The sequence below is a fragment of the Thamnophis elegans genome, chromosome 3 (genome assembly GCF_009769535.1).
Source record: "Thamnophis elegans isolate rThaEle1 chromosome 3, rThaEle1.pri, whole genome shotgun sequence".
Lineage (NCBI taxonomy): Eukaryota > Metazoa > Chordata > Lepidosauria > Squamata > Colubridae > Thamnophis > Thamnophis elegans.
Genome location: NC_045543.1, coordinates 30,163,252 through 30,307,430, shown reverse-complemented (window position 1 = coordinate 30,307,430; position 144,179 = coordinate 30,163,252). Strand labels below are relative to the sequence as shown.

Here is a 144,179-nt window from a genome sequence, read left to right as displayed (position 1 = left end):
ATATGTAGGACGGAATATCAACTCACCTTCATAAGTCGCATATGTTTTTATCAAGACACTGCACTCTTCACTGATTTTGTCTTCAACAATCCTCTTACCCATCCCATAATCCTGCAATGCAGCTATTGAAAATTGCCGCATCTGTCTCCAGTTCTCACCATGAGCAAAAATAACACCTGGAGAGGTAAAGAAGAGGTCAAATTAGAAATAAGAGTTCATGTCGAAGATCAGTTTGAACCAGGAAAATTCCACCATTATAATGCATATGTCTGAAGAGTATAAAAATTGAGGGGTATGGAAAGCATTTATTTACTTCTAGCACAGCAAATGCAGTATTCATGCTCTCATCACGTGGTTGCCTAAGTGTGAATTTTAGAGTTTAAGCTGCCTATCACGAGTAAGGATTGCAGTTCAGCATCTAAAAATACACCTGGTGTCTCTTGTATGGAGAAATAAGAGAAAATCCAAATGGAACTCTGGGAGAACATTCCCCTGCTCCACTTCCTTCCTTAGACAGTGGACCAGCTAATTCCAACATTTACTACTGATGTGGCTGTACAAATTCTCAGTACCCTAATTTGGGGCAAATGAAGACCCATAAATGCACGATATTAGTGTTTCCTGCACCCCAAATTTGCAAACAAGTAAAACAAACATGTTCAAGGATTGGATTCTTGGATTGGATTAGTACAATTACTCCTCACAGAGTTATCCTGTAGTAAGATGGGTGGCCATTGCATTTAATAAATAAAAAATTGCCATATCTTTTGTTTTCTGTATGCCTCTGTTCGCGCTGAGGGGTTAAGTCAAGTCAATCTGTTGTGATTTCCAGAAGCTGTCCAAGTTCTCTGATGTTACCCTCTATGAAAACTTCAGGTGAAACATTCTACATGTAATCCTTGTTTTGCAACTGCAAATAGTTGTGGTGAAAAGGTTGCTATGTGACATGGTTGTTAAACAAACCACGAGACACACCGGGAGTTAGAGAGAGGGAAGGAGAGAGGTAGGGGGGGGACAGCTGCAAAGATCAAACACCACTAGTTGCTGTCATCTCATTAAGATAAGGCTCTCTTGGGCATTACTTTTAGTTTCATGGAAGAAATTTCGGTGCATGCACTGGTTGAAAAAGGTTTTTTTATACTATTGTTTACTACCACTTATTACCATCATATTTTCATCATATTTCTGAGTGAGTTGTAGATAATATTGATTAAAGTTTTGCTAGGAGTGTCAACTGAAATCCAGAATAAACAACTTACCAAACCCCTTTGCATAGTCCTCAAAAATGGGGACAACAGCTCTCTCTGCAAATGCCTTTGCCTGGTTGACTAAAGCCTCTTTGACTGTCTCATAGCCAGTCAGCACCACCATTTCCTGGCATCCCATTTGAAGACGGAAAATGGGACCATATTCTTTTGACAACTGGAATTCAGCAGATGAAAAACGAATGACAGTTCTGATCAACAATTAGTCTCATGTAAGGAAAATTATGTTACAAATCATGTCTCAAAAATTCAAGGTTGAAGTAATTTCTTTCTTTCTTTTGTGGTATAAGTTATTATACTATTTTTAACAAGCATACAAATACTACTGTCCATTGGATACTCATGACAGAATTTGGTCACATTTTGGAAATTTTAAAGAAGTTAGCTATGCAGGATGGTAACAATTTCTGATATATTAATTTCTAACCCTCCATGCAGCACCATTCTAGATCTACCACACACAACATGGCACGTTGAACTCTCAGCAGTGCACAAGCACTAACCCCTCAAGAAAATGAAACAGTTTTAAGAAATGCCTAGAAAATAAAATGCCAGCAGTTATTCCCAAATCCATCCTGAGTCTAAATCAGCAATTTCCAGTGCTTTGTAATCTTTCCTAAGGTGACAGGAAGAGACTGATACCATCACCTCCGGGATGACATCAGGGAAAGTCTGACTTCCAAGCTACAGAGTTGTTCTTCAAGTACCACATTTTCATTACATTATTAATCATTTATGCTGGACTTGATGTGGCATGTTATTTTTCTCAACTACTGCAGAACCCTCTCTGCTATCTTTCTTTGATACTGAAGGTTGCTAGCATATTTGTTTAATTCTAAAGGACGAGACAGATCTGATAGGGTTCTCCCAATCAGAATGGTTTGGAAGAATTAGCTACTTGCGTACAACAAAAACAGGGACTTAATTAAAAAAGACATGGAATACTTTATCAATATATTTGCTTCTGTCTTGAAACGTTATGTTTCCTACACATTCCTTTCCTCTAATCCTATTTACAAATGTCTCTGTTTATGCTGTAGAAATGGGAACTTTAGACTTCTTTACATGTTCAGTAATGAATTGATATTATTAATGGACAAAGGATTTTTTTAATGCACTCTGTGATGACACCATTTATCACATATTCTCTCATTTTACCAGTCTAAAATGTGATATATTAATGTGCATAATAGCGACAACCTTATCTGCCTCTATAGAAATGCAACAGCTTTCAACTGATTTTATAAACAATATAATATATCAGAATTTGAAGGAATCTAGTGCAAAAGCTCACACACTTACAGTATTTTAAAAATATTGACAGTTGTTATTTATTTTTTACAAATATTTCATACACTTTTGTAAAAACTTCAACATTTTAATGCAGGCTGCAAATCCTTTGCAGGGGGAGGGTAGATATTTCCAATCTTTTAATTCTTTGAACCTTGTCATATTTAAACTGGAATTAAAATCCTTTGAGTAAGGTTCAAAATTATATTTTTTCATTCAGCTGTTTTGGACAAATTCTCTGGAGTAGGAAATAAATTGGAAGTTTTTGAACAATGGGCATTTCACTAAAATTATATTTTATTAAAATATATTAACCTACAGATTATTATATTAATACAGATGTCAATGTAAGATTTTTACATTTTCCTTCCTCTACATAGTCATAGGCAATTTTAACTACCTGTTCAAGTTTCAGATAAATAATTAGAAAAATGTACATTCTATTAACAAATATTTTGTTTGTATAATCCTTCCAGTATATATAACAAATGCAAACATCAAGTTTATGTGATTTTTATAGACTTCCATAGACTCCTTAGAGCCAACAAGGAGCATATCAAGCTTATTCCAGTTAACTGCTTAACCTGATAAATAAACATTAAACATTTATATCAGCATTAATACACTTTGGCAAAGAACATCCATAGTTGTTAATCGTCAGGTTTACCTTTATCATTGTCTTATAAGGCCTCTTGAAATCCATTATGTGCAGATTTCCCAAAATGGGTATAGTCCTGGGTCCAGGTGGAAGGGTTGGGGAGCTGTTTTTCTGGAAAGTACCCATTTTGAAAAGGAATAAAACTGCAAGAATGAATACTAATAAATATAAAATAAGTAAAATCCAAACCATTTCCTTTCAGAAGCAGTTTTTACATAACAATTAGAATGAAATCTGCAAACTGAAATGATACAAACATGAATTTTAAACTATTGCACTAAGCAGAAACTCAGCTACTGTTTCTACAAAATCATCAAACTGTCCCTTATGGTAAATCACTTTGAACCTTGCTTTGGTTTACTATCTCCTCCCTAGGAATTGGTTATATATTTGATTGTTTACCATACATTGTGGGTGGTGCTTATCCTTAAATGAAGGCATTGCAAAACAGATTTAAATTTATTTGAAATGCACAGCTATCAATACTTGAAACACTTTTTAAAGATTGGATTATAACATCCTTTTGTTTGTCATTTCAGATAAGGAATCCAGAAAATGGAATCATTTAGTCCATTAATGTGCTAGATCCAAAGAGCAACAATGATTTATCTCCTTGAGTAATTATTCAGCTAGATAATTTCCCATTTCTGCCCTATCAACTGAGAAGGAAGTGGGGACTTTTTCCTATTTTCTGCTTGATTCATTACTTCTGTCACACAATTTTCTGAGATGTAATTTCATTTGCTGTGATTACTCTGATACAATGGGGTTTTATTAGATGTTCTGCTACAAAGCAAAACCCCAGTATATGAATTAATGCCTTATGGGCACTTGCATAGGAATTGGCCACTAAATAGTGGTGATGCATTGTGCATTATCATAAATAGCCCTTTAAGAGAATTAAATTATTCAAGCATGTGCATAGAAGCGATATAACTCTTTGTGTCCACCGTATCTATATCTTCAGTAAACTTCAGAAAATATTCTAGATGGGGTCAATTATGTGGGTTGGTTTTGCTGCCCCTTAGGAATAACTTGGATTTCTAACTTTCTTTTCTAGTACTATGGGATAGAATAAAAGAACTACTGTGGCACAGTGCTTAGGATGCAGTACTGCAGTCTACTTCTGCTGATCACTGGCTGCCAGCAGTTCGGCAGATCAAATCTCACCAGGTTCAAGGTTGACTCAGCCTTCTATCCTTCCAAGGTGGGCAAAATGAGGACCCAGATTGTTGGGGGGAATATGCTGACTCTGTAAATCACTTAGAGGGGGCTGTAAAAGCACTATGAAGTGGTAGATAAGTCTAAGTGCTATTGCTATTGCTAAAAGAGGCATTATTTTCACTTTAAAGCTAATCTAATTGATTGAAGGTAATAGTCTGTCTATCAAAAATATATTCTAGCCATCTTACAGATAAAAACAAATGGAAAGGAGAGCACTTTTGCTCCCCTCCACAAATATAAAGTTTGGAATACTTTCTGATTGCACTGCATAGCATTTTTTTTGGTGAAGCTTCATTTTTATCTGCAATGAAAATTTGAAAGTAACCAGGTGATGTTAGGGAGTCTCCTGCCAACTCAGATTGAGGTAAGGAATTGGGAGTTGAATTATTTAGAAAACCATGCTTTCCCGCTGAGTGTCAGATCCCTAAAAGTGATACTACCATTCAATTGGGAGGAGGAGGAGCCTCGGAGTTAAATCACTAGCTGTACCTGTTACAACTGAGTTTTACAACTTTACAACTGGTTTCCTGTCACCGGAAAACTGAAGGTACCAGCACCTCTGGAGGGATATTTATGATGGCCATGTGGGATATCTTACTTTAATGTCTAACTAGAGATAGCCATGGGAACATGTGTTTTATTCGACTCTCAGGGCAGAAGAGTTAAGGAAACATCTTCACACTTGTGTATTGGCCAGAATCTGCATTCGGTCATTATCAGTTTAATCCCACTTGCATTGCTTAAAGGGTTTCAGATGCTACTTTGCCTCTAATGGTTTCCATCCTGCTTGATTAAAGGTTCCTTTTGAAATAATCCATTTCAAGAGTCTTCAAATGTGAAGCCTAACAGATGTGATGAAGGAAGAACTGAGGGTAACACACAATGAATGAAACATCAGGAAAGCAATGATACAGTCAGTCATTATTCTAACAAATGTGATTATTAACCCTATAACTTAACAGAAGACGTAGGTTGAAGACATTTACAAATTTGATATAATGTATATCTTGTTCCTATCAAAATATTGTACTGGAAAAATTGTTTATCAATAGATTGTGAAGTCCCATTACATAAACAATACTCTGATGGATTTAATTCCTGAACCATCTAGTCCAACAGTCTGTTTTCACAATGGACAACCAAATGCACCAGGAAGCCCTTTAGCCTCTCAGGAAGTGGTCATTTGAGGCAATCAGACTCCTATCAAGACTAGTAGCCATGACCTATCATTACTCCAAGGTTTCTTTCATCATCAGTCACTGATGACTCTTTTTTAAAAAAATAATCTTTATTAGTTATACATTTTTTAAAGAGTAAAACATACAAATACAAATACAATTTTAAACATACAACCCCCCTCCCCTCCCCCCCGCGGTGACAGTCATTCACAGCCCAACTTTTTTTTCCCCCTTCCTCATTGTTAGTCACTGATGACTCTGATCCCATTGGTTTATATGAGTAATCCGATTTTGGCACCAATGTGTATCACTTTACATTCGCTCACTTTGAATGGTATTTTCCATTCTGGCACCCATTCCATTAATGTAAGACTTTTTAAAAGTCTAAGTAAATGATGTGTATTGGCTCCTCCTTATCCATGTTTATTAACATTCTCAGAAATTTCTAGTTGTTAGGGAGTACCTTCATCTAGTGAAGCCTTGAACTTGTTTCTTTGAAGGTTATAGTAAGTTTTTATATATAGCTCCTCCACATTGTAAGAAACTTACATCATGCATTCCAACAGATTGACATCAGTATTTCAATCTGTTGAAGGTACACAACTGTTCTCCTCCCTCCCCCCAGGTGCCTCTTGCCAAGAGATGATCTAAATGGGGCTTTGGGAGAAAACAGCCCATACGAGAACCTGAAATGAAGCTCAATATTTGAAAGAAATTATATAACTGAAAGAATGATAAAATAACCTAAATATTATGAAAGTTAAATACTTTGAATTTCTGAGGTGGAAATTTCAAATATTTTCACCAAAACAATGTTTCCTAACTCTACCAAAAAACAACAATACCCCAAACCAAAAACACCCCACAATAAGAAGAAAAATGACATGACTGAATGAGCTTTGGATAGTCAGTATTGCCAATTCACTAAGCCCCAAATTCCATGGTCAAAATCTGCGCACAGGTTTTGGGAAAGATTCTCAATAAAGCCTGAATGACACACATTCTGCTGCATGTTTTTCATGACATTTTTTTTCAAATAAGACATTAGATTACCATCACAGCAGGGCTCCCTGCAATCCAAATATTTTCATTCAATTGCTTCAGTAGTCATATAAATGTGGCATCTTTATACTCATAGCGATGTCCAAGTAGAATAGAAACTGTGATGTTGGAAACAGCAGCAGTCATAATTGTTGTGATGTCAAAGGCGTTTCCTGAACAACAAACAATAGATAAAAACAGAACTGTGATTAATACTCAAAATCAGTTTCTGTAAGGGGAGCATTGCCAGCAACAAGGAGATGCAAATTTGGATATACTGATGATTTGGCCATAGCAGTATAAGAAAAGCACATGGGAATGGCTGACAGCCTCCTGTCCAAAGATCTTAAACTCTTGGGAAAATTATCCAAAGACTGGAGGCTCATCAGCAAAACTGTAACCCCATGTTTCTACCTTAACAACAAACTAGCACGTAAAGCCCGAATAACAACTTACTTCCTATAATCCCCATCCAAAGTACCTTGGAGTAACATTATACCTGTGTTTCTCTCCTACAAGAAACACCTAGAAAATACAGTGGCAAAAATCAATACTAGGAACAGAAATTATGTGGAATTAAATGGGGCCAGCTGCCACCCCCAGGTCATCAGCCCTAGGGTTGGCCTACTCCGCAGAGGAATACTGTGTCCTTGTATAGCTTGCCAGTTGCCATGCTAGTAAGTTAGATGCCAGACTCAATGACACCATGAGGATTGTAAGTGGATGTATTAAAGCCACTCTAACTTGCTGGCTTTGTGTTCTGGCTTCCTGAGCCAGCTTAAGGAAGGCAAGATGCACTAGTGAGAGAATACAGAAAAATTATGAACAACCCACTCCTACTAGTGCATGCTGACCCTCCTCATTTATCAGCCGGAAGGCTCAAATCCAGGAAACCTCCACTGGCACTTGCACAACATCTGCTCAAAAACTTTTACGTTGATTCCCAGTGGAAAGCCAAAAGGGTGGCTGAACAGCCAGATATAGGAAGACATATAAGCGAGCCCACAATAAAGATGCCAGGCCTTGAATTACCACATTAGCAATGGACAATCCTGAATAGCATTTGCATCTTATACCCGGCATCTGCAGGAACTTTCGTTTGACCCCGAAATAAGCGCTTGGCCTTATTTTTGGGGAGGTTGTAGTATTTTTGAGGTGGAGAAGGCGGTGAGTGTGGTTACCTCATGGCTGTTGCTGTGTTGCAATATTTACATGGAGGGCTTATTTTAGCGCATGAGCTCAAAAGCCCAATTGGGCTATCTGGGGATAATGGAAACCGCGTAGAAAGCTATAGCTAGTGCTGATGACATTGGAAGTATTTAGATTAAGAAATAAAAAAAATATTTCAATAGTAATTCATTGTCTCAGAAATTGGAAAAATTGCAATATCTGATCATATATCAGTGATGTCTTCATTGCACCTGTGGAACTCCTTGAGGATAAAATCCTTGGCAAAGTTATTGCAATGCTTCCTCATTTAATAATTGCAGTTTCAAAAATTAAATAGATACCAAACTTCATAAAACAACTAATGTCTTGGAAAATATGAGATTCCTACTGTATTAACTATCTGTGAGGTCTATCACTTGCAGTTTGATCCTTACGGCTATGCTAACTGTTGTGGTCCAGCAGGAGCCATTGGAGCTGCAAACAGACTCCGATAGTGTGGGACCCTATGAGTCGGCTCTGGAAGATGTGGAGGACCCTGGACAGGGTTCAGACTACAAGCAGGGACCAGAGAGGTTGGTTGGCCACCAGGAGGTGCCTGAGGCATGGAGCAGTGGCGAAAGCCAAAGAGAGTTTGCCCCTGACATCAGGCTCTGGAGCAGTGGTAAAGATGTCAGGCCCTGGAGCAGTGGGGAGGAGCTAAGGGAGGTGGCCCCGGACGCCAGGCAAAGATGGGCAGATAAGTACCAACAGCAACTATGGACATATAGAAAATAATTGGGGCCAGGTGGTTGTGATTAGGCTCCTCCCAAAAGAGTATATAAGAAAAGACTTAGAGAGGAGGCTTTTTGCAGGACACAACCGTTATACTAAAGCTGAAGAAGCTCTTGTGTGTATTTCTTATCTGTGGAAGTCTGGGTTGCTGCTAACGTCTTGTTGGTGTGTTAATTTACTGTGAATAAATTGTCTAGCAGTAATCTTGTGTCGCGTGACTCACCGTACGGAGGGGGGCCAGAACAGCTAACTATAAGGGGGGATTCCATATTGACAATTCAGAGATAATATTTCTGGTGGAGAACATGGTAAAAACGTTTTCTCTAGATCACTTAATAAATTTAGATTATATCTTTCTATTCTTTCAGAAACTGCCATTTGATTATCTTTGACCCTAAGCAGGGAGGAACAATAATTCCAGCTTGTAAACACATTTTCATGCTCAGATGAAGGCCTTGCAACATGCTCTAAATAGATAATCTAAATGAGTCTCTACAGAACAGTAAGTCTAGAAGTGTGATTTATGAGTAATTGTTGTATTACACTGAATTAACTATTCAGGTTCTTTGAAACCATTTTCCATACATAAGTCACATTTCTGTAAAGAAATATATTTATAGTGAAAAAACAATGAGTTTAAGAATTGTTGGAGAGAAGGCACTGCCAAAACACTCTTTGTTTATTTGATATAATCTGAGGAAATTATTTCCCATTCTACATTTATCCCACAAGATGCTCCAGTAAAGATTAGAAGGAATGCTAGCCCACCTGCATAAATCTCAATTGTTTTTATTAAGACACTGCATTCTTCTGTGATTTTGTCTTCAATGGTCCTCTTGCCCATTCCATATTCCCGTAAAGTGAATAATGTAAACTGTTGCATCACTTTCCAGTTCTCATAATGAGCAAAAGCAAAACCTGAAGAGAAAAAAATATAAGATAGTTTGTTTCTAAATTATCTTCACACCAAATATTGGCTGTTTGGACTGTCTGCTGTAATGACAGATGGACAATTATTTTCCACTGTTGTCTTAATTATCAACCCAATACCAGTTACAGTTAGCAGTGTAACTAATCTTCCCTCATATGTAACCTTCCCTTGCTGATGCCTAAGCTGAAGGGCTCTAAAACCTGCCCTATGAAAGCAGCCAATTTGTGAGTCCACTCCCCAGGATTTCCTTCTGGCCATTACTCTGGCTCTCTGTGGATGTCATTGGAGGAATCCCACTGATGCAGTAAGTATTAGCAATAGCAATAGCACTTAGACTTATATACGGTTTCATAGCTTCATAGTGCTTTTACAGCCCTCTCTAAGCACTTTACAGTCAGCATAATGCCCCCCAAAATTTGGGTCCTCATTTTACCCATCTCGGAAGGATGGAAGGATGAGTCAACCTTGTGGAAGGCTGATTCAACCTTGAGTATTGGGATTTTATTAATAATATTTTATCAATAGTAGTTATCCTGCTGTTTTTCACAGTGAACATCCTCTTTGATAACCAATATGAAAATGTTAAAGCCAATTGTTCCTTACTCAGGCCATCCACTACTAACACTGGAACTAATATTTCTCTCTGTGTGTGTTGTCACAGAATAATAAATAATAATATATATTTGTAATGGATTCTGTGGCTGTGAATTTCTGTGCTATGCACTGTATGTATGTTGTGATGAAATGCCCCATGAGGGATGGAAAAAAAGGAGAGAAACTGGCAAAAACATTGCACAAAGAAAAGGTATGTACAGCTATGTATGATGAGGATATATATACAGAAAAAGGCATACCTTCTACTGGGATTCCTCCACCCACTCATCCCCCACTCCCAAATTTGCAAATAAACATAATCAAACAAGGTAGTAAGCAGTATGCAAGGTCCATGGGCTCATTACAATGTTGACACAGCTTTTTATTCTCCAATTCTCTCTATGAGCACTAAGATACAAAGTTATGGTGGCACAAGAAATGGTTTAGTTGGATTTTCATCCTGGTTGGATTTGCAGAAAACATCTCACTCATCTGAGGTACTGCTGGTGAAAATTTCAGCTGAAAAGTTCTACGTTATACTGACCACACATCTGAAAGGTTTGTCAGCTATAATCCAGAATGAAATAACTCACCAAGCCCTTTTGCTGCATCTTCAAAAATGGGAATAAAGGGCCTATCTGCAAATGCATCAGCCTGGTTCACTAGAGCCTCTTGTTTTTAGTCCATTCAAACAACGTCGGAGCACTTGATTTCTTTTCATTTTTTTCTTCATCCCTCCTCAAGAGAATCTTCAAAACTTTAACAAGCCTCAGTTGTAAATCCAATATAGGAATTTATCCAGGTCACTTTCTTGGTTTATTGTTTGTGTATCAGTTTTAATCATTAAGACATTAGCCAGTTTCTTTTGAATATTTTGTGGTTATCTTTCTTATGGCCTGTCATTTGTAAATCCACTTTTAATTTATTCTCGATCTGTTTAATAGTACTTGCTTCTCTTCCATACCATCTTTTAGACATAGTTGTTGTGGTCCACAGGCAGCCTGTAGAACTGGCAGCACAGTTGGACATTGAGGAGGTTAGGGAGGAACATGGGCCAGTTCTGGAGTCTGGGGAAGGCTTGGATGGGGGTTCTGTGTTGGAAGCAGAGAGTGGGCCAGGGCTATCTGGTAGTTATGTGCTGCCTCCAGAGCCTCCAGAATCTGACATCAGTGAGGCAGAGGAATAGGGGGAGCCTGTTCCCAGTACACACATGTGCAGAGCTGTCAGAACACAAGAACAGTTAAGACAAAAGGGGCTACTTGGGAGTAGGTCTTAGAAATGATTGCCCTCTCCTGTGGGACATAAAGGATGAGCAAATAGATGTGGACCTTTGCAAGAAGCAACTTTGTTCATTCTGGTCAGTTTAAAGTCTGAAGCTCCATTTGACTCTGTGCTCCATTTGGCCTTGCAAAACTTATTGGCAATTAGGTCTTTGGCAGCCTTTCAAGGGAGATAAAGGTGGGTGCTTATCAGCCTTAACCTGAAAGACTGTGACAGACTTCTATCGGATTCTTCACAAACTATTTGTGAATCATTATGGGCTGTGAATGAACATAATTCACAGCCATTTAAATAAAAAAGGGATTATGGGACTAAGCATGTGATTTTTACTGTCTCAGGAACCCTAGTTCAGAACAATAGTCTCTTCAATGAAGCAGATGTTACTATTGACATTACTGTTCAAGAACATGCATTAGAGGAGAATATTTGTAGGTCATAGTTGAATTGTGGCGTGCTTGTGGTCTCTGACCTCATCTGCAAGAAAACAGCCAAATTCAGATAATCCAACTAGGTAATATCAGTGCAAGCAAGCCACTAAACTCAGAGACCACCAAGGACTTAAAATATATTTCAGTATGTCCAAAGTTAGACAATTTTGCTTCATTTTGTAATTGTAAGTTGAGTATTTGTTTTCTTTTTAAAATTAAATTAAAATTAAAATTATAATCTTCCCTAGGGAATCTCCCTAATTCCCTCTTGCCTCCAGTTTTTAAAGTTTTATTATCTTTTTTAAAAAAAATCAAAACAAAAATATTTTGCCTTTAGAAAAATTCTTTATAATGACTTCCAAAATCTTATTTCAAGTTATCTGAATCTTATCTGCAACTTTCTAAATCAAATTTTAATCACCCTTTTCTATTTATTTCCTCTCTCCCATTTTCTTAAGTTTTTAAACTTGTAGTTAAATATTTTTTTTCACTAATGATTGAAAAAAACTCATCTGATGCTGATTCAAAGCTTTCTAATAGATGAAAAATAATAAAAAATAATTTTAATGCCCAACCTATAGTCATTAACCATGGTCATCCCTATCTTCAAAAAGGGATACCCCAGCCTAGTTGAAAATTACAGACCAATCTCACAGTGTTGCATCACCTGCAAAGTCATGGAATCAATTATAAACTAATCCATTACCCTCCACTTAGAGAAAAACAACCTAATCTTTAACAAGCAGTTGGTTTCAGGAAAAAAATTGTCCTGTAATCTGCAACCCCTACACTGCATAAACATTTAGACTACATAACTCGACTAGAATAAAGCAATAGATGCAATTTATATAGACTTCTGCAAAGCCTTTGACTCAGTGGTACACAACAAACTTCTATTAAAACTAAGCTCTTACGGCATTTCTGAATCCCTGCACAAGTGGATAGCTGCGTTCCTGCCAAACAGGCAACAAGTAGTCAAAATAGAGAGTGCAATATCAAACCCTGCACCAGTTAACAGCGGTGTCTCCCAAGGCAGCATTTTGGGACTCACACACTTTCTGTTTTACATAAATGACTTTTGCAATCATATTATAAGCAACTGCGTCCTCTTCGCTGATAACATAAAACTATTTAACACCACCAACAATACTGTTGCCCTACAAAGCAACCTTGACTATGTGCCCAATGGTCGAACAATGGGCAACTCCAATTCTCAACCAACAAATACTCTGTCTTACACATTGGCAACAAAAATCAGAACACCAAATACAAGCAGGACAGATATTACCTTGTAGATGTCCTTCACTCTGTCAAGGACTTAGGAGTACTCATCTCAAACAATCCCAGAGCTGACTATAACAGCATTGCCAAAAAGGCATGAAGAGTTGTTAATCTAATTTTGTGAAACTTCTTCTCTGGTAACATTGTACTGCAAACTAGGACATACGAAACCTTTGCCTGACCAATTCTTGAATACAGCTCATCTGTCTGGAATCCACACTGTATATTGGACATTAATATAATTGAGCAAGTCCAGAGGTATTTCACGAGAAGAGTACTCCAATCCTCTGCTCACAATAAAATACCTTATGCCACAGACTTAAAATTTTGGGCTTGGACAACTTAGAACTATGTCGCCTATGGTCTGATCTAAGCGTAGTACACAAAATTGTCTGCTACAACATGCTACCTGTCAACTACCACTTCAGCTTCAACCACAGTAATAAATGGGCAAACAATAGATACAAACTCAAGGTAAATCGCTCCAAACTCGATTGCAGAAAATATGACTTCAGGAACAGAATGGTCAATGCCTGGAATGCACTACCTGACTCTTTTGTTATATTCTCAAACCCTCATAACTTTAACCTTAAACTGTCTACTGTGGACTTCAACCCATTCCTAAGAGATCTGCAAGGGGGCATGCATAAGAGATCTGCAAGGGGGCACGCACAAGGCGGAACCATCTGCTGCACTTCTGAGTAATTGAGAGACCGCCTGCTGCCAATTACCTCCACCAGACCGATTAGATCGCACAGAGCAGACCTCCTCCGAATTCCATCCGCCGCCCAGTGTCGACTGGCGACTACCCGGAGGAGAGCATTCTCTGTGGCTGCTCCGACCCTCTGGAACGAACTCCCTGTGGAGATTCGCACCCTCACCACCCTCCAGGCCTTCCGCATAGCCCTTAAAACCTGGCTGTTCCGACAGGCCTGGGGCTAAAGAATCGTTGCCCCTATCTCGAATGGTATGATTGTTGCGTTTTAACTATGTATTGTTTTTGTGTTGTTGTTAACTGTCTGTATCCCCCTTCCCTTGAGTTGTGAGCCGCCCTGAGTCCCTTCAGGGAAAAGGGCGGCATACAAATGAAATAAAACTCAAACTCAAACTCAAACTCAAACTCAAACTAATTGCAAATCCTCTCTTTGCCCAGAGAGGAATTATTAAAGAGCTGGTCTACTCTGAATTTTCATTCCTCTGTGATAATTGAATCCATTTTTTTCAGAACTCTCTTCAGTTCACCATTTTCTTCCTCCAGAAGTTAAGGGCATCAAGAAATATTTTATTTTATGGGGGGAAAAGAAAATAAAGAAGACCCTCTCCCACAAATATAGAGAACCATCTGCAATAGCATCTGAGATTCAAAGATTCTTTATTGAAATAGATTATCAATAAAACCATTTCAACTCAGCATCAGGGTTGCTTTATGTTTGGGCAGTTTGGTCGCTATGAAGGTTTGGCTTACTGGATCATCACACCTCCTTTTTCCTTTTGCTACATTTCTTTCTTTTCTTGCATCCTGTCAGAATGGTTTTGCTGGTGTTTGGCATGTATGTTTGGGGAAGATTTACTTCTGAGTCGGAGGTATTTATATGACTGTTTTCCTTGGCTTGGATGTTGTGTACATAATTGAATCCATGAGGGAACTGAGAGCAGGAGAAACCAGTCAAGATTGTTAGGGGCAGTGGGAGAAATTGGGTAAAATGGAGCATAGCCCACTCATGTGCATAACTGGTGTAATGGTTTAGACTTGTTTGATCATTCTCAAAATTGTCTGACCCAAATTATTGTCTATTTCAAAGCTCTTGGATATAGCTGCTGTCATTAGATACCATATGTTTGAATGAAGATCTTAGTTATTCATGATTTATTGATGGATGAGGTGGATGATCTGGCATGTATGACCAAGACAACCAAACAACTGAATGTGCAACTTCTGGTTGAAACTTGGCTATAGTTGGGTTGAGCTGCGTAGTTTCATTGTCCATTGGCAATGGAGAATCGAAGTCTAGCATTCTTAGGAATTTCAATCTCATTAGTAGTGGCAGGGAATCTGGAACAATTTGGGAGTTCATGGCAATCTTGGCAACCATCACTTGACCCAGATCACTTAGAGCCAAACATAGTGGGGTTCATTAGACCTGGCTTTTGTCTCAGAACAGTTGTGATATGATCTGTATGTGGAGAAACTTCTCATTAATCCTTTGCTCTGGTCAGATAATGATATGTTGTTTGGCTGCCTATCCCCAGTGGAAGTAGGACATATCCACTCCAGCATATCCATTCCAGTGCACACTTTAGAATTCCAGAAGGAGCTTAAATTCATCCCAGAAAGCTTATAGGTAGTTTGCCAGTGTTTCTTGTCACTGACTGGAATGGGCATGTAACAAAGGCCTTGATTGGATTGCTCAAATGCCACTGGTGATTGTGCATCAATTCCAAGGGTCTCTCTGGTAGATGAAACGCCGGAAAGGACCACCAGGAGGATGTTGTGGTTTTGTCATCATTGGTTGTCCTGAATCTTTTTAAATAAACCACCCAGAATTTTGATAATTGGGGTGGCATGAAAAATGTATGAATAAATAAACTGATTGGAAATTGCTGTGTTTTGTAATTTTTCTCACACACGATTGCAAAGTAATCAATTTCTTCAAATTTGTTGCATGTAAGATTTGATAAGCTGAATATTTCATGTCCCAGAACAATCTTTCATTGCATTGATTCAAATCAATTTGCTCGCGTCTTTTTTCCTTTGCTTTTAATATTTCCATATATGTCTTTTAGCAAACCCCTTTAAGTTTTCTAGAAGGATGTGGTGGCTCAGTGGCTAAGGCGCTGAGCTTGTCGATCAGAACGGTCAGCAGTTTGGCGGTTCAAATCCCTAATGCCATGTAATGGAGTGAGCTCCCATTACTTATTCCAGCTTCTGCCAACCTAGCAATTCGAAAGCATGTAAAAATACAAGTAGAAAAATAGGAACCACCTTTGGTGCGAAGATAACAGTGTTCCATGGACCTTCAGCATTTAGTCATGCCGGCATTTAGTCTCCATGGCCACATGACCATGGAGACATCTTCACACAGCACTGGCTGTTTGGCTTTCAAATGGAGATAAGTACTCACTCTCTAGAGTCAGGAACAACTAGCACATATGTGCGAGGGGAACCTTTACCTTTACCTTTAAGTTTCCTTGATGCTGTATCTGATAATTAACTTGTTCTGAAATTTTAAATGTCTGCATAGTTTCTTCTAAGATTAGAGACTATCTCTAAAGTCAAAAGCATTTGTTCTGTATGCTGGCACCTTTGAATCAATTTTCTTGGATCCAACATATCAATCAAGACTGTGGGCAAGATATTCTTCTCTACTGCAACAGCTAAGGTGAAAGCTTGAAATTTTGCTATGCCTATTATATGGGGTCTCTCCCAGGGGTGGGTTTCTCGCCCCGTTCCAACCGGTTCAGCGAGCACGAGGCGGCGTCCTCGTGCTCGCGCGCAGTGCACGCATGCGTACTAGCGCCTGTGCGATGCTCCAGCTGCTCCTGGAGGATCGCGCAGGTGCTGTATGCGTTCTGCGCATGCGTGGAAGCGCAGAACTCGTCAAAACCAGGTAAGAAACGCGGGCGGGCGGGTGGATCCTTCGGCGTTCCCGGAAGTTACTTACTTCCGGGTTCGCCGACCAACCGGTTCGCGGGGACCGCTGCGAACTGCCTGAAACCCACCCCTGGTCTCTCCCAGCGTTTAATATCACCTTAAGAAAACAAAACCTAACAAACAAAACAAAGCAAAAATAAAATCAATCTTCATTTTTCAAAGAGAAAATATTCTCTAAATAAGTCAAATTTCTCTGGCCTCTTAATTCTTTAAGAGGCCAAATTTCTCTGGCCTCTTAATTAAAAAAATATATCCATATATCAAGCACTCTTTTTCTGCCTGATCCAGAAAACTTATAGTTTTAAAACTTTTAAAATCAAATTTGCATTACTTTTTAAGGATGCAAATAAATTCATTTCAACTCATCTTGAGCATTGTTTCATGACTAGGCAGGTTTGGTCACCATAAAGGTTTGGTCCACTGTACTTCCACTTTTCCAATCTATTGGGATTTTTGCTATTGTAACAGCCTCCCTGATGCAAGGCAAAATTGCTGCCTGACCTGCTGGGTTTTATTGCCAATTGGAAATGGAGAATCTGAGTCTTAGCATTCTTGGGAATTTCAATCTCACTCCTGGTGACATGGAATCTATTCATTTGGTCCATCCTGGTATCTATTGCACCCTTTAGATTTCCAGAGAGAGCCTGAGGTTTGTCCCAGAGAGCTGATGGGCAATTTGCCTGTGTTTCTTGAAACTTCCTGGAATAGGCATGTAAACAAGGGCCTGGATTGGATTGCTCCACTATCACTTGTGATTGTTAATCAATCCCAAGGATCTCTCTGGTAGATGAAATGCCAGAAGAGACCACCAGGAAGATGTTGGGCTTCTGGCTTTGCTGGCATTGGTTCTCCAGATTTCTCTTTTAGTTATGATAATTGAGATGGCATGAAAAATTTGTGAATAAATAAGTTGATTGGGAATCTCTATGCTTTGTAACTTTTCTCAGCTCTTGAGTATAACACACAACTGCAAAGCAATCAATTTCTTCAAATTTGTTGCATGTAAGGCATTTCCTTGTGTTAAGTTGGATATTTCATGTCCCAGAGCAATCCTTCATTGTATTGATTCAAATCACTTTGCTTGTGTCTTTTTTCCTTTGCTTTTAATATTTCCATATATGTCTTTTAGCAACCTCTTTAAGTTTCCCTAATGCTGAATCTGACAATTAACTTGTTCTGAGATTTTAAATGTCTGCATAGTTTCTTCTAAGATTAGAAGCTTTTCTTTCACAGGCTTTTTATCTCTAAAGTCAAAAGCATCTGGTTCCCTTTGCTGGCACCTTGGATGCAACATATCCATCAATTATGCCCAAGACAGAGCAAGAGACATTCTTCTCTGCTGCAACAGCTAAGGTGAAAGCTTGAAACCTTTACTATGCCTATTATGGTTTTTGAAGCCCTCTGGCTTCAAAGAGGGTGTGTAACTGAAGTGGGCACTGATGCATTTTAAGCAGGTCATTAAACATGAAACTATTTGGGAATGCATGGCCAACACATGAGCCCTGCAAAAGCTGCAGCTTCTAGAAGGTGTCAACAAGGGCACTGTATATGTTTTTGTTACCTTCAAAGCTCCTTTCCAACTTCTAGGCCCAAGGATATCACATCCTTGCCAAGTTATTTTCCTGGAAAGAACTACAAATTGCAGTTACAAAAGCTTCCAATAAATGCAAAAGTTTACACCCCAAACATCTGCCTATTGGTCAAGCATTAATTAAGGAAATACTTCTCATTTTTGCAGAACGAAATAGTTGTGAGATTGAATACTTTCAGAAGACAGGCTATCTTTAGTTCAGAGCCTTTTGGAAAATTCTGTACATTTTCAGCTTTTTTTCTGTCTTTTACTCATGAAAAACATAGATATTTAGCTCTCTGGGTGTTACAGGTTCCTCTCTTGTTCCCAGTCCTTGATTCTATTCTCTGGCTGTGATTGATACAGTGCAAGTTCTACTCAAAACAAGAAAGATTTTGTAACACCCAAGATCAGGGAACTCTGCCTCAGATCTTGGCAAATGGCTGTGATTTCCAAAACAGCAATGGGTGGATCAAAGGCTACATGATGTTACTTTCTTTATTTAATTGATTCCCACATTCCCATAGGTATTACACCCATAAGTTCTTATTAATCATTATTACCTCCTTGAATTTCTACATTTGAGGAAGTAGAATGGAAAATAATGTACATATTTGATTTTACATGGATTAATTGCAGTTAGAATTGTATGTACACAACAATGAAAAAGTGAAGAGAAATCTACGATGAAAATGTAATTAAAAAATATTAGAATATACAGAAATGAATAGACTAACACAATTAAGGAAAAGAAAGAAACTGAATAATTTTTTACAGAGGACTTATTTCATCAGTGGTTAGCTAATAAAACAGAAACATGAAAATATAAGAAAAGGACTAATGATATACGGGAGGTTGTTAGTTGAAGGAAAACTTCCTTATTATTATTATATCAGGGTTTCCAATAGTCATAGAGTAATTAAAAACAATCCAATAGGTATTTTCCTGCCGGTCCTCCAGGCTTGTAATTTTCTTTTTCTTCAGGAGGTGGCACTCTCAGCTTAGGTTTCACTATTGCCACTAGTCAAGTGTTCTTTTCTTTTGGTGGAATGATCGTGGAAGCAGAAGAAGTTTTGTAAATAAATTATTCCAGCATTTTAAAATGCCTTCCCAGTACCACTTCTCCCAATCTAAGAATCCAAATTTCAGTATCTTTCAAAATTTATTATTTTTCTCTCCCACACCCCTCACTTCCAGTTTGGTAGTTTCTTAGAATGCTTGGACACAGTTTTTACAGATAGTTCTGAGCAAATGGTCCTAAATTGTTCCTTGGAGTTAAATCTAAAGAAAATCATCTCCCCCAGATCCAGCCACTGTTCATCTACTTCACTCCAGCACCACTCTTAGACATTGTGACATTGGTTGTCACAGTTTTGTGGCAGCCATTTTTAGTTGCCTCTTCTTCTTGCTATGGCTGAGAGGGAAAGTGAACCCTGAGGTTCCAGAAGAGTTGCGACTCTCCTCGACCTCACAGGTTCCCCTCTTTGCTTCACCACCTCTCCACGGTGGCTTTGGCCCCTCACCGAGCCCACAAACTGGAAGAATTCAGGACCCTAGATGAGTTCCAGATACTCTTGTGTCTGAAATACACTGTGATGTCAACTAGAAATCCAGGACTTTCATTTAAAAGAGATCGTTAGATTATAGGAAACTAACTATTCAAGAATGTAGAAAAATAAGGTATTCCCAGTATGAATCATGGGTTCATGTAGTCATTCCCATGACTTTCATGCAGACCCTTGTCTGCTCCTTTCTCAAAAAAACCATCTCTTGATACCATCTAGACAATTTTCATCCAGTCTTTCACCTTCCCCTTTTAGGAAAGATGATTGAATAATGGTTGTGTGGCAGCTTGTGTTGATGAAATGGATTATCTGGATTCCTTCCAGTGAGATTTCCAGCCCACTATCGAACAGAAACAGCATTATTTGTATTTGTTGATGATCTCTGGTGAGAGTAGGATGAAGATGGTGCATCCTTGCTCTTTTTGAACCACAGTGGCCTTCAATACTATTGACCATTGTATCCTTTTGGGTCAGCTGCAGGATTTAGAGCTAGGTGATGCAATCTTGCAGTGATTTGACTCCTTCCCCCAAGATTGGTCCAAATTGATAAGAAGTGAGAAGAAGATCCAGGCCATAGTTGCTCCATTGTGGTGAGCCTCAGTGCTTAGTCCTCTCTCCACTCTTTTTTAACATCTATATGAAACTTTCTCTCCCCCACCCAGCTCTGATGCAGACGAAAGAAAAGTCCTTTCTTTCCCCCACATCAGAGCTCGGGCGAGCGAAAGAAAGAACTTTAGCCCACTGATTAAAGTAATTTCTTCACCCGCAGACCCCAACAACGCTGTCAAGATTAAGATCTCTAGAATTAGATTTCGGCCGATGCGGCGGGCGGCGCGGATTGCAGCAGGGACGGCCGCCGATCGCAGCCCGATTGTGCCAGGGGCTGCGCTGGTGGGGACGGGTGGAGGGGATGGGACTTGGAGTCCTACGATCTTGGCGAGTGGGGATTCCTGCGATGGGATTTGGAGTCCAATGCCCCTGGCGATTGGGGGTTCTGCTGGTTGGAAGAAAGTCCTTCTTTGCGCCAAGCGCTTTTCCCTCCCAACTGCACCTGGGGGACACAGGGAAAGGCGCGCGCTATCCCTTGGGCTCCAGGGGCAGCACCTTCCCAACGCCGCCACTGCTGCACTGGTTCCTTCGCGCCCTGCGGAGTTTCTCGCACACAGGATGGGCGTGACCTGGGAGACACAGGGAAACTCCGCAGGGCGTGAAGGAACCAGTGCGGCAGCATTGGGAAGGTGCTGCCCCCGGAGCCCAAGGGTGGCGGGCTGGCGAGTGGGCGCCTTTCTCGCACACAGGGAGCCGAATCCTTTTGAGAGGGAATGGGCGTGACCTGCGAGACACAGGGAAACTCCGCAAAGGGGGAGAAGGAGAGGAGGGGTGTCTCCTCCCCCCAGCCGCCCTACTGTGGAGGGACAAAGGCTAGTGGAGGAGGCGGGGCGGGGGGGAAAGCCAGACTGCGGCCTCCCTAGGGAAGGCCTTCGCAAGGGAAGGCCTTCCCTTGCTAAAGGCCGCCGCCGCCCACCCGAAGCGGTGCCGTTACTCACCAGTTAAGCAGCAAGCAAACAGCGAAGACGAAATGAAATGGAGACTCGCGTGGCGTGCTAAGCATGCTTAAAATTTTCCATCCCAGCAAGCTCACTGATTGGCTGGAGTCCAGGCCAATCAGTGAGTGGCAGGCTGGACTGGCTTAGATTTTTAGTGTAGAACTGAATGAGCGTGCGAGCTAGCAGCTGATGGGTGGGGGAGCGAGCGAGTTGCGAGCGCCAAAATAAAGCGTTAATAAAGGGTTTTTTTTGAGAACGGCCCGGGACGCGGGAAAAATTATGAAAAGGTGTGTCTGTCCCACCAAATGCGGGACGTCTGGTCACCCTAATGTAGTCTCAAATCGCAGCTATTCTGCTTGCTACTAAACTAATGATAAAAATGGCAGTATTGATGGTCTATTCATGAGGAGTGGGGTGACATGAATAATCTCAACTAGATTACTTCAGGTTTTATCCAGCATTCAGCAGCAAATCCATTCACAAATGCTGGCTTATTAGCCAACAAAAACCCACAAGGTATCGGACTGCCATGGAACTTACAGGAAGTGAAAAGTAATTTCACAGGGTACAGTTAGCAACATAGTTAATCTTGTCTCATATGTAATCTTCATAATCTTTGTTGTGTAGATTGAAGGGCTTTGAAAGGCCCTAAAACTTGCCCAATGAAAGCAGCCACTGTGTGAACACATTCCATGGCGTTTCCTCCTGGCCACTACTTTGGCTCTCTGTTGATGGCATGAGAGGAATTGCATTGGTGCAAGAAATATTGGGATTTCATTAATAACGGTCTATCGATGGTAATTATCTGGTTTCTTTTGTAGTAAACACCCTCTTCAGTATCCAGTCTGTCCAAAAACTTGGCAGAAAGGTATTTCAAAGTTTGGATTAAAGACTTCTACTCCATTTCTTTATCCTCTGCTTTTGTATCCAGCCTTCAACAAAACAAAACAAAAAAGCAAAGCAAAAATGAAGGTAATCATGATTTCCCCATATGCAAATATCTTCTAAATAATTCAAAATATAATTTCAAATTATCAGGTGTCTTAATACATTATTATTTTTCAAAAATTCATATACCAAACACTTTTTTTGCATAGTCCAAACATCATACATTTTAAAAACTTAAAATCAAATTTATCTTTTAAGGATGCATAAATTTACCATTGAGTACTAGTTGGTTAAAAGGGTCTTAATCTCTGAGACACATTGGCAAAAACATTGCACAAAGAAAAGGTTTGTATAACCATGGATTTGAGGAGAGAGACAGGCAGAAATCCTTCCTATGGAATTCTTCAAACACCCATCTCCTACACCCAAATTTGCCAATATGCAGAATGAAACGCAGTGGTGAGCAGCATGTGAGGCTCAGGGGCTTGATGCAATATTGACAGAGCTTTTTATTTGCCAGTTACCTCCATTGGCACTGAGGGACAAAGTCACAGTGGCACAAGAAAGGTTTTAGTTGGATTTTCAACCCAGTTGGATTTGCTGCAGTAGTAGGTTGCAAATCCAGTTCCAACCGGTACGCACGCATGCGTTCAAGCACCTCCATGATGCTCCTTTAAACTCTGGTAAGGAGTTCGGGCAGACGGGTGGGCCCTCTGGAACACCTGAATGGAATGGTATCCAGTGCTCCGGACTGGTTCCAGTACGCGTGTACCAGGCCATATCGCCTGGAACCCACCACCGATTTGCTGAAGCTATTTCACTCACCTGAGATTCTTCTGCTGCAAGCCTCAAGCAAAAAAAAAAATACAGATCACATATCTGAAAGGTTTGTCACCTATAATCCAGAGGGAAATAACTCACCAAACCCTTTTGTTGCATCTTCAAAAATAGGAATAAAGGGCCTATCTTCAAGAGGTTCATTAGAGCCTTTTTCACCATCTCATAACCAGTTAGCACTATCATCTCCTGCAAACCCAGTTTGATGTGGAAAATGGGACCATATTATTTTGACCAATGGAATTCAGCAGAAGGGAATGAAAGAGACAATTTTAATCAATAATTAGAATCACGCATATAGAAGATGTATAAGAAACTACATGTCAAAATTCAGAAGCACATATAATGTTATTTCCTTTCCTTGAGAATTGTGGTGGTATATTATTCTTTATAATTTTTTAATTTTGATATGCTCTACATTTAGCATTTAAAATGCTTATACGATAAAAGATCCTCCCAATAGAAATGTTTGTCAAGTTAAGAAAAGGTTTCTAGTATGTTGGAACAACATCATCTGTGCAGGACATACTGTGAATCATAAGGCTGGAAGGGACCTTGGAGGTCTTCTGTTCCAACTTCTATTCAAGTCAGAAGCCTTATATCATCCCAAGCAAATTGTTGTCCAATATATTTTTGAAAGCCTCCAGTGGTGGAGTGCCCACAACTCCAGGAGGCAACCTATTCCATTGATTGATTGTTCTCATTGTCAGAAAATGTATCCTAATGTCTACGTTGTATCTCTCTTTAACAAGTTTCCACCCATTACTTCTTGTTGTATATTAGTCACTGTAGAAATATATTGAAGGACTTATAATTCTGCTTAAAATGTGTAAACATGAGAGTGTCTCTAAGTACATATCCAGTCATTCAAGCTTAAGATCATTTATATTTTCCCAGAGGTCCTTGGGATTTGACATTCTGCAAATCTAAATAATCCGAAAATTATTTATTCAATTACAACATTTTACATTGATTAACAAAAAGATTTTCTTGCCATAATCCTTCCAGAATATTTAAATTTATTCAGATACTAGCTAAATCTCCACTTTTTGAATATTTCCATACACCGTAAATATTAAGTACTGGAGTCTACCATGCCATTGACTTACATTGCTGGCTCCTGATTGGCTGAGATGCGACCAGCCACTGCTCTCTGAGTGGGCCATCAGCCACGCGTCCCCAATGAAGCCAGCCCACAAAATATATTTGACTGTTCATATAGAACAGATGGAGGTGGACACTGGCTCTCCCAAATCCCTTGTCTTGTGGTCTACTCTCAAAAGAATAGTGCTCAGCTTTACTAAGGCTAAATTCAGGTAGTGCCCTCTTTGCCTCAGAGACTATCAAGGGCAGCTAATTCCTATTGTAGGTTGTGGCATGTTCCAGATTGCCAGCTGCAATTTCCAGGGGCCTCTTCCCCTCATCATCATTGATGGCCATTTGCCCAGCCTTCTGAGGCTCGATTGGTTCTCCGCATTGGGGCTCAACGTCTCCGGCGTCCACTCCATTGTTCTAGACTCCTTTGCCATACTGGCCAGTGAGTTCATGGACATATTCGATGACCGGCTAGGTAAATATACAAGGATACCCATTTCATTTAATTTGGACCCCCAGGTGGTACAATGTGCCTTAAGCCTAGGAGAGTGCCTTTTGCCCTTTGGGGCAAAGTAGATCTACAGTTGGATAAATTAATAGCGCAGGGGGTGCTAGAAGCAGTGGACCACTCTCCTTGGGAAACTCCCATTGTTATACCTATCAAGCAAGATGGGAGTATTAGGATCTGCAGGGATTTTAAATGCACCATCAATAAAGGGTTGCAAGACAACCCTTACCCTGTGTGGTGCAACACCTGCTCCATTCGCTGGGGCAGGGAAACATTTTTGCCAAGTTAGATTTGTCACAAGCCTACCAACAGCTCCCAGTGGACAAAGCCACTGTCATGGCTCAGACCATTATAACACACCTGGGAGCTTTTAAGTGCAAACATTTACAGTTTGGGGTTAGCGTAGCCCTGGGTATTTTTCAGAGCCTAATGGAGTGAATGCTCCAGGGGTTGCTAGGGGTAGTACCCTATTTTGACGACATGCTTGTATCCTCTTTGGATCAAGCCGAGCTCGTCGACAAATTAAGGGCATTTTTGCTAAGCAGGGCTGAAACTCAAGTAGGAGAAATGCAGGATATGGCTGCCACATGGAATTTTTGGGGTATCTCGTGGATGCCAAAGGCATCCACCCTACCCCATTCAAGGTAGAGGCCATCAAGAAAGCCCCTATGCCCTCATCTAATGCTGAACTGCAAGCCTTTCTCGGGCTGCTTAATTTTTATGTGATTTTTTGCCCCATAAGGCGTCTTTGGCTGAGCCTTTGCACAGGCTCCTGGACTCAAAGACGCCCTGGCATTGGGGTCCTAACGAAGCCCTTGCCTTTCGGGAAGTTAAGGACTTCCTCATGTCCCAGTCATTGCTGGTCCAATACAGTGATCACCTTCCCTTGGTTTTGGCGTACAATGCATAGCCTTATGGCATTGGGGCTGTTCTGAGCCACATCCTACCTAATGGCTCTGAAGTCCCAATTGCCTATTATTCCTGCATGCTCTCAGCAGCTGAGAGAAACTACAGCCATCTAGATAAGGAGGCCCTAGCTGCTGTAGCAGGGGTGAAGCGTTTTCATGACTACGTTTATGGTCGTTCCTTTCAATTAGTTACTGACCATAAGCCCCTGTTGGATCTTTCAGTGGGAGACCATCAGACCCCTCAAATTTTGTCCCCTAGGATGTCCAGATGGACCATTTTTCTGGTGGCTTATAATTACCAGCTACTGTATAGTCCAGGAAAAAAAATTGGGGCATGCAGATGCCCTCAGTCGCTGCCCTCTGCCAGCGCTTGTTTTGGTCCCTGCCCCCGCTGCCTCAGTTCTCCTGATCGAGAAGTTAGCTATGCCAGTATCCACCCAGGATAATGCCAGGCTATCTGCAACAGGTGCACAGGGGGTAGCCTCAAGGGCCAGTAGGTCAGAAGTTCCAACCTTTTTATGTACGACAGCATGAGCTGTCTGTTCTCAATAGATACCTGCTGTGGGGCAACCGGGTGGTACCTTCCCCCAAGCTTAGGGCGCCAATTTTGAGTTGCCTGCACACTACTCACCCGGGCATTGTGCGCATGAAGGCACTGGGCTGGAGCTACGTGTGGTGGCCCAAAATTGACCAAGAGATAGAACACTGGGTCAAAAGCCTGTCAACATTGCCAGCAGTCAAGACTGCCTTCCCTGTCAATGCTCATCAGGCAGTGGTACATGCTCTGGGCTCCATGGCATTGGGCTGCTTGGGGCCAGGAAATTGGCACGACAAATTTTCTCAATATCTCCTGGCGCAGCATACAACCCCGTGCCCGGTTACCAACCAGAGTCCCGTAGAACGAATTATGGGGCACCGGCTCCGGACAACTCTGGACCGGCTGCACCCCGGCTATGCAGCAGAGAAAAGCCCCAACATAGGCGACCCAATTCGACCCTTTAATGTGGGAGACCTTGTCAATGCCCAAAACTATGGGGCTAAACCAAGGCTTCCCGGACAAATAATGCAACTAACTGGACCCTACTCTTATAGGATCCAGCTCAACGATGGGCAAGAGTGGCGCTGGCACATCAATCAGCTCTGTCGGTGGGCTACCAGTGCAACAGATCAACAACCAGGTCAAGCCCAATCCTGTCCTGGGGAACTAACACAGACAGAAGACGCTCCAGCACCTTTCTCCGACACGTTCTTGTCGCCTGCCCTACCTGGTAGTCAGGACAGTCATGGGATTTGGCTGTACAGTCTCCTGAAGTTCCACAGGACACTCCAGCAGCGGGTCCTCCTTTGGCCAAATATTTAGAATATGTTATAAAGGTTTAAGGCTATTGGATGACTCTGTAATAATTAATGAAATGTCATTAGGTGGTTGTGTTTTTTAACTATGGATTATTCTAGGCAAAAGGACACTAAAACAATTTCAGTTAAATGAGAACTATGATATGTTGAAAGTAAGACTCATTAAGAACTTTGACATTTGATATAAATGTAAGTAATGACTGTGGAAGAGATGCACGAAAGCTAATAATAACCAATTGGCACACTTTCTACAAGATGTAATGTAAGATGATTATTTTTTGTGTGTGTTGTTTGTTTAATAAAAATAAAAAAGTTGTAAAAAATATTACTTGCAGAATAATAAAGGAAAGTATTTTTTCTTTTTTTAAAAAAAAAAAAACCATACCAAACCATTTTCACTTATTTGTATTACATAACAACCCAGCTTTTTAAGATCAATATAAAGTATATAAATAATGTATTAAAATTATGGAATACAGGACGAATTGCAAAATCTTCATGCCTGTAAGCAATATCTAACAGAACATTATGACAGATTTTTCCAGGGGCATACTGGGACAGCAGTATTGAAGGGTTATGGAGGCCTTTCTATATTTGAGGACCAGAAGATCTGTTGTAGGTGATTGTTGTCACATAGTTAAAACCCTTTATTTCATGCTAAAATTTTACATGCTGAAAAAGCATGGTTGCTTTTGCTACTTGCTGAATTTGACTTGGCAATTGAGTCCACCAGCTGCCAGGTCACCAATTCTTCCAGTAAACTCCAGAAAATATTTTAGATGGAATCAATCAAGGGATTTGTGTTTGCTCCCCCTTATGAAATGTGGAGCAAAATATCCCCAATACTTGGCAAGGATACCCAAGTATTCCATTGCCATATTGTGCTAGGGGAAGCATCTCTGAAGAGGAATGCTCGATGAAATATTGGATGCACATTCATTGAACATGATATTTGGAGGTGGAAGAAAACTTGATTTGTTGAAGAATATTGAATGGTCCCACAAATGTAGTGTCTATATTGGAGAAACCAAAAGTATCGCGGCAAGACCGATTGGAAATTAGCAAGCTAAGAGCGGGTATCGTGAAATCCAACCAGACAAACCGCTGTTGGGGGGGGTCTATGGACTGGAAATGTTCTCTAAGGACGGGGAAGAAGGAGAAGTGCTTCAAATGACCAAGAGGAACCAGCAAGTTCCTCGGTAAGTCAGAGGGAAACTCTTCAAATTGACAGCAGGGGTGGTGGCCATATCTAATGACTGGGCAACTGGACTAAGAGTTTTGACCTGTTTGAGCAAAGTATTGGAACCGGGTGAGTGATTGGCTAACTCACAGGTAAAAGAACTTTTAAACCTGGATTTAAAAAGGATCCTGGTGTGGAATTAGCGGCTATTTAGCACTTTGGAGCTGTACCCAGCATTTACTGAGTGATGAGTGGAGCTCCCAGATTGGGAGTGGGGGAAACGAAGCCTAAATGGATGGAACATGGTGTTTAGCTGATACCAGGGACAACTTTAATCTGGCCATCATTCAAGCAGTTTTTGCGCCAGTTATAAATTTTCCGGACAAGAAACTCATATCATTATTCAAATGTAACCACTAACCCTAACCACTGTACAGAATGATCTGGGATCCATGCCATTCTGTTTCACTTACTCTTGTAAGAAGGATTGCTGGCATATGTGCTGATTAACTGATCAATCCAAGAGTGCCCTTGTTTGCCATCCAAAAGACCCTTCCCCATTACATCTGAACATGTAGCAATAGTACTTTAGACTTATATACCACGTCACAATGCTTTCACAGCTCTCTCTAAGCAGTTTACAGAGTCAGCATATTGCCCACAACAATATGGGTCCCTATTTTACTGATCTTGGAAGGGCAGGAGGCCGAATCAACTTTGAACTGGTGAGAATTGAACTGCTGGCAGTTGGCAGAATTAGCCTGTAATACTGCATTCTAAGCACCGCATGTACAGAACGATGTACAGGTTCTGCAGCTGAAGAAAACACAAAACTCCTCAGAAAGACAAAGATGAACCTTGCTAGTAATTTATAAATTCTGACACACTTTATTAATGTTTCTACTCTAAGCACAACAAAACCTTTTGGGATGCTAGCCAATGGATCAAATCAGCTCTGAAGGGAGAGACGTACAATTGAATATTAATTATTAAGGAGTTAATTCATTTGCTTGGACATGAGCATCACACACAAAAAATCACCCACCAAGAAGAATTATGTTGGATTGATACCTGAAATCGAAAACATTTTCTGTAGAATAAAAATGTAAAAGGAAAAGATAGCAAAACAGTGTCAGCAATAACGATCTAATTGGGCAAATAGGACATTCTGGCTGTGCAGTCGAAAAGTCATCTGGATGATCTCACTTGTCCTTAGTCTAGCTTCTTTCATATGATTGTTAGGAAGATGATGTTGAGAAAGGGCAAAATATGAATGTGATGGTTCATATTTAGCTATCCATCACTTTTTATTCTCCTTACCTTACCATATACAATTGTGTCACTGGCTGAAGATCGCACAGTTTAGGGAAGGGTGCAGTTGTGGACAGGTCTTATTTGAACTAGCTCTAGCAACTTGCGCAACTTCTTTTCCTCAACCACTCTTATTTTATTTATTTATTTGTCAAACATGTACAAGGTAACAGGCATAAGTATGAACAAATATGGATAGAAATAAAAATGTAGTAAAAGAATTGTCGGTCCTGCCTCGGCTTTCACTTCTAAATAGAAATGATCCTTGGCTCTATTTTTGTGCAAAAGGTACAGTTTTATTAGAAGTCAAGTGAACTGCAATAATGTCTATGGAGATTCTCGGTAATCCAGGTCATGATGATCCAAAAGGGGCTTTTTCAAGAGGCAACTGGACTTTTTCTTTGAAAGAAAAACCAGAAAGTCCAGTTGCCTCTTGGAAAAATGCCTTTGAACTGTAGTAAAGCAAACCCAGAACTGAAATTTCCGTGCCAATTTGCTCTTTCCCCCTTAGGCACTTAATATTGCTGCCCCCCTACATCCAATCAATCTCAAAAAAGATGGCCACTCTAGTTGTAGGCTGCCTTGCCAATGCATTCTTCACATTGTGAGGAAACCTTAAAACGCTATCTTGGAGAGGCACCTTCACTGTTGTGACTTTCACTTTCCCCCCCACACACATACACAAGCACCCCCTCTCCTATTCACACACACACACCGGTTTCATGGCAGACTGGTAGATGTGAGATGACAGTTCTGACAGGAATGGAGATAGAGTATTTTTATGTAATAAAATGGGTCACTATGGTGATTCCTCCTGTTAGATAGCAATTACAGTTCTTGAATGTTGCTGAATCTCATTTGTTACCCAAGTTAATATTTTGATCAGAATTTCTTGATTATACTCTTTCCTATCAGAATCTACATTTCATGAATTTAAAGTTATTACCATTCACCTTCAAAACAACACATGAATCATAGACAATACTGGATTCTTTAATTAAATTGTGCCTCTCAAAATGAAGGTAATGCAAGGTTGAGAAAACATATTGTTATTTTTTTGTGTGTGTCAGATCAACGTAACACAGCACAGGTCTTGTACGGCTTGGGAATGGAGGTAAGTCCAACAACAGGGGTCAGGTCCAGATCATCTTTAGATGTTCCTGGGGGTGGCTGGAAGGTAAATTTCTGCAAGAGACTCGTAAAGAAGAGGAAGAGCTCCATTTTGGCAAGTTTCTCGCCTGCACAAACTCTCCGACCTGGAAGAAAGCATAGATGGCAAAAGAGAGAGCAAGAGAAATATTAGTGTTTATTGATTTCTTAAACCGTTTCACAGGGTTTCTTAATATTTTTTGGTCATGGAGAGATCATGATACTGGAAAAAGAAATAATAGATATGGGAAGAAGTAAAAATGTAGTGAAGGAATGGAGACAGAAAATTTTTCCAACTAATAAATGGCAGAAAATTTCTGAATTTGAAGATACGTCAAAGAATTAATGCTAACATCAGTAATGCCCCTCCTTTATCTATCTAAGTATCACATTTCATTAGTCCTGCAGATGGAAAACAGGTGTGGATATTATCCTTAAGATTTTTGATTCCAGAAGAGAGCAATTAAAATATTGTCGGGGAAGATGCTTGTTCAGAGATTTTTGGAGCCATGATATGTATTTGGATTAGTGGGTTATTACTCAGTTGGACATAATCCAAAAATAACTGCATGGGGAAGATATTAGGCATTTTCATGGAATCTCTTCTGCTTATCTAATTCTCTGCTTTTTGGGGGGGGGGATTAATTCTTGGAATAGAGAAAACTTCAGAGAAAGGCTTTTTGAAAAGGATGCTAATAAATATCCGATTGTGCTGCAATCATCTATATTTTCATCCTGGTGCCATTGCAGGCAATCTTCAATTTACAAAACTCCATTTAGTGAAATTTTGAAGTTACACTCTTACTAGTGTTGCAGCATCCCCATGGTCGCATGATCAAAATTCAAATGCTTGGCAACTAACTCATATTAATAACAGTTGCAGTGTCCCTGAGTCACCTTCTGAGACCTTGTGACAAAAAAAGGCAACGGGGAAGCCAGATTCACTTAACAAGCGATTCTAACGTAAGAATTGCAATGATTCACTTAACAATCTTTCAAGAAAAGATATAAAATGGGGCAAAATTCACTTAACAAATGTATCATTTAGCAACAGGAATTTTGGGCTCAAGTGAGGCTGTAAGTCAAGGGCTACCTATACAATAAAAACTCTGAAGCCTCTCCTAGAATGTTATGAATATTCTCAGTGCCACACTGTGAAGTTTGCTTATGTCCCACTGGCAGTAGACCATGGCTTTGGCATAGCTTGAAGGGAGATTTGTTGAATTGCATCTCTATCTCTATGTAGTCTGTCAAGGGAAAACATTATTCACCCTGTCCTCAACTCCCCAGCTTACAATGAAATCAGGACAAACTACTGACAGTAGTTGAATTCAAGGGTTTGGACTTCAAATGACTGTATTGGATTCTTTCAGATGTGTTTCAAAGCACTAGAATTCAGGATTCTATTTTTACTTTGCACTCATTCAAACTTAAAAAGATTTTTTTAATGTATTTAATTGTAGCCATGGTTTAATTTCCCTTCTCTCTAACACTTTCTTTACCATCTTATTTTACTTTGCTTTGTTGCACTTTATGCTCTACTATATTACTATAGTCTAATAAGAAAAGCTTAAGAAAAGCTAATAAAGGGGTCAAGCTAAGAAGAACCAAAGTCTGTGTCCCTCTGAAGGTTCCAGTCAGCCAGGAAGGCTGAAAGACAGGAATCATTCCAGACTGCCCAAATGCAGAAATGCTCATACTGAGCACATCAGGAATAACAGTAACTCAGGTTGGTGATTGCCCAGGGAGACTTTGGAATCACCTAGTCCTGAATGAACCTGTCCATGAGGACTAAACTTTGTCAAAATAAGGTCTATGAGATCAAGACTGTATATATTGTTTTCTTTTCAAACAAGGTATTAAAGGTTGCCTTTTATGGAACATAATCTATGACATCAGAGAATCTCACCTGCAGAAAATGGCATGAATGCATCCCTCTTCACAAATTTTCCTTCAGAGTCAAGAAAATGCTCAGGGTAGAATTCATGAGGTTTCTCCCACTGGGATTCATCACGGAGCACAGAAGTCAGCAAGGGAATGATGTGCGTGCCCTATAAGAATATGAAAGAATAAAAAGTTGGTATGGAAAGGAATACCATATTTTTCGGGATATAAGACACACCTATTTCCCCCCTAAAAGAGGGTGAAAATTTGGGTGTTTCTTACACAAAGGGGGCCCCACTCTTTGGCCTCTGCCTCCCAGCAATTTATCTCTTTGCAGCAAATGGGGCTTCTGGAGGCTTCAATAAGCTATAGCAGCCTCTAACAGTTGATGATAGGGAGAAATTGAAAGTGAAACTAGCTGTTTACTCCAGATGGCAAATTGCTGGGAGGCAGATTTTTTTTTCTTGTGCTAATCAGGCTGTTTGCTGCAAGGAGGTAAGTCAACAATATAAATGCCTATAGAATGTTAAATTATGACACTTATTTTTTAAAGATTGCTTTATTATTGTTCTAGACAACTTAACAAATGAAGACGCTTTTTAAAATAAATGCTTGATCTGAAGAGGCTCATTGCTATTGTTTTTAAAAGTGCTATTCTTTTAAATGGCAGAGAATAACTATACTTCCAGAAAGCACATCAATTTTAACAGCATCTGTACAAGTATAGTCTGAAATATAACACTGCAAACAGTGTCTATTGTCTGTACTATTTGTTGCAAGGAGGCAAATTGCTGGAAGGCAGAGGCAGATATTTTTCCCTTGTTTTCCTCCCCCAAAATCTAGGTGCATCTTATACTTCGGAGCGTCGTACACTCTGAAAAATACGGTATGTCCTTTTAATTTTGTAAAATGTTTGTTGAGAAGTAAGTATTGGGCTAGGAGAAATATTCAATTTAAAAATATATATTAAAACTATATTTTCATTTCCATCTTTTCCTGTCAGTGTATTCTTTAGATACATCTTGGTTTTTAAGCATCACTTTTATGAATTTGATTTACATTTTTAATTAATTGTCTGGTCGATCACTGATTTATTTTATGCACCCCTTGCTGGACTATAAATGTGAACTTTTTGTCTCTGCTTTGTTTTGGAGTTATCAAACAATTTCACTTTTGCTGCATGACAACCTATTGTGCAAAGACTTTCTCCTTGATAATTTCCCAACTTGATTATATTAAATTTCTATTTACATCAGATTTCTATTGCAATCTTTTTGTATTTTACTAGTTCTTAAAATAGCTGTTTCATTTTTTTTGTCTATATCTTTAATCTTTTTTTTTCTTTCCAAAGAAATGGGGATTTTCCATTTCTATTTACTGTCCATTGTGGAAAACATCTTAATTTTTCTGTGATCATTTTGTTATGGAACATTTACTTCTTTTGTCCTTGAGAGGTATTGCCAATGTTTTGTTGTTAAAGTCTGGCTATAAAAGAAATTTGGATTATATTAAAAATGAAAACAATGATAAATCAAGAATTTTGAATTTGCACAATTCATACTTTTTACTTTTGGAAATAAAAATAAGAAAAAGTATCAAGAAAATGAAGACACCCCCCACCCAAAATAATAATAATAAAGGCTTACTGAAGACAAGGAGAGGAAATAAAGCAATAAACCAAGATGAGGAAGAAATAAAAGAGCCGAGGTGGCGCAGTGGTTAGAGTGCAGTACTGCAGCCACTGCACTGCTGTTAGCTGCAGTTTGGCGGTTCAAATCTCACCGGCTCAAGGTTGACTCAGCCTTCCATCCTTCCGAGGTGGGTAAAATGAGGACCCAGACTGTGGGGGCAATATGCTGACTCTGTAAACCGCTTAGAGGGGGCTGAAAGCCCTATGAAATGGTATATAAGTCTAACTGCTATTGCTATTGCTATAAAAGAATAGAGCAAGAAAGGAAAGTACCATGAATGAAGAGGTGGGACACTTTCAGAATGCCAGATACCAAAGAAAAACATCTCCCATTGGCGCCTTGACAGATGCTTCTATGAAAATTGTTCTAATAAGATAACTGTCTTCGGACTTATAATTGATTTAGCCAATTCCATCCACTTAAGGACTACTTTTTCCTACCCACTGAACACAACAGACTAGATGTCATATAATACAGTGATTTCAGATTAATCACCTTGGGGATAAAGAACCCTTTGAAAGTTATATCCATGGTGGTTGCACGTGGCATATTGGAGGGAGCAATATCAGCAAATCTTTGAAATTCATGAATTACAGCATCTGTGTAAGGCATTTTGACTCGGTGCTCAGTCCTTGGTTGAATATCACCAATCTCTCTTGCAATTTCTGCTTGGATCTTACCTGGGAGAACAAAATTATGAATTATCAAGATGATTCATTTTTTGAATTTTGGTTTAAATGGGAGTTAATGCATAAATGCTAAATTCTGAATGATACAATAGTAACTGATGGTGATACTTGGATGAATGCCCTTCAGATGGTCATTCATACATTATTCTCTTTACAAATGGACTATTCTATTCTACTGTACACCTGGAATTCTTGCAGGCCATTCAGGGATTATATTCAACATAGTATGTGACAGGATAGATAGTGATTTGCATGTGACAGGATAGATAGTGATTTGCATGCCTCATTATGCCCATGTGAGCTCACTAGACAACTTGTAATAGGCTTCTGAGTGCAATGTGAGTGCTGATGAGATTGGGCAAGTGGGCACACTTTGGGTCCATAAATTAAAAGCATTTAGTGTGTCTCCAGGGTGCGTGCCTTCTTGGAACTGATGCTTGTCCTCTGGAAAGGTATCATCCAGAGGTCCAGATTGCTGGCACTCTGATGTCATTCAGAAAACTATTGAAGACCTGGCTTTCCCCTGGACTTTGTGATAGGCTGAGGTTGGAGCCCTGATTAAATGACTTTTAGTTTTTCTAGATCTTTAGGTCATTTATGATTTTTTTCCCTTTTACTACTGCTCTTTGTAAAATGTAAGCAACTCAGAACCACCAAGAGTCATGTAATCTCCAAAATAAAATAATATTTTTTTTGAAGAACTGGTGCTAAACCAGAGAGGAACTTTGTCAGATATTAGAGGAAATATCAGAAAGATACAGAGAACAAATTCATATATGAGAGAAATATTACAAAGATATAGAAAATATTATTAGTGGTAATTGTAAAAGTCATATTCTGTAAGTTCAAAAATTGCATGAATACATACAAAAATATTTCAACTGCACTATTAGAAAATAAGATCATGAAGCCAAGTATATTTGTGCTTGATATTTCATGATATTAATCTGTAATTTCATGTATTCACACTTTTCTTCTTCTTTCTCCTTGTAAGAATATTTCCATTTAGAGAAGAGATATTCCTCCACCTATTTCCTCCATTTATTTTGTTCTTAATATTTAATTCCTTGAACATTTTGCAAATTATTCAAATATTACATTTTGTTAATCATGAATGTAACAGTTTGTTCCTTTAATCTTTTGCTGTCATCATCCTTCTTTCATTCTGTTTTCTGATGTGCTATTATAAGGTTCCCTGTTTTGTTTGCATTTCCAAAATGATTTTGGTTGACATGTTTTAATGTTCTTTTTGAAATCACGTGGCTATGTCACAGAGGAAATCTGCATTTCTTTGATAGTGAGAACCTTAGCACATATGAATTCTTGAATACACTTGGCATCTTGCAGAAAGAAACATAATCTCTTGCTGTTGTATTTTCAACCTCTATCAGATTTTCCGATATTCTCCAATATTCTCCTCCATTGGATTTTCAATCTCCCATCATTGGTCAAATATCAATATCATGAAAAAACTTTGTTGAAATTTTTTCTTCTTCTAGAGATGATGTGACTAAGCTCAGGTATAGCATTTGTCCATATTTTTATGAAAACTCCCTTCTCTGAAATTTCTTATTAATGTCCAAAAGAAGCTTCCATATAATTGTTCCTAATCTGTATTTGGAGCATACTTGGATATCAGTGTTAAAATCTTGCCTTCTCTTAATTTCAAAATTAATGTTCTTCCTTCTTTATCTTTTAATTGTTCTAGTACTTCCCAGGAAGGTGGTTTGCTATAAATTAATATTCCATTTTTCTTTCTTTTTCTTTTTAGCTTATTTACCTTCCATGAGATCAAAGTTGCCTTGTCTGTATTTTTGGGAGGGTGGAACCAACCTCCATACACTGAGGACCTGCATATTGCACTGCCCACAAAGAGGGCTGAGATAATATCTACAGATCCCTCACATCCTGGACATAAACTGTTTCAACTCCTCCCCTCAGGATGCAACTATAGGACCTTGCATGGCAAAACAACTAGACACAAACAGATTTTTTCCCTCATGCCAACACTCTGCTTAATATCCAATTACCATAGTACTGTCTATACTATCATACTATCCATGTAGTATGGCTGCATTATTATTATTATTATCCTTCCCATCTTTTCTACTACCTACTCCATTGGTATTTCACAGTTATTAGTATCTTGTTGTTTGTATGTGTACTGAGACCTTATGAGCCGGATACAAAATCACATCTTGGCCAATAAAACTATTATATTCTGTTCTGTTCTGTTCTGTTCCGTTCCCTTCTCTTCCCTTCCTTTCCCTTGCCTTCTTATTCTTATTTGAAAGGCAACTTAATTCTTGGCTCATCACTTTGCCTTCATTCATGTAGCATGTGAAATACCAACCATTCTTTTTCAGACATTTTTAATTTTTATTGCAAGTCAATGAAATGAAAATGCTTACTCTGAATTTCTGGGTATTTCATCATTTGGAGTATGGCCCAGCGCAGAGTGCTTGCTGTTGTGTCGGCACCAGCAACAAATAAATCATTTACAAGACCTATAAGGTTTCCATTATGGAAATATCCACCGTGTGTCATCTTCATAGTCTCCTGAAGTGTATAAAAAATATTAGTAAGGAAACTCTCCCTATCCAAGTAACACATATTCCTGAAATTTCAGTTGACACTTTATGTGTGGGTAAGAGCCTGAGAAGTTATAGTTGTTCCAACACTACTGGATTTCTCAAAGGAAAACTGTAAAATCAAACAGTTGCATAGAAAGAGAAAAAAATTGGCACAAAGGATTCATCCATTCCCATCCCCACTTGGACCAACTCCTCCAGAAAGAGATCAATATTTATGGCATTTTTAATGGGGAGAGAAATCAATCTGGGTGTAGTTTTAAGTAGCTGCAGATTCGGAAATGAAGTAATGAAGAGCTTTAGAAATTTGTTTCCTTCCATATTTTCAAAACAAGGGTCTTAGGAAGTAATTTATATGGAAGCATATTTTTAATATATTTTAAAAATATGCTTTATATTTTAAAATATCAATAATTATAGATACTTATAACATATACTATTACCTGTTTTTGCCGAACAAGAAATGATTCAATAAAATTTCTCTGGTCATTTTCATCAAGGTTTTGGAGATATTCTATGAAGGTAGTCTGTATGAAATCATGGAGCTCCTTTTGATTCTTCATTATTATTTTATGAGCACCCAAAAGAAACCCCAACTTGGGAAACAAATTATATAGCTAAAAGAAAGATAAAGGAAAACACACATTATGGAAGTTGAATATTTTGAATATTTTAGGTGGAAATCTCAAACATTTTTATCAAAACAATGCTATGAGAAGGAACATGCTTTGCTTTTCAACAAAGTTGAAACACACATTCTGTTGCCTGTTTTTCGTGGCATTTTATTTTTGCCAAATATGAAATTAGATTACCAACACAGCAGGGCTTCCCAGAAGCTGAATATTTTCCTTAATTATCTTCAGTAGTTGTAAAAATGTGGCATCTTCATATTCATAACGTTTCCCAAATAGAATGGAAACTGTGATGTTGGAAACAGCAGCAGTGAGAATTCTAGTGATATCAAAGGGTTTTCCTGGACAAAAACAATAGATTAAAAAATTGTAAATGAAACTAGAATTAAATCTGTTTTCTACTGCATTTATACTCAAAATCAGCTTACATAAAGGGAGCATTGCTCACTGAAAGCTGAAGCTATTGCTGATAACACTGGAAGTATTTATATTAAAAATATTAAAAAATATTTTAATGGTAATTCATTTTCCCAGAATCAGAACTGTACTATTTGACTATACATCAGTGATGTTTTCTTTGGAACTGAAGAACTCCTTCAGGATAAAATATTTGGCAAAGTTATTGCAATGCCTCCTCATTAAATTAGTGCAGTTTTAAATATCATACATCTTGACCGAAGGCAGGGAGGAGCAAGAACTCCAGTTTGCAACATATTTTCATGCTTAGAGGAAGGATGTGCAAGCCGCTCTAAATAGAGGATTTAGAGGAGTCTCTAAAGAAGAATAAGTCTAGAAGTGTGATTTATGAGAGACTGTTGGATTACACTAAACTAACAATTCATGTCCTCTGGAACCATTTTGCAAACAACAAGTCACCTTTCTGTAAATAAACTTAGCATAAATTGGACAAGGAAGTATTTTTATAGGAAAAAATCAATGGGTTTAAAAATTGTTTAAGTCCCAACACACTCATTGGTCATTTGATAAAATCTGCAGAAATTATTTCCCTTTCTACATTTATCCCAGAAGATGTTCCATTACAGTACACTACCAGTGGTGGGTTTCAAAAATTTTTGGAACCTCTTCTGTATGTGCGGCCTGCATTCTGGGTCCACTGGTGGAACCTCTTCTAACCGGTTCGGTAGATTTGACAAACCGGTTCTACCGAACTGGTACAAACTGGTAGGAACCCACCTCTGACACTGACCCACCTGCATAAGTCTCCATTGTCTTTGTTAAGATACTACACTCTTCTGTGATTTTGTCTTCAATGGTCCTCTTGCCCATTCCATAGTCCCGTAATGTGGATAATGTAAACCGTCGCATCACAGTCCAGTGCTCCCCATGAGCAAAAACAAGACCTGAAGAGAAAAAGGGTAAGATAATGAAATATAATTTTATTATCCTTTCTTGCTCATTCTTGTTTTACAACTTCATTAAAACATGTTCTATCAATTTGATCAAGTGTTGTCTCTAGTCTGTCCAAGAACTTGGCTGAAAGATATTTCAAAGTTTGTGTTAAAGATTTCCTCTCCATTTTCTTTATCCTCTGCCTTCGGTATCTAACCTTCAGCATCTCCTTATCAAAACAAAAGAAACAAAACAAAGCAAAAATGAAAGCAATCATCGTTTCTCCACATGCAAATAACTTCTAAATGATTCAAAACTATAGGTCAAAACTATAATTCAAAATTACATTAGTATTTTTCAAAAATTCCTACACCATATACATTTTTTTGTTGTATAGTCCAAAAATAATAATTTCAAATACTTTTAAAATGAAATTTACAATATCCTTCACATTGGCATCCTTCAGTCTCAAAAGACTATGGCATCGTGCTCTGGAAAGAGATCCTAATGCATCATCTGGTGTGGCTAAAAAGGCCAATTTGAGAATGGCAATCTTTTCCACACTGAGGGCAGATACGTTCCGTCCCCTGCCCAGCCCCCAAATTTTGCTGGTTCCAGGACTGCCTCTTTGCCTCAGCCTGCCAAACAGGTCTCTCTTCGAATTGGAGACTATCAGCCATTCTCACGACATGCCCAAGCCAGAGTAGATGTCACTGTTTCAATAGTGTATACATGCTAGAAATTCCAGTATGTTCCAACACTGTGCTATTTGGAACTTTGTCATATCAGGTGATGCCAAGGATACATCGGAGACAGTGCATATGAAAAGTGTTCAGCTTTCTCTCATACTGTGCATAAAGGGTCCAAGACTCACTGCAGTACAAGAGTGTGCTCAGGATGCAGCCTCTACGTCAGTCCTCTAGCTGGTTCCTTTTGGGATCTTTGGCCTGCCACACTAATATTCTATTCTACTATGCTGTTTCATTAGTGGGGAAATGGGAGGGAGAATAGTTAGGAATAGAATGTGATATTGTCAAAATAAAATTCCTTTCTAGAATCCAAGGTCATCCTTTGTCTCTACATCTCTTCATTTGACCGGAACTGGATGGGTGGAACTGCCAGCATGGAGTGGAAGATTGGACCATGTGGGTGTGGGGGCAGGATCTTGAACTTTCACCTGGGTGGGGAAAACCGGGAAGTTTTAAGATTCAGGTTTTCCCCAGATGTGCCGACATGACTGTCTTAATAGATTGGAAGTTTGAGCAATAATTTGCCTTGAACTCTGATTTAATTTTGGATGTTGTTTGGAACCCTGACACTCTATAGATCTGGATCTTTGTATGTTCCATCAGCTTCTTATTAAACTATATTCTCTTTGTAAGTCTGGAAAAAGTGGTGGCCGCTTTACCAATGCGTTTATTCAGCTTAGTATCTAAAGAGAGAGGGTCAGAAATAGTTGAGCCAAGGTACACAAAGTCATGGATGACCTCAAGTTCTTGTGCAAAGATTGTAATACAGGGAGGTGAATCTATGTCCTGACCCATGACTTGTGTTTTTTTCAGGCTGATTGTTAGTCCAAAGTCTTGGCAGGCCTTGCTAAAGTAGTCTTGTGCAAAGATTGTAATACAGGGAAGTGACTCCATGTCCTGACCCACGACTTGTGTTTTTTTCAGGCTGATTGCAGACTCTCTCTGCAAGCACCTGGAGCCTTTTCAGTATGACATGGGGAAGCAGCTTCCCTACAACACTGAGAGATGCAACAGTTGTTGTTATAGTGACCCCTGTTGCCTTTGTTTTTATACAGTGTGACGATATTTGCATCCTTCATGTCCTGCGATACTCCACCTTTCCTCCAACAAAGACAGAAGATTTCATGCTTTAAGGGTGCAGAAATTCACCACTGGAAAAAACATTGCACAAAGAAAAGGTTTGTATAACCATGGATTTGAGGAGAGAGACAGGCAGAAATCCTTCCTATGGAATTCTTCAAACACCCATCTCCTACACCCAAATTTGCCAATATGCAGAATGAAATGCAGTGGTGAGCAACATGTGAGGCTCAGGGGCTTGATGCAATATTGACAGAGCTTTTTATTTGCCAGTTACCTCCATTGGCCCTGAGGGACAAAGTCACAGTGGCACAAGAAAGGTTTTAGTTGGATTTTCAACCCAGTTGGATTTCCTGAAGCTATTTCACTCACCTGAGATTCTTCTGCTGCAAGTCTCAAATGAAAAAAGAATCTATACTGATCACACAATTGAAAGGTTTGTCACCTATAATCCAGAGGGAAATAACTCACCAAACCCTTTTGTTATATCTTCAAAAATAGGAATAGAGGGCCTATCTGCAAATGCATCCGCCTGGTTCACTAGAGCCTCTTTCACCGTCTCATAACCAGTTAGCACTACCATTTCCTGCAATCCCAGTTTGATGCGGAAAACGGGACCGTATTCTTTGGACCACTGGAAATCAGCAGAAGAGAATCAAAGAGACGAATTAAATCAGTAATTAGAATCACATATATAGAAGATGTTTAAGAAGCTACATGTCAAAATTCAGAGGCACATATAATGTTATTTCCTTTTTCTGTTCTTGAGAATTGTGATGGTATATTCTTCTTTATATATTTTTTAAAATTTTGATATGCTCTACATGTAGCCTTTAAAATGCTTATATAATAAAAGATCCTCACAATAGAAATGCTTGTCAAGTTGAGAAAAGGTTTCTAACATGTTGGAACAACATCATCTGTGCAGGACGTACTATGAATCATAGACTCATAGGGTTGGAAGGGACCTTGGAGATCTTCTGTTCCAACCCTCTATTCAAGGCAGGAGTCTTATACCATCCCAGTTAAATTGTTGTCCAGTATATTTTTGAAAGCATCCAGTGGGAGTATCCACAACTCCAGGAGGCAAGTATTCCATTGATTAATATTTCTCACTGTCAGAAAACATGTCCTAATATCTAGGTTGTATCTCTGTTTAACAAGTTTCCACCCATTACATCTTGTTGTTTAATGGTCACTGTAGAAATCAATTTAATGACTTATAATTCTGCTTAAAATGTGCAAACATGGGAGTGTCTCTAAGTACATATCCAGTCCAGAGATGGGTTACTACCGGTTTGGCTCACTTTCAGCCAAAAACTTGGGGCTGGCTCTCCACACTGGTAGTACCAGTAAGCAGGCCACGTCCCCAAAACAGTCCCCCAGTCGCCACTCATTCACCAACCTGCATCCATCAAACAGCTACCTGTCCAGAGCTTGGAAGCTTTCAGCCACCTCTTTGAGTACCGGAGGATCGGAGGCTTCTTTTCCACCCAGCCACTGGCCACAGGGCACCAAAATGTCCTCCAGCTGGTGAGAGGAATACTGTGCATGCGGGAAGATGGCAGCAATGACAGGAGGTCTTTTCGGCACCCTGCACCAGTGGCTGCATGGAACAGAAGCCTCTCGGCTTCCAGGTTTACCAGCAGGCAGCAGGGTGGCTTTTCTCTGTGCCCAAGAAAGATCAAAAGGCATGGAGCAGCAGCATTTAAGGACAAAGCCAGCATAGCTGTCTAGAGATAAGAAAACAAACCATTGAGGGAATTAGATCCCCTCACACCTGTGGGGGGGGGGCTGCCTCCCTCCCACCTGTTTCGGCAACTCTGAGTGGAGTACGCCGAATGTGCGGGAGACAATTTGGCGAAGAGGAGACACAGTCAGTCCCTTCCCCTGGGAAAATCCCTGAATCCTGGCAGCTCCGACCCTATGGAACGAACTCCCCGTGGAGATTCGTACCCTCACCACCCTCCAGACCTTCCGCACAGCCCTTAAAACCTGGCTGTCCCGACAGGCCTGGGGTTAAAGATATTGACCCCACCCGAATTGTATGAATGTTGTGCTTTTAACGATGTATTGTTTTATGTGTTTAACATGGTTTGTCCTCCCTCCCCCTGAACTGTGAGCCGCCCTGAGTCCCCCCAGGGAAAAGGGCGGCATACAAATAAAATATCTATCTATCTATCTATCCACCCAAGGAAGGAGAGAGAGAGAGCCCGGCAGCTTGACCAAGCTGCCTCTCCCCAAGCCAGAAGAAGCAACAAGCACCAGGGGACCACCCTTTCTGGGTTAGCCTTAAACTCCACAGCACACCCCTGTGAAAAGGAGCTTTATTTTCTCACTCGTGCTGGGGAATGCCACAGTCTTAACTGTTTCTTCTTGCTCAGGGGGAGACAGATCGGTCAAGCCTCCCTCCCCCCCGCTCTCTCTCTCTCTCATGTATGTGATGGGAGGAGAGCTGGAGGAGTGGGCTTCCTTGCCAGGCTTGAGGAGCGGGGAGGCAGAGCTGTTGCCTGAGGTCAAGAGCAGCCCCCAGTCGCCTCTATGTGTGGACTGATGTTGCAGGAGGGCAGGAAATAAGCCGGTCTTGGGAATAACCTTCCCCCCACCTCCAGAGACCCTGTGCAGGGAGAGAGAAGGTGGGCTGACTTGAATGCAGGCAGTTTGTGGTTGGCGTGACCTTCGCTAGTTGTGACACGCTCCTTTGCTCTTAGTGCCTCCTTCCCTCACTATCACTGGGGTGCTGCCAGGGCAAGCTAGGGAAGAAGAGGGGTGAGAGAAAGAAAAGAGGTGCATAATAATAGAGACAAGAGGATGCCTGGAGGGGTGCACACCTTCACCTTTAGTGGCGGAGGCTGCTTTATCATGCGTGCAAAGTCTGTCCCCCTCCCCCGACAACATGCAAGAAGCTCCTCATACTTCCTTGGTTCCTCTATGCTGCAGCTAGGTCTGCTGTCCTGAGCTGTGAGTGGCGGCGGGGAGGCAAGATTAGTGCACTCAGAGCCTCGCCCTGTCATGCCCTTGACGGCTCAGGACATCAGGGTCAGCTGCACCTGGAGGAACCGAGAAAGTTTGGGGAGCCTCCCGCATCTTGCAGAAGTGTGGGCAGCCTTTGCCTGTGCCTCTGTGCTGGCCAGCATCTCCTGAAGCCTCTGCCGTTACAGCCACAAATGGGTACGGGAGGCAGCCTGGCAAGCTGGGCACATGAAAATGGTGTGGAGGCATGGGCAAAGGCTGGGAGGGGAATGCAACATGCAGGGGGCTCTCTCCAGCCTCAGCTCGTATGGGATGCAGCCCTGAGCTGGTGGAGGCAAGGCAGGGCACAGATGGGAGTGCGCCAACTTTGTCCTCCCTGAGCACCAGACTCCACCATTGCCATCACCCCTGCCCGGCTTGCCCCCAGCTGGATCCCAAGCTAGGAGGTGACAGCCAGTTCCCCCTGCCCTCCAGATCACCAGGATGGCTTTCCAGGAGTTGGGCAACATGAGGACAAAGCACTTTTCAGCTCCGGTTGGCCGGCAAGAAGAAAGAACTGCCATTGCCCTCATCTTCATTCATATGCATCCTTTGGACTTGCAAGTCCAAGGCATGCACATGTGGAAAAATGGTGGCAACTTTCTGTCCCCACCTGCTGACACGCTCCTGGGGGTCACCTTCTTAAGTAGGGGGTCTGCGGGGCCTGAGAAGCAAACTAGGCAGTCTGTCACTTGCACGCCATGAGATGGCTGCAGGAGACCAATTGGAGGGGAGGAAGCTTTAATGATGCCTGCTGGAGAACGACTGTGAGAGGTGGTTGAGGTTTCCCATCCAGAAATTTTCCCTTTGTGGTATGGTAGAGGGCCAGAGCACCTTTATGCCCCTCCTGGCTTTCAGAAGACCAGGTCAAGGGCTCATTGGGGTGGTCGGCACCCAGCAGGTCTCAGCCAAGAGGGTAAAGAGATCCCAGCTTGTACGAGGGAGTGAGGGTGCCTTTAGGGTTGCAGTTTTCTCGGTGCTGCTGCAAACCAGGGAAGGATGCTCACCTCCCAAAGATAGGACAGGGAGGAACTGTCAGGCTGGGGAGGAGGCTACAAGATGCCCATTGGTTGGCGGGTATAAATAGCCAGCCCAGCCAGCCTGTTCCAATCTTGAGTGCTGCCACTGGACTCTGACCATGCGCCATGATGCGCTTTAGCTACTTGATGAAGCTGGGCAACTTTTACAAGGCAGACGCGCATCCCCCAATGCCTGGCGCTTTCCATTCGCACCTGCAGCAGCAGCCCCTGCCGCTATCTGCCACCTTCGGAGGCAACAGAGGCAAGCACTCCTCTTGGTGGGGCAGCTGTGCTTGCCTGCTCTGGGCCTGAAGCCACATGACCCCCCTGCCCAGCCAAGCATGGCTCCCCTTCACCTGGAGGGATCTGGCAGTGCCAGCAGTCTTCCTGGTGGATGGGAGGGCGGTTATGGGTGCTCCTCCAGCCCAGGCGCAGCTAGAGCCACAAGCACAGTACGTGAGATAGCGAAGAGCCCCACCCCCTTGTCAAAACATTTTGGCACCATTTTGGTGGGTGTAGCTTGGTGGTGGTGGGGTCATGTGACTGTGAGTAATGTCAAGTTGGCCACACCCGCCACATGCCCCCCCACCTAGCCATACCCACCGAATCAGCAATAAACATTTTTGAAACCCACCCCTGATCCAGTCATTCAAGCTTAAGAGAATTTATATTTCCTCAAAGGATTCTTGGGATTTGAACATTTCTGCAATTCTAAATAATCAGAAAATTATTTATTCAATTACATTTTACATTGTTTAACAAATAGATTTTCTTGAAATAATGCTTTCAGAATATTTAAATGCATTTTGATTCCAGCAAAATCTACACTTTTTGAACATTTCCATATACCATAAACACCATCAGGGAGCACATCAGATTTATCCAAACAAGTTATTAGGTTTTTGTCCCATCCCAACACGTTTTGGCAAAGAATTGTTCATTATCAGGCCTTACCTCTATCATTGTTTTGTGAGGCCTCTTCAGATCCATCATGTGCAGATTTCCCAAAATGGGTATAGTCCTGGGCCCCGGGGGGAGATTGGGGCAACTGTTATTCCTGGAACTGCCCCTTTTCAAAAGGAACATAATTGCAAGAATAAATAGCAGTACAATTAAAATTAAGTCAAGTCCAGACAAGCCCATTTCCTTTTAATAAGCAGTCTTCAGTAAAAATTATTTAAAACTGAAATGATTCCAGCATGTATTTGAAAGCAATGCAGTAGGCAGAGCCCAGCTTCTCTTTCTACTGAATCCTCAGACTGCTCTGTTCAATAAACAACTTTTGAACCTTTCCCTTGTTTTTTTTCCCAACAGGAATTTGTTTTTTCCCTGGCACTTGTTACACAAATAGTGAAAGCTTCAAAAACATACCAAACCATTTTCACTTATTTGTATTACATAACAACCCAGGTTTTTAAGATCAATATAAAATATATAAATAATCTATTATAATTATGGATTACAGGACGAATTGCAAAATTTTCATGCTTGTAAGTAATATCTAACAAAACCTTCTGGAATAAATATTTTACTTTTTAGTTAAAGACATGTTTGTGTGTGTGTGTGTGTGTGTGTGTGTGTGTGTGTGTGTGACTGATAAATAAATGCATATATACATAGGTAAAGAAATGAAATCAAATTAATCATTATTAAAGGAGAAACCATTCAGCTAATGTTTTCCCATGGTGTTAAACAATTTCTGTGTCTCTCAGGTCAGTAAGAAGAGGGAAATATTTTAATTTTTTGCCTGATCTCTTATTCAGGCCAAGCAGGTTTCTGTGACAGATGTTTCCGTTACTTGTGGGACAGAAGTATTGAACGTTATGAAGACCTTTCTGTTTTTGAGGACTGGAAGATCTGTTATAAGTGATTCCTGTCACATTGTTAAAACCCTTTATTTCATGCTGAAATTTTACATGTTGAAAAAGCATCTTTGCTATTGCTACTTGATGAATTGGGCTTGCCAATTGAGTCCACCAGCTGCCAATTCACCAATTCCTCCAGTAAACTCCAGAAAATATTCTAGATGGAATCAATCAAGGGATTTTTGTTTGCTCCCCATTATGAAAGGCTTGGATTCCCAAGTATTCCATTATCATATTGTGCTAGAGGAAGTATCTCTGAAGAGGAATGCTCAATGAAATATTGGATGCACCTTCACTGAACATGGTAATAAGAGGTGGAAGAATACTTGATTTGTCGGAGAACATTGAATGGTCCCACAAATGAGTCTAGCTTCTTGGAAGGTCTTGAAGTGGCTCTAAAATCTTGGTAGAGAATCAAGCTTTGTCTCCTACTCCTATGGGTGGGACTTCCTGCTCATGGGCATCTGCTGCCTTCTTGTAAGTGTATTTCACTTGTTTGAGTTGCTTTTCCAAAAAGTATTGGGCAGCAAGTTGTTCCTGTAAGTTGAGTCTGCTGCTGGGAAAATTGAATCTAGTGCAGGCTGGTCTCACAATATTTTAGGATGTGTGCCATACATGGATTGAAATGGTGTCATTGAAGTTAGTGAGTGCAGTGAATTGTTGTATGAAAATTCTTCAAATGGCAACATTGACAGTCAGTTGTCTTCACCTTAGATGCAGTAGCACCTCAAGTACTGTTGGAGATTCTTTTTTTTTCAACTTCCCCATTCGTGCAGATTGGTGAGCTGACGAGAGGGTGACCTTGACATTTAGTAACTGGAAAAATGCTTTCCAAAATCTAGATTGAAATTGCATCCTTCTGTCTGAAAGGAATGCTGAGACCATTCTATGATAGTGAAAGACACGGTCCAGGAAAACCTGTGGCAAGGATGTGTGCCATACATGGATTGAAATGGTGTCATTTAAGTTGGTGAGTGCAGAAGGCATGGCTAGCATCGCAGCGGTATGCACACAAACTTCGGGGCTCCAAAGAAGCGGCAATGTTCCTGCTGTTTTGGGGATCCCATTGGGGGGTTTGAACTGTCTTGTAGTGACAGTGAGGAATGGGGGCATGTGCAGACATGAATTGGGATGCCGCAAACCCCCTGGAGTGCTAGCAATAGCCCCCAACTCAGCGGCAAGGAAGACAGCCATTGCGAGCTGTCAAAGTTGGGGCGGGTTAGGGTTAGGGTTTATTCTCTGATTGAAGAACATTAGAAAGAGAACAGCAAAAGGGAGGGGGGAGAATAGATTTGCTATCTCTCCACCTTCAGAAGTAGCAGCGAAGAAGCAAATGCCAAAATAAATAAATGACTTATTAAATGTTTTTGAGGATTCATTTGATAATGTAAAGCAGTTTGGACAGAGTTGATTTTTATTGAAACTTTCATACTCCTATACTGAAAGATTCTAGGCTTGAAATTCTGAGATTTGCTTTTGGATTTTTTTTCTCTTCCTTTTTCCCCACTAACTGAACAGTGGGAAGAACCATCTAGTGGTACTAGAGGAAATATACCAGCCAAAAAAACAAAGAAGGAGGTTGGAAGGGAATGACCTTGGACAATGTCTAAAGACTTGGTAAACAGAGTGGTGATAACAATAGTCTCCTAAAGAAGAAACACCAGCTATGTGCTTTTCTTTTGTTTTTCTTTTTTCTTCCTTTGCTTTTTTACCTATAATTTTGGAACTGTTGGGTTTTTGCTTACATTCGGATTTCATTTTTTTTTAACTTGGATTTACTTTTTGGTAGATATCTTTTTAAAGCTAATTTTTCCTTTGTTTTTTCTTCTTTTCTCTCTCCACTCACTTGTTTTTTTCTGCTGGAGCTGGAGGGAACATGGTAGATTAACAATTTATTTTTATTTTTTAATTGTTGTCCTCCCCCCCTCTCTCTTTTTTTGCTTTTTCTTCTACTTTTTACACAATTTGCTTTTTTCCCTTCCCTCTCCATTTTAATTATAACACTCCACTGTTTGCTGGGGGAAAACTTCTGGTGGAAAAAATATAATTGTATTCAGTGACGTGCGGTGAAGCTTATGGCTGGTGAGGCAAAAAGGAAAAAACTGGCTTTTGCCCACCCCGCAGCAGCTATGTCCGAAATAGAGGCGTCCCGCGCCCCGCAGCTATGTCCGACCCAGCTGCAGGGCGCGGGATGCCTCTATGTCAGACAGAGGTGGCGGGGTGCTTTCTTTCAGCTTTTGCCCACCCCACAGGGCAAACACTTCCACCTTGCAGGTGCTGGAGCCACAGGCCACCAGGAGTACGTCCTGCCCGCAGCAGAAGAGCACCGGTTCCTGCCCAGACTGGAGCGAGAGCCGTGGAGGAGAAAGGCGAAGAGGGGTGGGAGGTGTTCCAAGAGCCCCCCTCCCCTTTTTGCGCTCCACAAGCCAGGCTCGCAGCAGCAAGATGCTCAGCTCTGCTTCTATCGCCCCCCCCCCCCGCTCCAGAGAAGCCGGCCATGGGCGAGTCTCCACAGCCCCGGTTCCGTCTCCAAGCAGCCCTGGAAGGAAACAGGCCAGCCCCGCTTCCCTCCCCGGACTTTCCAGGAGCGGAGGACCAGCATTCCACTCCCCCTTCCAAGCCCCGAGTGGCCAGCCTCGGCTCCCGCCGCTTTCTCCCAGAGCTCCGGCAGCCCACCGAGGAGGAGCCTGGACAAGGCGGGAGTGAAAGCCACCTCCTGCCCGCTCCGCTGCCTCCTCCCAGGCCCACACTTTAAAGTGCATGCCGCCATGCCTCGCCATAGAGTGAGACACATCCTGCTTTATGGCCGGAAGGCGCGCTGGCACTTTAAAGTGCATGCCGCCACCCCGGCCATACAGCGGGAGTCCTTCTGTATGGCTGGAAGCTGGCATGTCCCACTCTATGGCGCAGCGCGGCGGCGTGGCTTTAAAAAATAAAAAAATAAAAAAGCCCACACGCCAGCAGAGTCAGGTGAAACACACACACACACACACACAAATTACTTATAATAATACAAATTACAATTACTTACAAATAATTTTGAATTCCTCCCCCCTCCCTCCGACCCACATACCTTTTCCTGCTGTGTCACAGAGGATTTCAACTCTCCTCTTGTCTGCCATGATGAAAATGTGAAAATGTAAAAATGTAAAAAGAAAAAGGCAAGAGCTACTCTAGCCAGGCTAGGATAGTTGCTGCTAGAGTCACCATGTGGATGACTCTGCTTAACTGTTTAAAAAAAGCCTCTAAACAAAGTGGCCTCTGCAGGAGGAGGCAAGAGAACCACATGCCTCCTTTGCATAAGGAATTTTTTGCCTTTTAACCCTTCCTTAACTCTGCTCAAGTGATCATAAAGATAGAGTAAAGGAGGCATGTGGTTCTCTCGTCTCCTCCTGCAGTTAAGCACTAAGCAGAGTCATCCACTGTGACTCTGGCAGCAACTACCTCTGCCTTTTTCCTTTTAAATTTGTTTTTCTTTTTCATGATGACAGTGGTGAGGCCCTGCCTCCCCTGCCTCCCCTGACTGCACGTCCCTGATTGGAGTTAGGTAACAAGAACCCAAAGGTTTGGTTATTTGATTTGAAACAGGTGAATTTGGAACATTTGGAGATAAAAAGTGCTTTGGTGTGATGATTTCCAGGATCCTAAATTTGGATTACAAATTCCCTTGATATTTGGATTATAAAAATAAATTACCAGATGAAGAAAATAACAGCATATTCATTATCAGCAACAACATTTTGTAGCCCCACAACACAAAAGTCATAACAATGACACTTAACAATGCTCTTGCTTAGCAACCAAAATTTTGGCTCAGAAACTCTGGCATTTGAAGCATGCAAGTCTTAAAGCTGTCAAGTTACAAGACCCTTGCACCCCTAACCCTTTATAAAAAAAACCCCATGGGTGTTCAAACTTGACAGCTTTAAGACTTGTGGACTTCACCTCCCAGAATTCCTCCTCTCGCTCTTCATCTTGATGATGTGTGGACAGGTGGGGGGAGGGAGCTGGAACCTTTTCCAAAAGGCATTGTAGATTTGTGGAACCTCTTCTATAGAAGAGGTTAGAACTGGCAGGAACTCACCCCTGAGCCTTAGATAAGCAATAAACCATAATGGACCTATATATAATAATGAAATCCAGAGAAATTGTATGCCAAGAGGCATTGGCAGCAGTTGCAAAAGTCCTAAAGAACTCTGATGGAGGAATTTGACCCTACTTCATCATATGGCAATAGGCTACATATTTTTTGATGTCTGCAGCCATCCTAGGCCACCAAAAGTCTCTTAAGGTTCTATGCAGAGGGTTGAACATCCCCTCCCCCAATTCCCTGCTGTTTCATTTTTGTGGCAAATCTGCATTACCTCTGTGCTGTATGGGGAGGGACCCCTATTCTCCCTCTGTGTCTCAGGGCACCTCCCTGCCTAGCAAATGGGATTATATCTGCTGGGGTTTCCTTGAGGCCATCTGTCCTGACCCATGAAACACGATCTACTTTTTGCTGAATCTTTTTCCTGGTGATTAAATCATGATATACAGTAGTTGGGCAGCTCCCAACCTCTTGGTGGTTTGTGGTCATTGGTGAAGCCAGAAATTCAAAGGTTGTTGTTGGTTCTGGAGTCTGTTGAGTAAGAGAATATTCAGGTTTGAAAATGAGAGCAGCTGGCATGAAGTTCTTGGTGTCTGCTGATAGAGTGTATATCTGGCTCATCTGCTATTGCTGGAGCTCTAAGATCTGAAATCATGGCTTAGGTAGTCCATAATATTTTGGGTGAAGAAGATTAGTTCAGATTAACGTCAAGCACAGGGAAATCAGAAAACCCAGGCAATTCAAATTAATACAAAGATTTATCATAAGCTTAAGCTCTCTACAAGAATCTGAACAGTGAACACAAATTGGTGGTAGATAATAGTTGAAGAAAGATACCTCTATGTATTAATGATTCACCTTGGAGGTGGTTATCAGCATCAAATTTCTGGGTGTGCAGCTAATGAGTAGGCTAGCTTGGTCGCTCACAAGTGAGACACTGGTGAAGAGGGCACAGCAGTATCTGCATTTTCAGCATTGCATGAGAAAATTCATCTTCCTTCCCCTGTCCTTACCACTTTCTATAGAGGATGATCAAGAGCATCCTGTCATATTGCATTACTGTCTGGCTTAGAAGCATTACTGCTTCAGACAGGAAGGCAGTGGAGAGAATGGTGAGGATGGTAGAAAATATCATTGGCAGTTCACTTCCTTCTATCTAGGATATAGCACATAAGCGACGCTTGAGCAGAGTCCACAGGATTATCTGGGACACTACACATTCTCTTTACAACCTTCTGAGAGGAGACTTCATGGTATCCAAAGCAGAACATCTAGATTCCATCACAGTTTTATTCCATATAGCATCAATCTTGTGAACTCTCAAGTTTCCTCTTTCTGCCATATATGTATATAGCATATGTATATGTGTGTTATGTGTGTGTTTGGGTTAATATACATTCTCGAGTGCAGGCAACAGATTTTCATTTTTAATGTGGGCTGGTGTGCTGGCAGTAAATAGAATTGCAATAAAATTATCTAATTTATTGTCAGTGTATAAGGGTTTATGAATAGGAATAGACATGGTAACGGGTCAGCGAATGGAGACTGTTTGTTGACCCAGACCGCTCGCAGCTGTGATTGTTGATTCTATACTTCTGGATTCTGAGTTCTGGTTCGGGCTTCTTCCGTATGATATTGTATATAAAGAAGTTTCTTATATAAACAAATTCTGCTGAATTATTTACTTGTGTGCTGGTTGGATTGCTGCAAACACTAACACTTCTCTTCTTATCTTATCATTTTACATGGCAATAGATACACACATATCCTGGCCTGGAAATTCAACCCAGGTGGACATCTTCCTATGACCTCTTCTCCTCCCACAACATAGGCCCCCACTCAATTTTCAATAATGTATGCCATATCATCCTTCTTGCACACCAAACTGGCATTTGGAAGCAGCAAGAAACCTGGGGCCATGGAAGCTCTAATAGCCAAGTCTTGGGGAAAACTGAAGGGGCTGAAATGTAACAGTGATACAAACTTCAGGGCAGCTTTCTGAGAGTGACCTGCAGCTGTGTCTAATAATACCTTTCCATGCTTGTCATTATCTTGCTGTCACTGTTTCCTTCTTTCTTGAGAATACCCACCATCCCCAACCTTTGTCCTCACTTCCCCGGTGCATCTTTCATTATAGTTCATGTAAGTCTTGGGAACAAATCCAGTCTCCTCAACCAGTACCAGTTTATTTAGAAGCACATTTACTGTTTTTTGTGGTAAAGACTTCATCTTCTACATTATATAATGAGATGGGTCAATGTGGTTTTGGAGAAGTTGGGTCATTCTTCCTATTAGATAGCAAAGAAATTAATTTTTTTTTTAAAGCTCCTTTCCAAGAAAAAGGAATTTCTTGAATGTTATTGGATCTCATTTGTCTATGGAGAGTCTCAGTCATCTAGGTCATGCTTGTCCCAAAGGTTCTTTTTCAAAAGGCAACTGGACTTTATTTTTCCTTGAAGATGTTTTGCTTCACAACCAAGAAGCTTCTTCAGTTTTCATTGAATGATGGGGGATGAAAGAATGTATATTCCTTGCAGTCATCTGGTCATTAGCACTCAGTTCTACTTCTTGAAAGTTACTGAATCTCATTTGTTATCCAGATTAATATTTTGGCCAGAATTTACTGATTATATTAACAAGAGCAAACTTTTAAATCATATTATCATTACTACTTCTGTCATAACTAAATTATTATATTTTGTAAAAAAAGAATATAATTTAATATATTCAGTTGAATATTATTTATTGACTAAATTTTTACAGTTGCCCATGACCATCTTAGGGGGACTCTGGGTGATATACAAGCGAATACATAAATTGACTAAGGACTATTGCAGAAAAAAATACTGCTGTTTAAAATGTTAAGTAGAATTGCATTTCTTAATTAAAGCAAAAGAGACAAAAAGTTATAAACAGAAACAGAACTTGAAGACAAAAAATAGGAAAAAGCATAAGAAATAAATGTCTTAAATTAAAAAAAAAACACTTTGTTTTTCATGATTTCCCTACTATTCTTCCCTATCAGGATTTACATTTCATGAGATTATAGATCATTTCCATTTATCTTCTAAATAACACATGAAATGTATACAGTACTGAATTCTATTGTTAAATTTTGCCTCTGTCAAACTGAAGACATATAGATGATAGATGGATGGATCGATGGATCGATGGATCGATGGATGAATAGGTGAATATAGGTGGATAGATGTTACATGATAGATGGATAGATGAATATAGGTGGATAGATGTTACATGATAGATGTAGCTAGCTAGATATAGATATATAGGTACATTTTATAACTGATACATATATTGTAATATAAATAATGTATATATTGTCATATCAGCGTAACACAGCACAGGTCTTGTACGGCATGGGAGTGGAGGTAAATCCAACAACTGGAGTCAGGTCCAGATCATCTTTAAATGTTCCTGGGGGTGGCTGGAAGGTAAATTTCTGCAAGAGGCTGGTGAAGAAGAGGAAGAGCTCCATTTTGGCAAGGGTCTCACCTGCACACATTCTTCGACCTAGAAGAAAACAACGAGGGTTTATTGTTTTTTTAAAACTATTTCACAGGTTTTCTCAATGTCCTATGGCTATGGAAAGATCAGCACATAAGTACACAATGACAGATCAAAGATATTGATAGAAGTAAAATGCTTTAAAGAAATGGAGACAATCTTCGACTTACAATGGTTTGTTCAGTGACTGTTCAAAGTTACAGCACTGCAAAAAGTGACTTGTGACCATTTTCACACTTACGGCCATTGTAGTATCCCCATGATTATAAGATCAAAATTTAGATATTAATGTTGTTTTCATGTGATAACCTTTTGTGACCTTCTAGTAAGCAAAGTCAACGAGGAGGTCAGATTCATTTACGGTAATAACCATGTTGCTATCTACTGCAATGATTCACTTAACTATGGCAAGAAAGATTGTAAAATGGAGCAAAAGTCTCTTAAAACTGTCTTGCTTAGCAACATAAATTTTGGGTTCAATTGTGGTTGTAAATTGAGGACTACCTGCATTTTTCAAACCACTAAATAGCAGCAGATTTCTGAATTTGAAGACAATGTCAAAAAATATGGGAAATCAATGCCAACAAATGCACTAATGCCCCTCTTTTAATTATGACAGAACTAGGTATCACATTTTATTTATTGGTCCTGCAGAAGGAAAACAGGCATTTGTTTGTGATTGTGATTCCAGAGGAGGACAATTAATATACAGTATTATGGAGCAAGGTGATATCTCAGATATATATTCCCAACAAAATATATGTTGAGATGAGTGAGTTATTGCTCAATTGGACATAACCCAAAAGAACTTTACATGGAAGATTTTAGGTCTCTCCAGGGCAACCCTTCTACTTATCTAATTCTCTTTGGGGGAAATTTAGTTCTTGGAATAGAGAAAACTTCAGAGAAAGTCTTCTTAAAAAGGATTCTATTAACTATGCTATTGTGGTATATTTGTCTACATTTTCATTCTGGTGCCATTACAGGTAATATTTGATATACAAAGGTCCATTTACTAACCTTTTGAACTTACAATGGCAGTATGAAAAAGTAAAAATTTTTCACACTTATTACCAATGCAGGTTCTTCATGATCACATGATCAAAAGAGTCTAAGATGACTCGAGCTCAACATGGTCAGATGGGGGCAGCCTTCTCGCCACCGCCAACTCACTGCTGCCATCTGTTTGCAGGACATCTAAACACCCAAAATTTGCTGCAGGGATTATTCGCTCAAGGTGTTGGATGAAAAGCTGGAGGGATGAGCGAGCAGGCTGTCCAAGGGGGGAGAGGGGTAGCGATAGGTGGAGAGTAGAGTTGGAGGCAATGGAGTGCAGGCAAAGGCAGGGGGTGGGAAGCCCCCACCACCCTACAACTTTTTTTAAAATGCCACATTGCTTAATGTTTGAGGGTGTCTTGCTCTGAAAATAAGGGCAGCTTTGGGAAGCAATGGGATGGGATGTCAGCTAAAATGATTTGATTTGAGTTGTATTCAAATCCTTACCCATCAAACAGTTTGCAGCTACATAAAGCTGTGGTCTGAAGCATCACAGAAATGGGGCTGCATGGACAGGTCAGTTTGGAGTCCATACTGAAAAAAAAACCCTCTTCCCAGCAATTCTCTTCTCACAGGATTGGTATCGGCTTTGGGGGGAACATTTTGTGCTCTGCCATATTGGTATGACCATATTGGTATAAAAGCTTAAGAAAATCTAATAAAAATGCTTCGAGCTAAAAAGACCCAAAGTCTGTGTCTGTCTGAAGGCCCCAACCAGCCAGGAAGGCTGAAAGCCAAGATCATCCTGGACAGAGGCAGAGATGGTGATATTAAGCACAGCAGGAATAATAGTAACTCATGCAGAGAATTGAAGATATCCACTGGCAGACTCTGGAATCAACATACAAGTCTGTCAAGCCTGGCCACACATGTTGTCCATGAGGTGCAAACTTTGTCAAAATAAGGTCTCTGAGATCAAGCTTTCATCAGTTGTTTTCTTTTCAAACAAGGCATTAAGGGTTGCCTTTTACGGAACATAATCTATGACATCAGAGAATCTCACCTGCAGAAAATGGCATGAATGCATCCCTCTTCAGAAATTTTCCTTCAGAGTCAAGAAAATGTTCAGGGTAGAATCCATATGGTTTCTCCCACTGGGATTCATCATGGAGCACAGAGCTCAGCAAGGGAATGACATAGCTGCCCTATAAAAAGAAAAGATAAAGGATGATATGAAAAGAAGTATGTCCAATTAATGCATGATTATAAAAATTAATACATGGATTTTGTAAAGTGTTGTAAAGTGTTTATTGAGAAGTGAACAATGGTCCTGGAGCAATATTTTATATTCAAAAAATAATATACATATACATACATATACATACATACCTACACAAACATACACACCATCTCTATTTTTCCACATAGCAAATGCCCCTCAGCTTTAAACTTCACTTTTTTTTGCTTTTGACCTACATGTTTAATTAGTAATCTGGTTGTATGCTGATTTATTTTACAAACATACCCCTTGCTAGACTCTAAATGTAATTTTTTAAAACCTATTTTTACTGCTTTGCTTCGGAGTTATGAAACAGTTCCACTTTTGCTGCAAGGAAACCAATGGCTCAAAAACTTTCCTTTTAGTAGTAAAATAGTTTGATTTTTATTTGCATCATATTTCTACTGCAAGGATTTTGCATTTTACTAGTTGCTATCTGATATTTTTGTATATATCTTTAATCAATCAATCAATCAATCAATCTTTATTGATTAGCCCTTGGGCCATATCAAAATACTAAGTTCCGAAGACAAAAACTACAATTGAAAATGAGATTGAAATAAACCACAGTTTAAAATGTAAATGGAATAAAATACAATTTAAAATATAATCAGAATAGAATGCAATAATTTAAGATACAAATTAAAGATGCTTGAAATTATATTACAATGTCACCCCTACGTCTACCCCATCTTTCCTACAATCTACCATAAGGTGACCAGACGTCCCGCTTTTGGTGGGACACCCCCGCTTTTTAATGCATTTTCCCGCGTCCCGCACGCTTTTTTAAAAAGCACGCTTTTTTTGGCGCTCGCAGCTCCTGCCCATCAGCTGCTAGCTTGCTGGGCTGGCTCATCGTTCTGTTCTCTATCCTACCTACCTACAAATTTAAGCCAGCCCAGCCTGTCGCTCACTGATTGGATTGGCCTGGACTCCAGCCAATCAGTGAGCTGGCTGGGATGGAAAACGCGGCGTGCTTAAAGTTTTCCATCCCAGCCAGCTCACTGATTGGCTGGAGTCCGCTTAGCATGCCGCATGAGTCCCCCGCCCATCCGTTGCCGCTCGCATGGGCGGGGTAGCGTAGCGAGTGAGCGGGGAGCGAGCTCGCCTTTCCAGCTCCACTTCCGGACAAGCTGTGGGAAAACCTCTGCGAAAAGTGCCACCTGGGGCCGCCGCTTCTTCTCCGAACTCAGAGTAAGTGACGGGCGGGGTGAGTGAGGGGGGGGGGGTGGCGGGATCTCCGCCCGCTGCACTGCAGCTGACTCACCCTGGGCCAGGCGGGCTGGGAGGCTCTGGGCGTCCGGGCGGGAAGAGCGCAGAGAAAGGCAGAGCGGCGCTCGACGCGACTCTGCTATTTCTGCTGGAGGAGTCCCTAGATAGGGAAGGCGGGTGGCGAGGCAGAGCAAGGGAGCGCAAACAGCGGATCCCGGGCTCATATGCAGAGGGAGCTCTCCAGGCACAGGAGCGCTGGAAAAGTGCTCCGCTCATGCACCCACCGGGACGGAGCACGCTCGCTCACTCGCTCCAGCCCTGCCTGCCGGCACGACTTTGAAGTGTTGGCTTGCCGCTTGCCTTCCACGTCGGCCCGCGCGGAAGGCAATCCAGCCCTTTCAAAGTCATGCTGGCAGTTTAGAACTCGCCCGCCATTCAGCTAAACATCTTTCGCTGAATGGCGGCCGAGGGGCACGCTAAAGTGCCGGCATGAGTTTGAAGGGCTGGCTTGCCGCTTGCCTTCCACGTCGGCCCGCGCAGAAGGCAATCCAGCCCTTTCAAAGTCATGCTGGCAGTTTAGAACTCGCCCGCCATTCAGCGAAACATCTTTCGCTGAATGGCGGCCGAGGGGCACGCTAAAGTGCCGGCATGAATTTGAAGGGCTGGCTTGCCGCTTGCCTTCCACATCGGCCCGCGCGGAAGGCAATCCAGCCCTTTCAAAGTCATGCCGGCAGTTTAGAACTCGCCCGTCATTCAGCGAAACATATTTCGCTGAATGGCGGCCAAGGGGCACGCTAAAGTGCCGGCATGAGTTTGAAGGGCTGGCTTGCAGCTTGCCTTCCACGTCGGCCCGCGCGGAAGGCAATCCAACCCTTTCAAAGTCATGCCGGCAGTTTAGAACTCTCCCGCCATTCAGCGAAACATGACTTTGAAGTGCTGGCTTGCTTGCCGCGTTTCCCCGGAGCGCTCGGGCTCCTTCTCTGGGCAGAGTTGGAGCCTATCCTCCACCTCCTCCCAACGGAGGGGCGCCCTAAAAAAAAAAAAGAAAGGAGCCAAGCCGTTCCAAAGATGTGAAGGGAAGCAACGCAGCTAGGCGGAGTGAGGGAGCTTCGCTTGAGATGACCAGGCTATGCCCTCCATAGCCTGGCCATCCCAAGCAGAGCCCACCTAGCTGCGTTGCCCACACCCGCGGGGATTCAAGGAATCCGGCCAGATACCTTGAATCCCCGTGCATGTGGGCAACGCAGCTAGGCGGGGGGGGACTCCGCTTGGGATGCCGGGTCATGCTGTTGAAGACGCGCTGGACGCGGCAGGGCAGGGGCCCGCGGCCGGGAGCAGAGCCAGCCACTGCTGCAGGGATTGGGTGCCGCAGCAGCAGTAGTTCCCAGTTGGGACTGGGCACCCTTAACGTAGCAACCCTGCATTGCTCGTAATCTTGAGGCACCATGCGAAAGGGCCAAACACGGAGGAAAGGAAGGCGCGTCGGGCATCCAGATCGCAGCGAGGAGAAGGAGGAGAAAGGTATTTATTATACTTGTATTTATTATACTGTGGATTTGGTCTGCATCAACCTGCCGCCTCCCCTCACCAGGCAAATCACGGTGAAAACTCTGGGTGAGTCTCCGTGGAGAGCTTGGCGGGCAGCTGGCTGGACTTCTAAGAGGTGGGGGGGAGGAGCGGCAGCTCCTTGAAATGGAAAAAGGCTTGCTTCCCCCTCCCCAATGAGACGCCTTCCACGATAATAGGAGAGGAGAGCCTGGAGACAGCAATCACGGCAGAAAGTAGCTAAGAGAACAGGGCGGGGGTTGGGAGAAGGCATGGGACCGGGCTCCCAGGAGCGGCTGCTCGGATTTGCCATTTGAGAGAGAGAGAGAGAGGGAGGGAGGAAGGGGGAGAATGCGAGTGTGTGTATCCCTCCTTCCTTCAGCCCAACACTCTAGCCTGGCTTGGCTCCTGCTTCGTCTCTCCTGCCTCTTCGCTTCTCTGTTCGATTGTTGAAAGTGGGAGCCAAACCGGGTCATTCCTTCCAAGAGGCAAGTTTCTCATTGAATGACTCGCTGCCCTAGACCCTCTGCAGTCCCTCTCGTCTGGCCAGAATGCCAGCAAGAGTGTTGGGCTGAAGGAAGGAGGGATACACACACTCATGTTCTCCCCCTCCCTCCCTCCCTCCCTCTCTCTCTCTCAAATGGTAAATCCAAGCAGCCGCTGCTGGGAGTCCGTCCCATGCCTTCTCCCAACCCCCGCCCCGTTCTCTTAGCTACTTTCTGCCTTGTGATTGCTGTCTCCAGGCTCTCCTCTCCTATTATCGTGGAAGGTGTCTCATTTGGGGGAGGGGGGGCAGGCCTTTCTCCATTCAACAGATCCAATATACAGAGTTTTATTTTTTCGCCCTAAAAATATTGTCACTGAGGATGACAGAAATTTCTTCATCATTGCTATTGGCCTCAAGTAGCAAATAATTAAACATGGTTTTTAGTGTACTTAGTTAGCCATCTGCTTTTTAACATTACATAGTATCAGTTTCAAGAATGCATGCATTCCTGAAAATTTGTAACAAATTTGTTGAAGGGCCTATGAAATATTTTCTAGTTTAATGTAGAATAAGTATTCTTAATAAAAGAAAAAGTCATTTTTATTTAATCAATTGCATTCCTTTTTATAATGACATTAATTAACTAAACTGGAAATAAATCTATGTTTTGCTAGAGTTTTAAAATTAAAAAACCTTACATTTTGTTGCTATTATTTTAATCAGAGTTTTGCCAAGTGAAATTATATAATGGTTCCTCATGTCTCTGTAATTTTCTAAATCTCATCCAGAAGTACCACAGAATTTGGCATTTTCAGCAGAATGATGCTGATGCTAATAAAACATCCTGATTTTTGGTGAAAGGATGGAAAGAGGAAGGAAGGAGGAAGAGAGATCTAAAGAGCAGAAAGACAGAAGGCAGATAGGCAAGAGGAAGGAAGGAAGGAGAAAGAATGGAAAGGAAGGAAGGCTAGAAGGAAGAAAGAGGGAGGGAGGGAGGGAAGGAAGGAAGGAAGGAAGGAAGGAAGGTGAAAGGAGGAAGGAAGGAAGGAAGGAAGGGGTACTTCCACTTGTAGGCCTGGGACTGAATGCAGGAGGAGTCTCTCCATAGGATCAGCTGCTCCTCTGATCATGGTCTATGAAAATGTTACTGCCTGCCTGATGCAAATTTAGACAGATGGTGCTTTGGGCTGCCCCTCAAATCCCCCCCTTACTCCTCCCCCTGTAGAATTCAGCCCCCTGAGTTTTGCCTTTGAGGGGCATGTGTGGTTATGGCGGATGGCAGAGTCAGCTGGAGGTTGAGAGGGGGCTTTTGTCCGCCTGTGGAGTTCTCCCCATGGACAGGATGGGATGTTGGCATGAAAGGGATCGGGATCCGGGCACAATCTCACCTGTTCCAAGTAAAGTTGCCTTTTGCAATTAGCTACCGGTAATCCTCAACTTACGACCAGGATTGATCCCCCAATTTCTGTTGCTAAGGGAGACGTTTGTTAAATGATTTTTGCCTCATTTTGCGACCTTTTATTGCCACATTAAGTGAATCATGGTGGTTGTTAAGTCAGGAACATGGCTGGTTAGTGAGCAAAGTTACAATGGCATTGAAAAAAGTGACTGATGACCATTTTTCACACTTAGCGACCATTTTCACACTTAGCGACTGTTGCAGCATCCTCATGGTCACGCGATCAAAATTTTGATGTTTGGCAACAGATTCGTATTTATGATGATTTCAGTGTCCTGGGGTCATGTATTTGCTTTTTGTGACCTTTTGACAAAGTCAAATGGGGAAACCAGATTCACTTATGTTACTAACTTATCAGCTGCAGTTATTCACTTAAGAACTGTGGCAAGAAAGGTGGTATAATGGGCTTAGTGACCAAAGTTACAATGGCATTGAAAAAAGTGACTGATGACCATTTTTCACACTTAGCGACCATTTTCACACTTAGCAACCGTTGCAGCATTCTCATGGTCACGTGATCAAAATTTTGATGTTTGCCAATAGTTACAATTTATATTTGTAAATTTTAGTTATGTTGAAATAAAAAAATATTACAATACTATTTTTGCGTTGTATGAAAATTTTTGTTGCTCCGTATAAAATTTTTAATCAAGCCCCCCCCCCCCCCCCCCCGTCAAAGGTGTCCCTCTTTACCAATCTGAAAATCTGGTCACCTTAATCTACCATGTTCTGCTGCACCAACTTTGTCCTTATTTCCATCAACTTTACAGTAAATTTGGCAATCCATTTCACCAACTGCAAATTAGTACCTAACAAACAATGTTGCAAAAAGCGCTCTTTAGACTTAGGGGATCCTACCTAACTGGTGTTCCCTCAAATCTGAGTACGGGGGGCAATCAAAAATTACGTGGGACATTGTTTCGACTTCCCCCGTCCGTCCAAGATAAACAGAATCTTTCACTTGCAGGGATCCCCTTATACCTGCCCTAAAGCATGTTTGTTTGAAGTTGGTCCAATCTCAATTTGGAAAAAAATCTCCTTATGACGGGAGATAAAGGCGAAGTTAAATATTTTTCTATTTTAAAAATGTGTTTGTTTACTGATAACCAGGGGCAAACTTTTGCTGCTGTCACCTGTGCAATGTCTGATTGTGCACTTATGTCCTTAAATCTCTGTGCAATCCAAGTTCTGATCTGCCTAAGATCGTGCTGCTGCCAGTTTAAAGGAATACTAAAGCTTCAAAGTTCTTGATAGCCAATTATTTTTATTACTTGAGATAATCTGCTCCATTAGCGCTACTTTTACTAACCTCCCTTCCTCCATCATGATTATTCTTAGCCAGTAATAAACAGTCTTCGACATGGCCCATGTGCCAATCGCATGTACTCCCAATTCTGCCCTCACTATGCATGCTGGGGTTCCAGGGGACACTGCCAAGATTCTCCTCAAGAACTTATTTTGAGGATTTCCAACCCAGGCAATTTAACTAACCCCCATATTTCTGCCCCATAGGTAAGTACTGGTTCAATTTTCACCTGAAAGACCTTTAACACTGGGGTTAATGAAGATGGAGTTTCCTCCAAGATAAGTTTATTTAATTGGGCCATCCGAGCCAGGGCCTTCTGAGCTCCGGCTTTTACATGTTTATTCCATTTACCATTTGTCCAGAACATATCTTTAATCTTTCTTGATCTTTAAAAAAAAAATCGAAATTTTCATTTTCTTTTCTATTTACTCTCTATTCTGAGAAATATTATCTTAATTTTTCTCATGGTCATTTTTTTATGTCTCATCTACTTCTTTTGTCCTAGAAAGGAATTGCCTATGTTTTGTTGTCAAAGTCCAAGTATAAACAAAATTTGGATTATATTAAAAATGAAAACAATAAAGAGATGGAGCTTTGTTTGAGAATTGTAGGCTCTTTGGAGAAGGCTAAAAAGGGACATGAATTTAAAAGGTTAGGGTTATCACAACAGAGATTTATGACTTTGGGGAATGAGATGCAATTGTTTGTGTAAATCCCAGATAATTTGAAGAAAAAAAATATTATTGAAAATCAATATTTGATCCTGGACGGAACAGAGTGTGCAGTGTTTTATGGTAGATTCAAAGTTTTTCTGAACTTTCTCTGTGTAAAATGCAATAATAGATTGTTAACAGAGGCTTTGAAATTAGTTTTGTCCAATGGCTTACCTGTTAATTTTTTTTTACAGTAAATAAATATGTCTAATTATTTAAGGAAATAGAACTTTAGAAATTTATAAATTGTAGACCTGTTTTGCAAGGGGGGAAACTAAGATTGTAAGAAGTCATCACTAGATTCCCCTATTGGATAACCTGTGCCCAATCTTCCCTTTTGGAGAAAGGTGGTTGACCAGCAGCTCCATAGGTTTCTGGGTGAAACAGATTATCTAGATTCTTACCAGTCAGGATTTAGGTATATGGGAAAGAAACAGCATTGATTGCACTTTTTGATGATTTTTGGATGGAGCAGGATGGGGGTAGTGCACCAATTCTTGCTCTACTTGACTTTTTAGTGGTCTTCGATACCATCAACCATGATATCCTTCTGAAGCAGTTTTGAAGAAGTCCAGAGGGCTCTGTGCTATCCCGGTTCACTTCCTTCCTCTGTGGCTGCTCTCAGTTGGTGTTAATAGGAAGTGAGAGTTTCAGCCCTCATTCACTGCTTGTGGGGTCCTGTTGACTTGGTACTCTCTCTGCTTCTGCTTAACATCTAATGAAGCCATTGGGTGAGATCACCTGTCACTATGGACTGAGATATCCTTAATATGCTGATGATACTCATCTGAATGTCTCAGCCCGTGGTGAGTTAAGCAAATTCATGATCTCCCTCTCACAGTCTCTTAGGGCCTGGATGAGGAGCAATGGGTTAAAACTGAAACTTGACAAGACAGAGTGACTCTGGATTTGGGGTTCTTTGTTCCATGGAAAATTGCCACCTTTGGTTTTGGATAAGATGGCAGTGCCACATACAGATCCAGTGATAATCTGGGGGTTACTCTATTGACTCATGACTCCTGCTTGAAAGGCAAGTGGCAGTCATGGCCAGGAGGACTTTTGCACATCTGCAGATTGTGCACCATTGACGCCTCTTCCTAGACCAACAATTCCTCTCATGGTCACTCATGTCTAGTCACATCCTGCCTTGACTATTATATCTGGAAGCTCCTGTTGGTCCAAAATGCAGTGTGCCATGTCGGTTTAAGTTTATCTCAGTGTGCACGTGTGTTACCTCTGCTGTGGGAGCTGCATTGGTTGCTGATTTGCTTGGGACCAGGTTATCTGAGGGATCATCTCTTGCTGATTACATCCACCTGATCCACTAGAACGGGGAGCAAGGAATGTTGTGAGTTCCCTCCCCTAAGGAGTTACATTGGAAGGACCCAGAAGTATGGGCTTCTCTGCAGTGGCTCCCTCCCTCTGGAACATCATCCCTGTAGAAATTAGACTGGCCACCAGTTTTGCAATCTTTCAGAAATGCATGAAAACTTGGTTTTGCCAGCAGGCCTGGGGAACACAGAGTGGAAGGGAACCCATCAAATGCCTTATTTAATTGTGTGCTGTTGCTGGAGTGGGGTCATTGTTTTTATTTTATTTTTATTTTTTTCTATGTTGTATTTTTATTGATTGTAAGTTGCCTAGAGTTACCGTAAGTGAATAGGCAGCTATATAAATTTTCTAAATAAAAATAAAATAAAAAATAAGTTGTGTTTTATTATATTGAAACACTTTTTCTTACACTTATGGAATCAAATTTCAGGCCCCAAACCAATATTCAAGGCTTGCAGGAGACAAGGAGGGGCTATAAAGCAGTAAACTAAGAGAGGGCGAAATGAAAGAATGAAACAAGGGAAGAAAATATCTCTCATATATCCAGATGCAGGGCAGTTTGGGATTGCCAGATGCCAAAGAAAATCATCCCCCATTGGCATTTAGAAAGGGATCTATGGAAATTGTTCTAACAATATAATAGTCTCCAGCTTTATAACTTGATTTAGCCAATTTCATTTATTTAAGGTCTGCTTTTTTCTACCATGTTGTTTAGTTTAGTTTAGTTTAGTTTTATTTGTCTTGTATGCTGCCCACTCCCGAAGGACTCCGGGCGGCTCACAATAGACAAGGGAAGGGGGAAGACTAGACAAAGACAACACTTTAAAAACAAAACCGCAACATTCACAATTTCTGCGGGGCTGGATGTTTCACAGGCTCCCCGGCCTGCTGGAGCAGCCAGGACTTGGTGGCTTTGCGCAAAGCCGGGAGGGTCGTAAGGGTCCGGATCTCGACAGGGAGATCATTCCAGAGGGCCGGAGCTGCAACAGAGAAGGCTCTCCCCCGGGGGGTCGCCAACCAACATTGGCTGGCGGATGGAATCCAGAGGAGACCTAACCTGTGAGATCTGATCGGTCTATGGGAGGTAATCGGCAGGAGGCGGTCTCTCAGGTACCCAGGTCCGATGTCATGTAGGGCTTTATAGGTAGCAACCAGCACCTTGAAGCGGATTCGGAGACTAATGGGTAGCCAGTGCAGCTCACGGAGGATAGGTGTAACGTGGGTGTCCCTGGGTGCACCCACAATCGCTCGCGTGGCTGCGTTCTGGACTAACTGAAGTCTTCGAACACTCTTCAAGGGCAGCCCCATGTAGAGCGAAAGCCAAGCAGCTACTGTATATAATGCATTGATTTTAGACTGATCACCTTGGGGATGAAGAAGCCTTTAAAAGTTGTATCCATGGAGGTTGAATGTGGCAAATTGGATGGAACAATATCAGCAAACCTTTGAATTTCATGAATTACAGCATCAGTGTAAGGCATTTTGGCTCGGTGGTCTGTCCTTGGCTGGATATCACCAATCTCTTTTGCAATTTCTTCTTGAACCTTTCCTAGGAAAGCAAAATGATCAGGATGATTCCTTTTTTGAATTTCATTTTAAATGATAGTTAATGCATAAATTTTAAATCTGAATGAAAACAATAGTCACTGCCTGTAATCCTTGGATTAAGGCCCTTCAGACAGTCACTCATGCATTATTTACAAATGGACTACTATAGTCTGCTGTATATTTGGAAGTCTTGCAGGCCACTCAGTCATTGTACCCAGCCAGGAATTTGGCAACGTAGATAGTGATTAGCAGTCTTTGTTATTTCCATGTGAGCCCTGTCACCAATTTAGTAGGATACTGAATGCAAATCAAATGCTGGTGAGATTGCCCAAGTGGATCCATCAATTAATGGCATTTAGGGGGACTCAGGAAGGATGCCTTCTTTAAACCGATGCCTGCCCTCTGGAAAGGTACCACCCAGATCCAGATTGCTGGCACTCTGATGCTATTGCTGTCACTTTGAAGTAAATCTATAAACTGGATAAAACCAGGTATCAGCGTTCCAAATATCATCCAAAACTAAATCAAGGCAAATCTCTTCAAAAAGTTCCAATTTATTAATGGAGAAATGTTGGTACATCTGTTGCAAACCCAAATCTGAACTTCCTGGGGTTTCCACCCAGTTGAAAGTTCATGATCCTGCCCCCACACCCACAGGTTCATCACATGGTCCAATCTTCCTCTGCCACGCTGGCATCTCCACCCATCTAGTTCTGGTCAGGTGCTGAGGTGCAGAGACAAAAGATGACCTTCGGCTTTTGGGAAGGAATGTTCTGTTTTGACAACAACACATTCTACAATTCTACTCCTTACTATTCCTCCTCCCAATTTCCACTAATGAAACAGCATAATAAAGAAATAGAGAGAGAGTATGTGGCAGGCCAAAGATTCTGAAAGGAACCTCTTTTCAAAAGAGAAACATTTCCTAAAAAGAGAATAACATAAAAGTTAACATAAGACATTTAACCACTCCTTCTCCCCCCAGGGGGAACCTTTGGCTTATCGGGAAACTTCTCATGGAATTGTTTCACTAACTTATCCGCTTTTAGGTCCCAACTTTTCACCCAAGTAGCTTTGGAGAAAGGGTAACCCTTCCAATGCACTAGATACTGTAAGCGACCCCTATACAGCCTGGAATCTAATATTTTTTTCACCTCATAATGTGTTTCCCCTTCTACCACTACTGGAGGAGGGGGAACTTGGGTGGATGGTCTTATGCTGGACCCAATAACTGGTTTCAACAAGCTACAATGAAATATTGGGTAAATTTTCCCTAGAATTCTGGATAGGCTGAGTCGAATTGTAACTGGATTAATTATCTTCTCTATTGGGAATGGACCTAGAAATTTTGGGCCCAATTTCTTACTAGGCATTCTTAATCTTATATATTTGGTAGATAAAGAAACTTTGTTTTCCAAACGAAAGGGGGGTTGGAATGAGCGGTGTTTTATCAGCTTGCTTCTTGTAGGCTTCTTCCTCACCTGCTAGAGCTTTCTTCATATTTTCCCATCCCTTCTTTAGTTTGTCCATCCATTCATTCAGAGACATAGAGGAGGGGGGTTCTCTAGGCAGCTCAGGCATGGGAACAAATTCCATGCCACTGGTAATCTGGAAAGGAGTTAATCTCGTGCTGCTGTGGACTGCATTGTTGTACATCACTTTGGTGAAGGGTAGCAAGTCTGACCAGTTGTCTTGCTGATAGTCCATGTAACACTGGATGTATTGTTCCACCATCGCATTGGCCCTCTCGCTGCGCCATTCGTGCTTAGATGAAATGCTGAGCTGAGTCCTTGTGTGGACCCAATGGATCTCAGGAACTCTCTCCAGAATTTGGTGGTGAACTGAACTCCGTGGTCTGAAATGATCCTCTTGGCCACCCCATGTAGGCGATAAATGTGTTTCTCAAACATTTTCGCTAATTTCTTTGCGGACGGTAACCCTGAACAAGCGATGAAATGCACTTGCTTGGAAACCAAATCAATTACTGTCCAGATTACTCTATTTCCACTGCTGTCTGGGAGTTCGATGATGAAGTCCATTGCGATCTCTTCCCATGGTCGGCTAGGGCCGGCCACTCATTGCAGTAGTCCAGGGGGCTTCCCTAGTCGTGCTTTCATCGTTGCGCAAGTAGCATAGCTTCTTATATAGTCTTCCACCTCTGATTTCATCTTTGGCCACCAAAATTGACTTCTGGCGAGGTGGAGTGTTTTTAGGAATCCAAAGTGGCCTCCTAGTTTCGCATCATGACTTCACTGTAAAACTTGCAGTCTCAACCCCGCAGGGATGTCCAGTTTTTACCCCTTCCAGGCTAAGCCACCATTCATCATTAGGATGTCATTGTTGTTGAACCACGGGTCTGTCGGGAGCGCCGCTTTCAGCTTAGTCGTCAGCTTGTCCTAGCTTTGGATAGTGACCTGGGCTACCGGTTAGTGGGAGGAAGAAATGATGGGTTGAACAACTTCTTCCTTCTTATTGTCGTACTGCGGTTTCCTCGGCAAAGCATCTGCCAACAGGTTCTTTCCTGCGGGGATGTGTTTAATTTCAAATTTGAACCTTTGGAAGTATTGTGCCCAGCGGACTTGTTTGGGGGACTATTTTTGGTGGGCTTTGAGGGCTTTGAGGTTTTTATGATCAGTCCAGACCTCGAATGGTATATCCCCTGCTTCCAGAAAGTTTCTTCAGGTGAGCATACTCCACCTGATCGTGAATGCCTCTTTCTCCCAAATGGCCCACATCCTTTCAGTAGTGGTGAGTTTCTTGGAGATGTAAGCGCACAGCAAGAGGTGGTCGTCTTTATTCTTTTGCAGTAGCACCCAGCTATTGCTACATCACTGGCATCCGTCTGGATTATGAATAGTTGTTCGGGGTCAGAGTGCTGCAGTATGGGCTCTTGGCAAAGAGTCGTTTTAACTTCTCAAAGGCTTTTTGACAATCCATAGTCCACTTTAGTGGTTGGTTTGCTTTTGGTTTTGTTGGGGAAGGTCCTGTTTTTAATAGCTCAGTCAATGGGAGGGCAATTTCAGCGAAAGTCAGAATGAACTGCCTATAGAAATTGGCAAATCCAAGGAAGCTCTGTAGTTGTCTGTGAGTACTTGGAGGTTTCCAGTCTAACACCGCTTTCACTTTTCCTGGATCCATTTCTACCCCCTCATTGGAGATATGATAATCCAGGTAATCTAGCGAGGTCTTGTGGAACTCACACTTTGACAACTTCGCTTGGCAGCTAGAAGTTTTTTCAGGACATGCCATACCAGCTTCACATGTTCTTCTAGGGTCTCAGAGAAGATCAAGATGTCATTGAGATAAACAAGTACTCCACAGTACAGGTGCTCCTGCAGCATCTCATTTATGTACTGCATGAAGACTGTGGGTGCTCCTTGTAGCACAAAAGGCATGACTTTGTACTGGAAACTGCCAAGGGAAGTGTTAAAAGCGGTCTTCCACTCATCCCCTTTTCTGATCCGTATGTGGTAATATGCCTCTCTCAAGTCCAGCTTGGTGAAGATCTTGCCTTTAGCCAAGTGGTTCAACATATCTTTCATGAGGGGAAGCGGATAAGTGTTCTTTTTGCATACTGCATTCAAAGCTCACAGATCAATACAGAGATGAACCCCACCATCTTTCTTTTCTCTGAAGAGCACTGGGGCCACTACTTTCAACTTCCCTTTCCTCAGCTCCAAGCATGGTGACGTCACCACAGGAAAAACTAGGTACTAATATCACTCTAAAAAGCCTGGAGTACTGCATCCAGTTTTGGTCACCACACTATAAAAAAGATGTTGAGACTCTAGAAATAGTGCAGAGAAGAGCAACCAAGCTGATTAGGTGATGCAAGCTAAAACATACGATAAACATTTGGAAGCATGGCTAGTGTAGTGAAGAGAATGACCAGGGGAGATGTGAGGGGCTGCCACTGAGAGGAGGGGATCAATCTATTTTCCAAAGCACCCGAAGGCCAGACAAGAAATAATGGATGGAAACTGATCAAGGAAAGATTCAACCTAGAAATAAAGAGAAATTTTCTGACAGCGAGAACAATCAACCAATGGAACAGCTTGTTTTCAGAAGTTGTAGGAGCTTCATCACTGGAAACTTTCAAGAAGAGACTGGCCTGCCATTTGTCAGAAATGGTGTAGGGTCTCCTGCTTGGGTGGGAGGTTGAACTAGATAACCTACAAGGTCCTTTCCAACTCTGTTAATCTTGACTTTATGAAAGGCTGAAGTTAGCGCCCTAGTTTTTTGGTTTTTCTAGCTCTCAGGCCATTTTTCTTTCCTTCTTTCTTTCTTTCTTTCTTTCTTTCTTTCTTTCTTTCTTTCTTTCTTTCTTTCTTTCTTTGTAAACTATAAGCAATTCCAAACAGACATGTGATCCCAAAATTGCTCAATAAAAGCAATATTGAAAATAAATATTTGGAGACCTGGTGCTAAGCCATGAAGGAACTTTGTTACATATTGAGGAACAAAGCAAATTTATATAGGAAAGAACATCACAAAGATACAGAGAAAAAATTATATATAACAGAACTAAATTAAAGATACAGAAAATATTATTAATGATAGTTTTAAAAATGATATCATCCAGGGTCTTCTCCATTTGAAAAAACAATTTAATTCTTGGTTCATCTCTTTCCTTTCATTCAAGTAACATTCCAGATGCCAACAATTCTTTTTCAGTCACTATTATATATTTATTGCAAGTCAATGAAATGAAAGTGCTTACTCTGAATTTCTGGGTACTTCATCATTAGGAGTATCGCCCAGCGCAGAGTGTTTGCCGTTGTGTCTGTACCAGCAACAAATAAATCATCTACAAGACCTATAAGATTTTCATTATGGAAATATCCACCATGTGTCATCTTCATATTCTCCTGAAGTGTATAAAGAAAATATTAGTAAGGAAACTCAACCTAACCAAATGATGCATATTCCTAAAATCTCAGATGACATTTCACATTTGTCTACCTGAAAAATTATAGTTGCCCCAATACTACTGGATTTCTAGAAGAAAAACTCTACAATCAAACAGTTGCATAAGTGAAATGATTGGCACAAAGGAATTGCCCGCTCCTATCCCCACTTGGACCCACTCTTCCAGAAAGAGATCAATATTTAAGGCATTTTTAATGGAGAGGGAAAACAATCTGGGTGAAGTTTTAAGTAGTTGCAGTTTCTGAAATGAAGTAATGAAGAGCAAATGATTAAAATTGCTTTAGAAATTTGTTTCCTTCCATATTTTGAAAACAAGGATCTTAGCAAGTAATTTACATGGAAGCATATTTTTAAAATATATATTTAAAAAAATCAATAATTATAGACACCTATAACATATACCATTACCTGTTTTTGCCGAACAAGAAATGATTCAATAAAATTTTTCTGGTCATTTTCATCAAGATCTCGGAGATATTCTATGAAGGTAGTCTTTATGAATTCATGGAGCTCTTTTTCATTTTTCATTATTTTTTTATAAGCACCCAAAAGGAACCCTAACTTGGGGAACGAATTGTATAGCTGAAAGAATGATAAAAGAAAACACATGTTATCGAAGTGAATACTTTGAATTCCTGAGATGGACATCTCAAACATTGTTCCCAAAATCTACAAACCAAACAAAACCTCCAATACTATGCAAGCTCCCATGATTGAATAAGCTTTGGATAATCAATATTGCTAATTCACTAAGCCCCAAATCTCATGGACTAGACAGGTTTTGGGAGAGGAAGTGCTTATTTTCTACCACAACATGTGGATTCCCAAACAAGGAAGAAGAATGATGAATAAAAGAAACTCAGCCAAAGTTCTAAACAAGAGAGCTATTTAATACATGTAAAGTTGTGTAGTAGTGTAAAGAGTAAAAGAACGATGGAAAGGTATTTGTAATGAAGTTTCCCATTTCTCTAAGTTCACAAGTCTTTGCAAGGAACGGGGAGGAAATGATGAAGCATGCATCATGAAAGGTCATGATGCTAAAAGTCATTTTCATACTTGAATGAGATGTTTACATACAACTATGTAAGGGTAGGATTTGAATCCTGATGTCATCATGTTCATATTGCCTTTGGATGAAATTTTGCTACAGATGCCCATGGGAAGTAACATGCTCTGCTTCTCAATAAAGCTTGAACGACACACATTCTGCTACCTGTTCTTTGCGACTTTTTTAAATAAAAAAATTGTTTACCATCACAGAAGGGCTTCCCGAAAGCTGAACAGTTTCCTTTGTTATCTTCAGTAGTCGCAAAAATGTGGCATCTTCGTATTCAAAACGTTTCCCAAGTAGAATACAAACTATGATGTTGGAAACAGCAGCACTCAGAATAGTTGTGACGTCAAAGGGTTTTCCTAGGCGAAAACAATAGATCAAAAAGTAAAAAGTAAATGTTTTACTGCATTTATATTCAAAATCAGCTTGCTTAAATGGAGCATTTATCATAGAAAACTATAGTTAATGTTGGAAGTTTTAAAGTATTTAGATTAAAAATATGCAAAGGGTAATTAAGGGTAATTAAAGGGTAATTCAGTTCCTCAGAGGCAGAATTGTAATATCTGACCATACCTCAGTGATGTTTTCTTTGCATCTATGGAATTCCTTGAGGATAAAATATTTGGCAAAGTTATTTCTCATTAAATGATTGCAGTTTTAAAGATCAAATAGCTACTGAGCTTCATAAAATGAAGGAAGGAAAAGTAGGTATATTATGTAGGAGGAAATTATAATAGATCTCAATGCAGCTACTTATGGTTGCATCTAACCAATTGTTTCCAAGGGCAGAACAGAATGATTAAGATATACTGCAGTCACTTCCCACTCTCAAATCTCTGAACACAACAGTCAAAATACAATTCACTCAGAATGTTACAGAAGGAAAAGACTAGAATTCTAACCCTGGAAGGCAGATGCCTATAATTTGATTCATATGTATTGCCTAATAAGCTAGATGATCTTATGCCTTTCTTTATTCCAACTGATATACTGAAAAGCAAAAGGCACAATGAGTTTGTAGATATGTAGACATACCCCACAAATACAAACTCATTTGGCAATTAGATGAAGAACTTTTAGTTTCCTAGATCAGAGGTCTGTGGGGGGAGGGGAGCTGCATGTACGCTCATGCACTCATCCGCCACTTGTGCAGCCCAGTTCCAAAGGGGTGGGGACCCCTGTTCTGGATTATTTTTATTTTATCACAGGCACTTCTTATCTCTTTTTCCTCAACTCAATTTTATCCATATCATTTCTGGTTCGTAAAAATGCAAAGAACCTGCATAAAATGCCAATGAATTTTGTCTAGGTATGGAAGAGTAATTTTAGAAGTGTTATTGATTAGAGACTGTCATGTTACACTGAATTAACTATTCAAGTTCTATGGAACCATTTTGCCATCCATAAGTTACATTTCTGTAAATATACTTAGCATATATTGGAGAAGAAAACATATTTATAGGGACAAAACAATGGGTTTAAGAATTGTTTGAAGGAAGGTACTTCCCAACACGCTCTTCGTTCATTTGATATAATCTGCAGAAATTATTTTTTCTACATTTATCCCAGAATATGTCCCATTACATAATATCGATCCACCTGCATAAGTCTCCATTGTCTTTGTTAAGAAACTGCATTCTTCTGTGATTTTGTCTTCAATGGTTCTCTTGCCCATTCCATAATCCCGTAGTGTGGTTAATGTAAACCGCCGCATCATTTTCCAGTTCTCACCACTAGCAGAAGCAAGACCTGGAGAGAAAAAGGATAAGATAGTGAAACATAATTTATCAACTGTCTATCATCTATCACAACTCATTCTTGTTTCACAACTTCATTAAAACATGCTCTGTTAATTTGATTAAGCATTCCATCCATTCTGTCCAGGGACGTGCAGGGGAGGCGGAGTGAGTCACCCACTCTTTAGCCAGACCAAACAACAGAAATCAATGTACAGTTTTAAATCTGACAAACCTAAATGAAATGCCCCACGAGCAACAGGAATAGAAAAAATGTATTAAGGGAGAGAAAATGGCAAAAACATTGCACAGAAAAAGGTATGTATCACTATGTACAGATAGCTCTCAACATATGACCACAGTGGAGCCCAAAATTTCTGTTGCTAAGCAAGGCAATTGTTAAGTGAGTTTTGCCCCATGTTATAACCTTTCTTGCCACTGTAGTTAAATGAATCAGTGCAGTTGTTAAGTTATTAACACAATCATGATTACTGAAACTGGCTTGCCCGTTGACTTTGCTTGTCACAAAAAGTGATCACATAACCCTGGAACATTGCAACTGTCATAAACACATGTCAGTTGCCAAGAATTTGACTTTTGATCATGTGACCACTGGTTGTAAGTATGAAAAATGATCATAAGTCACTTTTTCAGTGCCATTGTAGCTTCTAATGGTCACTTAACAAATTGTAAGTGAAGGATTATGTACATAGGAGCAGACAAAGACATACCTTTTACTGGAATTCCTCCTATCCCCCATCCTCAAATTTGCAAATAAGCAGAATCAAACATGGTGATGATGAGTAGTGTGCAAGACTCATGAACTTGGTACAATATTAAGGTGACCAGACGTCCCGCTTTTGGCGGGACACCCCCGCTTTTTAATGCATTTTCCCGCGTCCCGCACGCTTTTTTAAAAAGCACGCTTTTTTTGGCGCTCGCAGCTCCCACCCATCAGCTGCTAGCTTGCTGGGCTGGCTCATCGTTCTGTTCTCTATCCTACCTACCTACAAATTTAAGCCAGCCCAGCCTGCCGCTCACTGATTGGATTGGCCTGGACTCCAGCCAATCAGTGAGCTGGCTGGGATGGGAAATTTTCCATCCCAACAAGCTCACTGATTGGCTGGACTCCGCTTAGCTGAGCACGCCTGCGCAAGTCTCCATTTCCTTTCGTCTTTTGGGGTTGCAGCTGCGCTTACTCACTGGTGAGTAATCTAATCTATTCTATCTAATAATCAGAGAATTTTCCGCTCGCCGCGGCAGGAGGAGAGGGTGGGGGCAGCGGCAGTCGCCCGCAGAGAACTTCCTCTCGCTTCCGGGGCTCCCGCCACCCGGCAGAAGCCCCTGAACTGCGTGGAAGGCCGGCCGGCTGCCGCTGCCCCCCACCCTTCCGCGGAGTCCGTTCGTGTTTGGGATCGCCACCTCCGAGAGGGTGGGGGCAGCTGCAGCCGCCCGCAGAGAAGTTCCTCTCGCTTCCGGGGCTCCCGCCACCTGGCAGAAGCCCCTGAACCACGTGGAAGGCCGGGCGGCTGCCGCTGCCCCCCACCCTTCCGCAGAGTCCATTCGTGTTTGGGATCGCCGCCTCCGAGAGGGTGGGGGCAGCTGCAGCCACCCGAAGAGAAGTTCCTCTCGCTTCCGGGGCTCCCGCCGCCCGGCAGAAGCCCCTGAACCGCGTGGAGGTTCTCTGTGGGCGGCTGCCGCTGCCCCCCCACCCTCTCCTCCTGCCGCGGAGTCCGTTCGTGATCGTGCGCCTCTGCTCTGCAGCGAAAATGCCACCGCCACCCCCTCCGGCTCTTCCCACCCAGACACCTGCCGCCCAGGAGCTGCCCAAAAACCTTCCTGCCCACCACTGGCTGCACCGCAGCTGACTCGCCCTGAGTGGGCTGGAAAGCTTTGGGCATCCAAAGAAGAGGCGCGAGCGGATGGCAGTGGGGTCGCCGCCCGGGAGCCGCCAGAAGCCTTCCCTTCCTGCCCAACACGCTTGTTTTGATGAGCGCGGGGCGACTGACGAATCAGCTGATTGATCTATTTCCCGGCTGCTTGGTTTGCTCTCTTTCTTGAGGCGGTGAGAAGCGGGGGGGGGGGAGGAATCTCCGGATGAGGTGAAGACGTGTTTTCTCTTTAAAATTATTTTTTGAATAATTCTGTAAGATTTCTTTTTCTACTTGGAAGTTGGGAGGGCGGGATGTGTGTGTGTGTGTGTGAGAGAGAGAGATAGAACATGGAACATACATAGAATAACCAGAGCTGGAAGGGGTCTTGTCCTTGGAAGTCTTCTACTCCAATCCTCCACTCCCTGCTCAGGCAGGAAACGCTATACCATTTTTGATCAATGGCTGTTCAGTTTATTCTTTAAAACTTCCAGTATCGGAGCACTCACAACTTCCGGAGAAAAGCTGTTGCTCTGGTTAATCGTTGTCGCTGTGGGAAGTTTCTTCTTACTTTTAAATTGGATCCAGTTTGACTGCATCTGAATACTTTCAAAGAATGCAAAGAATTTCCTTTAACAAGGAGCTGGCTGTGTGTGTGTGTGGTGTGTGTGTGTGTGTGTTTTGAATGGAGACCTCATGGTTTCGATTGCCAAGTTTCGATTGCTGCATGGCAGCGGATGGCAGTGGGATCGCCGCCCGGGAGCCGCCAGAAGCCTTCCCTTCCTGCCCAACACGCTTGTTGCTTCGGGAGAGGTTGGAATGTTTGTTCTGTTTCTCGAGGCGGTGAGAAGCGGGGGGGGGGAGGAGAAGGAATCTCCGGATGAGGTGAAGACGTGTTTTCTCTTTAAAATTATTTTTTGAATAATTCTGTAAGATTTCTTTTTCTACTTGGAAGTTGGGAGGGCGGGATGTGTGTGTGTGTGTGTGAGAGAGAGAGAGAGATAGAACATGGAACATACATAGAATAACCAGAGCTGGAAGGGGTCTTGTCCTTGGAAGTCTTCTACTCCAATCCTCCACTCCCTGCTCAGGCAGGAAACGCTATACCATTTTTGATCAATGGCTGTTCGGTTTATTCTTTAAAACTTCCAGTATCGGAGCACTCATAACTTCCGGAGAAAAGCTGTTGCTCTGGTTAATCGTTGTCGCTGTGGGAAGTTTCTTCTTACTTTTAAATTGGATCCAGTTTGACTGCATCTGAATACTTTCAAAGAATGCAAAGAATTTCCTTTAACAAGGAGCTGGCTGTGTGTGGTGTGTGTGTGTGTGTGTGTGTGTGTGTGTGTGTTTTGAATGGAGACCTCATGGTTTCAATTGCCAAGTTTCGATTGCTGCGAGCGGATGGCAGTGGGGTCTGCCCGGGAGCCGCCAGAAGCCTTCCCTTCCTGCCCAACACGCTTGTTGCTTCGGGAGAGGTTGGAATGTTTGCTCTGTTTCTCGAGGTGGTGAGAAGCGGGGGGGGAGGGGGAGGAGAAGGAATCTCCAGATGAGGTGAAGACGTGTTTTCTCTTTAAAATTATTTTTTGAATAATTCTGTAAGATTTCTTTTTCTACTTGGAAGTTGGGAGGGCGGGATGTGTGTGTGTGTGTGTGTGAGAGAGATAGAACATGGAACATAGAATATGCATATAATTCATAGTACTCCATGGATTATTTTAATTATGATTCTAAATTAGTGGAATTTGCTGCTCTCCATTTCAATATCTGTAGGTATCAGCTGTACTCTCTTTTTTTTAAATGGCTCTCACTTGAGATTCACATTGTAAACTAGTTTCCTTTAATAAATAAAATCCATTTTCTTGTACATTATTTCTGCTGTCCTGGAACTTTTTCAGTTTCATTTAAATAGGGATGTACTTGTAACAATAGGGTAGAAAACAGTACTGATTTCTGAAGGAAAATTAGATAGAACTGAGGATGCAAAAAATCTGATCAATCTTCATTTTTGGTCTGAAAATATACAAGTGGTTTTATGTGCTTCTGTTCTAACTAAAGGATGCACTCACAGTTGTGATTCTGTGAACTAGTTGCAGCTTGTTTCTGTACCATTCTGTGCCATGTGCTTTCCAAGTTTCAAAGCCTTGGATTTTTGCATTTAATCACTTTCTGATTCAGATTCCTAGGCTTTCGCTTGCATTAAAACATTAATGTTGATTTATAAGATCAGTAAACTGGATATTCTACTTTACAGTTATTGTAAATGCCATTTATTAGACATACAAGCCACAACAACTTCTAACACCCATAAGTATGAACCAGTTGCCAAGCATCTGAATTTTGATCACATAATCATGGGGATGCTACAAAGGTCATAAGTGTGAAAAATAGTCATAAGTCATTTTCAGTGCCATTGTAACTTTGAACAGTCACTAAATGAACTATTGTAAGTTAAGGACCACTTGTAATCTCTTTACACTCATGTAATTTAAATATTGCCATAGCTAAGATTATGCCAGGATATTCTACACAGCAAGACATTCTTTAAAACTTGCAGTCATTTTATGGGCATTTTAACTTGCTGTGGTATAATTTTAGAATACATCTGAATGTAGGTAGTAAGCAGGGGTGGGTTCCTACCGGTTCGCACCGGTTCTTGCGATCCGGTTCGTCAGTGAACCCGGAAGTAATTAACTTCCGGGTTCCTAGCTCCTAGCCCCTGTTGCTGGGTGCCTGCAGGGTTTTTATTTTTAAAAAACGCCTCTCCGGAGAGGAAGCCCTGTCAAAGCGCACCTTTCCCGCCTCGGCGGCTGCAGGGACCACCCCGCCGCTTAATTTTCTTCCTCCTCCTCCTCCCCTTCCGCCCGCAGCAGCAGCAATGGCAGCCGAGCCGGGAAAGGAGCACTTTTGCAGGGCTGTGGAAGCCCTGTCAAAGCGCACCTTTCCCGCGTCGACGGCTTAAGGGACCGCCCCGCCGCTTAATTTTCTTCCTCCTCCTCCTCCCCTTCCGCCCGCAGCAGCAGCAATGGCAGCCGAGCCGGGAAAGGAGCGCTTTTGCAGGGCTGTGGAAGCCCTGTCAAAGCGCACCTTTCCCGCGTCGGCGGCTGCAGGGACCGCCCCGCCGCTTAATTTTCTTCCTCCTCCTCCTCCCCTTCCGCCCGCAGCAGCAGCAATGGCAGCCGAACCGGGAAAGGAGCGCTTTTGCAGGGCTGTGGAAGCCCTGTCAAAGCGCACCTTTCCCGCGTCGACGGCTTAAGGGACCGCCCCGCCGCTTAATTTTCTTCCTCCTCCTCCTCCCCTTCCGCCCGCAGCAGCAGCAATGGCAGCCGAGCCGGGAAAGGAGCGCTTTTGCAGGGCTGTGGAAGCCCTGTCAAAGCGCACCTTTCCCGCGTCGACGGCTTAAGGGACCGCCCCGCCGCTTAATTTTCTTCCTCCTCCTCCTCCCCTTCCGCCCGCAGCAGCAGCAATGGCAGCCGAACCGGGAAAGGAGCGCTTTTGCAGGGCTGTGGAAGCCCTGTCAAAGCGCACTTTTCCCGCGTCAACGGCTTAAGGGACCGCCCCGCCGCTTAATTTTCTTCCTCCTCCTCCTCCCCTTCCGCCCGCAGCAGCAGCAACGGCAGCCGAGCCGGGAAAGGAGCGCTTTGGCAGGGCTGTGGAAGCCCTGTCAAAGCGCACCTTTCCCGCATCGGCGGCTGCAGGGACCGCCCCGCCGCTTAATTTTCTTCCTCCTCCTCCTCCCCTTCCGCCCGCAGCAGCAGCAATGGCAGCCGAGCCGGGAAAGGAGCACTTTTGCAGGGCTTCCGCCGCACCCCCAAGGACCGCTGACCTCGCGCTGCCGTTTCTTCTTCTTCCCCGGCCTTCCCAGTTAGCTTGCTTGAAGCTCCGAGGAGGCGGGAGGAGGGTCGCAGGAGTGGAAGTGGGGGGAGGTCTTCCCGGCCGGGAAGAGCTGAGAGGCTGCCGGCCCCTTTCGCAGGAAAGTTAACTTTTCTTGGCGAAATCCTGCCCCCCCCCCGCGTGGGTGAGCTGTCCTCTTCCCGTAAGCCGCCCGGAGTTACCTGTGTGTGAGGTGGGCTGCCCTATGCATTTGCGTGTATGCGCTGGAAAGAGAGTGAAAAAGAGAGGGAGAAATAATTATATTAATTAGATAGATCAGTCTTTCTCCACCTTGGAGACTTGAAAGTGTGTGGACTTCAACTCCCAGAAAGGGAGTTGGGAGAAAGGGAGAAAGGAGGAGAGAATGAAAGGAAGATGGGGGAAAGAAGAAAGAGGTAAGGAGAGGAGGATGGAAAGGAGAGAAAGAGGGGGAGAGAGGGTAGAAAGGGGAAGAGGAAGAGCAGGAGTAGGAGAAAGGTAAGGGAAGAAGGAAGGGGAAGGAGAGGAAGAAGGAGGAAAGTAGAGAAGGGAGGGAGGGTGAAAAGAAAGAGGTAAGGAGAGGAGGATGGAAAGGAGAGAAAGAGGAGGAGAGAGGGTAGGAAGGGGATGAGGAAGAGCAGGAGTAGGAGAAAGGTAAGGGAAGAAGGAAGGGGAAGGAGAGGAAGAAGGAGGAAAGTAGAGAAGGGAGGGAGAAAAGAAAGGGAAAATAAGGTGGTGTTATAACAGGAGGAAGGGATGGTAAACAAAGCAACCCAAACTGTATATTATAACCTATTAAATGAAATAATAAATGTATAAGAATGATAAATGTTAAAACACTTGTAACCAAACGACATGCGATATGTGATGATGGGTTTTTTTCTTTTTGTTTTGTTTTGTTTTTATTGTTTTGGGTATGTGTCGTCTATGTCAGTGGTCCCCAACCTCCGGTCCGCGGACCGGTGCCGGGCCGTGGAGTACCTGGCACCGGGCCGCGCAGCGGCCGGGGGCCATGATAGCTGATCTCCCCCCCGCCCTCTTGCTCTGCTCGCCCCGGGAGGGAGGGGGTGGCGGTGGCGGCCTCGGCCCGAACTTGGGATGCTGCTGGCGGAGGCTGCCTGGGAGGCGAAACTTTGTCCGCGGACTCGCCCGGCCCGCCTGCCCCGTGGAATGACGAGGGGGGGAAGGAGGGGGCGGCGGCACTGCATTTTCCTCCCAAGGAGAAACTAAGGTTGCGGGGGGGAGGGGCGCAGCGCGGCCGTTTCGGGGGAACTTGGGGAGCTTCGCCGTTCCGAGAGGCCGAGGGAGGCTCCGCTGCGGGAGGGAGGGGAGGGCGCCCGCCCGCCGCCGGCGGCTCCCTTCGCCCAGCCTGGCACCACAGTAACTCTCCAGGGCTGTCATTTTGTCGCCGAAGCGAAGGCGCGCACTTGGCCTGGCGGCTGCTCGGGCTGAAACGACGCGGAGCCTCGTGCTTCCCATGGAGGGGAGGGGGCAGGCGGCCGACCTCCCGTGTCGCCAGGCGGTTCGCTGACACTTCCGAGAGGCGAAGGCTTCGGTGCGCCAGGCCTCCCGCCCAGCCCCGAATGCCAAGCCGACTGCGGCTCCTTCGACCCGCCTGGTGAAGCGCCCGTTGCCGCCCCCCGACCGAGTCTGCTTCTTCCCGTTTTATAGCTGTGTATTCTACTCCTTGTGAAGAGTCAAATATGGTGTCAAGATGCGTATTCTGTAAACTCTGGGAATGCTCCATACTTCATGGAGGGATATGAGTTCCTTGAATGTGTTGCATGGAGTCTTGTGGATACAGGCTCAAAAGGAAATAGAGAAATTCGGCTATTTAGAACTTACTCAGAATGTTCACCTAAGAATAACGCAGGTTTATGCCAAATTTTCATGTACTACTCTTGAGAATGTTGTCAAATCAGATTTTACTTTTTAAAACATTAAAATAGCTTAAAAGAAGCAACCTAGTTAATATTCAATAAAATTTTACATTTTACAGCGCGCGCGAACAACGCCCCCCCACTCCTGCGCGCCCTCAGCGGGCCACGGTAAAATTATCAAAGGCTGACTGGTCCGCGGCGATAAAAAGGTTGGGGACCACTGGTCTATGTAACAAAAAAAATTAAAAAATATATTTTTATAAAAAGGTGGAGAAACACTGAGATAGATGATAACGAGGGAGGGAGAGGGAGAGAGAGAGAGAGACCATAACTAGATAGACAGATAGGCAGGCAGATAGACGGATGGATAGAGAGAAAGAGAGAGAGATAGGTAGGCAAGCAGATAGATGGATGGAGAAAGAGAGGGGGAAAGAGGGAGAGGGATACCATAACTAGATAGGCAGGCAGTTAGACAGATGGATGGATGGATAGAGAGAGAGAGGATGTATATAATTAAGGTGACCAGACGTCCCTAGCGAGGTCGCGGGCTGGCAGTAACTGCTGCGGCCTAGCTCCCCCCCCCCGGTCAATGGTGTCCCTCTTTACCAATCTGAAAATCTGGTCACCTTACTTGTTTAGGTAATTCTGAGGTGGTTGATGGTTCTGTGAGTGCCTGTCCTTTATAATTTTCCACATTGCCTTGATGGTTTTTATTCCAGTGACTTTGTCTTTCCTGTTCTTAGGCTTAGGAAAAAAAAACTGGTTTCATTGGCAGTCTTTTTTTTTGGGGGGGGGGGATTTTTATTTTTTTGGTGTTTTCCTAGCACTGTCATAGTTTGTGGGTGTGGGTGGGTGTGTAATGTCCCACAGTTATCTATGCATTAATAATGATCTAGTAATATTAATAATATCTAGTAATTAGTAATATCTAGTAATAACATCGTCTTGGACACTCCCATCCGGTCACATGGGCGGCAAGCCACTCCCATCCGGTCACATGGGCGGCAAGCCACTCCCATCCGGTCACATGGGCGGCAAGCCACTCCCATCCGGTCACATGGGCGGCAAGCCACTCCCATCCGGTCACATGGGCGGCAAGCCACTCCCACAAAGGAGGCCACGCCCACAGAGGTGGTTCGAACAATTTTTGAAACCCACCCCTGGTAGTAAGCAATCTTTTCCCAAACAATGGAAGGGACAGAACTGGCCATCCTGCATTGGAAAACAAAACTTGCTGCTAGAAACAGTTGATATTGGCAATCCACTTGGAACATATCTTATTTGGCAAGTAAACTTTTACTTGTTAAAATTTGTTGCTTAGTTGTTTGATTGATTTCTCCTGGAAACGGTATTATATAAAAGAGGCATTTGCTCTTTTCTTTGCCATTATAAACCTTGTTTTGGGAATGGGAGATTATCATAGCCCTCACTCCTATGACTGAAAAAGAAGTAATTATGAAAATAAAGTATACATACTCAGTACTTCATTGAAGATGGTCACATGACCTTTTTTTAATTTGCAATATTTGGCACATAGACTTCTTTCCTGGAAAATGTATTCCTCAAATTGAGATAGTACTCTTTGGGCCCTGCTTCAAGTTTTTCTTCCTCCTTTTCTAAACTGCTGAAACACAGGGTGATTTAATTTTGAAAATATTGTTCAGATACTCGGCACAAATGGTAGTGATGGTATTAATCATAATAGCCATGGACAAGGAGAATATAGTACATAAAGATGAAATATAGTACAAAAAAGACCACCTCCATAGTTTAATATTCCAATCAAACCACCTCATATCTTTACGTAATAAGGGAAAAGACAGTAACTTGCTTCTTGAAAAGAAAATTATATCAGCTGTTCTCCAAGCTTTGTTAAACACAATTGCAGTTATCATTTGGTTTAAGCCAAGAAGCATGTTGCTTGGAATTATATCAATCCAGAACCAGTGAAATTAAATCAGTGTTAAATTAAAAATGTATTTACGGGTAATTAATTATAGAAAGATACAAATGTTGCAAACTCATCCACTTATTCCGGATTCCATCTGCCAGTCAATGTCGACTGGCGACTACATGGAGGAGAGCCTTTTCTGTTGCAGCTCCGACCCTGTGGAACGATCTCCCCGTTGAGATTCGTACCCTCACCACCATCCAGACCTTCCGCACGGCCCTTAAGACCTGGCTCTCCCAGCAGGCCTGGGGATAAGTTTTAAATTACCCGCCCGAGTGTTGACTGTTGAATGCAAGTTGGTGTTTTATTATCTATCTTGTTTACTCACTGTTTGTCTTGTATTATTGCACCCCCCCTTCCTGTGATTGTAAGCCGCCCTGAGTCCCCTCAGGGAGAAGGGCGGCCTATAAATCGTAATAAATGTCTAAAAAAAAAACTTACATGGATCGCCTCATATCCATTATATCATATATCTTTTGTTATTGTCTTTCAGTGGCATTCCATAAGAAAAAGTTTCCCCACCATGATTTGTGACATCTATACCATACTATATTCCACATCCATGTATTAATTTAAGGAGGAGGGGATTGATATGCTAACAAACACATATTGTCTCCACATGGTTTCACATCTTATTTATAGATTGATGTGTTTATTGTAGTTTTGAAAGAGTGTGTATTTTTTACTCAATCAGAACCTGCTGGACATAGGATCAAAATGTCTTGCTATTACCTAATTTTTGGGTATGATTCAGCAGTTAGAATAGTTTGCAAAGGTACAAGAAGTTCTGTATGTCATCCTCACACATGCAAGTTACACAGCAGTTATTCACTTAAGAACTGTGGCAAGAAAGGTGCTATAGTGACCAAAGTTACAATGGCATTGAAAAAAGTGACTGATGACCATTTTTCACACTTAGCGACCGTCGCGACCATTTTTCACACTTAGCGACCGTTGCAGTATCCTCATGGTCACGTGATCAAAATTTTGTTTGGCGGGAAAGAAGGCGGGGCTTAGCAGTGAGAAGATGGAGTTTCAGGCTACTCCTGAAATTCCTCTATACCGAAGGATTTTTGGACGGGTTCTTTGAACTCTAGCTGTCCCGGAGACGACAGTGAAGGTAAGGAGAGACCCAGGACCTCAGAGACATCCGCAAGTCTCTGGGGGGGGGTATTAACTCCTCGTGCCAATTCCTTTCTGGATTAGCTGCGTGCTAACTGAAACTGCAGGTTGCCCCTAAGAATGGTAGAAGTGATGTCATCTGGTAAGCTGATTTTATTATCCAAGAGAGACTGCTCGCGTTAAAAACTTAAGCTAACCTAAACCAAAGAATAGGAAAATTTAGCGGCGAATTGGCTTTTTTTAATGGATTTATGGCTGGTGGTTACTTTACTTCTTAAATGCTTCAAGAAACTCCTTGACATCCTCCCCCCTCTGACTCTCCCTAAGTGGATCGTAAAATTTATTTTCTACTAATTAGCCCGTCACGATTCGACATTTTTATTACTTTATTACTTGGCTCTGTTTACGATCAGATAAGATTGCACAGCCTGCAAGAGAATAAGAAAAGTGCTTCGAAGTCTGTGGGAAAAAAAAAAGAGCTTGCAATTTTTAACTGCGACACATCATGGCGTCTCGAAATACCTCTAAGATTTCATTTCAGATTCTTTTTTCCGCATGTAGAGGGCTTTTTGACTCTTATCAAAGGCTGAAAAGAAAATTGGATCATCTGATTTTAAAATATGAAGTAAAAACTGAGATCGTTGAATGTTTAAATGTTCCTGAAATACAAATGGAAAATGTGAGAAATGGTGTCTGGTCTATCTCAGAGGAAGAAAGGAGGGAGGGAGCTATAAAGAAGACTCATTTAAAGAGACAGAGTGCAGGAGGAATGGAAAATCCACCCTTGAGAATCAAAGTTAATTTGGAAAATTTTACAAGCCCAGGACAACATTATTATTTCATCACTGATATTCAGAGTCCAAAGGTGCGAAAATTTCTTTGTCTGGATTTGCTTATGAAAACATTTGGTAAATTTATCCAACGCGTGGCAATTGGTTTGAGAAGAATTTGCTATTGGAGAGACACTGGCTGACAGATGGACACTGGAGAGATGGACACTGGAGAGATGGACACAGATGGACACTGGAGAGACACTGGCTGACAGATGGAAGAACGTAATTTAAAATTAGCTAAATCTGATTACCTTAATGTGTAATAGATATAGCTGAATAATTACTGATATGGATAGTAATATATATAATTTGGAACTGGCTGATAGATTGAAGAATACAATTGAAAACTAGCTAAACCTAATTGCTTTTTTTGTAACAGATATAGTTGAATAATAATTGATATTGATAGTAATGTATATAATGTGGAGTTGATATGATAACTAACAATTGGATATGAGAAAACATCTTTAGATTATACATAAAGAGTATTAACTACAATAATTATCACTATTAAAAAAACTAAATAAAATACATACAATCAAATGTTAATCAATACTGGGAAAATGTTATGATATATGATTAAATATTATGGATGTCCAGCTAAAATAGGACATGAGGATTTGATGATAATAGAGGATTCTACAAATAAGTAAATGAATTGTCAGCATGTGTTATGGATTAATTCTTTAGTATAGCTAAGGATGAAGGATGTTTAAATAACCATAGGTAATTAAAACTGGAGGTATAATGATGTTGATATGGTAAATATCCGAGTTAAGATATTTGAATTAATATGAGCTAATGGAAGAGAAGCACCAAAGCATGTTGTAACCAGTTGATATACTTTTTTTTTCATAATAGACACCTGTGTTTTGTTTTGTTTTCCTGCCTTGTCTCTTGTCGTTTTTGTCTTTTTTTGTATTTTTATTTTTTATTTTTTATTTTAATTTTTATTTTTTATTTGCCCTTTTTTTTATTTTCTCTTTTCCCACCGGTGTGGGCAGGTATTGTTCAACATTATTACTTTTATTAATATTTCTAAATAATAATTACAGTTAAATGAAAATGGATATATAATAATGCTTGAGTTAATATGAGTTATGTTGGTTGACTGTGGAGGAGATGTACCAAAACTTATCTGTAATTGATTGATACATTTTCTACAGATGTAAAGAAAGATGCTGTACCTGTTTTAAATTAAAATTAAAAAACATTTATTAAAAAAAAAATTGTTTGGCAACAGATTCGTATTTATGCTGGTTTCAGTGTCCTGGGGTGACCTTTTGACAAAAAAATTTTTTTTTAATCAAGGCCCCCCCCCCCCCCCCCGGTCAAGGGCGTCCCTCTTTTCCAATCTGAAAATCTGGTCACCTTATACAATATTGACACAGCTTTTTTACCACTGGTTAACTCCATTGGCATTAAGGGACAAAGTCATGGTGGCATTAAAATGATTTTAGTTAGATTTTCATCCTGGTTGGACTTGCAGAAGCTATGTCACTCACCTGAGGTTCTTTTGATGAAAACCTCAAATGAAAAGTTTTACATCACACTGATCATACAAGGTTTGTCAACTACAATGCACAATGAAATAACTTACCATATCCTTTCACTGTGTCTTCAAAAATGGGGACGATAGGCCTATCTGCAAATGCATCAGCCTGGTTCACTAGAGCTTCTTTCACTGTCTCATAGCCAGTCAGCACCACCATTTCTTGGAATCCCAGTTTGATGCGAAAAATGGGACCATATACTTTTGACCACTGGAATTCAACAGATGAAAAACAAAGAGGCCATTTTGATCAATAATTATACGTACATATGTAGAATAAGTTTAAGAAACTATGAGTCAATATTCAAAGGCAGAGATGACATTTCCTTTTTCTGTTCTATTGAGAATTGAGATGGTATAAGCTTCTTTATCATTTTTAATATTGATATGGTATATATTTCACATTAATTTAAAAATGCTGAGTAGAAAAGCTGTGAGAAGGTTTCTAATATGAATGGAACAAAGTCCTTTGTACAGATTATACTATCAATCATAGAACCATGGGGCTCGAAGTCTTGGAAATCTTATAGTCTGGGGGTCCCCAGATCCCGGGCTGCTGATTTACACCAGTCTGCTCCCTGCCAAGAACCATATTGTGCAAGTGAGCAAAGTATCCACCTGCACACAGACAGAATCCAGGCGGTGCACAAAGCCATTTCCTCCCAAACCGTGGAAAAACCACACTCCATGGAACTGGTTCCTGGCACCCAAAAGGTTGGGGGCCTCTGTTCTAGTCCAACCCTCTGCTCAAGGTGGGTGGCTTATACCATCCCCATTAAATTCTTGTCTCGTATATTTCTTAAAACCCACAACCCCAGAACGCAAGCTATTCCATTGATTGTCTCACAGTCAGAATTTTTTTTCCTAACTTTTAGGTCAGGGTATGAAACTCAAGGCCCGTGGGCCAAATCCAGCCCATGGGGTGCTTATCTCTGGCCCACAGGGTCAGCCTGGAAATATCAAAGAACAAGCCCATGGTGCCTCTACCAGCCAAAATGGACCATGGGTGTGCATGTGGCCCCCACGCAGGCCATTTTTGGCCTCCCTGGCTTCCAGCAGCACTCTCCAGCCAAAAATGAGCCATGCAGGAGGTCTGGATTGGACTGGATTACAATTATGTGGCCTCAAGTAAGTGCCTGATCTGGATAGAAAACAAACAAACATCCTATGTTAATACTACAGTTTAATGCCAGATTTTACATACTGTCCATTTAATCTATAATCAGCTATCTATAATTGACAGCCATTTCTATTTACTATCCTGGAAATTTACCTCTGCTGTTAGATCTTGTATTATCTTGTTATTTATGCTATTGTATTTTTATTATTAGTTGAATAATAAAAATGCAATAGTATAAATAGTTTTTGTGCCTGGAAAAGCAATTTAATATTAAAAGAAAGGGTATACATTTATAAATAAAATGTTTTTTTTAATTATAAGAATTTTAATTTTTAAAACAAACTTACACAAACAACACATAAAACATCCAACTACAGTTACATCCAGCATGTCGATTGGTTACAAAACTTTTGTGCATCCTCTCCATAGTCCTCACTTACAACTTATATAGAATCTCATATTATCAATCTAATGTATATGTATACATTATTATCATTGTTAATCATTTATTTGACTATAACTATTATTCCTTCATTTTATATGAGATATTCTAAATTTTGAATTAATTTATATTTTAACAATTCATTACATCCTCCTAAATCCATCCAATAATAGTATATATTTATATTATATTCTGTGTCATTCCATTGTCCTTGTATTGTAAAATTCTCAATCATATTTCATTTCCATATTTTTTGTATAACCATTGATAAAATAAATCCCATAGCTTATAAAATTGTTTATCTTATTGTTCTATAATTTCAAATGTCAATTTGCTCATTTCAGCACATTCCATTATTTTATGAATAACTTCCTCCTGTGTTGGTATTTTCTCATTTTTCCACTTTTTAGCAAATACAATTCTAGTCGCTGTTAACACATTTACAATCAAATATTTCAATTCTCTACTATATTTCCAGTAAAATCTCCAATAAAATATATATCTGGCTTAAAATCAATATGTTTTTCTGTCATTTTTTCCAATCATGTGTGGATTTTACTCTAGTATTTTTTAGCTTCTGCACACGTCCACCACATATGGTAATATGAACCCAGTATCTGATGACATATCCAACATTTTTCAGATTTATTCTTGAACATTCTTACTATTCTCATTGGGGTAAGTGCCAAAATGTATAAATAAAATATTTAGTGGAGTATGAACAATAAGTAATAAATGTTTGCCAGTAATGTCTGGTAGAAGAGATAGGAAAATGGTAATAAGTCAAGAACTGTAGAAAGAACAAAAAGGGAAAAATGCATCTTGAGCCTGTGTCAAACGTCACCATGGCCATGCCCACACCTGGCCACCACACACCCTGGCCCTCCAAAGTCAAACACAATCTTATGCAGCCCTCAATGAAATCGAGTTTGACACCCCTGTTCTAGGTTGTATCTATCTTTAACAAGTTTCCACCCATTACTTCTTGTCCTGCCTCAAGTGCTTTGGAGAATAGGTTGACTTCCTCTTCTTTGGGACAGCCTCTCAATTATTGAAAGACTGCTATTATGTCATCCCTACTATTTCTTTTTCTTTAAGAAGAATATTTATTTATTTATTTATCATCTTTATTAGACTCACAAATAACTCAAGGCAACGAAAATATCCGACACATCTTCTTTCTCCTATTTTCCCTATAACAACAACAACCCTGTGAGGTAAGTTGGGCTGAAAGAGAGTGACTGATCCAATTACCCAGCTGGCTTTCATGGCAAAGACAGCACTTGAACTCACAATCTCCTCTTTTCCAACCTGATATGTTTTAGCATCCAGTCCCCTAAGCATCTTTGTTGTACTTCTCTGAACTCTTTCTTGAGACTCAACATGTTGTATCATGGGAACCAGAACTGAATGTAATATTCCAAATGTGGTCTTATCAATGCACTGTAAAGCAGTACTAACACTTCATGTGATCTTGATTCCATTCCCCTTTTAATGCTGCCTAGAACTACATTTCGCTTTTTGTGTATGTGGCTGCAGCACATTGCTTGCTCATATTTAAGTGGTTGCCCACTAGGACCTCTAATTATCTTTGTTGTTCTTTTCTGCACTCTTTCTAGAGCCTCAAAATCTTTTTTGACCAGGACTGAATGCAACGTATGTAAGCAGTATATTGCAGTACTTTACATGATCTTAATACTATTCTTCTGTTGATACAACCTAGAACTGCACTGACATTTCTGGCAACTTCAACAGAGGCTGGCTCATACTTAAGTGGTTGTCAGACTCAGACTCCTAGATCCCTCTCACAGTTGCTGTTGTTCAGCCATTTATTCTATGCCTGTGCACTTGGGTTTTCTTGCCTAAGTACAAAACCTTACTCAGCCCTGAATTGCATTTGTTGGATAGGGTCCAGTGTTCAAGTCTTTCTGGATCTTGACTTATCTTCTAATGTATTGGCTCTTCCCCCTAGCTTGTCATCTGCAAATTTGTTGAATTTCCCTTCTATCCCTTAATCTAAATTGTTTATGAAGATGTTGAAGAATATTGGGCTTAAGACAGAATCTTGAGATACATCATTGCATATTTCTCTCCATGTAAATGCTCCATTGAGGATAGATTTTGAGTGTGGTTAGCTAGTTACAAATCCATTTGGTGAAAATGCTATTTATTGCACATTTTTCTATCTGACAAAGTAGTAGGTTGTAGTCCACTTTGTCAAATACTATGTCCATAGAATTTTTCTGGTACACTAATTTAGTCACTTTGTCAAAAAAAAAAAAAAAAGATTTGTTTGACATGAGTTGTTTTTGGCAAACTCATGTTGGCTTCTGGGTATAACTTTGCTTGCTTCTAGGTGTTCACAGATCCATTGCTTCATTAACTTTTTGAGGATCTCCCCAAGTATTGATGTCAAGCTGATTGATTTCTAGTTTCCTGTATCTCTTCCTCTCCTGTTTTTGAAGATGGAAATCACATCAGCTCTTTTACAGTCCTCTTGTAGTTTTCAGTAGTTCCAAGATCTTTGAAGGATATAGTCCAGTGGTTCTGATAGCACATATGCCAGCTCCTTCAAAATTCTGGGATGTAATCCATGTTGTCCTGGTGATTTGAACTCATCTAGAGTAGACAGATGTTGTCTTATCATTTTCTTACCTGTTTCGACTTATATTCCTAGTATGTCTTTTACAGGTCTTCTTTTGGTAGGTTTGACTATTTTTTCCTTTCATGTGAAGACAGATGCAAAGAAAGAATTAAACAATTCTACATTTCCCTGCTACCCCCCACTTCCATCTAACTCAATCAGTAGACCGATCATGGAATTTTTTCTATTTTTTTACATATTGAAAGAAGCTTTATTATTATTGCTATTATTATTGACATTGTTGCAAGTCTTAGTTCATCTCAGTTCCCAAGAAACCCTCCATCAAGGAGCTGAATGATTACAGACCATTTGCCCTAACATCTGTAATTATGAAGACCTTTGAGAGGTTAGTATTGGCTCACCTGAAAATCAACACAGATCTACTGTTAGATGCCTTGCAGTTTGCCTATCAAGCAAATAGTTTGGCAATGATGCTGTCAATATGGCACTTTACTACATGTAAAGTGAAGCGGTGGACGTGATGAACCGGGGTCTCGAAGCCGTTAGGGACTGGATGAGAGCTAACAAACTGGTACTCAACCCGGACAAGACCGAGTGGCTGTTGTGTTTCCCTCCCAATATTTTGGCTAGTGTTCCATCACTCAGGCTGGGGGGCCAAATTTTACACCCCTCAGACAGGGTTCGCAACTTGGGAGTCCTCCTGGACCCACAGCTGACCTTTGACCACCACCTGTCGGCTGTGACCAGGGGGGCATTTGCCCAGGTTCGCCTGGTGCACCAGTTGCGACCCTACCTAAACCGGGAGGCTCTCACAACGGTCACTCGGGCCCTTGTGACCTCTAGGCTGGAATACTGCAACGTGCTCTACATGGGGCTGCCCTTGAAGAGCATCCGGCGACTTCAGCTAGTCCAGAATGCGGCCGCGCGAGTGATTGTGGGCGCACCGCGGTTCGCCCACATAACACCTATCCTCCGCGAGCTGCGCTGGCTACCTGTTGATCTCCGGGTGCGCTTCAAGGTGCTACTTACCACCCATAAAGCCCTCCATGGTAGTGGATCTGAGTACTTGAGAGACCGCCTCCTGCCAATTACCTCCCTACGACCTATTAGATCACACAGATTAGGCCTCCTCCGAGTTCCATCCACCAGTCAGTGTCGACTGGCAACTACGCGGAGGAGAGCCTTTTCAGTAGTAGCTCCGACCCTTTGGAACGATCTCCCCATGGAGATTCGTACCCTCACCACCGTCCAGACCTTCCGCACAGCCCTCAAGACCTGGCTATCCCGTCAGGCCTGGGGATAAAGATTTTAATCCGCCCCCACCCGAATGATGAATGAATGTTGCGCTCTATTTTTACTTATGTACTGTCTCATGTCTTGTCTTGTATCCCCCTCCCCATAAATTGTAAGCCGCCCTGAGTCCCCTCAGGGAAAAGGACGGCCTATAAATAATAAACAAATACAAATACAAAAAAAAATGTTGCAATATCTTGAATCCCTGGGAACTATGCAAGAGACCTTTTTATAGACTTCAATTCAGGATTTGATTCCATTATTTCAAATTTTTCACTCCAAACTGACTAAGCTAACGGTTCCTGTCCATACTTGTAGGTCAGTGGTAGGTTGCAGGCGGTACGCCCAGGTACTGGCGTACCGGAGCGTGCCCGGAGCACCAGATACCATTCCGGTACAGTGCTCGGGAGGGCCCAGCTGCCCACCCAAGCTCCTTACCTGTCTTTTAAGCCTTTGGCCCTTCCATGCATGTGCATGGTGCATACGGCTCCTGCATAGTGCTCCACTGAGCAGCTGGGGCATCGCGGAGGCTTACAAAAGCGTCGCAAGCAGGTAAGATGCATGCGTGGACCGCGTGTCCATGTGCGCAACGCCGGGCCGTTCCAACCGTACCGGTTGGAATGGGATCTGGAACCCACCCCTGTTGTAGATGGATTGTTAGCTTTTTGGCAAAAGCAAGCAATAGGTGAAGCTTGGGAAAATCAATTGAGCACCTAGTTGCTAAGAAGATGTGCTCCCAGGGCTGTGTGTGCTCTTCATTGTTTTTCTCTCTCTGCACAAATGACTGCATCTCTAAGGACCCCTCTGTTAAAGTACTGAAGTTTGTAGTCATTAATCTTATTTGAGATGGTGATGAGTCTGCATATAGACGGGAGGTTGACCAATTAGTACCACTGGAACAATATGGAGCTAAACATGCTTTAAACTGTGGAGATGAGAGTGAATTTTAGGAAGAGCCCTCCTACTCTACTATCTCTTACTATATTTGACAGTACAGTATCAGCAGTAGGTTTTGGATTCTATAATCTCCCAAGGTTTGAAACAGACACTTAATATCAGAACCATCATTAAAAAAGGCACAACAAAGAATGTTCTTCCTGTGTCAACTTAGAAAGTTCAGACCAAGAGCTGTTGATGCAGTTCTACAGAGGAATTATTGAGTCTGTCATCTGTACTTTGATAACTGTCTGGTTTGGTATAGCAATTAAACAGGGAAAGTATAGTGTCCAATGGATAGTTAGAACTGCAGAAAAAAACAGTTGCAACCAGCCTTACTTCCATAGAAGATCTGTATGTTGCTGAGATCAGAAGGAGAAAATATCTACAGGCCCCTCATATCCTGGACATAAATTATTTCAACTCCTCCCTTCAGGAAATCATTATAGAGCATTACATGGCAAAACAATTAGACACAGGGGCAGTTTTTTTCCTCGGGCTATGACACTGCTGAACACCTAATCCTCTCGGTATTGTTTTATGTCTAAGTATATTTACCCAGGCAGTATTATTATTATCATTCCCATCTTCCCTACTGCCTCCTCTTATTGATATCATTATGATTATTAATCTCTTGCTTTACATGTACATCGACAGCTTCTGCACTGCAAACAAATTCCTTGTGTGTCTGACTGCATTTCTCCAAATAAAGTATTGCATTCTATGCTATGCTATGCTATGCTATGCATTCTATTCTATTCTACCCTACTCTATTCTATAGAAGTTGACTAGTCTATAAATTGTTCATTCTCTTCCTTTAAATAGTGAATCTCTGACCACCAACACAGTGTTTTTTTTTTCCTTTGAGGAAGTCTGACCTACTTTTCTTCTTGGCATTGTACATTTGGCAGAGTCTTTTCTTCAAGTGTCTACATGCTTGCTTTCTGAGTAGGATATGAAATCAATTACTCAGATCCAGAGAGGGAAGGCATTATATTTTTCTTTGGGGGAGGGGGGTTAGCCTTTAGTGTGACATGCTACTAAAAGGCTCTTGCCTTTTCTTTTAATCTTACTTACTGTGTTCTGTTTACATAGAAACTTCTGAATTTAATAGGAGTTTGTTATGTTTATCATGTTTACCACTGAAACTCAGTGTCTCTGGAATTTTAGTGGCTTGCCTTGCCTCTAGAGGCTTCACTTTTTCCTCAAGTAATCTAATTTATGGAAAGTGTAATTTGAGTCCTCCGTCTTCATGGTAGTGATGCTTGCAAAAGTGGTACACTTATATTCCTCCGTTTTGTGCTGGACATAAGAGTAGAATTTCACAAAAGAGAAGCTGAGCCTCCAACATGTTGTGGAAGAGATGATATAAAAACTTTCCAATGGTGCCCCTAGTGGTTTTTGAAAGTGCTCATAAAAATTCCTTAAGGACAGAACTTAAAATATGTTCTTAAAAACAAATCTGATAATCAGGAATTCTACCCTTCTGCCCTTTATTAACAGCTGTGAGAAAATCTTGTTTGTGGTATTGTAAACTGCAGCAATAGATTTAATGACTTCTGCTTAAAGTGCAAACATAGGAATGCCTCTAAGTACATATCGGTATCAAGCCATTCAGTTTAAGAGCATTTACATTTCCCCACAAGTCCCTGGGGGTTTGAACATAAAATATTTAAATGTATTCAGCTAGATCTCCAGTTTTTGAACATTTTACATACAGTATACACCATCAGGGAGATTTACCCAACCACGTTACCAGGATTTGGTCCTATCCCAATAAGGTTTGGCAATTAACAGAAAAAGGGACTTGTTAATGATCAGGTTTTACCTCTATCATTGTTTGGTGAGGCCTCTTCAGATCCATCATGTGCAGATTTCCCAAAATAGGTATAGTCCTGGGTCCTGGAGGGAGATTGTGGGAGCTGTTATTCCTGTTCTTTTTCAAAAGGAACATAATTGCAAAAATAAATAGTAATAAAGTTAAAATTGCTCCAATCCAATCCATTTTCTTTTAATAAGCAGTCTTCAGTAACAGTTATAAGGAATTTTGAAAACTGAAATGATTCCTGCATGTATTTGAAAGCAATGCAGTAGGCAGAGCCCAGCTTCTCTTTCTACTGAATCCTTAGGCTGCTCTGTTCGATAAACAACTTTTGAACTTTTCCCTTGTTTTTTTCCCAACAGGAATTTGATCTTTTCCTGGCACGTGTTACACAAATAGTGCAATCTACAAAAACGTACCAAACCAGATTCACATATTTGTACTACAGCTTTTTAGATGTATATAAATCTATCTGTCAGTCCAGTGGCAATTAAGGACATACTTTTCATTTTTGCGGAATGGAATAGTTGTGAGATTGAATATTTTCAGAAGAGAGGCTCTCTTTAGTTCAGTGCCTCTTGTTCTCAGTCCTTGATTCTGTTCTCTGTTCTGTTCTCTTTGATTGATACAGTGCAAGTTCTATTCAAAACAAGAGAGACTTTCTACGTCAAGTCTACCTCAAAACAGTCCTCTTGGCAAATGGCTGTGGTTCACAAAACAGTAATGGGTGAATTAAAAGCTACATCATTTTACTTTCTTTGTTTAATTGATTTCCACACATTCCTGCAATATGTATAACATACCTATGGGTTCTCATTAATAATTATTATATCCTTGAATTTCTTCATATGTGGAGGTAGAATGGAAATGAATGTACTAACTTTGTCCCATTCTTGTTGTGTTTTGGATACACAGAAAGCAATCACTGAAGGAAAGTAGATTGTGAAAAGGAGGTGAAACTTACCTATGCTTCCCTCCCTCCTTGTATTTAGACATGACTCAATTTAATGACATATGAAGAGTACTGCATATCCATCATGCCATCTTTATTTATTTTTATTATATTTTTGTATTTCTTATATCTTTATTATTTCTATAAACAACTCACACTGACAAACATACCCAGTGCTCCTTCCTCTTCTGGTTTTCCCCACAACACCCTGTGAGTTGGGTTAGGCTGAGAGAGAGTGACTGATCCCAAAATTATTTAAAATGTGTTTTAAAATGGAAGTTTATGCAAAGATTCCAAATTCTGAAGGATTCCATAGTCATCAACTAAGATGCCTGGACATTTTGGTTGGTGCTAAACTTTAGAACTGGCACTAAAACCAGAAACAGAAAACTGAAGGAGACAAAAACAGTAAAAGGCAAAAGAAACAAATGGCCCCAAATAAAAGAAAAAGCACTTTGCTTTTCATGATTTCCCTACAATACTTTCTGTTGTGGCCCAGCAGTGGCCGGCTGAGCTGTTGGTGGAATCTGACGGTGATGAACATTATGGGACTGCCCTGGAGGCTGAGGAAGACTCTGGGGGTGTTCGGAGTCAGAGCAGGGACTAGAGAGGCCTGTTGGCCACCAGATGGCGTCTGAGCCAGGGAGCAGTGAGGAAGAACAGTGGGAGGTTGTCCCTGACATAGGATGCGGAGGGCTGATAGGAGAAGGCAGCAGCTGTGGAAACAGGCTCGCAGAAAGAAATAGGACTGATTGGCCCCTCCCAGAGAGCTTATAGGTGGGGCGATGAGAGGGAGATTTTGCAGAAAACAACAGTTACAGTCTTAGTTTAAAGTTTGAAGAATTCTGTGAATTCCTTGTTTTTCATAGAGATTATTTGTCTGGGCTTCTAGCCAAGGGATGGTTTATCTCCCTTCTTAGTCGTGGCAGACAGCCAAGCTGGTATCAGTGTAATTTAGAGGCCGGGACAGAACAGCTTTCCTATTGGAATCAACATTCCATGAGTTTATATGCCATTACCATTCATGTTTTAAACAATCCATGAAGCATAGACAATATTGAATTATGTTTTAAAATTTTGCCTTTTTGTCAAAATAAATGCATTTCAGGGGTGGAAAAAACAGCTGCTTATACTTTTTTCCCCCTATGAGATCAATAGCAATAGCAGTTAGACTTATATACCGCTTCATAGGGCTTTCAGCCCTCTCTAAGCGGTTTACAGAGTCAGCATATTGCCCCCAACAATCCGGGTCCTCATTTTACCCACCTTGGAAGGATAGAAGGCTGAGTCAACCCTGAGCCGGTGAGATTTGAACAGCCGAACTGCTGAACTGCAGTCAGCTGAAGTAGCCTGCAGTGCTGCATTTAACCACTGCACCACCTTGGGTCTCTATGTAACACAGCACAGGTCTTGAAAGGGATGGTAGCGGAGGTAAGTCCAACAGTAGCAGTCAGGTGCAGATCATCTTTAGATGTCCCCCCCCCCCTTCGGGGAGTGGAAAATAAATTTCTGCAGGAGGCTGGTGAAGAAGAGGAAGAGCTCCATTTTGGCAAGATTCTCATCTGCACATACTCTCCGACCTGGAAGAAAACATAGATAGGGGGAAACCAACAACCCTCTGTTTATTGGTTTCTTAAAATAATTTCACAGGATTTCCCAATGTCCCATGACCACAGAGAGAGCAGCACACAGAAAAACAATGATATATCACATATAAGGATAGAAGTAAAAATGTTATAAAAGAATTGTCAGTCCCACCTTGGCTTGCATTTCTAAATAAAAGTGATCCTTGGCTCTTTTTTTTTTTTTTTTTTTTTTGCAAAAGGTAGTTTTATTAGAAGTCAAATGAACTGCAGTAATGTCTATGGAGATTCTCAGTAATCCAGGTCATGATGATCCAAAAGGGTTTTTTTCAAGAGGCAACTGGAGTTTTTCTTTGAAAGAAAAAACAAAAAGTCCAATTGCTTCTTGGAAAAACACCTTTGAATTGCAGTAAAGCAAACCCAGAACTGAAATTTCCGTGCCAATTCGCTCTTTCCCCCTTAGGCACTTAACATTGCTGCCTATATCCAATCAATCTCGAAAAAGATGGCCACTCTAGTTGTAGGCTGCCTTGCCAATGCATTCTTCACATTGTGAGGAAACCTTAAAATGCTATCTTGGAGAGACACCTTCACTGTTGTGACTTTCACTTTCCCCCCCCCCCCCCACACACATACACAAGCACCCCCTCTCCCTCTCACCCCCCCTCCCCGGTTTCATGGCAGACTGGTATATGTGAGATGACAGTTCTGACAGGAATGGAGATAGAGCATTTTTCCAATTACTAAATGACAGTGAATTTCTAAATTTGAAAATAATGTAAAAAAGACTTGTTTCATTAGTCCTATATATGAAAAGCCTAATATCCTGAGGCTCCTGCCCAAGATGGTTGCTGAAAAGTAGGAATTGTTCCTTTTCCTGCTGACAATCTGCTGATTTTGGTGTCAAAGCTCATTCTCTGGCAGTGTTCCTCACTAAATTTGAATTGGGGGTGGGGGGTGGGTTAGGAATGACCTAAAACAGCTTTTGGAGAACCTACTTGGGAAGGGGAGTCTTGAAGATTCCAGTTCACTGTGGGATCAATTGGAAAGTCACTAGACACCCATCTTTCTTTCAGCAATTTGTTTTCTAGTAGTGCCTGGGTTTTAGCTTTCATTTTTTGAATTTATTATTTTACTTTGCTTTTTGTCTTTAAAAGTTGACTGCTTGGTTAATGCTGATTCACCTTAAACCCCTGCTGGAATATCTGTTTTCTTTTTCCCTTTTCCTTCTGATTTATGTTGTTGTTTTGAATAATTTTTGCTTTTCCATATAGAAACACAACATGCTTTTGGACAGTAAAGTGTTTTCCTCTGATTTGCATCAATATTGGACTTTTACCACAGAGTTTTTGCATTTTATTAATTTATAAACTATTTGGTGCTTGTTTTTTTAATTTTTCTTTTAGCTTTGGATCTAAATATCCTGACAATGACTTCCCTATTCCTTTAATTTATTTCTTCACTCTTCTTCAGCATTCTTTATTTCCTGGTTAACTCACATAAAGAAACAAGGTATGAGATTACAACAACCTAAAAATAAAGAGAAATTTTCTGACAGTGAGAACAAACAACTAATGGAACAGCTTGACTTTGGAAGTTGTGGGAGCTTCATAACTGGGGGCTTTTAAGAAGAGATTGGATGCCATTTGTCAGAAATGTTGTAAGGTCTCCTGCTTGGTTGGTGGTTGGACTAGATGACTAAAAGGCCCCTTCCAATGTTAATCTGTTAAAATATGTATTTCAAAGCGCTGCATTAGGCATAGCCCATCTACTTTTTCTAGTGAATCACCAGACCACCTATATAAGAGAGAATCTCCAATCTTTGCCCTAGTTTTCTCTCTCCTCCCCAGACATTTTATCTGAACTTTCCTAACAGCATGTAGAGATGGGATTTACAAAACCTTTGCAAACAAGTTTAAACTTATTAGAACTGTGCAATAATTCAAAAACACAAGATTTTAGGACAGATGTTAATATTTTTGGAGTCTTCGTGGCAAACGTTTCACTATTCAGTTAGGGAATCCAGCAAATGAAATCAAACAATTCATATTTCCGAACTCTAATCTCATGGCTGCTGCCCTGACTCAAATTAGAGAGCTATTCTAAGTGACACCATCAAAAGGTCCTTGACTGCCATAATGCTGTAAACATCTCAGCCACATCTTTAGTCTAGAAAAGACAGAATGGAATTCCTCCAGAGCACAAGGCTTGGAAACTTCAGCAACCACCAATCATCTGGCCATGGAGTAAAGCAGGTCAGGTAGGGAAAGTGGTGCATATCAGTATACAAGCAGCACTCCCATCTGATCTTTATGGCTCACCTTTACAGATAGGCTCTTATATCTATTCATTTGTGGAACAATACCCTGGAAGGCACCTGGGGCTCTACCATGGCAATAGTTACAGACCACATCCTGTCCTGGAATTTGAGCTAATGTCCCATCCACATAGTTCACATATCTATGAGCACTCCTTTCCAACAGCATAGACCCACCAGCCAATAATGCCTGCCAGGTCAGTCTTATTACATGTTAAATTGGCATTGGGAATGCCAGCAAGAAAACATGGGGCCAAGAAAGCAAAGTCTTGGGGGGAAGCAGAAGGGGCTAGAATGCAACAATGATACCAAACACCAGGACAGGCTCCTCCAAGAGTAATCTGCTGCTTTGTCTGACCATGCTTGTCACCACCATGATGTCACTGTGTGCCTTCTATCCTTACAATACCCACCATCCCCAACTCTTTTTTTTAAAATGTGTTTTTATTTTTCCATTTCATTTTCGTACAGTCACATATATACTGTGCATAACCGGGGCCATATAACATTAAACAATAAACACAGCCATTCCTCTTGTCGACAATACCCCCCAAAATAGAAACCCAATGTACCTCTTCGACCCTCCATACACCCTTTCTTTCGCCCCCCTCCAACTTCCCTTCTTCCCTCCATCATTCCCCTCTACCCTACTTCCCCTCCCCCTCTACCACTCCTCTCTCCCAATACGCTCCCTCCCTTCCTCCTCCCCCTCCCTCCAATCCTCTCTCCCACCCTCGCTACCCCTCTTTCTTCTATTCCTCTACTCCTCCCTTCGGTGTATTTCTACAATCTATTAATATATTCAGCTTGTCCTATTTTTACAGTGAAATTAAAGAGCAACAGTATACAAGTGCCGTCACGTTACTTTAAAATCTAGCACATACTATATGTCCCCCCTCCCCCTCCCCCTAACACCCCTCTCCCTTCCCCCCCGACTTCCCAGAGCCCGTAAACGGTATAGATTTTTAACAAACACAGTCTAAAATATATTGAGACAAAGGAAATAAAAAAAAAAAGTTAATAACATCTCTGCATTGAACTCAGCTTCTTCCTGTTACACTAACTTTGAGCAGTTTAGATTAATCCTAATCTTAAACATAGGCTATCTGTAATTTGTTAGTACCATATTTGTTTTGTAAATAGTCAATCCATTTTTTCCAGTCTCGTTTATATCTCTCATTTGAATGGTCTTTAAGATATGCCGATATTTTTGCCATCTCATAGAAGCCAGCTTTCTAGGATCTAAGTGCCATCTATAAAACGTCTTATAAAAATTTTCTCTCAGGTTTTGTGCTTGTGTGAATTTCACATTTCTTACCCATATTCTTTCCCATGTGTCCAATATTATTGGTTCTTCAATATTTTGAGCCCACTTTATCATACAATCTTTAACTAATTCTGTTTCCAAATCCATCTGTATTAGTACATTATATATCCTCTTTATATGCATTAAACTTTGATCTCTTATTTGTTTAAACAAATTATCTTCAATTTGGATAAAACCAGTTTTTTGGTCTATTTTCCATCTGGCCTGTAATTGGCCATACTGGAACCATGTTTGAACTACCTTCTCTCCTTTCAGTACCTCTAACGATTTTAGTTGTAGCACCCCCCTTTCCAAAGTAAGAAGTTGTCTGTAGGTGGTTCTATCCTGTTTTTGTGCTATATTCATATTTTCAATTGCATGTCTAGGAATTGCCCACATGGGTAACTTGTCATTTAGTTTATATTGATATTTTTTCCAGACCCGGATTAAGGCATTTCTTAGGATATGACTTTTAAAATTCTTCTCCAATTTTTTGTTGAATAACAAGTAAGCATGCCAACCATATACCACATCGTGTCCCTCGATATTCAGTATTCTATCGTTGGTTAAATGGGTCCAATCGCTAATTGTGGATAGCGCCATTGCATCATAGTATAATTTTAGGTTAGGTAATTTCAAGCCTCCTCTTTCGCGTACATCTTGCATTATTTTCATCTTTACCCTCGGCTTCTTTCCGGCCCATATAAATTTGTTGATACCCTTCTGCCATTCTAAAAGATTCGCATCTTTTTTAAGTATAGGTAACATTTGAAAAAGAAATAAAAATTTTGGTAAGATGATCATTTTCACTGCTGCTATCCTACCCAACAAAGATAAGTACAATTTCTCCCATTTTTTCATCTCTATCTGTATACTCCGCCATAGTGGTTCATAATTGTACTTATATAATTTCCCGTTTGAGGCTAAAATATTAACCCCAAGATATTTGACTTTTTCGACTACCTCACATCCTAGCATCCCTCCTAGTTCTTCCTTTTGTTTAGTATTCATATTAATAGCTAATATTTTTGTTTTTCCTAAATTTATTTTAAAACCAGACACTTGACCATTATGATTAATCGTATTCATTAAAACCATACTAGATTCCTGCAGTTGTTCCAATATTATGACCAAATCATCCGCAAAGGTGCAGATTCTGTATTCTTGCTGCCTAATCTTGATCCCTTTTAGACCATCCAAGCCCCGTATTTTATTCAACAATACTTCCAAAGTTATAATGAACAATAGTGGGGACAAAGGACAGCCCTGTCTTGTATCTTTTCCAATTTGAAAAGGATCTGTTAAACTTCCGTTGACTATGATTTGGGCTGTTTGCTGTTGGTATATTGCTTTAATTGATCGTAAAAAGCTATCTCCTATCTGCATTTTTTGCAATATCTTCAACAGAAATTGCCAGTTAACTCGATCAAAGGCCTTCTCAGCATCCAGAAATATAAACGCAGCAGGAATTTGGTTATTCTTTCCCAAATATTCTAATGCATTAATAATTAGTCTGACATTACTCTTCATCTGTCTCCCCTGTATAAAACCTGTTTGGTCGGTATGTATCAATTGTTGCATAACCACCATTAACCTATTTGCTAGTATTTTAGTAAAATTTTTATAATCTACATTAAGTAATGAGATAGGTCTGTAATTTTTTGGTTGGGTAGTATCTTGATCTTCTTTGGGTATCAAAGATATAAACGCTGTCTTCCAAGATGGGAGCACTTTACCTTCCGTTTGAATTTTATTAAATAGTTCTCTAAGAGGTTCTACCATTTCTAACTGTAAATTTTTATAGTAAACCGCTGTCAAGCCATCTGTGCCTGGCGCTTTCCCTAACTTTAGTTGCTTAATTACCTGCAAGATTTTCCCTGAGGTTATCAGTTGGTTCAACTTTTGCCTGTACTCTTCTCTAACTAGGGGTATTTTCTCTTTATCTAAGTATTTGTCTATATCTAAACCCTTAATTTTGTCCCCTTTATACAATTCTGTAAAGAATTCCCGGAATGCCTTTTGAATCTCCTCCTGTTGAAACACCTCCTTCCCTCTATAAATCAATCTGGTTACATTTCGAGTTTTTGTTTTTTTCCTAATCTGATAAGCTAACCATCTGCCCAGTTTATTTGCATTACAAAAAGTATTGTGTTTTGCATTAGTGGCTACCTGATCAGAGATCAACATATCAAATTCGGATTTTAATATAGTAATTGCTTCCTTAACCTTTGTATCGCCTGGATTCAATGTTAACTCCAACTCTTTCCCTTTAATTTCCTCTTCCAATTCTTTTCGTTTCAGCCCTTGTTTATGTCTATGTATTTTGTTTATATTCATCAGTACTCCTCTCATATACGCTTTGCTTGCATCCCATACAAATTCCATAGGTGTACCCTTATTCATATTCAGAACAAAGTATTCAGATAACAATTTTTTACAATCATTAATGTACTTCTCATATCTAAATAAGTTTTCATTCAGCCTCCAAGACCTTCTTGCCTGCACTGTCCTTCCCAATTCTATCCAAACTGGGTTATGATACGAAAGGACCCTCGCCGCAATTTTTGTCTTCTTCACCCTAGAAAGTAAATCATTAGTGATTAGTATAAAATCAATCCTTGAAAAGGATTGATGTCTATCAGAAAAGAAGGTGAAATCATATTCCTCTGCGTTTCTTTCTCGCCAAATATCTCTCAATTCAAAGTCATCCATCATGTCAAAAAAAGGTTTGGGTAGCTTAGCTCGCATTTTAGTATTAGGGCGAGAGGTCTTCTTATCTCTTTTAGTGTCAATCACGCTGTTCCAGTCACCCAATAGTATACAAGACTTATAGTCCCACTGTACTAATTTAGCGTGAAGATTTCTATAGAATCCGTCTTGCTGTTGATTAGGAGCATAAATTCCCAAAAGTAATGTCTTTTTCCCTTCTAAGACTAGGTCTAGCGTGATATATCTTCCAAAGGGATCTGCTTCAATTAGTTCAATCTTAATGTCTTTTCTTAAGTATACAACTATACCATTTTTCTTTTCTGTAGCAGAGGTGACAAAATGTTGACCAGGTTTGGGGTTAAACAAATATTTTGGATCAGTTGATTTGATATGAGTTTCTTGTAGACAAATTATATCATTCTTGAACTGTTTAAGATAGTGAAATATTTTCTTTCTCTTCTGTGGAGAGTTCAGTCCATTGACATTCCATGTCAAAATCTTAGTTGTCATCTTTGGTTGCCTGAAGATTTTTTAGAGCCTCCTGCATGGCCTGTTTAACCTTTGGCCTAGCTCCTCCCATGGCTTCTGAGCTTGTTGCTGTAACTCCTTGATCAATAGCCGGTGATTGTTGAGGTTGTTGCATTGTAGCTTGTTTTTCCATTCGTCTGGTGGTCATACGGCTAGGTCTTTGTTCCATGGCAGCTTGCCCTTCCGGGAGGGGAAGATGGTGCGTCTTGTCTGGTAGTTGTGTAGTTTGCCATCTATCTTGTCCTTCTTGTGGTCTTTCTCAAGATCCAGATGGTGCAGGGTGTCCCACCTTCAAAATATTGTGATAGAAATCTCGAGTTTTCCATACAGAGTTGAGATGATATTTTTGCTTGTCAAGTGTAATTATAATACCAAATGGCACATCCAATCTATACTGTATTTGACGGTTTCTGAATTCTTCCACTAGAAAAGCATAATCTCTCCTGGCTCTTAGCATTTGAGGTGGTATTTCTTTCAAGACAATCAAATCCTGGCCGCCGACTTGAAGCCTGGTGTTATATGACTCTTGTAATATCATGTTTCTGAACTCTCTTGTGGCGAAGTATATAACTACATCTCGGGGGAGTTGCTTTTGTTTTGCCGCCCATGAATTAACGTGATAAATTTTATTGATCTGCCAGTCAAAGTTGGAGCCTGGTCATCCCACCAGATGGTCAAAAGCCTCTGAAAAAATCTGTTTCAAGTTCTCCTGTTTATCCTCATGCAACCCCCTGACTCTTAATGCGAACTCCATCTGCCTGTACTGTATCATAATAATCTGTTTTTCAGCGTTTTCAACTTTTTGTTGCACCACCTCAGTTTTGGATGTCAAGTTGGTATTAGGTTCATTAAGAACCTCTAAGTTATCTTCAATTCCAGAAACATGTTCTGTCAGTACGGTTACCAGTCCCAGCATATCATCGTTTATTTTGGCAATCCTAGTATCAAGTTTATCATATAAGTCCGCCTTAAACTCTTTTAATTCGTCCTTTATCTCCTTATTCTCCTCTCTGAATTCTTTGAAGGTTTCCAAAAAAAAGTTCTTTCGTTAGAACATCTCCAGTAGGGGGCAACTTTGTGCCAGGTATCGGAGATGTGCTTCTAGGAGGAAGTTTCCCCCCAGGAATTAATTTTGATGCCATTATAAGTCTTATCTATGGGCAATTAATCAAGCTCTACTAGCTCGCTGTGCAGCTTACGGGAAAAAAAAGAAGGGTATTAAGTCACCCCTTTTTTAGCTCTTTAGGATTTTTCAGAGGATTTCAAAAAAAAAGAAAAAGAAGAAAAAGCATTATAACGAAGCAGCTCGGCATATTCAGTGCCGTCTTTGACTTCTCTGTATCAGAAATAACAAAGTTGATAAGAAGAAAGTCTTGTAAACTCTTCAGAGAAGTGAAACTAATTAATAAGAAACTGCTGGCTGGCTGTTCCTCCCTTTGAACTTGAGAGACCGCCTTCTGCCGATTACCTCCCTCCGACCGATTAGATCGCACAGACTGGGCCTCCTCCGAATCCCATCCGCCAGTCAATGTCGACTGGCGACTACACGGAGGAGAGCCTTTTCTGTTGCAGCTCCGACCCTGTGGAACGATCTCCCCGTCGAGATCCGCACCCTCACCACCATCCAGACCTTTCGCGCAGCCCTCAAGACCTGGCTCTCCCATCAGGCCTGGGGATAGGTTCCCAATTTACCCGCCCGAGTGTTGACTGTTGAATGAAAGTTGTGTTTTATTATTTTTCTTTTGTTCACATTTTGTTTGTTTTTTGATATTGCACCCCCTTCCCTGTGATTGTAAGCCGCCCTGAGTCCCCTCAGGGAAAAGGGCGGCCTATAAATCTTAATAAATGACTTTAAAAAATGACTAAATGACTATCACTGCTTTTGCAGAAGAATTAGGAATGTGGCATTGTTGCGAAGAACGCACAATCGTCATTTTAGGAGCCAGTTTCTTTTAAGAAAAAAAAGGCTAAGTACACGAAGGAAGCTCTTGTAAAAAATGAAGCTAGGATTTAAAAAAAAAACCAGATAAGGTCCTCAGATACGGACTCTGCTTGTATTAAATTCAGATAAATAGTTCAAATATTGTCCTAAGTGGAGGTATCTTACTTTGAGCCATGAAGAAGACGGCTAGGAATTTCCGGCACGGAGATAATGATTCAGCCTCGGCTGGCCCCCCTTCCCTTCGCAGCCGAAAAGGCTGCAAACTTCAAAGGAAAAGCTCTTGCCAGCTGGATCTTCTCTCTCCCTCTTCTTTGCCTGAAGAGTGAGGTATCTGCCAGATATCTAGGCAGATAACGCAACCAGAAACCCGGGGGCAGCTCTCTTAAGCTGCTGCCATCAGCAAGATCCTGCCCAGGAAGTCTCCCCAACTCTTGTTCTCATTCCCCTAGTGCATCTATCATTATAGTTCATGTATGCCTTAGGAACAAATCCAATCTCATTAATCTGTATCAGTTTATTTAGAAGCACATTTAGTGTTTTTGTGGTAAAGACTTTATTGTCTACGTTATGCGATAAGATGGGTCACTATGGTAATAGACAACTTGAGTCATTCCTCCTATTAGACAGGTTGGGTTATTCCTCCTGTTACATAGCAATTACATAGATTATTACCATTCATCTTCCAACAACACATGAATCATAGACAATAGTGGATTCTTTCATTAAATTGTGCCTCTCAAAATGAAGGCAATGCAAGGTTGAAAAAATGTGTTATAGTTTTTTTGTGTCAGATCAACGTAACACAGCACAGGTGTTGTACGGCATGGGAATGGAGGTAAGTCCAACAACAGGGGTCAGGTCCAGATCATCTTTAGATGTTCCTGGGGGTGGCTGGAAGGTAAATTTCTGCAAGAGGCTGGTAAAGAAGAGAAAGAGTTCCATTTTGGCAAGTTTCTCACCTGCACAAACTCTCCGACCTGGAGGAAAGCATAAATGGAGAGGGGGGGGAGAAAGGAAGAGAGAGAGGGAGAGGGAGAGAGAGAGAGGAAGAGAGTGAGAATGAGAGTGTATGTTTATTGATTTCTTAAACTATTTCAAAGGGTTTCCTAATATTCTTTGGTCATGGAGAGATCAGCATACAGGGAAAAAATAATAGATATGGAAAGAAATAAAAATCCAGTAAAGGAATGGAGGCAGAAAAATTTTCAAAATAATAAATGGCAGCAGATTTCTGAATTTGAAAATAAACTCATATTAATAACAGTTGCAGTGTCCCTGAATCACATTTTGAAACCTTGTGGCAAAGAAAGGCAATGGAGAAGCCTGATTCATTTAACAACCGATTCTAACTTAACAATTGCAGTGATTCATATAACAATCTTTCCAAGAAAGTTGTAAAATGGGGCAAAATTCACTAAATGAATGTAACAGGAATTTTGGGCTCAAGTGAGGCTCACTTTGGTAAGTGCCCTGTTGAATAGCATCTCTATCTCTATGTAGTCTGTCAAGTGGAAAACATTATTCACCCTGTTCTCCACTCCCCAGCTTACAATGAAATCAGGACAAACTACTGACAGAAGTTGAATTCAAGGGCTTGGACTTCAAATGACTGAATTAGATTATCTACTATATTGCTATTATCTAATAAGAAAAGCTTAAGAAAAGCTAATAAAGGGGTCAAGCTAAGAAGAACCAAAGTCTGTGTCCCTCTGAAGGTCCCAGGCAGCCAGGAAGGCTGAAAGACAGGAATCATCCCAGACTGCCCAAATGCAGAAATGCTCATACTGAGCACAGCAGGAATAACAGTAACTCAAGCCCAAGGTTGGTGATTGCCCAGGAAGACTTTGGAATTAACTAGTCCTTGAATGAGCGGGGCCACACATGTTGTCCATGAGGCCTAAACTTTGTCAAAATAAGATCAATGAGATCAAGACTGTATAAATTGTTTTCTTTTCAAACAAAGTGTTAAAGGTTGCCTTTTACAGAACATAATCAATGACATTATAGAATCTTACCTGCAGAAAATGGCATGAATGCATCTCTCTTCACAAATTTTCCTTCAGAATCAAGAAAATGCTCAGGATAGAATTCATGAGGTTTCTCCCACTGAGATTCATCATGGAGCACAGATGTCAGCAAGGGAATGATGTGTGTGCCCTAAAAAATGAAAGAATAAAAAGTTGGTATGGAAAAGAATGTGTCCATTTAATTTTGTAAAGTGTTTATTGAGAAGTAAATATTGGGCTTGGAGCAATATTCAATTTAAAAATATATATTAAAACTGTATTTCCATCTGCATCTTTTCCTGTCAGTGTATTATTTAGATACACCTTGGTTTTTAAACATCTCTTTTTTGCATTTGATTTACATTTTTAATTAACCATCTTTAATTAACCAAACACTGATTTATTTTATATACCCCTTGCTGGACTATAAATGTGAACTTTTTATCTCTTTTTCCTGCTTTATTTTGGAGTTATCAAACAATTTCACTTTTGCTGCATGACAACCTATCGTGCAAAGACTTTCTCCTTGATAATTTCCCTACTTGATTATATTTGATTTATATTTGCATCAGATTTCTACTGCAATCATTTTTTATTTTACTAGTTCTTAAAATAATTTTTTCATTTTTCTTTTGTCTATATATTTTTTCTTTTTCTTTCCAAAGAAATGGGGATTTGCCATTTCTATTTACTGTCTATTGTGGGGAATATTTTAATTTTCCTGTGGTCATTTTGTTATGGAACATTTACTTCTTTTGTCCTTGAGAGGTATTGCCAATGTTTTGTTGTCAAAGTCCGGCTATAAAAGAAATTTGGATTATATTAAAAATGAAAACAAAAATAAATCAAGGATTTTGAATATGCACATTATATACTTTTTACTTTTGAAAATAAAAATAAGAAAAAGTATCAAGAAAATGAAGCCCCCCCCCCAAAATAAATAAATAAATAAATAAATAAATAAATAAATAAATAAATAAATAAAGGCTTGCTGAAGACAAGGAGGGGAAATAAAGCAATAAACCAAGATGAGGAAGAAATAAAAGAATAGAGCAAGAAAGGAAAGTACCATGAATGAAGAGGTGGGACACTTTCAGAATGCCAGATACCAAAGAAAAACATCTCCCATTTGCGCCTTGACAGATCCTACTATGAAAATTGTTCTAATAAGATAACTGTCTTCGGACTTATAATTGATTTAGCCAATTCCATCCATTTAAGGACTACTTTTTCCTACCCACTGAACACAACAGACTAGATGTCATATAATACAGTGATTTCAGATTAATCACCTTGGGGATAAAGAAGCCTTTGAAAGTTATATCCATGGTGGTTGCATGTGGCACATTGGAGGGAACAATATCAGCAAATCTTTGAAATTCATGAATTACAGCATCTGTGTAAGGCATTTTGACTCGGTGCTCAGTGCTTGGTTGAATATCACCAATCTCTCTTGCAATTTCTGCTTGGATCTTACCTGGGAGAACAAAATTATGAAGTATCAAGATGATTCATTTTTTGAATTTTGTTTTAAATGGGAGTTAATGCATAAATGCTAAATTCTGAATGATACAATAGACATTGATGGTGATCCTTGGATGAATGCCCTTCAGATGGTCATTCATACATTATTCTCTTTACAAATGGACTATTCTATTCTACTGTACACCTGGAACTCTTGCAGACCATTCAGAGATTATATTCATCATAGTATGTGACAGGATAGATAGTGATTTGCATGCCTCATTATAGCAATAGCAGTAGACTTATATACCGCTTCATAGGCCTTTCAGGCCTCTCTAAGCGGTTTACAGAGAGTCAGCATATTGCCCCCAACAATCTGGGTCCTCATTTTACCCACCTCGGAAGGATGGAAGGCTGAGTCAACCCTGAGCCGGTGAGATTTGAACCGCTGACCTGCTGATCTAGCAGTAGCCTGCAGTGCTGCATTTAACCACTGCGCCACCTGCCCATGTGAGCCCACTGGACAACTTGTAATAGGCTTCTGAGTGCAATGTGAGTGCTGGTGAGATTGAGCAAGTGGGCACACTTTGGGTCCATAAATTAAAAGCATCTAGTGTGTCTCCAGGGAGCGTGCCTTCTTGGAACTGATGCTTGTCCTCTGGAAAGGTATCATCCAGAGGTCCAGATTGCTGGCACTCTGATGTCATTCAGAAAACTATTGAAGACCTGGCTTTCCCCTGGACTTTGTGATAGGCTGAGGTTGGAGCCCTGATTAAATGACTTTTAGTTTTTCTAGATCTTTAGGTCATTTATGATTTTGTTCTCCTTTTTCTACTGATCTTTGTAAACTGTAAGCAACTCAGAACCACCAAAATCATGTAATCTCCAAAATAAAATAATATTTTGTCAGATATTAGAGGAGAGAAAGGGTACAGAGAACAAATTCATATATGAGAAAAATATTACAAAGATATAGAAAATATTATTAGTAGTAATTGTAAAAGTCATATATTCTGTAAGTTCAAAAATTGCATGAATACATGCAAAAATATTTCAACTGCACTATTAAAAAATAAGATCATGAAGCCAAGTATATTTGTGCTTGATATTTCATGATATTAATAGGTAATTTCATGTATTCACACTTTTCTTCTTCTTTCTCCTTGTAAGAATATTTCCATTTAGAGAAGAGATATTCCTCCACTTATTTCCTCCATTTATTTTGTTCTTAGTATTTAATTCCTTCAATATTTTGCAAATTATTCAAATATTACATTTTGTTAATCATGAATGTAACAGTTTGTTCCTTTAATCTTTTGCTGTCATCATCCTTCTTTCATTCTGTTTTCTGATGTGCTATTATAAGGTTCCCTGTTTTGTTTGCATTTCCAAAATGATTTTGGTTGACATGTTTTAATGTTCTTTTTGAAATCACGTGGCTATGTCACAGAGGAAATCTGCATTTCTTTGATAATGAGAACCTTAGCACTTATGAATTCTTGAGTATACTTGGCATCTTGCAGAAAGAAACATAATCTCTTGCTGTTGTATTTTCAACCTCTATCAGATTTTCCGATATTCTCCAATATTCTCCTCTATTGGATTTTCAATCTCCCATCATTGGTCAAATATCAATATCATGAAAAAACTTTGTTGAAATTTTTTCTTCTTCTAGAGATGATGTGACTAAGCTCAGATATAGCATTTTATCCATATTTTTTATGAAAACTTCCTTCTCTGCAATTTCTTATTAACGTCCAAAAGAAGCTTCCATATAATTGTTCCTAATCTGTATTTGGAGCATACTTGGATAACAATGTTAAAATCTTGCCTTCTTCTCTTAATTTCAAAATTAATGTTCTTCCTTCTTTATCTTTTAATTGTTCTAGTACTTCCCAGGAAGGTGGTTTGCTACAAATTAATATTCCATTTTTCTTTCTTTTCCCCCGATGCTGGATGTCCCTGACCTAGTTTTCTATGTTTCCGCAAATTGACAAGGTTTTCTTTTCTTGCAGATTAACATTCTCAGGTATAAATGTTTTGAGTTTATTAAAACTCATTTTCATTTGTGATGTAAGTTTAGCTTATTTACCTTCCATGAGATCAAAGTTGCCTTGTCTGTATTTTTGGGAGGGTGGAACCAACCTCCATACACTGAGGACCTGCATATTGCACTGCCCACAAAGCGGGCTGAGATAATATCTACAGATCCCTCACATCCTGGACATAAACTGTTTCAACTCCTCCCCTCAGGATGCCACTATAGGACATTGCATGGCAAAACAACTAGGCACAGAGAGAGATTTTTTCCTTTCATGCCAACACTCTGCTTAATATCCAATTATCATAGTACTGTCTTATGTCTAAGGATATTTATCTATGTATTATGGCTGCATGATTATTATTATTATTCCCATCTTTTCTACTACCTACTCCATTGGTATTTCACAGTTATTAGTATCTTGTTGTTTTTATGTGTACTGAGACCTTATGAACTGGATACAAAATCACATCTTGGCCAATAAAGCTATTATATTCTGTCCTGTTCTGTTCTTTTCGGTTTTGTTCTGTTCCCTTCCCTTCCTTTCCTTTCCTTTCCCTCCCCTTCCTATTCTTATTTGAAATGCAACTTAATTCTTAAATCATCACTTTGCCTTCATTCATGTAGCATGTGAAATACCAACCATTCTTTTTCAGTCATTTTTAATTTTTATTGCAAGCCAATATTATGAAAGTGCTTACTCTGAATTTCTGGGTACTTCATCATTAGGAGTATGGCCCAGCGCAAAGTGTTTGCCGTTGTCTCCGTACCAGCACCAAATAAATCATTTACAAGACTTATAAGGTTTCCATTATGGAAATATCCACTATGTGTCATCTTCATAGTTTCCTGAAGTATATAAAAAATATCAGCAAGGAAACTCCAAGTAACACATATTCCTGAAATCTCAGTTGACACTTTATGTGTGGATAATAGTCTGAGAAGTTATAGTTATTCCAACACTACTGGATTTCTCGAAGGAAAACGGTAAAATCAAACAGTTGCATCGAAAGAGAAAAAAATTGGCACAAAGGATTCATCCATTCCCATCCCCACTTGGACCAACTCCTCCAGAAAGAGATCAATATTTATGGCATTTTTAATGGAGAGAGAAATCAATCTGGGTGTAGTTTTAAGTAGCTGCAGATTCGGAAATGAAGTAATGAAGAGCTTTAGAAATTTGTTTCCTTCCATATTTTCAAAACAAGGGTCTTAGGAAGTAATTTATATGGAAGCATATTTTTAATATATATATTTTAAAAAATCAATAATTATAGACACTTATAACATATACTATTACCTGTTTTTGCCGAACAAGAAATGATTCAATAAAATTTCTCTGGTCATTTTCATCAAGGTCTTGGAGATATTCTATGAAGGTAGTCTGTATGAAATCATGGAGCTCCTTTTGATTCTTCATTATTAATTTATGAGCACCCAAAAGAAACCCCAACTTGGGAAACAAATTATATAGCTATAAGAATGATAAAGGAAAACACATATTATGGAAGTTGAATATTTTGAATATTTTAGGTGGAAATCTCAAACATTTTTATCAAAACAATGCTATGAGAAGCAAAATGCTTTGCTTTTCAACAAAGTTGAAACACACATTCTGTTGCCTGTTTTTTATGGCATTTTATTTTTGCCAAATATGAAATTATATTACCAATATAGCAGGGCTTCCTATAAGCTTAACATTTTCTTTAATTATTTTCAGCAGACATAAAAATTTGGCGTCTTCATATTCATAGCGTTTCCCAAATAGAATAGAAACTATGATGTTGGAAACAGCAGCAGTGAGAATTCTGGTGATGTCAAAGGGTTTTCCTGGACAAAAACAATAGATTAAAAATTGTGAATGAAACTAGAATTAAATCTGTTTTCTACTGCATTTATACTCAAAATCAGCTTACATAAAGGGAGCATTGCTCACTGAAAGCTGAAAGCTGATAACATTGGAAGTATTTATATTAAAAATATGAAAAAAAAAAATCTCAATGGTAATTCATTTTCCCAGAATCAGAACTGTACTATCTGACTATACATCAGTGATGTTTTCTTTGGAACTGAAGAACTCCTTCAGGATAAAATATTTGTCAAAGTTATTGCAATGCCTCCTCATTAAATTATTGCAGTTTTAAATATCATACATCTTGACCAAAGGCAAGGAGGAGCAAGAACTCCAGTTTGCAACATATTTTCATGCTTAGAGGAAGGATGTGCAAGCCACTCTAAATAGAGTATTTAAAGGGGTCTCTAAAGAAGAATAAGTCTAGAAGTGTGATTTATGAGAGACTGTTGGATTACACTGAACTAACAATTCAAGTCCTCTGGAACCATTTTGCAAATGACAAGTCACCTTTCTGTAAATATATTTAAGTTAGACAAGGAAGCATATTTATAGGAAAAATCAATGGGTTTTTTTCTGATTTTTTTTTTATTTTTCCATTTTCATATAATCACATGTATACTATTACCAGTGATGTGCGGTGAGGTTGATACCTGGTGAGGCTCAGCAGGGCAGCGGTCGGCCTCGTCGGGGGGGGGGGGGAATTTGCATCGCGGGAGCAACCAAGCGCCCAGGTCTGCAGCAAAGGCGCTTGGTGGCTCCCGCGATGCAAAGTGCCCCGCTGCCCCCCCCCCGCTGTCCCGGCCTGCGTCCGCTGCTTCTCCAAGCTCCGCCGCTGGAAGTCCCGGATCGCCTCTGGGGGAAGGCTGAATGAAAAATGGAGCAAAGCTTCTCTGCAGCCTCCCGGCGCTGCCCAGAGGCTCTTGCAGGAGCATGTGTCAGCGGCCAGTGGCCTGGAGCAGCCCCGGCTGTGAGACAAGGGAGCACTTAAAGTAGCTGCTGCCGCTGCCGCCACCACCGCCCCGCCGGTGTCTCTAAGCAGACACCAAGCCACTGTGACCTGGAATCTGGTAGCAACTATCTTGGCTTTAATTATTTAAAAAAATATATTTAAATTTCTTTCTTTTTCCTGAGGAGACTGGTGAGGCTCCGCCTCCCTTGCCTCTAGTGACTGCACGTCCATGACTATTACATATCCAACATCATATTGTATTATTAAATGTTTACATCAATTCATCTTACCAACAACTCCCCAAAACCAATTATTGACTCTTCTGCTCTCCATACACCATATTTGTAATTTATCCATCATTTTCTTCTCCCTTTCTCCTCCCCCTCCCTACTTCCTTTCTTCCCTCTGTCCTTCTCAACTTCCCCTTCCTCTCTCCTTCTCCTTCCTTTCCTTACCACTCCTCGTTTCTCTCCTCCTCTTCCCCCATGCCCTCTCTCCTATCCCTCCTTCCCTTACTTCTCTCCTCTACTTCCCACTCTTCATCTCATTTATCTTTCCATTATCATGTTCAACCAGATAGCAACTCCATTTTATTATCATATTTAGGGATAAAGCCCTTATCTTAACTTTATATTTTCCTATATAGTAGTTTCTAATTATCTGTTTTTTTCCTGGTAAGTCTTTTGTCCCACTTTTCTGTTCCTGTCTTCTCCCTTTTCTTTATTTTAACACATCCATTCCCTTCAAATTTCCCCAGGTGACCAAAGGAATAATTTATATTCCTCTTTGTTGGGGGATAATCTCCTGCTTCAATTTTCCTTATACCACTAACAGCCTTCAAGACCACTTTTGCCAGCTTTCTTTTCCCTTTTGTTGGGACACCTCCCCTTTTCACAATTTTTCTTATACTATTGCCAGGTCCAAAGGAGTTTTTGTCTGCTTTTTATTTCCCTCCACTTCTACCCCTTCAATGTCTCCCCCCCCTTTCTTCTGAGTTCTTCTATAGATATCTACTTCTCTGGATTCAAAATTCTAATTAGGTTTGATTTTACTGATTTACGTATATTCTTTAAAATTCCACATAGTTATTCAAATTCCCAGTTTTCCATGATGTCCAGTTCCAAAGTTACTGCATACAGTTAAGCAGTTCTTATTTCAGAGTTCAGTTCCACCTTACGTTTGTCTGCTTCAATTGCTGTGGGGGAAAACGATGGTGGCCATCTTAGTCTTTTGTTCTATCTTAATGTCCAGATCCAAAATTGCAGTTAGTTATACAAATCCCACTTCAAGACTCTGGACTACCTTAAATTCAAACTAGAAGAGAAGCTGGGGCTGTCTTACTCTTCTGCCAAGTGAAAAAAGGTTGAAGAAGAAGAAAGCAAAACAAACAAAAAAACCCCTTTGTATTTCCCAGTTTGGATCCCATTATTGTTAGATTGGGTAATGGATAGGCACACACAGGCTTAACGGTAACAATAGCTCTTTATTAAGTACAACAAGTGAGAACAATCCAGCGAAGGTTGAGTCTGACAGTAAGCCTTTTATAGAGAGCTGTCAGACCCTTTGACCAATAGGAAACCACTGTAGTTAGAACTGATATCTAACAGTTATTATTCTGTTGTTATTCTTTCCCTTACGGGGTCCAGTCTCTTGTAGCTGCTCACAATATATCACTTAAAATAGGCTTGCAATCAACGAGATTCTGGTATTTTCTTTTGCCTCCTACTTTTCAAAGTTCTGGTTTATGGCATTTGGTTAATTTAAACTTCCAGCACAGTCAAAGTTACCATATTTTTCAGAGTATAAGATGCACCTTTTTTCCTCAAAAAAGAGGCTGAAAATCTGGGTGCGTCTTATAAACTGAATATAGCATTTTTTGCCTCCCAAAGCCTCCCTTCACCAAAATGGCCATGCATAGCCTTATTGAAGCTTTCAGAGAGCTCCTGGGGGCTGGGGAGGGCAGAAAAGAGCAGAAAATGGCCCTCTCCCTCGCTTTCCCTCTATCTATCTACCTACTTTTTTAAAAATTTGCCTCTTCAAAACCTTGATGCGTCTTATACTCTGGAGCGTCTTATACTCTGAAAAATATGGTAGGTTATCAGTTATCAGTAGGAAGAAGTGCTTCTTTTGAGGGGGGGGCAGTTAAGATTTATCAATTGGAAAAGGTTCAAACAGAATAAATCTTTCAAAGTGTTTGGTTTCTTTTTCAAATCCAAAACCAAGTTTGAAGTTTATGATTGAGTGGGTTTGTCATTTCTCTGCATTCTCCTTTCTGTCCAAAATTGTTTCGAGTAAATAACGTTTGGGGGGCTGGTGTTTCAACCCTCCATTTTTCCTTCCTTCCTTCCTTCCTTCCTTCCTTCCTTCCTTCCTTCCTTCCTTCCTTCCTTCCTAACTTCCTTCCTTTCTTTCTTTTTGGAAAAGTCCCAATCCGACCATCAATATTATTTATGTTCTCAAGATTTTTTTCCCTTTTCCAGGTTTGATTTATGACTGTGAGTTAGATAAATTATCTTACCGGCTGTTCATCTCTTCCGAACCCTCCTGTTCCTTTTGGATTGACAAGAAGTTCAGTGTCTTGTCAGCCATATTTATAGGCTGTCGCCCCTACTCCGATTCAAAAGACAAATCTCTGATCTGTGAGGGATCATCCCTTTGGGATGCTACTCCCCCATTGCAGGGAGGTGGAGCTGATTAAGTGGTTCTGCCCCAGGCGCCTGATGGACCCAGAGGGATTTCAGAGGGAGCTTGGAGGGATACCTGACTCCCTTATCCACAATCCGACAAAGTCCTTGGTCGCTGCCTGGAATGTCACGGCGGCTGAGGCACTGGATTGGATTGCGCCTTTGAGGCATCTCCGCAGCAGTGGATCCAGGAGGGCACCTTGGTTCACCGAGTAACTCCAGGAGATGAAGCTCCAAAAGAGATGCCTAGACCGACGCTGGAGGGCTAGTAACTCTGAATCTGACCGAGCACTATTAAGAGCCTTTATCAGGACTTATTTAGTGGCGATACGGGCGGCAAAATGTACACATTTTTCCGCTCTTCTTGCGTTCGCGGAATCTCACCCAGCCGCCCTGTTTAGGGTGACCCGCTCCCTCCTGAAAGGTGAGGAGGCAGGGGAACCCCTGCAGGGAAGAGCTGAAGAGTTTGTTCAGTTTCTCTCGGATAAAATCACTCAGATTTGGGCAGACCTGGACTCCACTTTGGCAGTACCAGCTGAGATGCCGAGGGAGAGTCTTAATCGTATTTGCTGGGATGAGTTTGAGTTTGTCACCCCTGATGAAGTGGACAAGGCCATGGGAGCAATGAGTGCCTCCACCTGTTTACTGGACCTGTGCCCCTCTTGGCTGGTTTTGACCAGCAGAGAGGTAACACGAGGCTGGCTCCAGACGATTATGAATGAGTCTTTGCAGGAAGGGTCTTTCCCGCAATCATTAATGGAAGCAGTGGTAAGACCCCTCCTCAAGAAGCCTTCTCTGGACCCAGCTATTCTTAAGAACTATCGTCCTGTCTCCAACCTTCCTTTTCTGGGGAAGGTTGTCGAGAAGGCTTCAACTCCGATGGACCTTCAACTCCGATATCCTTCTGCGACGGCTGGAGGAGGTGGGAGTGAGGGGCACTGTTTTACGGTGGTTCTCCTCTTACCTCTCTGACAGGTCGCAGTCGGTGTTGGTCGGAGGGCAAAGGTCGACCACTAGGCCCCTTAACTGTGGTGTGCCACAGGGTTCGGTCTTGTCCCCCCTCCTATTTAACATCTACATGAAGCCACTGGGCAAGATCATATGACAGCATGGGGTAAAGTACCATCAATATGCGGATGATACACAACTGTATCTTTCTGCCCCGTGCCAGCTCAGTGTAGCGGCAGATGTGATGTGCTGATGCCTGGAAGCTGTCAGGATCTGGATGGGGGTGAACAAACTTGTACTTAATACCAATAAGATTGAGTGTCTTTGGATGCTGCCCCAAAGGACAGCCTAGACAGTCCATCCTTAATCCTGGGGGATAAAAATTTACACCCCTCAGAGAGGGCCTGCAATTTGGGAGTCTTCCTGGACTTGCAGCTGACACTGGAACACCATCTGTCGGCTGTGACCAGGGGGGCCTTTGCCCAGGTTCGCCTGGTGCATCAATTGCAGCTCCATTTGGATCAGGAGGCACTTCAAATGGTTACTCATGCCCTTGTCACCTCAAGGCTAGATTATTGCAATGCGCTCTACATGGGGCTACCCTTGAAAAGGGTTCAGAGACTGCAGCTAGTCCAAAATACGGCCGCGCGTGCGATATTGGGTGTACCACGGTACACCCATGTTACACCTATCCTCCGCAAGCTGCACTGGCTACCAATTGGTCTCTGGACGCAATTCAAGGTGTTGGTTATTACCTTTAAAGCCCTACATGGCTTAGGGCCAGCCTACCTGCGAGACTGCCTACTGCCACATACCTCCCAGCAGCCAGTGAGATCCCACAGATTGGGCCTCCTTCAGATGCCGTCAGACAATGTCAGCTGGTGGCTCCCCGGAGGAGAGCCTTCTCTGTGGCTGCTCCGACCCTTTGGAATGAGCTATCCCCAGAGATCCGGACCCTACCCATTCTCATGGCCTTCAGGAAAGCTGTTAAGACCTGGCTATTCCGGCAGGCCTGGGGCTGTTGACCTCACTGTTGAGGTCCAGCCCCGATTAGAACAAATGCATGTGTTGTGCTTTTAAATCTGTCCTTTTTTTAATAATTTCTTTCTTCTTTTTGTAAACCGCTCGGAGTCCTTCGGGATTGGGCGGCATATAAATTCTATTAATAAATAATAAATAATAATAAATAAATCTGTTGCCTCCCCCTGGATCTAATGAGAAGCTGTCCTCTTTGCCCTCCCCCCTTGGGGGGGGGGGTTCTGGTCCAAACGGACCTCAAAGTTGGTTTGTCAGATAGGGTTCATCTAAGGCTCTTGACAGCCCACCCACCCCACATCTGTCCAGCTGAAGAACTTCCTATCGACTCCTCGGGTTTAAGAATTGTTTAAGAGAAGGTACTCCTTGGTCATTTGATATAATCTGCAGAAATAATTTCCCATTCTACATGTATCCCAGAATATGCCCCATTACATGCTGACCCACCTGCATAAGTCTCCATTGTCTTTGTTAAGACACTACACTCTTCTGTGATTTTGTCTTCAATGGTCCTCTTGCCCATTCCATAGTCCCGTAATGTGGATAATGTAAACCGTCGCATCACAGCCCAGTTCTCCCCACGAGCAAAAACAAGACCTGAAGAGAAAAAGGGTAAGATAATGAAATATAATTTTATTATCCTTTGCTGCTCATTATTCTTTTACAAATTCATTAAAGCATGTTCCATCAAGTTGATCAAGCATTTCATCCAGTCTGTCCAAGAACTTGGCTGAAAGGTATTTCAAAATTTGCGTTAAAGATTTCTGCTCCATTTCTTTATCCTTTGCTTTTGGTAGCTGGCCTTCAGCATCTCCTTCTCAAAACAAAACAAAGCAAAAACGAAAGCAATCATCATTTTTCCATATGCAAATATCTTCTAAATGATTCAGAACTATAATTCCAAATCATCAGGTGTCTTAATACATTATTATTTTTCAAAAATTCATATACCAAACACTTTTTTTTTTGCATAGTCCAAAAATCATATATTTTAAAAACTTAAAATCAAATTTACTGTATCTTTTAAGGATGCATAAATTTACCAGTGAGTACTAGTTGGTCAAAAGGGTCTTAATCTCTGAGACACATTGGCAAAAACATTGCACAAAGAAAAGGTTTGTATAACCATGGATCTGCGGAGAGAGACAGGCAGAAATCCTTCCTATGGAATTCCTCAAACACCCATCTCCTACACCCAAATTTGCCAATATGCAGAATGAAACGCAGTGGTGAGCAGCATGTGAGGCTCAGGGGCTTGATGCAATATTGACACAGCTTTTTATTTGCCAGTTACCTCCATTGGCCCTGAGGGACAAAGGCTTTTCAACCCAGTCGGATTTGCTGAAGCTATTTCACTAACCTGAGATTCTTCTGCTGCAAGTCTGAAATGGAAAAAAAAAACTACACTGATCACACAATTGAAAGGTTTGTCACCTATAATCCAGAGGGAAATAACTCACCAAACCCTTTTGTTGCATCTTCAAAAATAGGAATAAAGGGCCTATCTGCAAATGCATCCGCCTGGTTCACTAGAGCCTCTTTCACTGTCTCATAACCAGTTAGCACTACCACCTCCTGAAATCCCAGTTTGATGCGGAAAATGGGACCGTATTCTTTGGACCACTGGAATTCAGCAGAAGGGAATCAAAGAGACGAATTAAATCAGTAATTAGAATCACATATTAAGAAGACATTTAAGAAACTACATGTCAAAATTTAGAGGCACATATAATGTTATTTCCTTTTTTCTGTTCTTGAGAATTGTGATGGTAACTTATTCTTTATATTTTTTAAATTTTGATATGCTCTACATTTAGCATTTTAAATGCGTATATAATAAAAGATCCTCACAATGAAATGTTTATCAAGTTGAGAAAAGGTTTCTAATATGTTGGAACAACATCATTTGTGCAGGACATACTGTGAATCATAAGGCTGGAAGGGACCTTGGAAGTCTTCTGTTCCAACTTCTATTCAAGTCAGGAGCCTTATACCATCCCAAGCAAATTGTTGTCCAGTATATTTTTGAAAGCCTTCAGTGGTGGAGTACCCACAACTCCAGGAGGCAACCTATTCCATTGATTAATTGTTCTCATTGTCAGAAAATGTGTCCTAACATCTAGGTTGTATCTGTCTTCAACAAGTGTCCACCCATTACTTCATTAGTCACTGTAGAAATCGATTTAAGGACTTATAATTCTGCTTAAAATGTATAAACATGTGAGTGTCTCTAAGTATTTATCCAGTCACTGAAGCTTAAGAGCATTCAAAGTTTCCCAGAGGGTCCTTGGGATTTGACATTCTGCAAATCTAATAATCAGAAAATTATTTATTCAATTACAACATTTTACATTGATTAACAAAAAGACTTTCTTGCCATAATCCTTCCAGAATATTTAAATGTATTTAGATACTAGCTAAACCTCCACTTTTTGAACATTTCCATACACAGTAAACATCAGACTTACCCGAACAATTTACCAAGTTTTTGTCCCATCCCAACAAGTTTTGGCAAAGAATGGTAAAGAGACTTGTTCATTATCAGGCTTTACCTCTATCATTGTTTTGTCAGGCCTCTTCAGATCCATCATGTGCAGATTTCCCAAAATGGGTATAGTCCTGGGCCCCGGGGGGAGATTGGGGCAACTGTTATTCCTGGAACTGCCCCTTTTCAAAAGGAACATAATTGCAAGAATAAATAGCAGTACAATTAAAATTACTCCAGTCAAGCCCATTTCCTTTTAATAGCAGTCTTCAGTAAAAATTGCAAGGAATTTTGAAAACTGAAATTATTCTAGCATGTATTTGTAAGCAATGCAGTAGGCAGAGCACAGCTTCTCTTTCTACTGAATCCACAGATTGCTCTGTTCAATAAAGCACTTCTGAACTTTTCCCTTGGCTCTGTTTCCTCCCCAGGAATTTGATTCGTCCCTGCATGTGAGATATACATGCGTAGGATGAACAATAACTTTGCAAGCTGACTTCACATATTGAAACCGCAAGTAAGTCCAGCTTTTAAAAGAGATGTATATAAATAATCTATAATAATTATGGAATGCAGGATGAATTGTGAAAGCTTCATGCCTCTAAATCAACCTAAATGGTATAAATATTTTATTATTTAGTTAAGAACAACCACATAAAAAGGATAAATAAACTAATAAATAAGTGGCATCAAGTTAATCACTTCTGAATACAGAGAAAAACGAAGATGTACCTTCTTGAGTAAACGTTCAGCCAACATTTTCCCAGGATGTTAAAAGAGTTCCTGTGTCTCTGTGGTCCTCTGAGTGAGAAGAACAACATACTTTAGTTTTTTGCATGATGTCTTATTTGAGCTAAACCCGTTTCTGTAACTTTGTCCTTGCTTGTAGCATTGGGTGGAGAGTATCTATATAAAAGGAATGGAAAATACATTCTTGGTGAGAGCTGCCATGCAGTTAAAACCCCTTGTCTCAATTGGCAGCTGTCTTGGCATTTGTACAATGTTGTCACATACTTGCTGATTTGAGCCTGCTAATTGGGTCCATTGTCAGTTCACTCATTCTTCCAGAGCTCCGGAAAACATTCTGGATGGGACCAATCAAAGGAATTGTGTTTGCTCTCCATTATAGAAGGTTTGGACTCCCAAGTTTTCCAGTGCCATGGTTTCCAATTAAGCCCAGGCAATGAAATAATTAATTGCTTGTCTAACTTTACTATTTATCAACAAATATTTTAATAGTAATTTTATTTAATATTATAATTACAATAGTAAAAACATACAAACTACTGTGGTGGTTTAGAATTCCTTTAGCATTCCAGAAAGAGCCTGAGGTTTGTCCCAGAGAGCTGATGGGCAGTTTGCCTGTGTTTCTGGAAACTGCCTGGAATAGTCATGTAACAAGAGCATGGATTGGATTGCTCCACAATCCCATGGGTTTCTGTGGTAGATGAAATGCCAGAAGAGACCACCAGGGGGATGTTGGGCTCCTGGCTTTGCTGGCTTTGCTGGCATTGCTTCTCCAGATTTCTCTTATAGTAACTTTACTATAAGAGAATTGTGATAATTGGGGTGGCATGATTTGTGAATATTTGTGAATAAATTTGTGAATAAATAAGCTGATTGGGATCCCTATGCTTTGTAACTTTTCTCAGCTCTTGAGTATGACGCACAAATGCAAAGCAATTAATTTCTTCAAATTGGTTCCATGTAAAACATTTCCTTGTGTTAAGTTGGATGTTTCATGTTCCAGAGCAACCCTTCATTGTATTGATTCAAATCACTTTGCTTGTATCTTTTTTCCTTTGCTTTTAATATTTACATATTTTTCTTTTAGCAACTTCTTTAAGTTTCCCTAATGCTGAAACTGACAATTAACTTGTTCTGAGATTTTAAATGTCTGCATAGTTTCTTCTAAGATTAGAGACTTTTCCATCACAGGCTTTTTATCTTTAAAGTCAAAAGCATCTGCTGGCACCTTGGATGCAACATAATCCATCAATTATGCCCAAGACAGAGCAAGAGACATTCTTCTCTGCTGCAACAGCTAAGGTGAAAGCTTGAAACCTTTACTATGCTTATTAAATAGGCTTCTGGCTTCAAAGAGGGTATGTAATTGAAGTGGGCACTGATACACTTTAAGCAGGTCCTTAAACATGAAACTATTTGGGAATGCATGGCTAACACATGAGCCCTGGAAAAGCTGCAACTTCTGAAGGTATCAACGAGTGCACTGTATATGTCTTTGTTACCTCCAAAGCTCTTTTGCAACTTCCAGCCCCAAGCATATCACATCCTGCGGCTTCTGGCTGTACAGGTAACCTGGAGGGAAGCCCCAACCCTCCTGGTATGGCACTGGCATTGGAGATCTATGTTTCCAAAGGATAGCATTATTTTACTCCTCTTCCGTTTTCTAGTGGGGGGGGCGGGGGTGATGACAAGAAGCAGGTGGTGGCCACCTGGGAAATATTTGATGCTCTTCTTCGCCCCTTACCTCCGAAGATGAGGCCAGGTGTGGGAGAGAGTGCTAATGATAATGATGACTGACTGATTCCCCTGCGAGTTTGGGGGTGGGGAGGCGAAGAGAAAGGTAATTGCAGAGTGTGGACTGAAGAGTGTGGACTCATGACCATTATTTGGAGGAATAAAAAGCATAGCCATGCCATCGAGATTCGCTCTTGCAGAACCTGCATCATCTTTTTTTTCCCCCAAATTTTTTAAAATAAGTCTTTTAAACAACCTTATTCCTAAAGGCAAAAAAAAAAGCATATGGCTTGCTGGAGAATGGAGTGGAGGTGACGTGCGAGGGGAAGTGGTGTGCCGTAGTGGAGGGAGGTGTTGCTGAAATAATTCGATCTATCAGGAAATCGGAGGTTGTGGGGGGGGGGAGAGGTTAGTGGGAAGCCTTTGTCAGCTCGACGCCAGCGGTAGCTCTGAAGTTGTTTTCCTTTCCACTGAAGCAACAGATGTTCCCTTGCTTAACATTGGGAAGACTTGACTGGCAGGCTCTGCAGGCCTCTCTGGCGTTTCAAAAGGCAACCGACAGAAGCCACTTTCCCGGAGAGTGGGGAGGGGCTGTTAGAAAATGGAAGTGGCTGCCATTCACTGCTTGCCGCTTTCAGAGTTGTTTTGAGGCTGGTCTCTTTGCACACAGAAGCCAGGAAAGGGGGCAACTAACGTGTGTCCTTGCCACAAAGTGTCATTGAAATGACAATATTTTCTGCCCCCCCCCCATACCGAAGGCGATTTAAACAGATCAATGTAAAGAGGAGACAGAAAGAGATAAAGCAAAAGTACAGTTTTTTAGCGAGTCACCCCCCCATGCCTTTCTTCTTAAAACCCCTGGGGAATACAGCTCTTCTTCCGATCCCTCTTAGGAATTTGATCTCTAGGTCATCGGAAAACCCGCGGCAGAGGAGATAGGTAGGTTAGGAAGCCGCTTTCTTCTTTTCCCTCCCCCCCCCCCCATTCCCAATAATCAAATGCATCCTGTATTAGCTCACTTTGGAATCCTAAGCTCTTAAACATTTCCCTTTAGTCACTTGTCAGTGAAGTGCAATTAGAAAAGGGGGAGGGGAGGGGGAGATTTGACAAAGTTGTCTCCTAGCCGTGTGGCACATGGAGGTCAGCCTTTTTCTGTCAGACTTGAGTTTTATACCCCTTATAAACCGCTATATGATTATTCATCGTATAAGAGAAGTTAGATGGTGAGAGGGGGGAAGGACTGGGAATGAAAGGAATACCTTATATTTTTAAAGAAAGCTTTCGTTACAAGGAGCTCTGAATGGAGGTAGAAAAGTCTTGCTTGAAAAACGTAGCAATTAAAGAATAGTCTGTTATTCCACTTGTCTAATGATAAACGGGAGGAGAGATAGCTTTAAATGATGTGTTTTCAGTGGAAGCCAAGATGAGTTAAAAACTCTCCTCAGCTGGATCTGCTTCCTGGCTTGACAAAGCTCCACAGACACAAATGAAAGCAGAGGAATAAATCCCTAAGAATTTAAGTGTATTTATGGTGATAAAGGGTTTTTTTTTCAATTTGTTTTTATTTTTAAACATAAAAAAACAACATAAAATTTTTTCATCCATTACATACAGCATGTCATTTGGTTACAAGTGTTTTTACATCCATATTCTCAATTATATTTACAATCACAGATTTTTCATCTAATATAACTAGATACCTCACTTTCATTGTACAGTGTATATTCAATTACAATTAATATATTTTTTCCCAATAAACCTAATTCCCTTACATTCTTGACTGTCTGTTTAATAACAGTATACCTTTATATAATCACAGATCCTGATATGAAAGAGATTTACCAACCATTTATATTTGTATATCACTGTTTTCAATTATGTATAATCCCACCAATCAACTATTGAGTATGCTTATGTTCATTATTGTCCTTGTACATCATACATTCAGACAAAGATGTTATTCCTTCATTTTTCAACAAGGTATTCTAAATAGTCACTTCATATATATGCCAATTTTTAATTACTTCCTTATTAAAATTATTTATCAACAAGATACCTTTATAATATATACTTAGAGTTATACATTATCACCAATCATCTATCAAGTATACATAAATTCATAAACTACAACTACAATTGTTATCCTTATCCATTTTAAAACAAAAGTTCTAAAGTATTCAATTCATATATGTATCAGTCTTTCATTGTATCATTGTTAGTCTATTTCACAGCATAATTATATTATCACTTAACTCCTTCAGTTAAAACATAAGTAAAACATTTTTCATTTCCAGGTTTTTTCCCCAGCCACTGATAAAACAAGTCCCATATCTTATAAATTGAAACTCATAAATGTTCCTCTCCACGGAAATCTTTAGTAAAAGGCGAAAGATTTATACAATCTGAAGAGAAACCAGAGTATGGTGATAAAGTTTTGTAATGTAGGAGTTTAAAAGGACAATGAAGAGAAGATTGGAAATTTAATTTCATATTCACGTGGCAAGAATGCACAGGTCACCCTTTGGGGCATTTTTTGTGTTTTTCCTTTGAAGGGAATAATAATACAAGTAATAAGTATTATCACATTGTTAACTTGTTATTCTAGATATCTGTTCTGTTCTAGTATATAGATATCTAATACTGCTGTGAAAATATTTTCCTTCTAAGGATCTGTAAAATTATATGCCTCCAATCGATTGTATTCTTCCTGTGATAAGATCTGAATCCTTCATATGCCACCCTGCCTCATCCAGGAATCAGCATGTAACTAGGCTCTATCAAAAATACCAGAGCAATCCTCACACCTTTTGTGCTGCTAATAAGGGGACAAATGGGCAAGTAAGCAAACAGAGAAGGGAAAAGATAACAAAATATAAACACTACCAGGAAGGATGTTAGGATCCTTCCTAACATATCCTAAGTTAGGATATATGATGAAGATTTACAATGTATTTAGATTAAATGACTAGAGTGATTTAGAGTAATTAGTAAGTTATGATCTATGACTTAGAGTTTTACAATGTTGTTAGATTGTATGACTAGAGTAATTTAGAATAATTAGAATATGAAGAACAAATACTTTTTGGGTATAAGAAAGGACACAGTATCATCAATTGTTTGTGGAACTTTCCTCCCATGTCTCTTGTGCTTGGGTTTGGAACTTCTTACCCAGAACTTTAACTTTGATCAAAGAATAAAGTCTGTTTTCTCTGTTTTTCAAGCCTCCGTTTAAGTCTTCATTTTGATTCATTTTTGGCTTAAGTGTATTGCCACCTTCCTCTGCATGGATCCCACCCCTCGTCCATTGGGAATGAGGCGGCTGTCAAAGAGAAGGAAGTGCACACCACATGGGGTTGTCCAACAGCGGAAGAAAGAAAGAAAGAAAGAAAGAAAGAAAGAAAGAAAGAAAGAAAGAAAGAAAGAAAGAAAGAAAGAAAGAAAGAAAGAAAGAGAGAGAAAACTAATGATCACAATTGAGCCCAAAATTTTGGTTGCTAAGCAAGAGCGTTTTTAAGTGAGTTTCACCACATTTTCCATGGTGGCCATGCCCACCCGATCGCACGACCACCAAGCCACTCCCACCTGGTCACATGACCACCAAGCCATTCCCACAAAACAGTCCACACCTACAGAGTAGGTTCTAAAAAATTTTGAAACCCACCACTGATCAAAAGCTACATGATGTTATTTTCTTTTTTTTAATTGATTACACCTATAAGGGTTTTTTTTTTTTGGTAATAGTTTTTATTAAACAGTTTTCTTCATTTTATATCACAACTTCAATCTTTACAGCACTTCGGTATCAGTATATCTCATAAGTACATACAAGTTATTTTCATTATTCTTCTTTTCCTTTTGTGTACCTATCTACTTCATACAATGTATCATTATTGTAATTCCATAACTATATATATAACCTTTTTTAAATCACATCTTATAATACAATACAATAGCAGAGTTGGAAGGGACCTTGGAGGTCTTCTAGTCCAACCCTCTGCCTAGGCAGGAAACCCTATATCATTTCAGACAAATGGCTATCCAATATCTTAAAGACTTCCAGTGTTGAGGCATTTACAACTTCTGGAGGCAAGCTCTTCCACTGATTAATTGTTCTAACCGTCAGGAAATTTCTCCTCAGTTCTAATTTGCTTCTCTCCTTAATTAGTTTCCACCCATTGCTTTTTGTTCTACTCTCATGTGCTTTGGAGAATAGTTTGACTCCCTCTTCATGGCAACCCCTGAGATATTGGAACACTACTATCATATCTCCCCTAGTCCTTCTTTTCATTAAACTAGACAAACCCAGTTCCTGCAACTGTTCCTCATATGTCTTAGCCTCCAGTCCCCAATCATCTTTGTTGCTCTTCTCTGCACTCTTTCTAGAGTCTCCACATCTTTTCTACATCATGGCGATCAAAACTGAATGCAGTATTCCAAGTCTGGCCTTAACAAAGCATTATAAAGTGGTATTAACACTCCATGTGATTTTGATTCTATCCCTCTGTTTATGTAGCCTAGAACTATGTTGGCTTTTTTGGCAGCTGCTGCACACTGCTGACTCATATTTAAATGTTTTTCTCACAGTTACTACTATTGAGCAAGGTACCACCTATACTGTACCTGTGCATTTCATTTTTCTTGCATAAATGTAGAACCTTGCTCTTTTCACCATTGAATTTCATTTTATTAGATATTGCCCAGTGTTCAAGTTTGTCAAGATCCTTCTGTATCTTAAGCCTATCTTCTGGAGTGTTGGCTATTCCTGCCAGCTTGGTGTCATCTGCAAATTTAATGAGTTCCTCATTTATTCCCTCATCCAAATCATTGATGAAGATGTTGAAGAGTACTGGGCCTAAAACAGAGCCTTGGGGTACTCCACTGCATACTTCCCTCCATGTAGATGCAGTTCCATTGAGGACTACACGTTGAGTGTGGTTGGTCAGCCAGTTATGAATCCATCTGGTGGTGATGCTGTCTAACCCACATTATTCTACTTTATCTAGTAGTAGGTTATGGTATACCTTGTCAAATGCCTTACTGAAGTCCAAGTGAACTATATCGACGGCATTCCTCTGGTCCACTAATTTTGTCACTTTGTCAGAAAATGCAATAAGATTAGTCTGGCATGATCTGTTTTTGACAAACCCGTTGGCTTTTGGCTATTACTTTGTTTACTTCTAGGTGTTCACTAATTCGTTGCTTGATTATCTTTTCCAGAATCTTTCCTGGTATTGAGGTCCGGCTGATAGGTATGTAGTTTCCTGGATCTATTTTTTTCCTTTTTTGAAGATGGGACCCACATTAGCTCTTTTCCAGTCCTCTCGCAATTCCCTGGTGTTCCAGGATCTCTGAAAGATATAGTGCAGTGGTTCTGAGATCCAGTCTGCCAGTTTCTTCAGAACCCTGGGATGTAATCCATCTGGTCCTGGTGATTTGAATGTGTCTAGAGTAGACAGGTGTTCAGCTACCATTTTCTTCCCTATTTCAACTTGTGTTCCTAATCTGATTTTTGTGGTTCTGTTTTTGATAGGTTGGACTGTTTTATCCCTTTGTGTAAAGACAGGTGCAAAAAAAATGAGTTAAATAGTTCTGCTTTCTCCCTATTGCTTGTCACCTTCTTGCCACTTTCTCCCAGCAATAGACCAATTGTTTCCTTAATTTTTTTTTCTTGTTTTTAACATGTTGGAAGAAACTTTTTTTGTTATTTTTTTACTTTTGTGGCAAGCCTTTCTTCATTGTGAGCCTTAGCTTTCCTTACTTCATCTTTATAGGCTCGGGCTATTTGCTGATATTCTGCTTTAGTTATGTCCCCCTCTTTCCACTTTTTATACTTATCTTTTTTCTCTTTCAATTTGTCAGAGAGTTCTTTATGCAGACATGCTGGTTTCTTTTGGGAGCTGTTATTTTTCTTCTTCATTGGGTATTGTGCTAGACTGGGCTTTCTTAATTTACTTTTACATTCTTATTCTTAATTCTATTCTATTACATTCTATTCTTTTATTCTCTAACCAGTTATACCATGTGTTCCTAATCAAGTAGTATTTCATTTCTCTTCTTTCTTTCCCTTGTTAGCCTATCCAGTTCTGCACATTCTAACATTTTTTTTATCACCATTTCATTGGAGGGAGTCCTATTGTTTTTCCAATATTGCACGTAGACAATTCTGGCTGCTGTTATTATGTATAACATGATATATTGAGGGTTATTTTTACTATGATTTCCTCTTAATATACCTAATAGAAATAATTCTGGTTTTAAATTTATTAGTTGTTTAATTTCCTCTAGCAATTTTCTTATTTTTGTCCAATATTTCTTTGCTTCTGGCATAACCACCATATGTAATAATATGTTACTTGCCTCTGTTTATATTTCCAGCATTCCACTGGTCTGTTTGGGAACATTTTTGCTAATATTGCTGGGGGCAAATGCCAACGGTAATGGGGGATGGAAGGAAGGAGATGGGAATGAAAGGGGAGGGGATAAAGGAAGGAAGGGGATAAAGGAAGGAAGGAAGGAAGGAAGGAAGGAAGGAAGGAAGGAAGGAAGGAAGGAAGGAAGGAAGGAAGGAAGGAAGAAAGAAAGAATTGCATGTAGCCCCAAATAATTTTTAGGAAGGATGGGCGGGAGAAAGGATTCCTTTAAGGGAGATTTGGTAAGCGTCCTGTTGAACAGCATCTCTGTCCCTTTGCGGTCTGTCAAGGGAAAAACATTATTCACCCTGTCCTCCACTCCCCAGCTTACAATGAAATCAGGGCCAAATTAATTCAATAGATGAGCTCAAAGGCTTGTATCTCCAATGACTGAATTGAATTCTTACAAGTCATTGGTGGGTTCCGGATCCCAGTGCAACTGGTACGGTGCAACGGGGCCGGGCGTCCACCACATGAACGCACGCAGCATGCGCATAGATACTAACCGGCCATGATGCTCCATGACACCTTCGTTACGCTGCAGCTGCTCCGCAGAATGTCACGCAGGCACCGTACTCTCCGTGCACGGAAGCCCCGAACAGCTCAAATACAGGTAAGGAGAGTGGGTGGGCAGGTGGGCCCTCCAGAGCACCATATTTACCACTTGTATCCCACCACTGTTCCAAGTGTATTTGAAAGCGTTAGAAATCAAGTTGCTAATTTTACTTTGTTGTCATTTAAATTTAGAAATAGAAATTTAGATGTACTTAATTAAAACCCTAGTTTAATTTTAATCCTCTCTAACACTTTTTTAAAATCATCTTATTATATTTTGCTTTTTTGCATTTTAAGCTCTGCTACATTGTTTTGACCTAAGAATAAAAGCTTAAGAAAAGCTTTATAAGACCTAATCTGTGTCTGTCTGAAGGCCTCAATAAGCAAAGAAGGCTGAAAGACAAGATTCATCCTGGACTGCCAAAATGCAGAGATGCAGAAATTGAATGCAGTGGGGATAACAGTAACTCATGCCCAAAGCTGAGGATTCCCTTGGCAGACTCAGAAATCAATATACTAGTCTCTCAATGAGTCTGGCCACACGTTGCCCATGAGGCCCAAATTGTGTCAAACTAAGGTATATGAGATCCAGCATTTATCAATTGTTTTCTTTTCAAACAAGGTGTTAAGGGTTGCCTTTTATAGAACAGAGATTCTTACCTGCAGAAAATGGCATGAATGCATCTCTCTTCACAAATTTTCCTTCAGAATCAAGAAAATGCTCAGGGTAGAATTCATGTGGTTTCTCCCACTGAAATTCATCATGGAGCATGGATGTCAGCAAGGGAAGTATGTACGTTCCCTAAAAATGTCCTCTCAGTACATATCTCTATTATACTATATATTGTTACAGTGATTTTTAAAATATTATTGAGTCTGGAGCAACTCTCAATTTTAAAATATTAAAACTATATTTTAAAAATTGTATTACACACACACACACACACACACACACACACACTGATTTAATTATTGTGCATGGAGAAATGGACAGGTTCAAAAAAATTAAAACACCAGGGAGATAAAAAGATTATCAATTGGGCCAATTCTAAATAGGTCTTATGTTGTATTTTACTCTACTGAAACACACCTTAAACTTGTGGACTCAGAATGCAGGATCGAAAACAAATAATAAAGGCTTACTGAAGGGAAGCAGTGAATAGATATAAAGCAATAAATCAAGAGGAGAGCAAAATAAAAAGTAAAACAAGAGAAAAGCATCTCTCATACATCAAGAGGTGGGGGCACTTTGTGAATGCCAGATACCAAAGAAAAACATCTGCCTTTAGCACTTTGAGAGATACATCTATGAGTGTTTTTTTCTAAAGGGATAACAGGCTATGTGGCTCAATAGATCAACTTGATTTAGCCCATTCCATTCATTGAAGGACTGACTCTTCTACCACACTGTACATGATAAATTAGATCTTATGCAATGCAGTGATTTTAGACTGGTCACCTTGGAGATGAGGAAGCCTTGGAAAGTTGTGTCCATGGTTGTCCAATGTCAGCAAACCTTTGAACTTCATCACTGTAAGTCACTTTGCTTGATGGTCTGTCTGCAGCTAAGAAACTCCAATCTCTTGCAATTATTTTTTCTATTGTATTTTTTCACTTAGTTTTTTAACCTCTTGTGTATTTTTATACTGTATGTCTCTTTTTTGTTAATGTTCTTTTTCTGTTATTATTTTAAAGAAAATAAAAATAAGTGCTAAAAAACCACACTTTACTATACTAAAATTATATCTTGTATGTTTAAAAAAAGGCTGGGCCTTGTCTAATGCAGGGATTTCAGACTAATTACCTTGGGAATGAAGAAGCCTTTGAAAGTTACACCCATGGTGGTTGCGTGGGGCAAATTGGTGGGAACAATATCAGCAAACCTTTGAACTTCATGAATTACGACATCAGTATAAGGCATTTTAGGTCGGAGGTCAGTCCTTGGCTGGACATCACCAATCTCTTTTGCAATTTCTTCTTTACCTGGAAGAACAAAATGACAAATGTGACTTTTTGTTTGTTATTTTTGTTTTAAATGGGACTTTATAAAATCTAAATTCTGAATGATACAGTAGTCATGGATCATGGCCCTTTAGATAGTCAGTCATGCATCACCCACTCAGTCATTTCATGAATGGACTACTGTAATCTGATATACATGTGGAGATCACTCAGAGATTATACATAGGCCCAGTGGTAGGATTCAAATAATTTAACAACTGGTTCTCTGCCCTAATTAGTTCTTCCAACGACCAGTTCACCAAACTGCTCAGAAAGTTAACAACTGGTTCTCCCACAGTGGTGTGAATTGGCTGAATCCCACCACTATCTAGGCCAGTATGTGGTAGACTTCAGAGTACAATTAAGCTACTGATAAAATTGGGCAAATAGATAGAAAACCTCAGTTACATTACCGTGTGGGATGTTGTAACTGGTCATAAAAGTGTGTATGTGTATGTGTCAAAACTCCAAAAACAGGTCAAGTAGCTTTGGGGAGGTCAGTCATTAGTTAGAACACTGGCCATTAAGCGAGTACCACTTGTATTTAGTTTGCCTTAAGGGTTCAGAGCTGTATGGAATCTGGTTTCCTTTGAGCCTTTGGGGGACTGCAAAAGGTCCAGATGGGGGAATCTTTGTAGGGGGACCTAGCCATGCCCACCCAGTCACATGATCATCCAGCTATGCCCACTTAGCCACGCCCACAGAATCGGTAGTAAAAAAAAATTGAATCCCACCACTGCTGCTATCCAGAGGTGAGCTCCTACCAGTTTGGCCCAGTTCAGCTGAAAAGTAGTGGTAAGCCGGCCTGGGTCGCAGAACTGGCAGCAACCCAGGCAGGACACGCCTCAAAACCGGTTCCCCAGTTGCCACTGTTGCCATCTTTTTTTGGAGTTCTGCGCATGTGCAGTACAATTTCCATTGTGCTGGAATGCGTGAACTGGGTGTAGCAGTGGCCAGAACCCTACTACTATCCCATAATTATCCAGATGTTTGCAACCTAGATATTGTGTACTAGGCACATTTGACATTGTAGGGCTTTAGCAACTAATATTTTGGGAAATATGAGATTCCTTCTATATTAATTACTTGTGAATTGTGCTGCTGAGTAGGTGCACCAGTTGCAGCTTGATCTTATGACTATGCTAAAAATAAGAGGGAATTCCATACTGATAATTCAATGATAATACTTCTGCTGGAGAACATGGGTAAAAAATGTTTTATCTAGATCACTTAATAATGTTAGATTATATCTTTCTGTTCTTTAAGAAACTGCCATTTGATTATCCTTGATCCAAAGCGGAGAGAATTAACTCCAATTTATTAGACATTTTCCTGCTCAGAGGGAAGAATTTGAAACCCACTGTAAATAGACGATCTAGAGAAGTTTGTACAGAAGAGTAAATTAGAAGTGTTATTTATGAGAGATTATTGTATTATACTGAATTAACTATTCAGGTCCTCTGGAACCATTTTACCATCACATTTCCATAAATATACTTAGCAAAAATTAGACAATTTTAAGGGAGAAAACAATGGATTAAGAATTGTTGGAAAGAAAGCACCACCACCCCAAAAATACTCCTTCTTTATTTGATACAATCTAAGGAAATTATTTCCCATTCTACATTTGTCCAGGAAAATGCTCCAGTGGAGATTAGGAGGAAATCCCAACCCACCTGCATAAGTCTCAATTGTCTTTGTTAAGACACTGCACTCTTCTGTGATTTTGTCTTCAACGGTCCTCTTGCCCATTCCATACTCCCGTAAAGTGGATAATGTAAACCGTCACATCACTTTCCAGTTCTCACCATGAGCAAAAACAAGACCTGAAGAAAAAAGGGGCTAGATTGTGAAACATAATTTTAAAATCCTTTGCAGCTCATTCTTGTTTCACAGCTTCAATAAAGCATGCTCTGTCAATTTGATCAAGCATTTCATCCACTCTGTCCAAAAACCTGGCTGACAGGTTTTTCAAAGCTTGTGCTAAGTATTTCTGCTGAATTTTTTTTTCTCCTCTGCCTTTGATAGCCAGCCTTCAAAACAAAAATGAAATCCATCTCCATTTCTTCATGATCAAATATCTTCTAAATCGGTGGGCCCCAATTTTTGGGCACTCTTGCACATGCACAGATGACGCTTCACTTGTTTGCACAACCTGGTTCTTAATGGACTGTGGCCTGAGGGTTCTAAATTATTCAAAACTATTCTAAATTATTCAAAACTATAATTTTGAATTCCTCTGACCCCCTAATACACTATGTGGCGATCCATTCAACAGAGTATAGTAGCGTAGCGTAGCATAGAATAGAATAGAATAGAATAGAATAGAATAACAGATGAAGAATAATAGAAGAATAGAATTGGAAAACCTTGGTGGTCTCTCAGTACAACCCCCAAGCAAGAAACTTTCAGACAAATGGTTGTCCAGTCTCTGTTTAAAAGCCTCCAGTGATGGAGTATGCACAATTTCTGAAGCAAGCCATTCCATTGATTCATTGTTCTCACTGTCAGGAATTTTTTCCTTAGTTCTAGGTTGCTTCTCTCCTTGATTACTTTCCACCCATTGTTTTTTCTCTTGCCTTCTGGTGCCCACCTCTTCTTTGGGACAGCCCCTCAAATACTGGGAAAATGACATCATGTTACCTCTAGCTTTCATTAAACTAGACATACCCATTTCCTGCAACAGTTTTTCATACGTTTTAGCCTCCTGCTTCCTAACCATTTTTGTTGCTCTTCCCATATGTAAGTCCACTAGGACTCCAAGATCCCTCTTGCTGATACTGCTATTGAGCCGAGTTTTACCTAATCTGTACCTGTACATTTGGTTTTCTTGCCTGTATAAAACCTTATTTTTGTCTGCATTGAATTTTATTTTGTTAGATCTACTAGGGTCCAATGTTCAAGTCTGGCAAGATCCATCCAGATTTTCTGGGTTCTTGGCTATTCCTGCTAGCTTGGTGTCATCTACAAATTTGATGACTTCCCCTTCTATTCTCTCATCTAAATCATTTATGAAGAAATTGGGCCTAAAACATAACCTTGGGGGTTATGTTTACTTCCCTCCATGTAGATGTAGTTCCATTAAAGATTACATGTTGAATGCAATCAAATTTACATTATCTCTTAAGGATGTAGAAATTCACCTACTTAATTTGGATGAATTTTCTGGTGAAAAGGATCTTAATGTCATCAATATGTAAAAAAATATATTTTTAAAAAGTGATTAAACTCAACAGTCTAAATGTGAGAGGGTTCTAGGAGTCCCCTAGTGGACAACCATTTAAATATGAACTGCCAATATGGTGTGGATACCAAAAAAAAATCCAATGTAGTCCAAGGCTACATTAATAGAGGGATAAAAGAGGAGATAGTATCAAGGTAATAGGAAGTCATAATACCACTTTATATTGCTTTGGTAAGACTCCATTTTGGGTCCCTGTGATTAAAAACAAAACAAAACACTGTGACTCTAGAAAGAGTACAGAGAACAGCAACAGTGATGAAGTTAAAATATATGATGAATGTTGCAGGAACTGAGTATGTCTAATCTGATGAAGAGAGGGACTGTGGATGAAATGATATCAGTCTTCTAATATTTGAGGGACTATGACAGATAATTGCTTTGCAATTTTCCAAAGCAACTGAGGGAAGGAAAAAAAAATAAAAAATAGAAACTTATCAAAGAGAGATCCAACCTAGAATTAAGGAGAAATTTCCTGTCAGTAAAAATTAATAAATGGAATGGCTTTCCTTCAAAAGTTATAGGTTCTCTGTCACTCTAAGTTTTTAAAAAGTGATTGGACAGCCATTTTAGGAATGATATGGGGTCTGATAATAATAATGTTTGCTTTGGGGAGGCATAGATCACATGTAGAAGCTAATTTTATCAAGAGTTTATTTTGGGATATAGAGTCAAAGCCATCTTTAGATCTATGAAAGCAAAAGAGATCACTCCATTTGGCAGATATAACATTTCATCAGACCATAGTGTTTAGGCGCTATGGTATTTTAACACAACCAGTTGTGGGTTCCTACCGGTTCAGACCCATTCGGCTGAACCGGTACTGGTATGGCGGCCTGGGTCGTTGGACCTGGTAGCAATCCAGGCCTGGCATGCCCCCAAAGCACTTCCCCGGTCTCTTCTGCTGTCACCGGCATGTTTCTATGCATGGGTAGAACAGTTTTCAGTCAACCATGCAGCAACATGTGGTGGGCACATGTGTAAGCAAAGCGAGCAGCGTGGGCGCAAATCGCCCTCTCAGTAAACCGGTTAGGAACCAAACACTGAACACAGCCAATAAAAAAACTTGTCAGAATCTTACATATCTTATAGTCTACTAATTACTATAGTTCTAATTACTCCTGCCTGAGTAGGTGGCTAGAGTAGATAACCTCTAAAGTCCCTTCCAGCTATGTTATTCTCTAGTTTTGTAATTTGTACAAGATTCAGATAAAAGGCTGCTTGAGCAAATGTGAGTTTCACGTAATCTTAACTCTCAACTACTCTATTCATAAACCAAATGTAAAGGTATCAGTTTATATGGAAATATCTCAACTCTCTCTTCTGTGTTCCAGAGAGTTTACTTCTGTGTGAATCCAGCATCCATCAATGACTCCAATTGCAAAACTGTGAAAGCCCACAAGGCATCAGATTTTCATGAAACTTACAGGAATTGTAAAAAGATTTGTTTCTATGTCACACTAAACATGTATTTATTTTTTCTTGTATGGTTGGAATTTTGTGGATATTTTCTAACCATGTGACTGAAAAGGCATGTTTTTTTTTTTTTAAAAATGACGCTTTAATGAATTTTGAATTGCAGACCACCAATGAAAACATGCAAGGCTCTTCTTGCCAGGAGAGATGGCAGGAGATGATTGAAGTAGATCCTTGGGAGATATCCTGTGATAGACATGCATTTGTTAATTAATACGTGGAAGAGTGTCTAATTAAACAAACTTGCTGTTCTTTTTTCATTTTACAAACCATGACCTAACAAGTTATCTGCCGTAATTCTAGTTGAATAATTATTTCGCACTTTTGTCTTTGTTCTGCCTCGAGCGTTTTAGGCTCACTTGGGACATCCAGTTAACTCCACGCTTAGGAATCTTATTCAGATCAAGTTTATTATCAGGCATTCTTAATATCAAAACTTACAGTTCAGTGTTAAGATTTGTCTGACTTTCCATAATCTGTTCCATCACATGGTGTAAAAAGATGGTGATTTTGCTCCCATGTTGACAGAGGAGGTACACACATTGCTTCGCCGGTTGAATTGATATTCAAAATGACTGGCTTTCATTCTGCACGCAGTGGCCAATCAGAAACACAGATATAATCACATGTCATGGAACTACATTTCCTAGGAGGTAGTTTCTTAAAGGAGACAGCTCTTAATTCCTACACTATCTATATCCATGATAGTGAACCTATGGCATGCGTGCCACAGATGGCACGCAGAGCAATTTGTCAGGGCACGCGAGTTGTTGCCCTGTCAGCTGGTCAGCACACATGCACACGCTGTCCAGCTGACTTCGGCCTTCTTTTGAGGCCATTTTTTGCCCTCACGAAAATCCAGCCCTACGGGCAAACCGGAAGTTCAAAAATGTTTGGGAAATGACTTCTGGTTTGCTCGTAGGACTGGTTTTAGTCCTCTGGAGCCTTCAGGGAAGCCTCCTGAAGGCCCCTGAAGGCTCTGGAGGATGAAAAACGGCCCTATGGACAAATCAGAAGTCACTCCCGGTTTGCTTCTTGGGTCATTTTTTGCCCTCTGGAGCCTTTAGGGAAGCTTCCTGAAGGCTGATGAAGGCTCCGGAGGGCTAAAACCAGCCCTATGAGCAAATCAGAAGTCTGCTCCTGGACTTCCGGTTTGCCTGTAGGGCCGGCTTTTCATACTCTGGAGTCTTGGGAGAGTGAAAAAAGCATGCCAAAAATTGGGGGAGCACTGGTAGTGCATGTATGTTCACTGGGGTTATGCGCATAACATTATGGGTATGGCACACACACAGACAGCAAAACCCCCCTGCACTCCCCCCACTTTTGACAGGTTAGCCAAAAAAGGTTCGCCACCACTGATCTATATACTGCTGGGCTAATACAGTCTTAATTAGCAAATCTGCTACAATTAACAACAGTAGTTAATCCTCCCTCATATATAATCATTTTTTGCTGATGCCTAAATTGAACAGCTTTGAAATGTTTTAAAACTTTCCTGTGAATGCAATCACCATGTGAGCCCATTCCATGGGATATCCTCTTAGTCACTACTTTGGCTTTCTGTATGGGAGGAATCAAGGTGGTGCAGTATATATTGGGATTTCATTAATAATTATATTATTTATATATTAATAATTATTAATAATTAATAATTATAATTCTGTTTGCAATAATGGTAGTTATTTTGGTGCCTTTCCCAATAATACTCTTCGGTATCCAGTTATAAAATGTTTAAATTAATTGTTCCTTACTCAGGTCACCCACTTCCAACACTGCAGATAATATTGTCATCATATGTGTCTTTCTGTGTGTGTATTGACATAGGATAATAAATATATAGATTTGTATGTAATAGCTTCTGTGGCAGTGCATTTCCGTGCAGTGCATCATATGAATGTTAAGATGGAATAAGTGATGGAAAAAATATATTAAGGGGGAGACACTGGCAAAAACATTACAAAAAGAAAAGGTTTGCATGCCCAGTTTCCTCCATTGGCTGAGGATTTTAAGTGACAGTGGGACAAGAAAGGTTTCAGTTGTATTTTCATCCTGGTTGGGTTTCCAAAAGCTGCCTCACTCATCTGGTGAAACTCTCAGGTGAAATTTTCTTCATGATACTGATCATAAAGGATTGTTGGCTATGATCCAGAATGAAATAACTCACACAATCCTTTTGATGCTTCTTCAAGAAAACGGGGATGGTAGCTCTCTCTGGTTCTCTACAGCTGGAAAAACTATGCATATGAGGGGACCTATGCTAAAAAATGAATACACCAGGATTTCCCACATCCCAAATCTGCAAAACAAGCAGAACCAAACCTGTTGTGGATTTGTGTCTGTATATGACTCATGTTGTTATTTTAAGGCTGGCCTGTCTTTTTTATTCTCCAGCTCCTCTTAGTAAATAGTCAAAGTGGTTAAAGAAAGAGTTTATCTGGGTCACTCTTTGGATTGGATTTCCACAAGCTTTCTAGTTCTTTTATGTTAGTACATATAAAAATGTTTCCATGGCACTAACTGAGTATCTGCAAAGAATGCCAGCTACAACCAAAATGAAACAACTCGCCAAAGCCCTTTAACACATCCTCAAAGAAAGGGACTGATGCTCTCTCTGCAAATGCATCTGCCTGATTCACTAGAGCAGTGTTTCTCAACCTTGGCAACTTGAAGATGTCTGGACCTCAAGTCCCAGAATTCCCCAGCCAGCGAATGCTGGCTGGGGAATTCTGGGAGTTGAAGTCCAGACATTTTCAAGTTGCCAAGGTTGAGAAACACTGCACTAGAGCCTCTTTTACTGTCTCATAGCCAGTCAGCACCACCATCTCCTGGAATCCCAGTTTGATGCAGAAAATGGGACCATATTCTTTTGACAATTGGAATTCAACATTGGGAATTGGGGCCTGTTGTCCGAGACCAAGACATCGGGCAGGCCGTGCATGGAGAAAAGTCTCTGTAGCACCTTGATGACTGCTTCTGCTGTAGTGGAGGTCATCAGGACTACCTCTAGCCATTTTGAGTAGGCGTCCACAACTACGAGGAAAGTCTGGTCATGAACTGGGCCAGCAAAATCAATGTGCACCCTAGACCACGGTGCTTGAGGTCACTCCCACTCCTTAGTGGGCCCCTCTGGGGGAGCTGGTCTGGACTCCTGGCATGGTGTGCAGGTAGCCACCCATTCTTCGATCTCCCTGTCCATGTTAGGCCACCATACATAACTCCTGTCCAAAGACTTCATCCTGACAATTCCAGGATGCCCTATGTGTAAAGCCTCTAATACTGCAATGCACAGCTTGGTGGAACAATGACCCGGTCCCCCCCCCCCACAGCAAACAGCCATTAACAACAGATAATTCGTCATGCTTACAATGGTACATTTTGAATTCAGACCCAACAGGCTCCTTGGGCCACCCCCTCCACACCCAGTTCAAAATTTGTTTGGTGGTGGAGTCTTTTGCTGAGTGACCGGCAACATCACTAGATGAGACAGGATCAGTCTCTAAGCAGTCAATGAGAAGAACTGGCATCTCAGCGGTAGGGTCAGCAAGAAGTTCTGGTAGCAGGCAGCGGCTCAAAGTGTCAAAGTGGAGCCTGATCAGGGGACGAGGCGGTAGGAGTAGGCAGCTAAGAAAATGATCCATCTGGTCATCCGCAGTGATAATGACACAGGAGTAGGTCAGTCCCCAGCCAGCAAGCCCAGTAGCAGTTTATGGTCCATAATTAGTTCGAAATCATGGCTGTATAGGTACTCATGGAACCTTTTTACTCTGGCCACTGCAGCCAAAGCCTCACGGTCCAGCTGGCTGTAGTTCTGCTCAGCAGTGGACAAGGTCCTAGAGTAAAAGGCGATGGGAGCCTCGGTTCCATTGGGCATGCAGTGGCTGAGGACGGCTCCAATGCCAAACAGGGAAGCATTGTAGGTCAGCACCAGTGGCAGGGTCTGGCTGTACTGCACCAGGAACGTGTCTGCTGAGAGAAATCTTTTTACTGCAGCAAATGTGGAAGCCTCGGCTGTGCCCCAGGACCACTTCGTGTTATTCGCCAGGACACGATGTAAGGGCTCAGCAACAGTGGCTTTCTATTTAAGAAAGACGCTGTAGAAATTAAGGAGCCCAAGGAATGCCTGTAGCTCTGTTTGATTGTAAGATTTAGGGGTGTCCTGAATTGCTTTATTTTTTCTCATAGTTAGGTGAATCCCAGAGTCACTGATTAGGTATCCTAAGAATTCAACCCTTGGCACGTTAATTTGCCATTTTTGTTTTTTGAGACGAAGGCCTTTGTTTCTAATTCTAGCCAAAACAGTTTGTAAACGTTTGAAAAGTTGCGCCTCATTTGCAGCCAATACCAAGATGTTGTCAAAATAGGGGACTACTCCTGGTATCCCCTGCAAAAGCTGTTCCATGATGCTTTGGAACAGTCCAGGGGCAATACTAACTCCAATACTAACTAAATTGCAGGCGGTGACATTTGAATGCACCCCTGTGCATCACAATGGTTTGTGCCTCTGTTGTAGCGCCATCTACAGGCAATTGTTGGTATTCATGTGCTATATCCAATTTAGCAAATACTTTGCCAGGGCCTAAAGAATGTAATAAATGCTGTACAATGGGTACAGGGTAAGCGCTTTGTTGTAATGCTTTATTGGTTGTGCATTTGTAGTCCACACAGATGCGGGACAGGTGTCACTAAAGAGGTCTCCTAGCGTGCGTGATCAACTGGCTCTAGGATTCCCTGGCCTACGAGCTTGTCAATTTCCAGATCAATTTTGGGGCAGAGAGTGAAAGATACTCTCCAGGGTTTTAGCCTTATGGGGGCTATGTTGGGGTCCAAATTAAAAGAGATTGGAGTCCCCACATACTTACCCAGACCGATGCCAAAGACGTCCTCGAACGCCTTAAAAATCGCTTCAGTGTTCTCATCTTTCAAGGCATTGATACCAGTCACTTCTAGGCCCAGGGCTTCGAACCAGTCAAGCCCTAGGAGGCTCTGCAGGTCGCCGCTAACCACCGTCACTGGGAGCTGGCCACTGTACTTCTTGAATTGTACCTGGAAGGTGCCCTGGCCCACAATGGGGACTCGGTTCCCCTGGTGATCACTAAGACGGATGTCAGGGGCGCATAGGTGCTGTTTCTTCAGGCTAGGGATAGCCCACTTGAGCGTGGACCATGGCATGATGGTCAGTGATGACCCCGTGTTCATCACCATCTTGCACGGAGAGCCCTTGATGAGGACTGTGACCTTCAGCTTTTTTGGCCGCCTAGTGTGGACTTGGCTGATTGAGGTGTGGTAGGTGATTCCAGTGTTGCCTTCTGAGCGCCATGGTGGCTTCTTCCATGCCCCTTGGTTGGGCCTCTGCTGGTGGTTGAATCGGCTTCTTGGCTGCCAGGTCGTTGTGGGGTGCTCGCTTCTGCAAACTTTGACAATGTGCCTCTTTCACTCGTAGCGCTGGCAGATAGCATAGCAGAAATGGCAAGCCGATTGGGCATG

The 144,179-nt window shown here is 40.8% G+C and overlaps 4 protein-coding genes and 1 non-coding gene across 6 annotated transcripts in view; all 5 read right to left on the bottom strand.

Annotated features, from left to right (window-relative positions):
- Nucleotides 1-3,405, bottom strand: part of LOC116505857 (cytochrome P450 2K1-like) — a 14,641-nt gene extending 11,236 nt beyond the window's left edge. Inside the window, exons 1-3 of the mRNA XM_032213299.1 lie at nt 3,223-3,405; nt 1,260-1,422; nt 27-176 (exon numbers count right to left, since the gene is read on the bottom strand). Coding sequence (XP_032069190.1) covers nt 27-176; nt 1,260-1,422; nt 3,223-3,405 — 496 coding nt within the window. The remainder of the gene's footprint in view (nt 1-26; nt 177-1,259; nt 1,423-3,222) is intronic.
- Nucleotides 3,406-29,083: 25,678 nt separating this feature from the next.
- LOC116505850 (cytochrome P450 2K6-like) lies at nt 29,084-46,658 on the bottom strand. The gene is made up of 9 exons (XM_032213290.1): nt 46,330-46,658; nt 41,816-41,978; nt 39,377-39,526; nt 38,346-38,506; nt 37,977-38,150; nt 37,354-37,501; nt 34,749-34,933; nt 32,588-32,729; nt 29,084-30,785 (listed from the first exon to the last, which is right to left on the bottom strand). The coding sequence occupies exons 1-9, from the start codon at nt 46,516-46,518 to the stop codon at nt 30,601-30,603; spliced, it is 1,497 nt and encodes a 498-aa protein (XP_032069181.1). The 5' UTR covers nt 46,519-46,658; the 3' UTR covers nt 29,084-30,600.
- Nucleotides 46,659-54,280: 7,622 nt separating this feature from the next.
- Nucleotides 54,281-96,056, bottom strand: LOC116505855 (cytochrome P450 2K1-like). Its single transcript, XM_032213295.1, has 9 exons — nt 95,734-96,056; nt 87,558-87,720; nt 74,315-74,464; nt 72,914-73,074; nt 72,070-72,243; nt 71,453-71,600; nt 66,549-66,733; nt 56,915-57,056; nt 54,281-54,861 (listed from the first exon to the last, which is right to left on the bottom strand). Exons 1-9 carry the CDS (start codon nt 95,908-95,910, stop codon nt 54,677-54,679), a joined length of 1,485 nt encoding a protein of 494 aa, XP_032069186.1. The 5' UTR covers nt 95,911-96,056; the 3' UTR covers nt 54,281-54,676.
- Nucleotides 96,057-107,563: 11,507 nt separating this feature from the next.
- Nucleotides 107,564-122,919, bottom strand: LOC116505851 (cytochrome P450 2K6-like). Of its 2 annotated transcripts, none has more exons than XM_032213291.1 (9): nt 122,599-122,919; nt 121,507-121,669; nt 120,494-120,643; nt 114,245-114,405; nt 113,876-114,049; nt 113,277-113,424; nt 110,363-110,547; nt 109,080-109,221; nt 107,564-108,041 (listed from the first exon to the last, which is right to left on the bottom strand). In XM_032213291.1, exons 1-9 carry the CDS (start codon nt 122,779-122,781, stop codon nt 107,857-107,859), a joined length of 1,491 nt encoding a protein of 496 aa, XP_032069182.1. In that variant the 5' UTR covers nt 122,782-122,919; the 3' UTR covers nt 107,564-107,856. The 2 variants fall into 2 exon arrangements, with proteins under 2 accessions (XP_032069182.1, XP_032069183.1); XM_032213292.1 differs by having other exon boundaries at nt 107,564-107,980.
- Nucleotides 122,920-127,318: 4,399 nt separating this feature from the next.
- LOC116506859 lies at nt 127,319-127,434 on the bottom strand. The gene has a single exon (XR_004255075.1). It is a non-coding gene; the product is annotated as a U5 spliceosomal RNA (small nuclear RNA).
- Between the last annotated feature and the right edge of the window lie 16,745 nt (nt 127,435-144,179).

Bases quoted from the DNA above. Each gene is read 5' to 3' on its own strand.
- LOC116505850 (XM_032213290.1), bottom strand. From the start codon at position 46,518: ATGGGCTTGTCTGGACTTGACTTAATTTTAATTGTACTGCTATTTATT. The intron at 38,151-38,345 runs GTAATCTAATTT...TCTTTCTTTTAG, and splicing joins TGGGAAGCCCTGCTGTGTTG to CTATATAATTTGTTTCCCAA. The intron at 34,934-37,353 runs GTAAGCATTTTC...TTGTTCTCCCAG, and splicing joins GAAATACCCAGAAATTCAGA to GTAAGATCCAAGCAGAAATT.
- LOC116505855 (XM_032213295.1), bottom strand. From the start codon at position 95,910: ATGGATTGGATTGGAGCAATTTTAACTTTATTACTATTTATTTTTGCA. The intron at 72,244-72,913 runs GTAAACAATTTT...TCATTCTTTCAG, and splicing joins CGGGAAGCCCTTCTGTGATG to CTATACAATTCGTTCCCCAA. The intron at 57,057-66,548 runs GTGATCAGTCTA...TTCTTTTTATAG, and splicing joins AAGGCTTCTTCATCCCCAAG to GGCAGCTATGTCATTCCCTT.
- LOC116505851 (XM_032213291.1), bottom strand. From the start codon at position 122,781: ATGGGCTTGACTGGAGTAATTTTAATTGTACTGCTATTTATTCTTGCA. The intron at 110,548-113,276 runs GTAAGCACTTTC...TTGTTCTCCCAG, and splicing joins GAAGTACCCAGAAATTCAGA to GTAAGATCCAAGCAGAAATT. The intron at 108,042-109,079 runs GTAAGATTCTAT...GCTTTCCTCCAG, and splicing joins ATTCATGCCATTTTCTGCAG to GTCGGAGAGTTTGTGCAGGT.